Source organism: Phyllopteryx taeniolatus, chromosome 11, assembly GCF_024500385.1.
Source record: "Phyllopteryx taeniolatus isolate TA_2022b chromosome 11, UOR_Ptae_1.2, whole genome shotgun sequence".
NCBI classification, from domain to species: domain Eukaryota; kingdom Metazoa; phylum Chordata; class Actinopteri; order Syngnathiformes; family Syngnathidae; genus Phyllopteryx; species Phyllopteryx taeniolatus.
The window spans coordinates 388,214-525,178 of NC_084512.1; the positions used below are offsets into that span (position 1 = coordinate 388,214).

The 136,965-nt window shown below is 44.3% G+C and overlaps 2 protein-coding genes across 12 annotated transcripts; both read left to right on the forward strand.

Annotated features, from left to right (window-relative positions):
- The first annotated feature begins 8,722 nt into the window (after positions 1-8,722).
- Positions 8,723-38,257, forward strand: cdk1 (cyclin dependent kinase 1). Of its 2 annotated transcripts, none has more exons than XM_061790246.1 (8): positions 8,723-8,865; positions 9,238-9,348; positions 9,571-9,727; positions 17,481-17,604; positions 29,709-29,879; positions 31,620-31,783; positions 32,068-32,209; positions 38,008-38,257. In XM_061790246.1, the coding sequence occupies exons 2-8, from the start codon at positions 9,312-9,314 to the stop codon at positions 38,122-38,124; spliced, it is 912 nt and encodes a 303-aa protein (XP_061646230.1). In that variant the 5' UTR covers positions 8,723-8,865; positions 9,238-9,311; the 3' UTR covers positions 38,125-38,257. The 2 variants fall into 2 exon arrangements, with proteins under 2 accessions (XP_061646230.1, XP_061646231.1); XM_061790247.1 differs by having other exon boundaries at positions 8,758-8,865; positions 9,310-9,348.
- A 10,348-nt stretch (positions 38,258-48,605) lies between these two features.
- Positions 48,606-121,576, forward strand: ctu2 (cytosolic thiouridylase subunit 2 homolog (S. pombe)). 10 transcript variants are annotated; one of them, XM_061790628.1, is made up of 18 exons: positions 48,606-48,844; positions 50,559-50,616; positions 51,128-51,202; positions 53,125-53,203; positions 57,290-57,349; positions 64,586-64,646; positions 64,720-64,829; positions 73,010-73,066; positions 73,169-73,251; positions 73,854-73,989; positions 74,077-74,208; positions 87,232-87,323; positions 87,459-87,553; positions 104,686-104,784; positions 105,758-105,851; positions 105,973-106,039; positions 121,143-121,201; positions 121,361-121,576. In XM_061790628.1, the coding sequence occupies exons 1-18, from the start codon at positions 48,814-48,816 to the stop codon at positions 121,404-121,406; spliced, it is 1,434 nt and encodes a 477-aa protein (XP_061646612.1). In that variant the 5' UTR covers positions 48,606-48,813; the 3' UTR covers positions 121,407-121,576. The 10 variants fall into 10 exon arrangements, with proteins under 10 accessions (XP_061646612.1, XP_061646609.1, XP_061646613.1 ...); XM_061790625.1 differs by having other exon boundaries at positions 73,061-73,251; XM_061790623.1 differs by having other exon boundaries at positions 48,610-48,844; positions 73,010-73,251.
- Positions 121,577-136,965: the final 15,389 nt, after the last annotated feature.

Genomic DNA, 136,965 nt, shown 5'->3' on the forward strand with positions numbered 1-136,965 from the left:
AATTGACCGTACCATTCCAATGGTTTTGGAGGGGAATGTAGCTTGCGCTCTCACCAAAAAGATGTCTGGGAGACGTCGCCAGACAACATGACAACCAATTCACCCGGAAGTCGCTGATATAGGCCTCTATAAGGTGAATATATTATTAATCATAAGTATTGAATGTATATTTTTTGTGTTTGTGTGTAAGTGCTGTGTGTGTGCGCCGCGCTCACCTGGCGGAGCATGGACACCGGGACAGTCCTCTCATGAGGAAAACACATACGTTAACCTTTCTAAAATTGTATAAATTGGGGTGATCATTCTGATATTTTCCAAGGTTGAAGTGGTCCTAGCTAGAGATGTCCATATACAAGCCCAATTCCTATGACGTTGGGACGTTGTATTAAACATAAATAAAAACAGAATACAATGATTTGCAAATCATGTTCAACCTATTTTTAATCGAATACACTACAAAGACAAGATATTTAATGTTCAAACTGATAAACTTTATTGTTTTTAGCAAATAATCATTAACTTTGAATTTTATGGCCGCAACATGTTCTGAAAAAGCTGGGACAGGTGGCTTCTGAGAAAGCACGGCCTGCCACCGGAGCTGCTGCGGCAGTTCTACACAGCAGTAGTCGAATCAGTCCTGTGTTCTTCCATCACAGTCTGGTTTGGTGCTGCTACAAAAAAGGACAAACTCCGACTGCAACGGACAATCAAAACTGCTGAAAGGATTGTCGGTACACCCCTACCCACCCTTGAGGACTTGCACGCTGCCAGAACTAAGACAAGAGCGTGCAAAATCCTCTCAGACCCTCCGCATCCCGGTCACCAGCTCTTCCAGCTCCTTCCCTCAGGTAGGTGCTACCGATCAATGCAAACTAGAAGTAGCAGACATTCCAACAGCTTTTTCCTTCTTGCAATCAACTTCTTAAACACCTAACCTAAAATTCCATTACAACATGCTGAGAATTTTTTGACTTGAGTTTGTTGTCACATTTCTGTGGGGCCAATTATACATTACTCGTGCACTCACTGTAGTTGTCTCGCCACGCTGCACTATTTGCATATCTGTTGTTGACCAATACTGGCCACTCATGCCAGAATAGCATCTGCCCCATTTGCACACTGATTGAGGAGTATGTGCAACATTTGTACAACCGTTGTCCCAGATTATCGCACTACTCGTCACTTTAAACCGCATACACTCCTTGAAGTCTCGGCACCCTTTGCACAATGACTATTGCAATATTAGTCATTCGAAATGCGAGAGGACTTGCACAATTGTCAAAAAAAAAAAAAAAAAAAATGTACCGGCATTACCAGATAACAAGCAACCCTTTACTGCTCAGTGACTGTTTTTTTTTTTTTTTGTCAATGTTTTTATGTCTCAAAAGTATTCTCTGTCAATTGACTGTCTGTTGTCGTACTAGAGCAGCTCCAACTACCGGAGACAAATTCCTTGTGTGTTTTTTGGACATACTTGGCAAATAAAGATGATTCTGATTCTGATTCTGATTCTGATCTTGACCTGGATTATCCTGTAATGTGGTGTGTACGTGTATTAAAATGATGCTCAGTCAGGGGCTAAAATTGTACATGGTAAACATTTCCAAAATTTACGATCACAAAATATTAATCTTTCTCAATATGGCCTCATAGCTGAAAAATGATAATAGTAATATAAAGATAACATCAAGTATTACTCCTCCTTGAGCCGTCACCTTATCGTGGTGGAGGGGTTTGTGTGTCGCAATGATCCGAGGGGCTAAGTTGTCTGGGGCTTTATGCTCCTGGCAGGGTCACCCATGACAAACAGATCCTAGGTGAAGGACCAGACAAAGCACGGTTCCGCCTTTCCATGGGCCCACCACCTGTGGGAGGGGCCATAGAGGTTGGGTGCATTGTGAGCTGGGCAGTGACCGAAGGCAGTGACCGAAGGCAGTGACCGAAGGCAGTGACCGAAGGCAGGGACCTTGGCGATCCGATCCCCAGCTACAGAAACTGGCTCTAGGGACGCTGAACGTCACCTCTTTGGCAGGGAAGCAGCCTGAGCTGGTGTGCGACGTCGAGAAGTTCCAACTAGATATAGTCGGGCTCGCCTCCACACACAGCTTGGGCTCTGGTACCAGTCTTCTCCAGAGGGGTTGGACTCTCTTCCACTCTGGAGTTGCCCACAGTGAGAGGCACCGAGCAGATGTGGGTATACTTATTGCCCCCCGGCTCGGCACCTGTACATTGGGGTTCACCCCGGTGGATGAGAGAGTAGCCTCCCTTCGGGTGGGAAGACTGTTGTTTGTGCCTATGCACCAAACAGCAGTTCAGAGTACCCACCCTTGGAGGGGGTGCTGGAGAGCCCTCCTGCTGAGGACTCTGCTGGGGGGCTTCAATGCTCACGTGGGCAATGACCTGGAGAGGCGTTATTGGGAGGAACGCCCCTCCCTCTCGATCAGAACCTGAGTGGTGTTCTGTTATTGGACTTCTGTGCTCATTACGGATTGTCCATAACGAACTCCATAATCAAGCATAAGGGTGTCCACACGTGCACTTGGCACCAGGACACCCTCGGTCGCAGTTCGATGATCGACTTTGTGGTTGTGTCATCGGACTTGCAGCCGCATGTCTTGGACACTCGGGTGAGAGGGGCGGAGCTGTCAACTGATCACCACCTGGTGGTAAGTTGGGTCCGATGGTGGGGGAAGATGCCAGTCCGGCCTGCCAGGCCCAAACGTATTGTGGGGGTCTGCTGGGAAGGTCTGGCAGAATCCCCTGTCAGAAGGAGCTTCAACTCCCACCTCCGGCAGAACTTCACCCACGTCTCGGGGGAGGCGGGGGACATTGAGTCTGAGTGAACCTTGTTCCGGGCCTCCATTGCTGAGGCGGCCGACTGGAGCTGTGGACGTAAGGTAGCATGTCGTGGTGGAAATCCCTGAACCCTTTAGTGGACACCAGCGCTGAGGGATGCCTTCAAGCTGAAGAAGGAGTCCTATCGGGCCTTTTTGGCCTGTGGGACTCCTGAGGCACCTGATGGGTACCAGCTGGCCAAGCGGAATGCAGCTATGGTGGTTGCTGAGGCAAAAACTCGGACGTGGGAGGAGTTCGGTGAGGCCATGGAGAACGATTTCCGAACGGCTCTGAAGAAATTCTGGTCCACCATCCGGCGTCTCAGGAAGGGGAAACAGTGCACCATCAACAGTGTGTGTAGTGGGGATGGGGGAATGCTGACCTTGACTCGGGACGTTGTGTGTCGGTGGAGAGACTTCGAAGACCTCCTCAATTCCACCGACACGCCTTCCCATGAGGAAGCAGAGTCTGGGGTCTCTGAGGCGGGCTCTCCTATCTCCGGGGTTGAGGTGGTTAAAAAGCTCCTTCGTAGCAAGGCCCCAGGGTCTTTGCCGTGGTCTCTTTGTGTCCAGTGGTATCCAATTGTTCGCCCGGAGTTCCTAAAGGCTCTGGATGTTGTGGGGCTGTCCTGGGTAACACGCCTCTGCAACATCGCGTGGACATCGGGGACAGTGCCTCTGGATTGGCAGACTGGGGTGGTGGACCGGAGGGTGTGTTCCAACTACAGAGGGATCACACTCCTCTCTGTTAAGGTATATTCAAGGGTGCTGGAGAGGAGTGTCCGTAAGGAAGTCAAATCTCAGATCCAGGAGGAGCAGTGTGGGTCTCGTCCTGGCCGTGGAACATTGGACCAGCTCATCACCCTCGGCAGGGTCCTCGAGGCTCCATGGGAGTTTGCCCAACCAGTCTACCTGTGTTTTGTGGACTTGGAGAAGGCGTTCGACCGTGTCCCTCGGGGAGTTCTGTGGGGGGTGCTTCGGGAGTATGGGGTGCCAAACCCCCTGATACGGGCTGTTCGGTCCCTGTATGACCAGTTTCAGAGTTTGTTCCGCATTGCCGGCAGTAAGTCGGACTCGTTTCCGGTGAGGGTTGGACTCCACCAAGGCTGCCCTTTGTCACTGATTCTGTTCATAACTTTTATGGACAGAATTTCTAGGTGGAGCCAAGGCATAGAGGGGGTCCGGTTTGGTGACCTCAGTATTGCATCTCTGCTTTTTACAGATTATGTGGTTCTGTTGGCTTCATCAAGCCGTGATCTCTAAGTCTCACTGGAGCGGTTTGCAGCCGAGTGTGAAGTGGCTGGGATGAAAATCAGCACCTCCAAATCTGAGACCATGGTCCTCAGTCGGAAAACGGTGGAGTGTCCTCTTCAGGTCGGGGATGAGATCCTGCCCCAAATGGAGGAGTTCAAATATATTGGGGTGTTGTTCACAAGTGAGGGAAGAATGGAACGGGAGATCAACAGGCAGATCGGTGCAGCGTCTGCAGTGATGCAGACTTTGTATCGGTCCGTTGTGGTGAAGAAGGAGCTAAGCCGAAAGGTGAAGCTCTCGATTTACCGGCCGATCTACGTTCCTACCCACACCTATGGTCACGAGCTGTGGGTCATGACCGAAAGAACAACATCCCGGATACAAGCGGCGAAATTTGTTTCTTCCGCAGGGTGTCCGGGCTCTCCCTTAGAGATAGAGTGAGAAGCTCGGTCATACTCCTCCGCATTGAGAGGACCCAGATGAGGTGGCTTGGGCATCCGATTAGGCCTCCCGGACGCCTCCCTAGTGAGGTGTTCCAGGGACGACCCAGGACACGCTGGAGAAACTATGTCTCTCGGCTGGCCTGGGAAAACCTCGGTATCCCCTCGGAAGAGCTGGAGGAAGTGGCTGGGGAGAGGGAAGTCTGGGCTTCCCTGCTGAAGCTGCTGCCCCCGCGACCCGACCTCGGATAAGCGGAGGAAAATTGATGGATATTAAGTATTAGACCACCACTTTGGCAACTACCAAAATCAGTTATCTTTCTATTATACTACACCAGCATGTACAAGCTGTTTAACACAAATGATATTTTTAATGCTAAACTATAATTATTGATATATAGTATAATATAGTAATTGATTCCTCAACAAATACATTTTAGTGGATGGATGGTTTATTCTTATGCTGGCGGCACGGTGGCCGACTGGTTAGCACATCTGCCTCACAGTGAGGACCGGGGTTCAAATCCCGGCCCCACCTGTGTGGAGTTTGCATGTTCTCCCCGTGCCTGCGTGGGTTTTCTCCGGGCACTCCGGTTTCCTCACACATCCCAAAAACATGCATTGTAGGTTGATTGAAGACTTTAAATTGCCCTTAAGTGTGAATGTGTGTGCGAATGGTTGTTTGTTTATATGTGCCCTGCGATTGGCTGGCGACCAGTTCATGGTGTACCCCCCCTCTCGCCCGAAGATACCTGTGATAGGCTCCAGCACGCCCGCGACCCTAGTGAGGATAAAGCGGTGCAGAAAATGGATGGATAATCTTATGCTTAATTTTTGACTCAGGCCTCGTGAGCTGGCTCAAATGCAGGGTCTTGCAACATAGCCACTAGGTGGTGCTCAAGCACCTGCCCTTTTGCCCTGGATGAAAATGTGCTTTTTGTACTGCAGCCCATTTATTTTTTCTTTATTCATCAATACAGTATAAATTTTTGGTAGCTCTCTGTTATCAGTTTTATTTTCAGTGTTTTGAAATCTGACGGGCATTTATTTGAGTCCTTGGGAGAATTGTGAATTATGCTCTCGCTTTGTCCCCCGCCCCCCTACTTCTCCTTCCAAAAACCTGCCACTTTAACAGAGGTGTGTTGACTTTTTATATCCACTTTATCTTCCCTTCATCTCCTTTGTTAATAGTTGTATTACTGTGTTCATTCTGTTAACAGACATAAATAGACAAGTAAATTTTTTGGGCTGGAGCACCTGCCCCAAAAAATGTCTACATGTACCTGCTCAAATGTTTGTATAAATAGGTGAATTCTGTTCTTTAAAATGGTGAAACATATCCAGCTCACTTAAATTGATAGGATCTGCATTAAATTACTTGGAGGGTTGTGTCTTTTGTTTTTCAATTTTTAATCAATATGTGTTGTTATTCTCACCCAATTTAAGAAATTCCCTGCGTTGAATTATTCAACAAATAAGAATTTTTGGCTCCCTAAAATAAACGAACATATGAAGGAAGGAATAAATACATACATACAGTGCCACCAGAAAGTATTCACACCTCTTCACTTTTTACACATCTTGCTGTTAGAGAGCTATTCTACAGCTGATTTGAGTATAGTTTTCATCCATCCATTTTCTGAGCCGCTTCTCCTCACTTGGGCCGCAGGCGTGCTGGAGCCTATCCCAGCTATCATCGGGCAGGAGGCGGGGTACACCCTGAACTGGTTGCCAGCCAATCGCAGGGCACATATAAACAAACAACCATTCGCACTCACATTCACACCTACGGGCAATTTAGAGTTGTCAATTAACCTACCATGCGTGTTTTTGGGATGTGGGAGAAAACCGGAGGCACCCACGCAGGTGGGTGCAAACTCTCAGAACATGCAAACTCCACACAGGCGGGGCCGGGGATTGAACCCCGGTCCTCAGAACTGTGAGGCAGACGCTCTAACCAAGTCGTCCACCGTGCCGCTGAGTATAGTTTTATTTTTTTTAAATAAAATATCCCATAATGACAAAGTAAACCCATATTTTCAGACAGTTGTGCAAATTTATTGAAAATGTGAACATTTAAACATAATAGGTAGAGGTAAGGTATAGGTCACCGGAGACCTGAAAATGGCTGTCCACCAACGTTCACCATCCAACCTGACAGAACTGGAGAGGATCTGCAAGGAGGAATGGTAGAGGATCCCCAAATCCAGGTGTGAAAAACTTGTTGCATCATTCCCACAAAGACTCATGGGTGTATTAGCTCAAAAGGGTGCTTCTACTAAATACTGAGCAAAGGGTTTGAATACTCATGGCTGTGTGATATTTAAGTTTTTCTTTTTTAATAAATCTGAAAAAATTTCAACAATTCCGTTTTTTTCTGTCAACATGGGGTGCTGTGTGTACATTAATGAGGAAAAAATGAACTTAAATGATTTTAACAAATGGCTGCAATATAAATTTTAAGGGGGTCTGAATACTTTCCGTACCCAGTGTACATACATACATACTGTACATACATTCAACCCCAATTCCAATGAAGTTGGGATGTTGTGTTAAACATAAATAAAAACAGAATACAATGATTTGCAAATCATGTTCAACCTATATTTAATTGAATACACTACAAAGACATTTAATATTCAAACTGATCAACTTTATTGTTTTAGCAAATGATCATTAACTTAGAATTTTATGGCTGCAACATGTTCCAAAAAAGCTGGGACAGGATCATGTTTACCACTGTGTTACAACAACAACATTCAATAAACGTTTGGGAACTGAGGACACTAATTGTTGAAGCTTTGTAGGTGGAATTCTTTCCCATTCTTGCTTGATGTACAGGTTCAGCTGTTCAACAGTCCGGGGTCTCCATTGTTGTATTTTACGCTTCATAATGCGCCACACATTTTCAATGGGAGACAGGTCTGGACTGAAGGAAGGCCAGTCTAGTACCTGCACTCTTCTACTTTGAAGCCACGCTGTTGTAACACGTGCAGAATGTAGTTTGGCATTGTCTTGCTGAAATAAGCAGGGGTGACCATGAAAAAGACGTTGCTTGGATGGCAGCATATGTTTCTCCAAAACCTGTATGTACCTTTCAGCATTAATGGTGCCTTCACAGATGTTTCAGTTACCTATGACATTGGCACTAACACAGCTCCATACCATCACAGATGCTGGCTTTTGAACTTTGCGTCCATAACAGTCCGGATGGTTCTTTTCCTCTTTGGCCCGGAAGACACGACGTCCACAATTTCCAAAAACAATTTGAAATGTGGACTCGTCGGACCACAGAACACTTTTCCAGTTTGCATCAGTCCATCTTAAATGAGCTCTGGCCCAGAGAAGCCGGCAGCGTTTCTGGGCATTCAATGTTGGTTTTCGGCCTTGCCGCTTACATGCAGTGATTTCTCCAGATTCTCTGAACCTTTTGATGATATTATGGACCGTAGATGACGAAATCCCTAAATTCCTTGCAATTGTACGTTGAGAAACATTATCTTTAAATTGTTCGACTATTTCCTCACGCACTTGTTCACAAAGAGGTGAACCTCGCCCCATCTTTGCTTGTGAATGACTGAGCAATTCAGGGAAGTTCCTTTTCTACCCAATCATGGCACCCACCTGTACCCAATTAGCCTGTTCACCTGTGGGATGTTCCAAACAGGTGTTTGATGAGCATTCCTCAACTTTCTCAGTCTTTCTTGCCACCTGTTCCAGCTTTTTTGGAACGTGTTGCAGCCATAAAATTTTAAGTTAATGATTATTTGCTAAGAACAATAAAGTTTATCAGTTTGAACATTAAATATCTTGTCTTTGTAGTGTATTCAATTAAATATAGGTTGAACATGATTTGCTAATCATTGTATTCTGTTTTTGTTTATGTTTAACACAACGTCTCAACTTCATTGCAATTGGGGTTGTACATACGTACATGCATACATTCTGTTATTTCCTATGTTGTGAAGATGCTTTTCTATATGGTGTGGTGAAACATTTCTAGACACTAACGCTAGTACAATGACTGAATTGTGGGTTTGTTCTGCCGTACTGTATGTTGAATGTTTTAAATCAATATTCAAACTTGGTAAGTGGAAAGAAACTACTGTATATGTTTCCCCTTATCACAACGCTAATTTTTTTCGTGAGCACAGGCCACATGACAGCATTCCGTTTTCTGATAGGAGGATTCGAATAACGCCGCAGAAGCTCATTGGTCCATTTTGAATACCACGCTGTGTGGTTTCTAATTCAAATCAGTCTGCACAAGCAATAGTCAGTTGGAGAAGCGCTGCATCAGAAAGTATCTACCTCACGACACGAGGAGTCTCACTCAGGTAAAAGCTTGTCCGTTTTTGATAATTATTTCACAAAGTAATCCTATTAGTTTCGACGAATTGTGCGTTTAAACGAGTGTTGAGGTCGTAGTAACGTTGCTTTAAGGTGAAGTTTGGGTAGCTGTGGGTTTCCAGTTATCACAACGACTAAATACCCATTATTGACTGAGGAACGTGTTTTTCTAAAACTTAGGCAGAATGATTAACTTCGGGGTTGTATTTTACTTAAGACACTTGAAATAAAATGTGTCATGCCAATTCCAAACGTTTATTCTTTTCTCGGAAGATTGTATTGTTGTTGTAACAACTTATTGAATTTTGTGTTGATGCCATGTTCATGTTATTGGCAACTAAAGTGTGTATCTTGATTAGGTGAGATCAATTCAAATTATCTGCACTGTTGCTCCTGACCTGACTGCAGTGTTTTTCCACCCCTCCTGGCAGCAATGGACGATTATTTGAGAATAGAGAAAATTGGAGAAGGTTGGTAGCAGTGTTTAATTGTTTTACCCTCGAGAGAAATTCAATTTTGTCCACGTTTGTTGTTTTGCTTGTTTTACATAACTGAAATAGAATACGGTTCACACACACACACATCAGTCAAGGATTCTCCAGCATGGTTCCCCAACTGGATCAGATTCAGTTTACTCAAACACAACTTCACTCCAGTCAGTTTTTGTTTCACTAATGATGATATTCTTGCAGGTACCTATGGGGTGGTGTACAGGGGCAGACACAAGGCTACCGGTCAAATTGTGGCAATGAAGAAGATCCGTCTGGAGAGTGAGGAGGAAGGGGTTCCCAGCACTGCAGTCAGAGAGGTCTCCTTGCTTCAGGAGCTAAAGCATCCAAATGTTGTAAGGTATGCTCACTGTGTGCAGCTAGTTTTTATTTATTTATTTTTACTTCAGGTAGGGATATTGTCGGAGAGGTCCCAAATGTTTTTCTACCAGCCCCCATTTATGACAGGTACAGTAAGTGGCCATGCAAATTTTATTTTTTAATTTTACAATGATGAGTTTGTTCATCTGATTTACATAAATTTTTGCACCAAAACTCAAGTTTCTTTTAGGGATGGGCGTATCAGTCAATTGGTCAATGTATTGATTAATTCTGTTTGTGTGTAATTGATAGTTGATTAATGGTAAATTACTACCAATCAAGAAATACATGCTAATTTGGGCAGTGTCCCTTTAATTTTTGGCAGCCTGGTTATGATGTTCCATCACAACAACAGCATGCTACGTTATGGAACACAAGATTAGGCTGGCCATCTCGTTGAAAAGAAAAACATGCACAGGGCTCCTACTAATTTCAACAACTATATTCAGCATAATGGTGAGGTGTATATATATATTTTAAATTTAATCTGATTCCATAAATTTCCAGGTCTGGAGAATTTTGAAAAATATTGTATGGGGAAAAAATATCCCATCTTTCCAAGACTAAAACAAAAAATGACTGTCGAAAAAATATTTTTTTTAAGGCACACATAAGCGCAGCTACGTTTGTGTAAGAGCAGGGAGTATTATGCCATGGTCTTGGTGAATACTCTATTCTGTATGGCTCAGAAAATTCTGTTGCATGTACGCCCTTCAAACGTCTGAAGTAGTTTGTCAAAATTATTACATCGTTCCAAATTAGTACGAGCAACGATAGCAACCTGACACAGTCAGATGTTCTGATAAGTAAACAGAGTACTCAGAGGACAGAAATTAGCGTATTTAAAAACCCCTGCGATCACTATTTTCCAAAACACTTTTTGCTCATTAAATAAAAACTACATTCAACTAAAAATGTCAAATATGGCCTTTTACAGTGGGGCAAAAAAGTATTTAGCCAGCCACCAATTGTGCAAGTTTTCCCACTTAAAAAGATGAGAGGCCTGTAATTTTCAAAGAATTTTAGCAAATTATGGTGGAATATAAGTATTTGGTCACTAACAAAAGTTCATCTGTTATATACCGTTTGTTGGCAATGACAGAGGTCAAATGTTTTCTGTAAAGGCTTCTTTATACTCGCGCGGACGACGACCGCGCTGACGTCACTGCGCCTGTCCTGCGTGTATTTTGTCTTTATACTCGAGCGCAACCCGCATGCGCAGTTTTGAAAATGTACTGCAGTTAACCTCCAAGTCGGGGGTGTCGCTACGGCTGGTATTGGCTAGGACACCACAGGGTGGCGCTTCCTCTGCATTTTTTTTTTTGGGCCATTTCTGGTAGCCATTATTACTTTCCTTTCAGGAACAAAGCAACAACAATGGTGACCGTGGAACAGTGTCTGCTAGAACAAATTGCCCTAAATGACCAGATGATACATTTAATTAGGCTGCCAAATCAGTCGAGAAGGCGGTGGCGTAGGTGGTATGTAGAACCAAGGGGCACGCTGATTACGTCATCGCAGCATGTGACTTAAACGGACCGAGCACGAGAGATGGTCTCCGCAGCGTACCGCAACAATTTTTGCCGTGTGTGCGTCACGCTACGCAGAGGGCCCTCGCGGGGCAATTCGTCGGTCCCGTGATGCAATGCGGGTGTTGTCGACCGCGGGAGTATAAAGAGGCCTTAAGTCTTCAAGCTTTTCACACACCGTTACTAGTATTTTGGCCCATTCATCCATGCAGATCTCAAGGGCAGTGATGTTTTGGGGCTGTCGCTGGGCAACAGACTTTCAACTCACTCCAAAGATTTGCGATGAGGTTGAGATCTGGAGACTGACTAGGCCACTGCAGGACCTTCTTACGAAGCCACTCCTTTGTTGCCCGGGCGGTGTGTTTGGGATCATTGTCCTGCTGAAAGACCCAGCCATGTTTCATCTTTAATGCCCTTGCTGATGGAAGGAGGTTTTCACTCAAAAACCCACGATGCACGGCCCTATTCATTCTTTACTTTACCCGGATCAGTCGTCCTGGTCCCTTTGCAGGAAAAACAGCCCCAAAGCATGATGTTTCCACCCCCATGCTTCACAGTTGGTATGGTGTTCTTTGGATGCAACTCGGCATTCTTTCTCATCCAAACACGACAAGTTGAGTTTTTACCAAAAAGTTTGATTTTGGTTTCATCTGACCATATGACATTCTCCCAATCCTCTTCTGAATCATCCAAATGCTTTCTTGCGCACTTCAAAAGGGCCTGGACATGTATTGGCTGGAGCAGGGGGAGACGTCTGGCACTGCAGGATTTCAGTCCCTGGTGGCGTAGTTTATGACTGGTTGCCTTTGTTACTTGGTCGCACCTCTGTAGGTCATTCACAAAGTTCCCCTGTGTGGTTCTGGGATTTTTGCTCACTGTTTTTGTGATCATTTTGACCCCACAGAGTGAGATTTTACGTGGAGCCCCAGATTGAGGGAGACTATCAGTGGTCTTGTATGTCCTCTGTTTTCTAATAATTGCTCCCACAGTTGATTTCTTCACACCAAGCTGCTTACCTATTGCAGAGTCAGTCTTCCCAGCCTGGTACAATTTTATTTCTGGTGTCCTTTGACAGGTTTTTGGTCTTGGCCATAGTGGAGTTTGGAGTGTGACTGTTTGAGGTTGTGAACAGGTGTCTTTTTATACTGATGAGTTCAAACAGGTGCCATTAATACAGGTAACGAGTGGAGGACAGAGGAGGAGCTTAAAGAAGTTACAGCTCTGTGAGAGCCAGAAATCTTGCTTGTTTGGAGGTGACCAAATACTTATTTTCCACCATAATTTGCTTTAAAATTTAAAAATCAGGCGATTTTTATTTTATTTTATAGTCCTCCCACCCGCTCATTTTGTCTCATAGGTGAGGAATACCTCGCTCATCTTTTTAAGTGGGAGAACTTGGACAATTGGTGGCTGGCTAAATACTTTTTTGCCACACTGTAAATTGACACCTTTTAGCGCAGTAGAAGGCATAATACCTTCTCCTTTTTATATATGGACCATGAAATAAAAACTTCTAAATGCAATTTAAGGAATATGCATTGCTTAAAGTACTCCGGCGTATGGATTTATTTATTTATTTATTTATTTATTTTTTTTGGACCTGAGTTGCCGTGTGTGTAACTGCATCAGTGTGTCCTGTTCTATACCAATTTATGCGTGCATATATGGCTTGAAGGATTTTGTAACTTTACAGTCCTAAAGAATCTTTGCCAGGAACACCAGTTAGTTTACCATGTCTGGCTTTAGACAGGACCTCTCACAACTAACGTTGCCTGAAAATTCTCTCTGAAGGGCTGGTGGCCTGTACTTTCTTGCTCTGCTTATCAGCAGAGGAAAGTTGATTTTGTGTGTTCACCACCACAGAAGGGGGTTGTTTTCATTAATTGTTGCGGACTGGATGTAGGCATTTAGCTCGGCTTACATGGCAACAATGGGATCTGTTGGTACTATCCTTGAAGAAGTTTGCGAGAGACTTCTTTGCCTTGGTGGGTGGGGGTGAAACTTCTTCCACTATTGTGCACTCAGCAGAATTCTAGAAAGCAGTGAAAAATGAAAAATATTATTAGGTTTTGGTTGCACTATATAGCAGTCTCGTAGCATAATAATGATCATCGCTGTATGAAGAACAATGATCAGATCAATTTAAACTCAAACCATTACTAAATTGTAAGATAATGCATTTAAATGGAATGTACTGTTTTCATTTAATCCATTCCAACCTTTCGCGTGAGCTTGTTCCTTTGCCTTCATCTCTGACACCAGTCTGGCTTTTATGATGACGATGTTAACACTTAATGTATTGTATCTTGGATCTAAGAAGGATGCCACACCCAGGAGCTCGTGTCTCTCGATCTTCATATTTGCTATTCATTTACTCCAACAATTTCTTTTTTATGGATTTGTCATCGTCCTTTGGTGCCTAAATGTTTGTGTTAAACAGGCTCAGTACTGGCTTGATGTGTGAGACACTAACATGATTCTCCCCTGATAGAGCATCTATAAATTCAATTCAGTGGTCCAAGTGTGTTGCCAACTGACTCCAGCACATCCAGATCTTGATATCCAAGAATTAGGTGCCGAGTGCTTCTGTACTGCGATAGGACCTCTGAAAGTGCTTTCTGCTGCTCCAGAATCCTGGCAATCATGAGCAGCCTCGACACCCCCCCCCCCCCCCCCCCCCCTGTCCCCTCAAATCTAGTTTGACGCTCAGTTATGAGTCCATGGACTGGAAGGTTGAGGCGATTATAGGCTTGCTCAAGTGCCACTCTCTTCTTCCAGCTGTGTGAGAAGTGGCATACCAAGTTTTTGCAGACACCTGTTGCATGGCTGATCCACTGCATTGTCTAGAGAAATAGATGTACAATATAAAACAAATATATCACAACACAGCTAAATAATTTCATCTCTCACTCTCGCTTTTTCACACACATTCAGTACATACACTCATGCACGTACAAGAGAGATGTTACACACCCACCAATTTCTCTTTCTTCTAAATAGTTATTGAAATAAACACAGCAAAATGTACCTATCGCGAGTTGTAGCCTGTGTCCAAAGCACTGAAGTCGAGTCCAGCCACTCACTCCACAACGCCTTGGTCATGTTAGATGTGTTATCGGTGGTCACGCAAACCTGTTGGTCCCCTTTCAAATCCCAGTCCGCTAATGAATCTCTCATCTCATGAGCTGTATTCTCTCCAGTATCATTCCCAGGGGAAAAGGACGTCTACAGACATTGGGTCTTGAGTTCGACGTTCGTATTTATAAAATGGACTGATAAGACCGATCAGTTGACTGGCTCAACCACAAGTCTGTGGTTTCTGCTGAGCAGTCGTGGTTGTAAACTGCAAAGAATTTGTGATTGTGATTACCCTCGATTTACTCCCGTCTTTTTTCACTGTGGTCAGGACAGCATTGTCGAGTGTATTATCCATCCATCACCCTGAACTGGTTGCCAGCCAATCGCAGGGCACACATAAACAACCAACCATTCACATTCACACTTACGGGCAATTTAAAGTCTTCAATCACCCTACCATGCATATTTTTGGGAAGTGGGAGGAAACCGGATTGCTCGGAGAAAACCCATGCAGGCAGGGGGAGAACATGCAAACCCCACACAGGCGGGGCTGGGATTTGAACCCCGGTCCTCACAACTGTGAGGCAGACGCTCTAACCAGTCTCTCACCGTGCCGCCTCGATTGTAATATGTGAGGTTCTTATGTTGAAGTTGCGTGCGTCCGTAATGCTGAGTATGAAAAGTCATTGTGCATAAAGGTGCCATATTTGACCAAACCAACTTTTTGTAGTATTTGGGGTGTAATATTGGCTCTATGGTCCCTCAGTAAATGTGAAATATGAATTAAAATCGTCAGGGATTCTCTGCACAGAGGCCTCAAATCAGGTAATTTGCATTTCTCGAGCTCATCTACGTCACTAGCAAAGATATCCGCCTACCTCTCTGCTCCTGAGCAAGCGTTTGTCAACATGACAAACGTGCTCTCAAAAGTGGGTCTTCAACACTGAGGCAACAAATCAGAGGAAAGGGGGGGTGGTCTTCGCCAAATATGGAGTAAGTGAATAGGAAACTTCAAAAACAGTGCTTATCTGTCAGAGTGGCCTTTTCTGGACACTTGTATGATAAAACCAAGGTGTTTTTGGAAACTAAATAGACACTTTTAAACTAAGTCCATATTAGAGAGTCATTCTACGGAGCTCGAATTAGCCAAATTATGGGACCTTTAACTTAAAATTTTCGACTGCCGCCTGGCCTGACCGCAGTAGTTGTTTATAGTGTATTTAATGCCACTTAGGAGAAATAAATGTGCGAGGGCTTCGCATGTTCCTTGTCCTGTGTTTTGCAGTTTTTTCAGATGGCTGACTAGATTAGTTACTTTGTATGATATGGCCTCTTGTTTAAAGGTCCCATAATTGGGTGATTTAGACCTCAATAGAGTGACTCTCTAAAATGGACATAGTATAAAAGTGTCAATTTCATTTACAAAAACAACTTGGTTTTGTCATACGAGTGTCCACACGAGTATGTTGACAGCGCTGGCTCGGGAGCCGGTTAGTGACCTAGATAAGCTCGAGAAATCCAAATCTGTTTTCGCTCTGTGTACATCTACACAACCCAACTGGCTCCAATTACGTTCACCCCAAACCTACTCCCAAGTTTTTGCTCGACATTGTGTTCTGTGTTACGCTACTAAGTTGACACTTCCTCCACCGTCGGCGACACTGGGGCCCGTGCTGGCATTGGTTAGGAGTAGAGTGCGCTTACGGTTGAGCTAAAAGCCCTCTTATGAGAATTAGTGTGGTTTCTGTAACGCACAGCCTAGCTGTCTTCTCATACACCGGCGCCAAGGCAAACTTTTAAACTTTATGAAGCACCCTTTTTAATTTTAAGCATTTGGAAGGGATAAATGTATTTGTGGAAGAAAACGTTCTTGTGGTCTCTACCGTAAGGTTGGTTCCAGAACGTATCCACCGCGTTAAACGGGTTCCGAATAGGAACAACGCCAGAACAACAATGTTTACGTTGGGGCAAAGTGCTGTTTACCTTTTTTACTGTAAATTGTGATATTAGATTAAATGTTTGAAGGTAAGTGCTTTAAATGTGCAACAACTGAGAACAATTTAGTACTCAATTGTTGAGATATTAGTGATACGTTTTTTCATGGCTGATTATTAGTAGTCAAGGAGGCCAATAACCAATATTTGGAGCCGATATTAGTTTGCGGTGAAAGGGAAAATATTGGTATCAGCATTTTGAAACTTCTTTAAAAAAAAATAATAATAATAAAAATTAATTTTAAACATATATTTAACATTTCTTTTTGGGTCCCCTATATATCCTGGTTGATTTTCTTTAAAATTACATGGAATTAATTGCAATGCTCATTTTTCCAGCTATCATCGGGCAGTTTAAAGTATATTAATCCATCGATTTTCTGAGCTGCTTCTGCTCACTAGGGTCGCGGGCGTGCTGGAGCCTATCCCAGCGATCATCGGGCAGGATGCGGGGTACACCATGAACTGGTTGCCAGCCAATCGCAGGGCACATACAAACAAACAACCATTCGCACTCACAGTCACACCTACGGGGAATTTAGAGTCTTCAATTAACCTAGCATGTATGTTTTCTGGATGTGGGAGGAACCCGGAGTGCCCGGAGAAAACCCACGCAAGCACGGGGAGAACATGCAAACTCCACACAGGCGGGGCCGAAGATTGAACCCCGGTCCTCAGAACTGTGAGGCTGACGCCCTAACCAGTCTTCCGCCTTGTATGGAACAAAATGAATAAAAAAAAATGGCTCAAAAATCCTAATCAAAATATGTGATTGTATAATTCATTTTCAAGGAATACAGTAAAGAAGAATTAAAATACTGTTTCAAGTAACATTTTTGGTCACAGCACAAAGTAATGGGTCAAGCGGTGGTTTGTAACTCAAAACTCACAAGTTGGGTTATTCGCACGTTAAGGTACCACTGTACATACAATAAGCAGGTAGTTTTCTAATGGCTCTTTGAAAATATAGAGAAATGTTCAATTTGTTCCCCCACCCCCAAGTCATGACATCAGTGTCTTCATACTTTGGAAGACATTTACATGCCAAATAGAGTAATAAATTGTAAATGTACAATGTATGTAAATGTGCACAATCATCCAATGTTAAAGAAAAGGATGTTTGATTATCCAGACTCCTCGATGTCCTGATGCAGGAGTCCCGTCTCTATCTTATCTTTGAGTTCCTGTCCATGGACCTCAAGAAATACCTGGACTCCATTCCTTCTGGCCAGTACATGGACCTGATGTTAGTCAAGGTAACCCTCAATTTTGTTCTGTCCCTTTGTCAGAGCTGCAAACCTATAAAAATTCACTTCCAGAACATCAAGCCATCCATTTTCTGAGCCGCTTATCCTCACAAGGGTCGCAGGAGTGCTGGAGCCTATCCCAGCTATCATCGGGCTGGAGGCGGGGTACACCCTGAACTGGATGCCAGCCAATCGCAGGGCACACATAAACAAGCAACCATTCGCACTCACATTCACACCTTAGGGAAATTTGATTAACCTACCATCCAGGTTTTGTGGGATGTGGGAGGAAACTGGAGTGCCCGTAGGAAACCCACGCAGGCACGGGGAGACCATGCAAACTCCACACAGGACAATTTGTCCAAATTTCAAAATTTTGTCAAGAACATTATCATGCGACAGTAGTAATAGTTAATAAATTATGGCTTCCATATTTGTCATGTTAATGTTTTTGTTACATCAACTTTGTAATGGGTGACGCAGCTGCAGCCTGTATCAAAGTACCAGTGGATGAGATTGCAATGTGCCATCAGAAATGTCTATGGATTTGCCAATTCTGTTTTCAACCATGGTAGCAAAAAAAGTGTCTATTAAATCGGATTACTCAAATGTCAAAGTTAAAACCCTATTTTGCAAACAAACAACATTGCTGATAGTTTGAATTGGATAGTTTATGTACGGACAATAGTTTTGGTTTCTATTTCTTGCAATGTACCTCTTGTACGTCTTTACTCGCATGCTATTTATATTAAATATTTATATTTCATATACGGTGCCCGACTGGTTAGTGTCCGCCTCACAGTTCTGAGGACCGGGGTTCAATCCCCGGCCCCGCCTGTGTGGAATTTGCATGTTCTCCCCGTGCCTGCGTGGGTTTTCTCCGGGCACTCCGGGTTCCTCCCACATCCAGAAAACATGCATGCTAGGTTAATTGAAGACTCTAAATTGCCCGTAGGTGTGAATGTGAGTGCAAATGGTTGTTTGTTTCTATGTGCCCTGCGATTGGCTGGCAACCAGTTCAGGGTGTACCCCGCCTCCTGCCCGATGATCGCTGGGATAGGCTCCAGCACGCCCGTGACCCTAGTGAGGAGAAGCAGCTCAGAAAATGGATGGATTAATATACTTTAACTTGCCCACGTTCTAAAATAAGCTTTACACAATGAGGTTTTTTGAGGCCGATCAGAAAGTTTAAAAAAAAAAAAAAAAAAACACGATCACCGATCCAATCACAAGATGGAGCAATGTGTCTAACTGATTTGTTGATTTACTGTATATAGTTGTGTACTGTATACTGAGTATCTTCAAAACTATTCTCTAGTCCAGTGATTCCCAACCAGTGTGCTGTGGGACATTAGTGTGCCATGAGAAATTATCTATTTTAACGGGTGTGCCGTGGGAAATTATCTATTTTAACTTAACTCCTCAAAAAATTGTGCTTTACACAATCAGGATTTTTGGGGCTGATCAAGGTTTAAAAAAAAAAAAACACCAATCTGTTCACAAGATGGAGCAATGTGTCTGTTTACATGACTTGTTCATTTATTGTATATTCTTTTGTACTGTATACTGTATCCATCCATCCATTTTCTGTACAGCTTATCCTCACAAGGGTTGTGGGCGTGCTGGAGCCCATCCCAGCTCAAATTATTCTCTAGCATTTTAGACAAAAGTTAAAACCTCAATGACCTCTAGGGGGCATTCAAGGATTGGCCACTGACATAAGTTTAGGTCGAATCAACATTATAGCAACATAACAGAACTAATGGGTGCTTATTTACTGTAATTAAGTTACTTTATTGCAATTAAATTACTTTATTAAATACTGTTAATTACATGCTTACTCTAACTTTCTCAATGTCCTGGCTATATGGACGCGTGTCCAGAATTTGCGTCCGTTTGGCTTTGCCTTTATTTACGTTTTTGTTTTTTTTGCAGCATGCTCCTCGTGTACATTCTTCAGGTGCCTGATCAAATTTGTTGTGTTGAAGCATTTAGATGACGTTCCCGGCGACGTACTTAAGTTGTGCGCAGACTGCAAATAAGTTGCACGTTTGTCTGAGACACCGCAAAATAGTCCCACACCGATGACTATTGAAAACAACTTCATTGGGCTTGATGGTTACAGTACTACGCCACAAGGCTAAAAATAAACTAGCTTTTGGATTCATACGCGACGGCGACGCGGAGTAAATTTCTTTTACGGAGCCGATAGATGACGTCATTGATCAGATCGTCAAATTATGGCATAAAAGCTGATCATACAATGCTAATGATCGGCCGATACCGATCTGCTTTAAAGTCTACTGCTAGTTATTCATTAACAAGAACTAATGTATCTTTGATCCTTCTATTTATGCTGGTGAGGCATAGTGACAGACAGAATAAATGCTTTTCTATTAGATGGCATGAAGTACATACAGTAATTACTTTATCTACTTTTTGTGACTTTTTTTGTTGATGCGCCGTGTAGTGTATTGGTTAAAATAATGTAATTTCGGAAAAATATACGAAGGAAGGTAAATGCCTCCGTTCACTTCCAGTTTAGTCCGATAGACGTTTAACGTAAGAATCAAATGAATTTTGTCTTGTAAAGGGGCACCACGTCACTTTATATGTATAAAATTGAGGAAAAAGCGACGACAAAGCTTTTCAGTCTCATCTAATGGTTGCTACATTTTATGAAATAAGAGTTCTGACAGAGGCTTACTTAAAACTCAAAACACACACAAAACACAACACAGAGTGAAATGTTATACAATATTTAATTAAATCTATGAGGGATATATAGGGAAACACAAAGAGGCTAACAAGAGGAAGATAATTAAACTGCCGTATTTTCACGACCATTTTCACGCAGTCTCAGTTACGGGGTCTATTTCTGTATCTAACACATACATAAGGAGCACCGTATTATTGGGTGCAGGCATGGTAAAATATACAGTAGCATGCATGCTAGCGTATGTTTTTAAAAAGGCAGCAGGAGCAAAACTGAGTTCGGTTGTACTTTATTGAAGTATTTAACAATGTACTCACGTTATTTTTTTGATAAATCCTCATCCACAAATCCATCAAAGTCCTCATCTTCTGTATCCGAAATGAACAGCTGGGCAAGTTCTCCATCAAACATGCAGTGTTCCCTCTCGTACTCGTCGGAGTCAGTCTCGTTGCCCGGGGCTGTTCAGCAATGATGCCGGCTTTCGCGAAAGCTCGGACAACAGTCAAAGCAGGTACCTTAGCGCAGCCGTCCACAATCCATTCACATATGGTGGCGTAACTCACCCGGCGAGAGATGGCGCCGTTTCATAAAAAGAAAGCACCAAGATGGACCTCCTTGAAAATGCTCGATTTTCATTTCTTCTGCAAATGTTATTGTGCAAATTGTGACTGTAGAGACTCTTCTCCCGGCTGGTCTTTGATCATTAAACCATTGCTCGAATTGGTCTTCCAACTCTGGCCACCTTGCATTGTTTCCGCGGAAACTCAGCTTCGTCTTCTTGACTTGGCGAAGCTCGTTTTCCTGCTTCGTCCACTTGTGAACCATGGATTCGTTGATCTTGAATTCTCTCTAAATTTAACTTATAAAACCTGCAAGAACCCTGTGAATGAATCTAATACAAGTATTTATTAATTATAGCTGTCAAAAACATGCTAAGGGCTTTTTAAAATGAAAGTCAAAAATTGCGCTCGCAGCTGTGAACTCCCATTTTATGTACACCCTCAGCAGCACGGCGCTGCACCAATCCACCGCAGCAGAACATATACAACAAAAGAGATGGTTGATGGCAAACTGCGCTCTGAAAAAAAGGTCTTAACAGTTCTGGGGCTACCTATTGAGAGCCTAGGACAATGTTGTTGTTTTTTTCCCCCTCCCCTTTCTAGCGTGAGTATAAAGAAGCCGTAAGTCTTCACAAGGTTTTCACACACTGTTGCTGGTATTTTGGTCCATTCCTCCATGCAGATCTCCTAGAGCAGTGATGTTTTCGGGCTGTTGCTGGGCAACACAAACTTTCAACTCCCTCCAAAGATTTTCTATGGGGTTGAGATCTGGAGACTGTCTAGGCCACTCCAGGACCTTGAAATGCTTCTTACCAAGCCACTCCTTTGTTGCCCGTGGGGTGTTTGGGATCATTGTCTTGCTGAAAAACCCAGCCATGTTTCATCTTCAATGGCCTTGCTGATGGAAGGAAAATCTCACGATACATGGTCCCATTCATTCTTTCCTTTACCCAGATTAGTTGTCCAGGGGCCTCATGTACAAAAAGGTGCGTCCGTTCTTTTTCATGGTAAAGTTCAGCTGTATCAAGAGTGACCCGCCAACTGCGTGGCTGCAGCTTTTGGTGCTTTGGCGACACTTAGAGGTGATGCTGGGGAAACTGTTCTCATAAATCTGCACATCAGAGACACATTAATAATTAGCACTGATGAACAATTCATGCCTGGCAACATTTGATTTCAACAATGCAATTGAGGCAATGACTGAGAATTCATTTAACCAGTGTATTTAATGAACCACTGATATTTGTGAGGACAACTATTAATTGATCAAGGCGATCATTATTGGCATTTATCTATTGCCCCAATTGCTTCGTGACTCCAGCACATGCACTGGAAAAAAAAAAAAAAAAGTCCTTTTGAATTTACTTCATTTGAAACACGTGCATCGGTTGCACATGGTTACAATGTTTAAATTGACATTTACCCCTCTTCTCCTAAAAATAAAACGTGATTTTTTTTGTCAGTTTGCGTGTTCTCTCCTGTGTATTAAAATAATAAATTGAGTAATAAAAAAAGAGTAAAAGTTTTTGATATCCTCTTTGATATGCTGATGTGATTTCAAAAGATTTATGACAAATACCACACACACATTTATGCATGGACCTTTATCTCACAGGGCTGAGTGTAGGTTACTGTATGAACACATTTGTTATGAGTTCTAAAAAATACGTGGTATTAACCTTGTGGGGTGATCATAGTCACCCACATGCCCTCCCATTACCCCTGAGAGAGCAGCGTCACCCATGATCGCAGCGATTCTCTCCTCGAACGGGGTGAGGCTCTCTGCGCTGGTTCTTCTGCCTTTTTTTGGCCACACTTTGGCGGTGGGCAGCTAGCTGTCCTCCGCTTCACATCCACCTTAATGCCTGACCACTTCTTTTTTTAGTTCAGCGTGTGCGCGTTGTTCCGAACCCGCAGCATTGACAGCCGCACGCGCGCTGTCCCATTCACTCCTCTTTTGCGTGTTGTTAACGGCGGAGGACAGCAAGCCAAAGAGGATTTTCTTGCGTGCCTCCACTTCATTGAGCAACTTCACATTCAGAAAAAATATTTTTCTTCATTACCTTGCTCATTTTCCTTTTTTCTGATCAAGCAGAGATCAGCATCTCAGGTGCAGGGTTCATTTAAATGTAATTTGCATATTCAAATGTGGGCGTGGACAGAGTCGGCTACTCCAACATGTCCACTCATTTCCACGTTGATTGGAATGTACGAAGGAAATGTGCTTGGATTCATGAGTATGCAGAGTTTAATACATCTGAATATTTTTGTGCGTACGACGTTTTCTGGATTTGAGCATATGCCATGTTTTAGTAGGAAATCCACGCAAGTCTTTGTACATGAGGCCCCTGGTCCTTTTGCATGATGTTTCCACCCACATGCTTCACACTAGTATGGTGTTCTTTGGATGCAACTCCGCTTTCTTTCGCCTCCAAACGACAAGTTGAGTTTTTACCAAAACGTTCTATTTTGGTTTCATCTGACCATATGACATTCTCCCAATCCTCTTCTGGGTCATTCAAATGCTCTCTAGCAAACTTAGGGTGGGCCTGGACATGTATTGGTTTAAGCAGGGAGACACGTCTGGTACTGCAGGATTTGAGTCCCTGGCGGCGTAATGTGTTAGTGATGGTAGCCTTTGTTACTTTGGTCCCAGCTGTCTGCACCCCGTGTGGTTCTGGGATTTTTGCTCACCATTCTTGTGATCATTTCTACCCCACGGGGTGAGATCTTGCGTGGAGCCCGAGATTGAGGGAGATTATCAGTGGTCTTGTATGACTTCAATTTTCTAATAATTGCTCCCACAGTTGATTTCTTCACACCAAGCTCCTTACCTATTGCAGGTTCAGTCTTCCCAACCTGGTGCAGGTCTACAATTTTGTTTCTGGTGCCCTTTGACAGCTCTGGCCTTGGCCGTATTGGAGTTTGGAGTGTGATTGGTTGAGGTTGTGGAAGGGTGTCTTTTTTTTTTTATTATGACTGTCGAACAGAAATGTCTTTTTTTAATTTATTTATTTTTTTTCTGTAAAAACAGTTTGGTTTCCTTGACTATATGTTTTGGATCATTCTCCTGCTGCTCTTCTCATAGATCATAGAAGATTTTTGTCAAGAATGTCTGTAGATTTGCCCGTCCTTCCTTCAATAATGTGAAGTTTATCAGTACCGTTTGCTAAAAAGCAGCGCCACACCATCATGCTCCCACCTCCGAACTTCAGTTGGTGTTGTGTTTTTAAGGTGATGTGTAGTGACATTTCTCCTCCAAACGTGGTGTGCATTATTGCAACCAAACAGTTAAATGTTGCTCTCCTCCGACCAGACTATATTCTCCCAGTATTTTACTGGCTTGTCCAAATGTTGTTCAGCAAACTTTAAATGGCGTTTGACATGCTTTTTTTTTTTTCTCAGCAATGGGATCTTGTGTGGTGAGCATGCATACAGGCCATGGCGGTGGAGTGCATTACTCAGTTTTCCTTGTGACAACAGTACCTGGTAATTCCAGATCTTTTAGAAGTTCTCCACAGGTAGTCCTTGGCTCTTGGACAACTCTTCTGATTTTTCTTTGCACTCCTCTGTCAGAAATCTTGCGAGGAGCACTTGATCGAGGCAAATTTATGGTGGTATGATTGGCTTTCCACTTGCGTAATATGGCCCCACCGTACTCAGTGGAACTTTCATAAACTTAGATAAGCGCCTGTAACCAATGCCATCGTTATGTTTTGTAACGGTTAGTTTGGGGTGGTCTTGAGACACCTCTTTGCTCTTACCCATCGAGATGTGTCTTGGCTCACACCTTGGCAATGAAACCTTTTTGTCGGGCATCAATTAGGACAGAACCAGCTGATATTAATTTGCACTGACTGGATTGCTGTTTGATTATTGATAGATTTTAGGTGTTGTCTTAGCTTTCCATGGCTTTTTTGCACCTCTGTGTTCAATACTTTTTCCCTCTGTCATTTCACATTTTTACACACCTTAATTTCTGATCTTTTTTTGTTCTACTTTATTTGTATGTATGGATTACTTGGGTTGTTGCCAACATCTGAAAATGTCATGTCAATAGCACTAGAACCTGCAGAAAGAGATTTAGTGAGAAAAATGGTGACGTGTTAAAATACTTATTAGAGCCGCTGTAAATGGTAGGCTTTACACCAGGGGTGGACAACTTACGGTCCGCGGACAACATCCGGCCCGTTGACCATTTCAATCCGCCAAAGATTGGTACAGAATCGCCCAAAATCATATGAATATCATAACTGCATTTATTTGACGTTGTGCTGTAATGCCTGGTGGTGCCACCAGGTTGTGCTGTAATGCCCGGTGGTGCCACCAGGTTGTGCTGTAATGCCCGGTTGTGCTGTAATGCCCGGTGGTGCCACCTGGTTGTGCTGTAATGCCCGGTGGTGCCACCTGGTTGTGCTGTAATGCCCGGTGGTGCCACCAGGTTGTGCTGTAATGCCCGGTGGTGCCACCAGGTTGTGCTGTAATGCCCGGTGGTGCCACCAGGTTGTGCTGTAATGCCCGGTGGTGCCACCAGGTTGTGCTGTAATGCCGGGTGGGTCCACCAGGTTGTGCTGTAATGCCCGGTGGGTCCACCAGGTTGTGCTGTAATGCCCGGTGGGTCCACCAGGTTGTGCTGTAATGCCCGGTGGGTCCACCAGGTTGTGCTGTAATGCCCAGTCGTTACACCAGGTAGCGCAGTAGGTACAGTGATATATTGAATTGACTTTGGATGTTCTGTTTTTACTCTGCAACTGCTCTGAACCCTTCTTCAACCATGAGTGAGCCAAAGCAAAGAAAAGTCGGCAGTAAGTGCCTAGTGTTTAATATAGAATGGACTACTAAATACTTTTTGACTGAAGTCTGGTCAAAGGCTGTTTGTCTAATTTAAGAAACCATTGCGCTTTTAGAGGGATATAACATCAGCTTTTACTTTTCTAGCAAGCATTCTGATTATGCTAACAGCCAATCAACGCAGGAAATGATGGCTACGGCTCAGCGGTTGAAATCAAGCTTTCAGGCTCAACAAAACACCTTTATCTGACAAACTACTATCCCAGATTCAGTCACACAAGATCCTGAAACAGCACCACGGGAGCTGCAGATGGAACTGATTGATCTCCAATTTGATACCGTCTTAAAAGAGAAGTTCAACTCTCAAAGTGCATGAGTTTTATGCTTCATTAAGCTTAGACAAATTGCCAAAAATCCAGAAGATGGCACAGAGGATGCTGGCGGTGGCTCTACATATGTGTGTGAACAGACTATTAGCGTGACGAACACCAACAAAACATCCGACAGATCCCAGCTGAGTGATGAACACCTCAAATGTGTTCTGAGAATTTCCACAACAAAACTAACACCAGACTTTGATGCACTGGCAAAAAAAAGGTGATCAACAAAACACTCTTCCCATTAAAAGTAAATCTAAGTATTAACACTACAATGTTTTTTTTTTTATATAAATATGTAAGGCTTGGCCGGCATGTCAAATTTTAAGTCAATGTGGCCCGTGAGACAAAACGTTTGCCCACCCTTGCTTTACATGATCAGGATTTTTGGGGTTGATCAGCGAGTTAAAAAAAAAAAAAAAAACGATATCCGATCACTAGATAGAGCAATGTGTCTATTTCATTGACTTGTTCATTTATTGTCTATACTTGTGAACTTAATTGCTAAAAAAAAATTATATTTACAATAAATAATTTATTTGTTCATGTTTCATGCCAGTGAGGCATAGTGACAGACAGAACAAATGGTTTTCTATTAGATGGCAGGAAGTTTGATGACATTTTTGTTTGTTGGTGTACTGTGAGAGTTTTCAATTGTAAAATATGTGCCTTCACTCAATAAAGGTTTAAAACCAACATTACATGACAGAAATAGTGTGTGCTAACTTACTGTAATTAAATTACTTTACTGTAATTACTTTACACAAACAAAAACTTTAGAGCATGAGTAGACAGATCGCCTGCATGTTAGCTTACAACCGTTAGTGCTAGGACTAGCTTCGTAGGCTACATAACGTTTAGTTGTTTGCTTGCGAGTGGTAGAGTATTAAAAGTACATAAACATACCTCAAGCAAGCCTTAAACGAACGTCCTCTCCCGAGCACCGGTGACCACCAACACGTGTTTTTCCCCCCCATTTTGTTATAAACACATGGCGCGATCCATTATTGTTATCGCCATGGTAACGAGTAGACTTTACACCGATTTTATTGGCCTTATCGGTATCTGCCGATAATTGACATTTTATGCTGATCGGCTTTGTCATAATTAGCCGATCCGATCAATGATGTCATTGATCGGCTCCGCAAAAGACTTCTCCATTGTGCACAGTATATTTGAATCCAAAAGCTAGTTTGTTTTTAGCCTTCTCACAGTCCTGTAAATATCTGGCCAATAAAGTTATCCATCCATCCATTTTCTGGAGGCGGGGTACATCCTGAACTGGTTTCCAGCCAATCGCAGGGCACATAGAAACAAACAACCATTTGCACTCGCATATACACCTAGGGGCAATTTAGAGACTTCAATTAACCTACCATGCATGCTTTTGGAATGTGGGAGGAAACCGGAGTGCCCGAAGAAACCCCACGCAGGCAGGGGGAGATCAAACCACAAGACAAATTTGCTCTTTCAGGATTGACTGAAAGATAAAATCTGGTATTCCGATACCACCGCGTCCCATTTTTTACGATCACTGGGCTTCATCGTGTCAACTCAAACGCGACCGAATACACTCGTTAGCATGGCGACGACAACAATAATGGATCGCGCCGTGTGTTTGTAAGAACAAAATGGGGGAAAACGTGTGTTGGTGGTCACCGGTGCTCAGGACAGGAGAGGACGGTCGTTTAAGGCTTGCTTGAGGTATGTTCACATATTTCTAATACGATACGGCTTGCAAGCAGGGAACAAAACCTTATGTAGCCTACAAGCTAGTGGTAGCACAAATGGTTGTACTTAAACATGCCGCCGTTCCGTCAAATCATGCTCTAAAGTTTCGGTGTGGGTGAAGTAATTTAATTACGGTAAGTTAGCACACATTATTTCTGTCATGTAATGTTTGTTTGACCTGACTGATTAGAATACACGATCTGACTGGAGCAGTGATTTCCTTTATGGAGCCAAGGAACATATTTTACAATTGAAAAATCTCACGGCACACCAACAAGCAATGTCACAAAAAGTGGATACATTAATTACTGTATGTATTTATTGCCATCTAATAGAAGACTATGCCTCACTGGCATAAATAGAGGAACAAAGATACATTTATTGTAAATATAATTTTTTGAGTAATTAAGTATACAAGTATATACAGTAAATTAACAGGTCATTTAGACACATTCCTCCATCATGTGATCGGATCGGTGATCTGTTATCGTTTTTTTTTTTTTTTTTTAACTTGATGATCAGCCCCAAAAATCCTGATCTTGTAAAGCCTAGTAACGAGTGTATATGGTCGCGTTTGAATTGACAAGACAAAGCCCACTGATCGTAAAAAACGGGATGCTGCGGTATCGGAATACAATATTTTATTGCAGTCGTCTGACATAGTGCAATTGATGAAGACCAAATGTGTTGTATGTCCCACACTGCCAGCACCTTTTTTAAAAAAAAAATATATATATATATATATATATAATTTTTTTTTTTTTTAATAACTTTATTGATGGTTAGATATTTACAGTACTACATCAAAAGACACGACAAGACTGAAAATAAACTCGTGTTTGCATTAGTCTTTACACGATCAGGATTTTTGGGGCCAATCACCGATCAGCGAATTTAAAAAAAAAAAAAAACGTTAACCGATCACCGATCCGATCACAAGATGGAGGAATGACGTGTTGTCTGTTCCACACAGCCGACGTTTAAAAAAATTAAAAAAAATTAAATAATTTTAATAAATTTTAAATAACTTCATTGGCCGTCAGATATTTACAGGACTATGCCAAAAACATGCGACAAGGCTAAAAAATAAACTAGCTTTTGAATTCAAATATACTGTGCACGATGGCGACGTGGAGTAAATGTCTTTTGCGGAGCCGATCAATGAGGCGAATTAGGACATTAAAGCCGATCAGCATAAAATGCTAATTATCGGCCAATACCGATAAGGCCGATAAAATCGGTGTAAAGTTTTAAAATATACTGTACACTATCGCGATGCGGAGTAAAATGTCTTTTGCAGAGCCCATCATCGGTGAATTATGACATTGAATCCTATCAGCATGAAATGCTGATTATCGGCCGATCAGAGCAGTGTAAAGTCTCGTAAATAGACAGTGCCTATTGACCCTGCTGCGATACGTCAGTGCGTTCGACATGTTGGATGTGGCCATATTAGCCACAAAATCTGTAAATTATACTTGTATTTGGGGTTGATGGGTGACAGAATGTCACGATCGTAACCCAATCATTGACGGGGTGTGGGTGACCCACCTCCCACTCTTAAAAAAAACAAAACAAAAACAAAAATCATAATAATAATAATAATAATTAAAATTTGCTCCATCTGTGCTACCCTTAACGCATGGCCCTTCGTGTGATGCTATGCACTATTTCCGCACTACTACAAAATACAACCACAATAATAAACACACTGCATAATTTTTTCCCCCTCTTAAGGTTGTTTAACCCAGCAAAATTTGAATCTCATAAGATTTTTCCCCGTGTGCTTTATTTTTGTTTTTTGATTGGAGAGACATTGAGACCAGAAATTGTATACTTTATGCGTGTTCTTATCATTACTGCTTTGCTCTGTTTCTGTTCATTTATTTTCATACCATCACATACCTTTTCATATTCTTCTTCTCACCCCCTCTTTAGAGCTACATTTACCAGATCTTAGAGGGTATATATTTCTGTCATTGTCGACGAGTCCTCCATCGTGACCTGAAGCCCCAGAACCTTTTGATTGACAACAAGGGAGTTATCAAACTTGCTGACTTTGGACTTGCTCGGGCCTTTGGTGTTCCTGTCAGGGTTTATACCCATGAGGTGAGAATAAATTTAAATTTAGGCTTCCTTGAGATTAATTCCATAAAGCCACCCACACATTGAATGACACGAATGAACTTGAAGGAATTGGACAATCTCAAACAAACTACAGTTGGCAACTGACTAGTGCTGTATGATTATGGCCAAAATAATAGTCATGATTTTTTTTTATCAATATTGTAATCGTGATTATTCCTCATGTTAGGGAAAATTTATAATAATAATTTTTTTTATTGCACTACTTTTGAACAAACTATGTAACAGTTTTCATTTCTAAATTAATCTTAAGTGATGGATAATAAAAAAAATAAATACCTAAGAAATTATACATTAGAAAGGGGGAACTGAATAAATGTGCTATTACAAAGTGGAGTCATGAGTTTCAACTTAATGGAAGCAAATACAGTTTATGCATAGAAGGCATTAGGCTGCAAGCACTTACTTCATTTGAAAATCCCTGTCAATATAGTGAATTGTCAAAGACGATGTATACGTTGTTCTGCTTGGCCATTGGTTAGTCGTGCATGGTCACAAACTGCAAAGAACTCAGAAGTTGTGATTTTCCTCTCTATTTACTTAAAAGTTTTTCACTGCGGTCAGGCCAGCCAAAAAGTTGAAGTCAAGGCAGCCGCTACAACGATTGTAAATAATGACTTATGGTAAGCTGTGACATGCCACCTCTCTGCCAATGTGCTGAGAGGTCCAACTTCAGAATAAAAGCTTCATATATTACTGCATTGGACATCAATTCCATTTTTAGGCTTTTATTTTGAAGTTGGCAGCAGAGCCCTTAATGAAACCTTAACCATCCGTTCGCCCCCTGGTGGCTGGCTGACTGGGTTGTGGGCACTGCTGCAAATGAAGCACTTTTCATATGCAGAAGTGTCTGCATTTTAAAAGTTAAGTCACCGACAATCAGGCTAATTGAATTGTGGCAGCCAAAATATATAGACGTGTGTGTGTGTGTGTGTATACGTATATAGACGTGTGTAGACGTATGTAGACGCGTGTATATGTATATACGCGCGTGTACGTGTAGACGCGTAGACATTTGCGTAGACATTTTCTCATATTTACTGTTAGCTAGTTGTTGTTGTTGTTGTTGTAGGGCTGTGGGATCTTTTCATGCTTTTATGCTTCCAGGACATGAGCAGAGAGGTTTGGAGGTGACTCCACACTGTACGCTCATACTCTTGCACCAATCCGCAGACCAAGTCTGTGCCGAACCATGGAGAGTGCTCCGTCCATGGATCAATGATGATCTGTTATGCCACAGTCTCGTGCTTTTTTTTGTTCCCCGACCTGAAGACTTAAGCACTTCTGAGCAAAGTACGGCCTGTGGGCCACATCCAGCCTCTCCAAAGTCTCTGACCGGGCCTCGCTGTATTTATGAAGTCAAAATAAAATGTATGAAAAGTATGCGGCGCTTTTATTTTGATGAGCATGTGTGTCGCCAGTGCAAGCAAAAGGGAGTAATGACTTGTCTTCACTGTTGCCAGTTTGGACACGGTGTTGTATTTCGTGACTTATACGACCAATCTAAGCAACTCTTAGAATTCTTAAAAAAAAAAAAAAAAGAATACAAATAGCGTCAACTGTGGTCTTCATGTTCACAACGACAGACATTAAAATATATTTTGATAGGTCACATATAAAAGTAAATTCTACCTTAAATTCAGAATAACTAACAGACATTGTATCAAGTGACCACTGAGATAAATGCAATCCTTGTCTTTCCAGGTTGTAACCCTCTGGTATCGAGCTCCCGAGGTTCTCCTGGGTTCGCCCCGATATTCAACTCCTGTTGATGTTTGGAGCACTGGCACCATCTTTGCTGAACTCGCCACCAAGAAGCCACTGTTCCAAGGAGACTCTGAAATAGACCAGTTGTTTAGAATCTTCAGGTAGTGTTTATTTTGTGGTTGAAATTCAAAGCTCCACACAGAACAATTTGAATTTTTTGTAAACTGGTTAAATTGTAAGAATTGTAATATAAACTACTGTAAGTTTGTCCTTTTTGGTTCATGAATTTATTGCTATACATTGAAATGTTGAGGAAAAAACATTGTTCAAAATCAAATTGACTTAAAATATCTAAGCATGCATTTTATGAAAGGCATTGATTTAATTGTAAGGGTAGTTTTTGTTAGCCTCATTTTCCAATTTCCTTTTAATATCTCTTTTTTAGGACATTGGGAACGCCAGATAATGTTGTTTGGCCTGATGTAGAAAGCCTTCCTGACTACAAAAGCACTTTTCCAAAATGGAAGCCTGGCAACCTTTCATCAATGGTGAAAAACCTGGATAAGAATGGTTTGGACCTGCTGGCGGTAAGATTATTTATTCATTTATCAGGAGCTTTGATTCTTCAGAGAAATATTTACCTAGACCTACCTGCAAATTGAACATGACAACAGTAATGGATAAACCCCATAACATTGTTGATTCTAAAAAAAAAAAAAATAAAGTTATATATAGATATAAAAAATAAGTATATTTTGGTTCAAAATCCTATATGTATGTCCAGAAATTCAGGTTTATATTTTCTTTTTAAACCGAAGAATGTGCAGTAAGTTTCATGATAAATTGAGTTTACTAAACCACCTTGTTGCGGCAGGACTGGCAAGCTGCTTGCACAGATTTTTTAAATTTGCTCGATGTGTCAATTATGGAGGGTTAGGTGCGGGAAAATTACATAGATACATGAATAAATGTGACTATTTAATAATAATCGTTGGAACAGTGTTGCAAATGATCGACACTGCTTTTTTTACACTTATTTTTGTCATCGAAGTACAAATGACAGAGAATTTTTTTTAAAATTGAGAAACCCCTACTTCCTTTCTGGCATTAAAGTGCAAAACATCCATCTTGAATAAAATATTTCTGGGCGGTGGCGGATAACGTAGTACTGTTGACTTTGACTGTCTGTAATCGTGACCTTCATACACGCTTGCTTGATCATGTCAACGGAAAGAAGCACGCACAGCTGGTTAAAACAAAGCAGTCAAATTAAAGATTACCAGGTATTTTGCTATCACATTTCTATGAATTTGCTACGTACTTACGAACGTAGTTAACGTGAGTTGAACTTATATTGTTCATTTACGCAATGCATTTTTTATTTTATTTTTGTAATTTAAAAAAATATATATATATGTATATAGTATATACAGTGTGTTTGTGTGCGGGTGCATGAGAGGACCCCCCCCCCGGATAATTGTTCCCCGGATTTTCCTTTTCTATTTTCACTTTCAACCAACTTTGCGCCGTGGTGAAGGGGACTGTGACAAATCACTCATAAATGTCTGCAATGTCTTTTGTTTAACACATGTCACTCGATAGCTACCAATGATGACAATAGCTGGTGTTTAGGCTTTGTTCATGTTTACGTCTATAATATTTTATATATTTGGTAAATGGGCTTTCACTTGTCTAGCACTTTTCTACCTTCAAGGTACTCAGTGCTTTAACACTGTTTCCTCATTCACCTACTGATGATGCAGCATCAGGAGCAACTGGGGCTTCAGTATCTTGAGTATAACTCTTTGGATGTACACAAATCTCATAGTATTTATAAAAAAAAAATAAAAAAAAAAGTATTTTTTTTAAATAATCCTAATTGTTCGATTTACACTAAGTCTTGCGGAACACTGCGCAATGCGGTCGAACCTGGTTGGAAGTTTAGGGCCAGGGTTTAAATTATTTTATAAAGAAGAGTTGGGTAAGAATGAGGTGAAAAGAGTATCAGATCGAGTGATGAGGCTGAAACTTGAAATTGAAGGTGTTATGTATAATGTGATTTGCGACTATGCCCCACAGGTAGGATGTGACCTAGAGGTGAAAGATAAATTCTGGAAGGAGCTGGATAAAATAGTTCTGGAAACCTTAAAAGGACAGAGGTTAGCGAAGAAGTGGTACACTGAGAGGACCGAGGAGAGGAGAAAGCAATGCACTGATATGCGACGTAGTGCAAAGGTAGAGGTGGCAAAGGCCAAACAAGAGGCATATGATGACATGTATGCCAGTTTGGACACTAAAGAAGGAGAAAAGGATCTATACAGGTTGGTTAGACAGAGGGCTAGAGATGGGAAGGATGTGCAGCAGGTTGAGGTGGTTAAGGATAGAGATGGGAATGTGTTGACTGTTGCCAGTCGTGTGCTGAAGAGTTGGAAAGAATACTTTGAGGAGTTGATGAATGAGGAAAATGAGAGAGAAGGGAGAGTAGAGGAGCTAAGTGTGGTGGACCAGGATGTGGCAATGATTAATAAGGGGAAAGTTAGAAAGGCATTAAAGAGGATGAAAAATAGAAAGGCAGTTGGTCCTGATGACATCCCTGCGGAGAGATGGGCGTGGAGGTTTTGACCAGCTTGTTCAACATAATTGTAGCGGGTGAGAAGATGCCTGAGGAATGGAAGAAAAGTGTGCTGGTGCCCAAGGGTGATATGCAGAGTTGTGGGAACTATAGAAGAATAAGGTTGATGAGCCACACAATGAAGTTATGGGAAAGAGTAGTGGAGGCTAGACTCAGGACAGAAGTGAGTATTTGCAAGCAACAGTATGGTTTCATGCCTCGAAAGAGTACCACAGATGTGTTATTTGCCTTGAGGATGTTGATGGAAAAGTACAGAAAAGGTCAGAAGGAGCTACATAGTGTCTTTGTGGATCTAGATAAATCGTATGACAGAGTCCCCATAGAGGAACTGTGGTACTGCATGTGGAAGTCTGGAGTGACAGAGAACTATGTTAGAATAATATAGGACATTATGAGGGCAGCAGAACAGTGATGAGGTGTGGTGTAGGTCTGACAGAAGAGTTTAAGGTGGAGGTGGTACTGCATCAGGGATCAGCCCTTTCCTGTTTGCAGTGGTGATAAATAGGCTGACAGATGAGGTTAGACTGGAATCCCTGTTGGACCATGATGTTTGCAGATGACAGTGATTTGCATTGAAAGCAGGGAGCAGGTGGAGGAACAGTTAGAAAGATGGAGGCATGCACTGGAAAGGAGAGGAATGAAGATTAGCCAAAATTTAACAGAATATATGTGCAAGAATGAGAGGGGATGAGGGGAAGAATGAGGCTACAGGGAGAAGAGAGAGGGTGGACAACTTCAAATACTTGGGGTCAACAGTCCAGAGCAATGGTGAGTGTAGTAAGGAAGTGAAGAAACTGGTCCAAGGAGGTTCGCTCTAGGAGTGACCAGGTTGGATTAAAATTGAAATGAGCTCATCAGAGGGACAGCCAAGGTTAATGTTTTGGAGACAAAGTTAGAGAGAGCAGACTTCGATGGTTTGGAGACGTCCAGAGGAGTGAGAGTGAGTATATTGGTAGAAGGATGATGAGAATGGAGCTGCCAGGCAAGAGAGCTAGAGGAAGACCAAAGATGTCGTGAGGGAAGACATGAGGGCAGTTGGTGTTAGAGAGGAGGATGCGGGAGATAGGCTTGGAAAAGGACGACACGCTGCGGCGCCCCCCCGAACGGGACAAGCTGAAAGGAAAAGATGGCGCATTCCTCTTGTTTACAGTTAGATGAACAAGAACAACAGCTTTCATGTATTGTAGTATTCGTCTGGCACTGTCTGCACAAACGTGGATATTTTAGCTCACTTATAACTTGAGAAAACACTGTGCGGTAAATTGCAATGTTTTATTTATTTATTTATTTTTTGTGTGCGCTCTGCTCAGTACTTGAGTCATTCTTTCACTGTGTACTTTTTAGTCTTATTCAAGTATTTCTTTTGGGATTACTTTTTACTTTTACTTGACTTACGTTATTGTCAAGTAAATACTCTTACTTGAGTACAATATTTTGCTACTCTACCCGCCTCTGGAGCAGACATCCTCTATTGCTACTCTTATGTTTAAGCAACATTTTTGGTTATCAGATCAGCCAGTGTCGTTTGTTTCACTGGTCTTTTGTATTTTCTCGTTGAGGTGCTGCGGGTCGTGGCCCTGGTGGTGGTCCCAGCGGAACCGCGAAGCACACGTAACACCGGCGACGAGCTGATCCGCTAGTACATTTTGTATTAGGAAACCCGCCTACAGTTATCTAATTAGTTTACGGATGTGAATGTTAACTGTATTACCCGACAGAGCGATGTTGGGGATTAATGTCACAGAGCAAACTAACTGAAATTCTTTTTTTATTTTTGCCTTTTTGTACTCTTCAGAGTCTTTCAGAATTCTTTGTTAAAATCAAACAAAATCTCTGCGGGGGCCCGGGGGGATTGGTTAGTAGTAATAGTTGGGGACAGAGAGACGTGGGATGTGCTTGCAAAGACGAGGGCGTGGGCGAGAGTGGATATTTTAAAGGAGTCTCGCTGACTCCATTCATTTGAATGTACCCAGCTCGGTATGTACCATTTGCGTACAGTTTGGTCACAAGCGTCACTTTTTCATCCACAGGCACTTTATACATTAGAAATTTGGTTAAGTATTGATGTAAAACACATTTTTGCTGCTTTATATGTTGTTTATATAGCTTGGTGCAGTGTGGCAGCCGTTAGGTGTCTCACTCACTTAAATCCCGTAATTTGGCTTTTTAGACCCCCATAGAGTGTGACTCTCTTACATGGACTTAGCAAAAGTATCAATTTCATTTTGAAAAACAACCTTGGTTTTGTCATACGTGTGTCTGTTTGACCCGGTTTCGTATCCGCTTTATCCATAATTGGCTAAGGCTCCCCCCTTTCCTCTGTTTGGTTGGTGTTTGGTCCGTGTAGGAGACCCAGTTGTGAGAGCACGGTGGCTTGGGAGCAGAAAGGGAAGGTGGAGATCTTCCCTAGTGACACAGCTAAGGTTGAGAAATTCGAATGATCTGATTTCAGTCCTCTCGGCAGAAAAATGTCTGGAACTTAAGAATGCGTGGATGACTTTAATTCCTATTTCACGTCTACTGAGACACCATAGAGACAATATTACATCATATTGCATCACATATTTTCAGCATGAGTGAAAGCTTATGGGCATTTTGATGGGCTTTACGCTGGGACAGTGTGCCTTAGCGATTAAATTTTTGAATCGCGAAAAAACCAGGGGAAGAAAGACCACTCATGGAAACCTTTGCCAAACCACGCACACCGCATGACAGTTCAGCTGCGTTCGGCCGTGTCGCTCGTTGTGCGGCAACCCAAATCTTGTTTTTCTGACTTTATTCTACTGCAGATGGAAACTGTTTTGAAAACCTGTTGTGCATTGGCGCTACATAAGTTGAGATTGAATTGATTTTAATAGTTAGTTTAATAGTTTAATAGTAATAATAAGTTTGTTTTAACTTTAACTCCAGAAGAATGTAATGACACAGGCTTGACAAAGTTTTATCACTACTGGTTCATATGAGATGAAAGTGAGATCCTTAAGTGAGGGGTGTCAAACTCAAATTCACAGTGGGCCAAAATAAAAAATTGGGACGTCGCGGACCAAACTCAATATTTAATAAAAAATCACTGTGATGTGAATGTTTCCCTTCTCTCCAGAAATGTAGCGTTAAAGTTTATCATATGACAGCAAACTTAATTTTTGCTTAAACACTGAATCTGGTGTAAACAAAGTTTAATATCATAAACACGAGAAAGCAAATTTGCGATAAAAGACATCAGTGGTATTTGTTTTTGTATTTAAATAGACAACATGAATTCTTCTGTCTCTCCAGCTTCTATTTATCTCCAACTACCATTTTTGTAAAAATTTTTTTAATGTAAATCTTTTTTAAAGGCCGACAACAAAACAACCTAAAAAAAATATAATGTCCTTCAAGAAAAATCCAAACTACAAATTAACAGTCCCTGCCCAAGAGTTGATAAAGGGCATTTAAAAAAACATTAGTTAAATTCTTATATTCTTTGTTACAGCCACGTTGCTCCGCACACGACAAACAGGTCTGTCTTTTACTTTAGTGAACAGACAATCTGCCTCCCACCTGTCTTTGTCAATATTTCCCTTCCAATGCAGTGCACATGTAGCCAGTTGCTGTAGCTCTGAGGATATCAAATGCTTCAAAGCAGTGAACATTCTAAGCCAGTTGTCGCAGACTGGTTCATTGTTTCGGAAAGCAATAAAGCCAACGTGGGTTTGTAGTCGAGGGTGCGTGCGTGTGCCACAGACAGTCATGTTTTCTCCTCATTTTCAGAAAATGTTGGCCTACAATCCTGCCAAAAGGATCTCTGCACGGGAGGCCATGACTCACCCTTATTTTGATGATTTGGACAAATCAACCCTACCTGCAGCCAACATCAAGAAAATGTGACACCTGCGTGACTTTCAAATGTAACCACAATGAATACTCATCCTGTAAATACTTTTGTGTGATAGTGGTAACCCTTTTCCAAGCGTTTGTCATTATTCTTTTCAATAAAGCGATGCGTATTCTCCTCACAGAACCTTCAGCCTAATGTTCTGTCTATGGTTGGTGGATACAGTATATTATATGGTTTCACATTAGATTTGACACTAAAATTTGTATAGTGCAGTGATTCTCGACTGGTGGGTCAGGACCCAAAAGTGGGTCGCAGAGCCATTTTGGGTGGGTTGCAGCCAGGTACTGTCACTGACGTCATCGGCTGATTTGTACTCCTTGAACGCTGGCAGCGAGAGCAATTCCACACAGCCACCATCAACACACAAATGTAATTGTGAATATTACTCCGCGGCAGACTAATATGCGGCCTGAGGTTCCGCCTGTGCGCTCGAAGTCACAGGAGTTGACGAGACCAGAAAAAAACTTGACACTTCCGCTGTTAATAAGTCACGGTACTTTTACTCTGTTACAATTATCTAAATGTTGCAATGACGCAAAGAAATGAGGCAAATTTTAATCTTAAATTTGTACATTAACATAGACTTGAGCGGTGTAAATAAATGTTTTTCTGCGTGAAGAAAATTAGTTTTTTGCCTTATTGTAGTCTTCCAGAGGCGCAGGCCTCCATCCCTATTGAGCCTGCACATCAACTCCAGGACACTTCTGATGATTATTGTGCACATGTGACTGTGTTGATTCACTAGCATGTATTCATAGACATGCCCATGGGACTTGTTGATTGGTGTCGGCCCACTCCTGACTAACTTGCACTCCGTTTCTACGGGTATTTACTGGTATTAGCCACTCCCACCACACTCCAATCGCACGGTTAGGTTAACTACCCATGTCCTATACTTTCCTACTCTGTACTCATTGCATTCCTTCACAGGGTGTAGCACTACTGTCCTAGCTAGAACCAAAGTCCAATGTAAGGGTCATGGTTTTTTTTTGTTTGTTTTTAATATTGCTCGTATCCAGTCTTATTTTTATTTCTGTCCCATTTCAAATCTTGTTCTGTCCAACTGCATTTGCTGTATTTTTCAGTGGTTGCATTTCCATTGTGTTCATTTCATTGTATTTGGATTGTGTAATTTATTTATTTTTTTAAAGTGATTACCAAATGATGGTGTGCATCAAGTTTGCCTGCAGTACTAGCCAATTAAAAAAAAAAAAATGTTTTACGATAAAATAAACTACATTTACAGCAGTGGTTCTCAAGCCATTTACACAAGGGGTCATCAACATACAACCAGTAGCCTGTGGGCCTGCTCTAAAAATAGGTCACCGACAATGGGACTGAGAATGTTGTACGTTTGAAGCTTTAAACACTTATTGAGATTTAATCTATTACTGTTGTTGAGTTGACTGTAGTTGTGCCCATTGTTCTTTCATACCTTTTTATTTGGCTTGCTCCATATTATTGTCGTAGGTATCTTACTAAATCCAGAAAAAAATGGCCGCCTTTTTTTTTTTTTTTTTTTTTTTTTTTTTGTGCCGGACTTTGGGTACATGGATTTAGTGAAGGACCACAAGAATCACATTTTCTTGTTGTTTCACACAAGGTAACAGATTGTTTTTGGGAAAGCCCTTTATCACCTCGTTTTTTAAAATTTTAAATTCGGTTGAGGTTTTGTTTTTGACAAAGATGAAAACGTTATCGATTTTTGGCATCAAAAGTCACGTTCATAGGTTCGGAGATGATGATGGTGATTTGCTAGTTCTGTGGACTTAGAAGGAAATCTGATGTGTTTACTCTGAAACCGCCATTGGAAAATGGCCTGTTTAAACCACCCATTTTTGTCTCAGTAAACATCTGGGTATTATTATTATTATTTTTTTTTTTAAACAAACGTCAAGGTTTCGGTCAAACATTTCCTAATGATTTACACTGACCTGGGCAAAAAAAGTGGGCCTGTTTGTGGCAAAAACTCCTTAATCCTTATGTGATTCTTACAAACTAGGTCTCATTTTATTAGTGTATCATTCCTCTAGCCAATGATGTCATCTATTTTGATATACGGGTCTTTTGAAAATTTTAGTAACAAACCTAATTGTTTCGTACCTTGTTAAATCAATGTTCTTTGTAATCAGTCTTTACATAGATACATATAATTATGAATAACAGATTTTGAGCAAATTCATTATTTTGGAGGTGTGTATCAAACTGGTAACCCTTTGCATTGATCAATATCCAAGTAGCTGCTCTCAGCTTCAAAAAGGTTGGTGATCCCTGGTTTACACCAATGGCCACCTAAAAAATATTTAGCTCTAAGTATCAGTACCAAGGGTGTTAATATAAAGGCACAGGGTGAATTTATAATGTATTTACTAACAGCAGCCACATGCACTCAGTTTGCATTTCATCCGATATTATTAAAATGTTACTTAAACATTTGCTGACCTTTTAGTAAAGGTTTTGATTTTGGCTCACTCCATCTTTTGTCTGGCACTGCTAACCTCGACTCGAGATGTGAGTCGGTGGAGAGAATACTTCAAAGACCTCAATTCCACCGACGTGCCTTCCCTTGAGGAAGCAGAGTCTGGGGTCTCTGAGGCGGGCTCTCCTATCTCTGGGGTTGAGGTCACCGAGGTGGTTAAAAAGCTCCTCGTTGGCAAGGTGGATGAGATTCGCCCAGAGTTCCTAAAGGCTCTTGATGTGGGGCTGTCCTGGTTGACACACCTCTGCAACATCGCATGGACATCGGGGACAGTGCCTCTGGATTGGCAGACTGGGGTGGTGGTCCACCTTCTAAAGAAGGAGGGTGTCTTCCAACTACAGGGGGGTTACACTCCTCAGCCTCCCTGGTAAGGTCTATTCGGGGGTGCTGGAGAGGAGGGTCTGTCGGGAAGTCCAATCTGATTCAGGAGGAGAAGTGGAGTTTTCGTCTTGGCTGTGGAGCAGTGGACCATCTCCATACCTTCGGCAGGGTTCTCGAGGGGGCATGGGAGTTCGCCCACCATGTGTTTTGTGGACTTGGAGAAGGCTTTTGACCGTCCATGTTCCTCGGTGAGTCCTGTGGGGGGTACTTTGGGAATATGGGGTATGGGCTGTTTGGTCCTTGTGTACGACCGGTGTCAGTTTGGTCCACATTGCCGGCAGTAAGGCTGATTCGTTTCCGGTAAAGGTTGGACTCCGCCATGGCTGCTCTTTGTCACCATTTTTAGGCTCAGCCATGGTGCAGCGGGGGTCCGGTTTGGTGGCCTCAGTATTTCATCTCTGCTTTTTGCAGATGTGGTTCTGTTGGCTTCATCAAGCCGTGATCTCCAACTCTCACTGGAGCAGTTAGCAGCAGAGTGTGAAGCAGTTGGGATTATCATCAGCACCTCCATATCTGAGACCATGGTCCTCAGTCAGAAAAAGGTGGCGTGCCCTCTCTGGTTTGGGGATGAGATCCTGCCCCAAGTGGAGGAGTTCAAGTATCTCGGGGTCTTGTTCACGAGTGAAAGGCAAAATGTATCGGCATTACCAGATAACTAGCAACCCTTTATTGCTCAGTGATTGTTTTTTGTCAATGTCTTTATGTCTCTGTCAATTGACTGTCTGTTGTCGTACTAGAGCGGCTCCAACTACTGGAGACAAATTCCTTGTGTTTTTTGGACATACTTGGCAAATAAAGATGATTCTGTATTCTGTTTTTTATTATGTTTAACACAACGTCCCAACTTCATTGGAATTGGGGTTGTCAATAATAAAAAAAGGTAACAAAACAACCCCACAGTCATCCAGAACTTATGTTTAAGAAAATCCTTCATAAGCAGGTTGTAAGTCAGTCATACAACAAAGTTAGACTGAGGAATATGAGTCATGGTCATAATTTAAATCGTCATTGTCATCCAAGCAGTCAAATTGAGGGAAAGTGTCAGGAAAACGTTCTTCAGAGACTGAATTGTGAATAATGGCTATGACACCTGTATCACCAGTGTTGTCAGGAATGTATATGCAACAGGTTTGGTTCGAGAGTACAAACACCGCCCTGAGAAGTCAATAGTAGATCAAGTGTCATGCGGTTTTGGAGGGCTACTTCACTTTTTGGAGGGCTTGCATTAATTTCCACACGTGAAGCCTCAAGAATGGTTAGGGTAGTGTTAACAAAACTAGAAAAGCGATAACTTAGAGTTTCATATTATAACATCAATTTGCCCACCCCAATTTGAGTAACTAGAGCCTTGGTACCTGTTCTCCAAACTTGTGATCAGTGGGGACATCTGTGCCCCAAACTGGATTGTGTTCTTTAAACTGGGCCTGTCTGTGACGACGGGAACAGGGCATGGCAGGGATAATGTATGAGTGGTCTATCAAAGCAATAGGGGCACACTGACCTGACCAATCGAGAACGAATCTAGTGTAGACACTGTCCACACAGCCAGTACACGACCTCAAAAAAGGTAACGTGCCCAACCGGTCAGGTGCTGACATATAAGGAAGACAGGTAGTGTCAAGAAAAGTTTGGGAATTGTTCAGAGAGGAATTGGAGACAAAGGTACAGCTATAGACTGGCAATAAGATTTTGGTACCTTCCCCACATAAACACGCTGGCCAAATAGGGTCTTGTTCATAGCAAAATTTCACTCCGGGGCAAATGTGAACTGGGCCAGACAAAAGCACCATACCCAAATCATTAATGGGTTTAAAACCATCAAAATTTTGATGTAGGGGAGAGGAGAACCTGTTTCGGCAAAGATGGTTTGATGAAGGTATTGTGCACTGACAAAAGAAACTAAGGTGGGAGGAAAGAGTGATAATGTATTCGGATGTGGGAAAGGCACAACGTGGGTTTGCAGCAGCATGCGGCATGAAAGAACAAACATAGCAGAACGATTTTGAGCGTGCCACATGAAGCGCATACAGGAACCAAACATTCATGCTGTAGAAGGTGAAATTAGCAGAAGTAATGGCAATCGTATGTATCCAAAGAAGCTCGTCATAGTTGGCACGTCTCGTAAGGTACAAAATTGTGTCAATTGTCAGAGTGGGAGCATCAATACACAATTTAATCACGATAACCATGGCGAGTAATGCCAAACCACCAAGGTGACCCTAGAAGATGTCATCGTCATCGTCTTATCTTCTGCTGAGTTACACAAGTGTGCGCATGCGTGTGTTTGCGCGCGTCAGTTCAGACAGCTGATTGGTCGTTGCTTGGCTTTTATGACCTATCTTCTGCTCCTCTATGACCTATCAACGCGCAATCAGTAACTAGCACTGATTGTAGCTAAAAGTGTATGCTAACAGTGAATCCTCTTTCTTAGAGGTGGTTACTTAGCCTCATTAGGCTGACCTTTACGGTCTTCCGTCGTAGAAGGTGAGGGAAGTGGAGGAGTCGGGACCATAGGAGACGCTGGGACCTTCTTGCAGTGTGATGCGTGAACCCACGTAGCTCTTTCAGCAACTTCCACTGCAGTATGGGTCACAAGGAGGACTTGGAAAGGCCCCCAGCCAGCGCTGAGGTCAACAAAACAAAACTCTTGCTCTACAATATAACAGCGATACACTAGTTAATCACCAGTCCTAAAAAACAACTTATTTTCCCCTGCAGCAACAGCTCACAACGCATTGCTTAAGTTGTAACACACAAACATATACTTACAGTATCCATAGTGAACAACAGATCTGTGATCAGTCAAACAACGTACTTTCATCAAACACTTGGCCAAGATTCCACATACCTGTATATATAAATACATTTGCTTTGATCATTTGACAGGATGACAGAAGTGCTGCATGTGGCGGTCTGTGCTGTGGGTCGCAGGAGACAGCTGCGTTATTCTTAATCTTTGTCATTGGGTGACAAAGACAAGACTATTTCAAATACAGGGAATTAAAATTCTCTTTACCGTAATTCTTTGTTTGGAGGATAAGAGGACCGTTTGGATCCTGAGGTGATAGCTGACATCCAGAGCCCCGGCAGCCCCCCCCCCCTGTCCTTAATTCTTTGGGTGGAGGCAGGACTGACCCTTTGTTCTGGATGATCAATCACTCCCGAGGTCCCCTGGATCGGCGATCAATCATAGGATCCCACTTCTGACACCAACTGTTTTGGCAAATCCTTTTCTGACAGAATAAGTAAGGAAGCAGTCTGGTCTTTGTGCCTTTCTTTATTACAAATAAGAAAAGTCTTTGCTAAGCGAGGAAAAGGTACAAGTCTTACAAGTTGTCACCCCTTACTGAAGTCTAAGCAAAAGAATCACCCCCGTTATACAGAAGTGAGAGAGACAGAGAAACAAAGGAAAGCAAAACAATTATCTTTGTCCAGCTGCACTCAACTTATCTTTATCGAAAAACACACATCGAAATATAACTATTTGGTATATATAAAAGATAATTTTCCAACTCAACACGCTGGAGATCCCTGGGAACGCATCGGATATGAGCTCGATGAAGTGGCTGGGGAGGGGGAAGTCTGGGCTTCCGTGCTAAAGCTACTGCCCCTGTGACCCGACCTCGGATAAGCGGAATGGATGGATGGACAATGTGCTACAATGTCTAACCATTTTAAAGTTTCCAGAGTAAAGTAGCCAAATATTTTACTTAAGAGTACTGTTACTTGACAATAATGTGACTCAAGTAAAAGTAAAAAGTAGTCCTCCAAAAAAATTACTTGAGTAAAAAGTACAGTGAAAAAACTACTTGAGTACTGAGTAAATGGTAATTTCTGTTTTAGCAATCTAAACCACTCATGCAGGCTCCATTTAAAATGTGTGTGTGTGTTTTATATAGATTTTTGGTCAGCTCAGTTTGGATAAAGACTGTAGTTTGTATAGGCTAATAAGTGGTACACTCAATTTTCAGCCTGCGGTACGGTGGTCGCCTGAGTTCGAACCGCAAGCAGGGCCGCACAGCATAAGGAATTATCATTGAAGCTTGTCAATTACCTTTGTTTTTGAAAAACTGCATTTTCCACCGTTTCTTATTTTAGTCATGGGGAAAGTATTTATTGTGGTCACAGAAAGCAAGGTGAAATAAAACCTCACTGGGAGAGGAGAAATTACTGTACCCCAATTTAAAAATATTGAATCTTGAATGAATCACTTAACACAAAAATGATGATAAGCTGTTATTTCTAAATAAGCACTTTCAAAATCCTCTGCCCTCTAAAACCATGCCATTTTCCCAAAGTGACAGAAAAACATTATAGAACCTGCCATACCAGTGATGATGAACATTTTAAGCACATAATACATTCAAAAATAATATATTTTACACTTTATGTTGGGAAATTACTTGGTCAAACATTATTTTGTAATACATTGTCATTGTGTTGTTTGGTGAACTAGATTTAAACGTCACTCGCGCTTAAATCTTCCTTTTGTCGTTTGACTGGTGAACTATACTTCTAAGGTCACTAGCCCTTAAATTGGATTGGGGCAAACATGGCCCAATGCGGAAGTTGAAGTCGTTTTCTAAACAGATATGTCGCGCACGAAATAGTTGATAAATAATTGACACATAAAAGTAGCGAGCGGCATTTAGATAATTTTAACGGAGTAAAAGTACCTTTTCTTGTCAGCATAATTTGTCGAGTAAAAGTAAAAAGTATGCGGTATTAAAACGACTTTGACAAGAACAATTTTAACAAAATGCTACTTGAGTAAATGTAATGCAGTAAATGTGTTACTACCTATCTGCTGCAGTAAAGATTTTTTTTTAACTTAAAAAAATAAATAAATAAAACAAAATAAAATAATAATAATAAGAAAAACCCTAAAAATAAAAAACTCTTCCCATGGGCTCACCACCTGTGAGAGGGGCCATAGGTGTCGGGTGCAATGCGAGCTGGGCGGTGGCCGAAGGCGGGGACCTTGGCGATCCGATCCCCGGCTACAGAAGCTGGCTCTGGGGACGTGGAATGTCACCTCTCTGGCAGGGAAGGAGCCCGAGCTGGTGTGTGAGGTCGAGAAGTTGCGACTAGATATAGTCGGAATCGCCTCCACACACAGCTCGGGCTCTGGTTCCAGTCCTCTCGAGAGGGGTTGGACTCTCTTCCACTCTGGAGTTGCCCACGGTGAGAGGCGCCGAGCAGGTGTGGGTATACATATTGCCCCCGGCTCGGCGCCTGTATGTTGGGGTTCACCCCGGTGGACGTGAGGGTAGCCTCCCTCCGCCTTTGGGTGGGGGGGACGGGTCCTGACTGTTGTTTGTGGCTATGCACCAAACAGCAGTTCAGAGTACCCACCCTTTTTGGAGTCCTTGGAGGGGGTGCTGGAGAGCGCTCCTGCTGGGTGGTGGCGTGATTGGGAGGAACGGCCCCCCCTATCAGAACCCGAGCGGTGTTCTGTTATTGGACTTTTGTGCTCATCACGGATTGTCCATAACGAACACCATGTTCAAGCATAAGGGTGTCCACACGTGCACTTGGCACCAGGACACCCTTAGGTCACAGTTCGATGATCGACTTTGTGGTCGTGTCATCTGACTTGCGGCCGCATGTCTTAGACACTCGGGTGAAGAGAGGGGCGGAGTTGTCAACTGATCACCACCTGGTGCTGAGTTGGCTCCGATGGTGGGGGGGAAGATGCCGGTCCGACGTGGCAGGCCCAAACGTATTGTGAGGGTCTGCTGGGAACGTCTGGCGGAATCCCCTGTCAGAAGGAGTTTCAACTCCCACCTCCGACAGAACTTTGCTCATGTTCCGGGGGAGGCGGGGGACCGAGTCGGAGTGGACCATGTTCTGCGGCCTAAAGGTGGTTGGTGCCTGTCGTGGCGGCAATCCCGACCCCGTCCCGGTGGACACCAACGGTCAAGCTGAAGAAGGAGTCCTATCGGGCTTTTTTGGCCTGTGGGACTCCTGAGGCAGCTGATGAATGACCGAGCGGAGAATGCGGCTTTGTGGTCGCTGAAGCAAATTTCAGGGGTGTTGGAGAGGCGGGTCCGTAGGGAAGTTGAATCTTAGATTCAGGAGGAGCAGTGTGGTTTCCGTCCTGGTCGTGGAACAGTGGACCAGCTCTACACCCTTGGCAGGGTCCTCGAGGGTGCATGGGAGTTCGCCCAACCAGTCTACATGTGTTTTGTTGACTTGGAGAAGGTGTTCGACCGTGTCCCTCGGGGGGTCCTGTGAGGGGTCCTTCGGGAGTATGGGGTACCGAATCCCCTGATACGGGCTGTTCGGTCCCTGTACGACCGTAGTCAGAGTTTGGGCCGCATATCCGGCAGTAAGTCGGACTCGTTTCCGGTGAGGGTTGGACTCCGCCAAGGCTGCTCTTTGTCACCGATTCTGTTCATCACTTTTATGGACAGAATTTCTAGCCGCAGCCGAGGCGTAGAGGTGGTCCGGTTTGGTGGCCTCAGTATTGCATCTCTGCTTTTTGCAGATGATGAGGTTCTGTTGGCTTCATCAAGCCGTGACCTCCAACTATCACTGGAGCAGTTCACAGCTGAGTGTGAAGCGGCTGGGATGAGAATCAGCACCTCCAAATCTGAGACCAGGGTCCTCTGTCGGAAAAGGGTGGCGTGCCCTCTCCAGGTCGTGGATGAGAGTCTGCCCCAAGTGGAGGAGTTCAAGTATCTTGGGGTCTTGTTCACGAGTGAGGGAAGAATGGAACGAGAGATCGACAGGCGGATCGGTGCAGCGTCTGCAGTGATGCGGACTTTGTATCGATCCGTTGTGGTAAAGAAGGAGCTAAGCCGAAAGGCAAAGCTCTCAATTTCCCGGTCGATCTACGTTCCTACCCTCACCTATGGTCACGAGCTGTGGGTCGTGACCGAAAGAATGAGATCCCGGATACAAGCGGCCGAAATGAGTTTCCTCCGCAGGGTGTCCGGGCTCTCCCTTAGAGATAGGGTGAGAAGCTCGGTCATCCGGGAGGACCTCAGAGTAGAGCCGCTGCTCCTCCACATCGAGAGGAGCCAGATGAGGTGGCTGGGGCATCTGATTCGGATGCCTCCCGGACGCCTCCCCAGGTAGATGTTCCGGGCACGTCCCACCGGGAGGAGACCCCGGGGTCGACCCAGGACGCGCTGGAGAGACTACATCCTTCGGCTGGCCTGGGAATGCCTCGGGATCCCCCCGGAAGAGCTGGATGAAGTGGTTGGGGAGAGGGAAGTCTGGGCGTCCCTGCTAAAGCCCCCATGACCCGACCTCGGATAAGCGGTAGAAAATGGATGGATGGATGGAATAATAAAAAAATAGGTGGCATGGTGGCCGGCTGGTCAGTTAGTGGAGTTTGCATGTTCTCCCCGTGCCTGCGTGGGTTTTCTCCGGGCACTCCGGTTTCCTCCCACATCCCATAAACGTGCGTGGTAGGTTGATTGAAGACTCTAAATTGCCCTTAAGTGTGAATGTGAGTGCACATGGTTGTTTGTTTCTATGTGCCCTGCGATAGGTTCCAGTACGCCCGCAACCCTGGTGAGGATAAATAAAGCGGTACAGAAAATGGATGGATAATAAAAAATAAAAAAAAATCAGGAACTCCATACCAGTAGTTGGCGATAGTTTGACTCAACGCGTTTTTTGCCTACCAAGAGAAGAAGCAGACGAAGACGGAACTGAGCTGAATTCTGAGCGAACAGGCATTTGGGTTCACCCACGGCTCAGGAAAAAGTCACTCGCTCATACCACAAGAGTTTAAAATACAAATTTTGTTTTCGGCTTTTTTTTGGTTATTTTTTTATGCCAATGTGTCAGGTAGTTGAAGCCTATCATGATGATTTGGAGCAGGAGGAGGCTCAAAGGTATTTGGGAAATGTTTTTATCAACTTCGTTTCACAACGATGAAACCGGCGGTGTTTTCGACAACGGTGATGTTCCGAGTTAATTTAGCTTTTCCCATATAATATGCCTGAAATTGAAGTGATGTGACACCACGACAAAATATTTGACGTTCATGTATGCATGGGCGCTTTAGCGTCAGTGAATAGGAAGCAACGTGACTGGTGAAGTTTGAGAAAGCATTACAACGGACAGTTTTAATTCATTCTTTTTCCGTACCGCTTGTTCTCATTCTTGTACTCTGTAATTCAAGAATACTGGCAAGGGAAGACCAGCTCTAAAATTGCTTTGTGTACGTGTGGGGGCCATGTTACAGTCGTGGAATCCATAAAGTCGAAGACAATCGGTTCCATGAAGCTGGTCGACCTCCAATTTGTTTGGATTTCAAAACAAAATCTTTAATTATATTTTAAATAGTTCCCCCCCCTGCTAATCAAAACTGTCGCTATCGTAAAACGTGTATTATTATTTAGTCAAAATTTGTTGTTGTTACAAAAAAAAAGAGGGCTCTATCAAAAGTAAGAACACAGAATGAAAGACAGCCTACCATACAATGGTTGACTAAAATAAATTTAAAGACAGCAAGCAGAGGGTATGGAAAAGCAAATGTATCAAAATAAAATGTTTTTTTTATGGGCTGAAATATGTGCCACCAGAAATTGAATTTGAATCATTATTTGAATTGCTCAACTTGAATAATTGCATTAAACAAATTAATTTGTGCAACATAATTTGAATTTCTGTTTGTTAATTTCAATTATTGCATTGAAAAACAGAATCTGAATAGTAAAATTTGAATTGAATTTATTAATTTGGAACTGAACTCGCCGGAACGTTGTACGAATGGTTAGAGCGTCTGCCTCGCAGTTTTGAGGACCGGGGTTCAATCCCCGGCCCCGACTGTGTGTCGTTTGCATGTTCTACCCGTGCCTGCGTGGGGTTTCTCCAGGCACTCCGGTTTCCTCCCACATCCCTAAAAACATGTACGGTAGGTTAATTTACAACTCTAAATTGCCCGTAGGTGTGAATGTGAGTGTGAATGGTTGTTTGTTTGTATGTGCCCTGCGATTGGCTGGCCACCAGTTCAGGGTGTACCCCTCCTCCTGCCCGATGATAGCTGGGACAGGATCCAGCACGCCCGCGACCCTAGTGAGGAGAAGCGGCTCAGAAAATGGATGGATGTTGATACCTGATTATTGACGATACTGTTGTGTGTTAATATTTGATGCCTTTTAATGTATTTTGCCGTTAATAATTGCTCGTAACATTTCACCACGTCCGTGGAATGACCCATATATGCACTCTATACACACACACACACACACACACACACATATATACATATATATATATATATATATATATATATATAGATACTTGGGAAAATAGCAGTCAATCAAAAAGTGGATTAGAAAATTATCTAACATAATGGAAAACCTAAAGCTAATAAGTCATAAAACACCAGCATCATAGTTAGTTTCATAGCCTATAATTTACACCACAAGAAGAATGTCAACATCACATTTAATTTAACCCCTCGGTCAGTAATGCCTAGGGCATGGAGTTCAATGCCTGGGTGATATGTTTTAAGGGCGACACGGAAATCAAGACGTACTAATTGGTGACTTAGGTGTGATATGTTCTGAACAATACACTGTTCTTTCTTTTGTCTGAAAGGAAGCCCCTTTTCATTTCTCCCGGACCCGATGAAGTATTCCACACAGTTTAAGGAAAGGTGTGTCTAAAAGTTAAGAGCTGGTGAGGAGATTTGACTCTCCGGTGAGGCCCTATGTCATGTTCTCAAAAACAAAGGTGCTGATTAGCTGAAGAGGTGATCTGTGTATCGGCGATCGATTGCTATTCCTAAAGTACATGGATGTGTTTCACAGCTAATTTGAAATTGAATTAGTCGAACTGAATGTGAGTTGAGAAAAGTGAATGTAAAAAATATCTCAAATCAAATGATCTTCCATTCAGGTTTAAGTTAATTGGACTTCAGTTAAAAACTAATAAATTGAATTTAAATTATACTATTCAGATTCAGTTTTTTCAATGCAGTTTGAAATTAAATAATTAAAATTCTGTTTTGTCATTATTCAAGTTTAGCTATTCAAATTCAAATATAAATGATTCAAATTCAGTTTCTGGTGGCACATATTTCAGTCCATTCGATGAGAGTTCCACAGTGGGCTGCTGAATTTTGCTTTCCCGATAAAGTTTCTCATGATGACTGCTCGACTTCGCAGTGTGTCGAAGAACTGTGTGAAATGCAAGGAGGCGATTGCCGTTGTTGTCATCAGAGCAGGGGACAAACACTGCAGGTAAGATTCACACCAGTATGTCTTACTGGTCCATAACCATTGATCTTGCAACCAACTTTCATAGATTATATATTCAGGGCCCACAATTTAAAACATTTCAAGTATTTATTTGTTTATTTTTACAAACTTTGGGCTTACAGCTCACAAAACCCACAAAATCGGGAATTTAATAAATTAGAATACTGTGAAGAAATCAGCCAAACTTTTGCAGGCCATAAGTGTTTTAAACTGTCACACACTAATCATCTACTAAACTCAAAGCACCTGCGCAGGTTTCCCCAGGTGTCAATAAATTGCTTCAGTTTGGTTCAATTGCCTCAGTTGGGTTCAATTTGGGGAAGACTGCAGACTTGACAACTGGCCAGAAGACCATCATTGATACCCTCCATAGGATGGGTAAGCCACAAAGGTTCATAGTTAAGGAGGGTGGCGGTTCAGAGTGCTGTGTCCAAGCATATCAATAGAAGGACAAAATGTGACAGGAGAAGATGCACCAGCAGAAGAGATTACCGTGGGCTTCAGCGGATTATCAAACAGAGAAGATTCATGAATCAAGCAGAGATCCAGAAAGAGTGGAATGAGCCGGGAGTCACAGCTTCAAAAACCACCACATTCAGACGCATCCAGGAGATGGGCTACAACTGTCGGTTTCCTCGGGCCAAGCCACTTCTGAGCCAACGTAGGAAGCGTCTCAACTGGCCAAGGAGAAGAAGGGCTGGACTGTTGGCCAGTGGTCCAAGGTCCTCTGTTCTGATGAACGTAAAGTGTGCCTTTCATTCGGGAATCACGGGCCAAGGGTTTGGAGGAAGACGGGTGAAGAACAGAACCCAAGCTGCTTGAGGTCCCGTGTGAAATATCCACAGTCAGTCATGATTTGGGCCGCAATGTCCAGTGCAGGTGTTGGTAAACTCTGCTTTCTTAAATCCAAGGTCACTGCAACAGTCTACCAGAATATTTTAGAGGACTTCATGATTCCTTCTGCTGGGGATCTGTATGGAGATGCAGATTTCGCCTTCCAGCAGGACCTGGCCCCTGTCTATACTGCTAGAAGCACCAAAACCTGCTTTGATACCCGTGCCATCACTGTGCTTGACTGGCCAGCCAACTCGCTGGATGTCAACCCCATTGAGAATCTATGGAGTATTGTCAAGAGGAAAATGAGGGGTACCAGACACAAAAACAAAGAACTGACAGCAAGCATCATAACTTCCATAACTCCCAGGCAAGGCCATAGGCTGATTGCCTCAATGCCACGGCGCATCGAGGCAGTGATTAAAGCAAAGGGATTCCCAACCTAGTATTGATTAACATTGTTTTGAAAGTACCATATTTTGATTCATTTAATGTGACCCTAATGTCTTTCTTTTTTTCCTTCAAAATTAAAATCTATAATCTATGAAAGTTGAAGTTTTAGAATGGAATTATGGAAATACACTTTTCCATTATATAATTTTTTTTTTTTTGGAAAGGGTCTGTATATGGCTGCTCAAGCATCCATTAAGTTAAAGTTGACAATCTCTTTTTCTCCCAACATTAGACAATGCAATTGGTCATTTAATAATCACAATGTGCACTATGATAAAACATTTTGCATTACAAAAAATGTTGATTCTCCCACACCACCCACCAACCCCAATTAGCAGTGACCAAATATCAGTAATACAAAATGCAATAAAATAACCGAATGCTGACGAGACGATGATAAACACAAATAGGCTGGTTGAGATTTGGTACGAATTTCCACAAACTAGCATTGGCAATGGCATATAATCAATTGGCACTCGAGAGGCCCATCTCTTGGGTGGCCACATTGAGTTCATTATACTTAAGTGAACTGATCGACCCTTCCATATTACACACGCCAGTCTGTTGTTGCAATTGAATTATTTTTTGTCTGATATTTTTTTTTTTTTTTGTATTAGGGACTGTTTTGAGCAATACTTCCGTCACAAATTCAGGGCTATACTGGGAAAAAACAGAGTTGTTTTCCCTGGAGAAAAGGTATGGTGTTTTCTTTGTACTAAAATCATAATAATGTGTATCAGTTTGGTTTTATATTGCTTAAGACTAACAATCATTTCACAGATACCATGCAAAGCCAAGAGTTGCTACTGCTAACATAAGTAACACTGCAGAAATCAATTGTTGTACAGTTAAACAATGGAATGAAACTTGACGAAGGGATTTGCTAGCAGAAATTTGTCCTAAGGTCCTTACTTACTAAATAAAAGTTTGCAAAACAGGCACAAACTTTATTGTGCAAGATGATCTGCGAACCAGGTCCACCCAGGATTGCGTCTTCCGAAAGGACAAAATGGCTGCACAATTCATTTTGCATGTTTGATATACACACAAGGAGTTTTCAAATCTTAAAATATTTTTTAGCTGCTACAGACCATGCACATAAAGATAAAAAAATCAGGCATTTAACAGTTTTGGTTGTTCTGTGTGTGGTGTGCTCCGATAATCACAACACACTTCCACCGCGGATCTAGGAACAAGTCCTCTGAGGCTCAAATCTCACGTGATCACACATGATCTAACAAAACCGAAGAAGAAACAACACTTCCAATAGGGCTGTCCCAATCCAATCACGTGATTTTCAGCCGAACAAAATCGGGTGAAAAAGATTGGTTTTATTCATTTTCTGACAAAAGAAAAGTCACAAAGTGACAAAATAGTCCAAAGGTAAAATTATCTTGCCAAATGGAAGAGTAATAGCTTCGTTTTATATTTAACCCTGTAACTTTTTGGGCTATTTTTAGTACCGGTATAATATAAGTGACTGAAAGAGACACGCAGACACTGTGTTTGTGTGCATGTATGAAAAAAACGGACTCATTTATTATTAACCAATGGGTTACATAAAGGAACTGCTGTGCATATCTTTGACCCCTGAGGGCCATTGTGTGGTGCGCAATGTGATATACAGCGTTCCCTCGCCACTTCGCGCTTCACGTTTTGCGGCTTCAGTTCTTTGCGGGTTTTTCCAAAATATTCATTAAAAAAAAAAATACAGCCATATCGGCAGCCATATTGCGGAAAGACGCATTGTTTCATGTTGATGCACGCAAGAGAAGGTTTTCCTGCATGCCCAACAAAGGGATGAGTTGACTCAGAGGCTTTGTACATGCCTGTACCTGCCTGTACTGTACGGGCACTCATACAAGGCGCGTGATTGGTTCCCGGCGCGACATCGACCAATGAGAGCACGAATGGATTTATCCTGTGAGCTGATTGGCTGCGCATCATCACAGCCTCACCCAGCATCTTCCCTTGTTGTGTCTCGCCAGTCTCGTCCACGCTGTTGACTGTCTCGCATACTGTATCATAGTGTTGTGTTCGTGATAACTTTTTTTGTTTAAGCGAAAACTTTTTTTGATAAGTTAAGCCCTTACAATGCCGCCTAAGCGCTATGTCCCTGCGAAAGCTTCCTCCGGGGCGCCCAAGAGGAAGAAGATGATGATGACCATCAGCGAAAAAGTGAAACTTTTAGATATGATTAAAGAGGGCAGAAGTTATGCATCTGTGCCACGCCAGTATGGCATGAATGAATCTACAGTGCAGTACATCAAGAAAGAGGAAGCAAACATCTGCAAAACTGCTTCAATAAGGAAGCGAAACGTGTGGCAACTCCGCGTAATAAGAGACGGGGTTATGTCCTAATTGTTGAAGCTTTGTAGGTGGAATTCTTTCTCATTCTAGCTTGATGTACAGCTTCAGCTCTTCAACAGTCCGGGGTCTCCGTTGTCGTATTTCACGCTTCATAATGCGTCAGAAATTTTCAATGGGAGACAGGTCTGGACTGCAGGTAGGCCAGTCTAGTACCCGCACTCTTTTACTACGAAGCCACGCTGTTGTAACATGTGTAGAATGTGGTTTGGCATTGTCTTGCTGAAATAAGCAGGGGCGTCCATGAAAAAGACGTTGCTTGGATGGCAGGATATGTTTCTCCAAAACCTGCATGTACCGTTCAGCATTAATGGTGCCTTCACAGATGTGTAAGTTACCCATGTCATTGGCACTAACACAGCCCCATACCATCAGAGATGCTGGCTTTTGAACTTTGCGTCCATAACAGTCTGGATGGTTATTTTTCTCGTTGGCCCGGAGGACACGACGTCCACAATTTCCAAACAACAATTTGAAATGTGGACTCGTCGGACCACAGAACACTTTTCCACTTTGCATCAGTCCTTCTTAGATGAGGTCGGGCTCAGAGAAGCCGGCGGCGTTTCTGGGTGTTGTTGATAAATGGCTTTTGCTTTGCATAGTAGAATTTCAAGTTGCACTTACGGATGTACGCCGAACTGTATTTAGTGACATTGGTTTTCTAAAGTGTTCCTGAGCCCATGGGTGATATCCTTTACATATTCATGGAAGTTTTCGATCCAGTGCCGCCTGGGGGATCTAAGGTCATGGGCATTCAATGTTGGGTTTCGGCCTTGCCGCTTGCATGCAGCGATTTCTCCAGATTTTCTGAACCTTTTGATGATGATATGGACCGTAGATGATGAAATCCCTAAATTCCTTGCAATTGTACGTTGAGGAACATTGTCCTCAAACTGTTCAACTATTTTCTCACACACCTGTTAAAGAGTTGAACCTCACCCCATCTTTGCTTGTGAATGACTGAGCAATTTAGGGAAGCTCCTTTTCATACCCAATCATGGCACCCACCTGTTCCCAATTAGCCTGTTCACCTGTGGGATGTTCCAAACAGGTGTTTGATTAGCATTCCTCAACCTTTTTTGCCACCTTTCCCAGCCTTTTTGGAACGTGTTGCAGCCATAAAATTCTAAGTTAATTATTTGCTAAAAACAATCAGGTTTATCAGTTTGAACATTAAATATCTTGTCTTTGTAGTGTATTCAATTAAATATAGGTTGAACATGATTTGCAAATCATTGTATTCAGTTTTTATTTATGTTTAACACAATGTCCCAACTTCATTGGAATTGGGGTTGTATAAGAGCGGTCAAATCGGAGCTTTTACATCCAGTCCGATCTGATTTGATACTTTGTTTTTTTTCTGACATCTGAGCGATTTCTGATTTCAAAGATCGGATCGGGACACACCTAACTGGGAGGAGTAAACGCAAATTGATCAATTTAGCACGTGCAATGTGATTTCTTCAAACCTGAGATGCTTTGCGGTGACTGATTTTGCATCTTAAAATAACAATAGTAGATGTAAACCAGCATAGCTGGCAGTCGTGCGTAATGATGGTTGCGGCTATTGTGGTAAGGCGGAGGCAAAATGAGAGGTAACAGAATGGGGAGAACCGGTCTTTTCTGGTCATGTAAACATTTTGGAAATGCCATAAACAAAACTTATCAAGACTTTTCATCAATTCAGCAGTGTGATTTTTGGAGCTACTGAATGATCCTAAGCCTTAAGGGCTAACTTGGAGCAAGTCACAAGAAGGAGTCAAGCCATATCATCTATGACAAAACTCCTTGGTGATGGCCTCTTGTAGATGAGATTTTGGGGTGTGAAGTATTAACTCCACTCAAAACGTGACATTACGGAGGATAGGCAGATACATTGTTACCACACAGGCAGAACGAGTTACATAAAACTAAACGTTGCTGGCTTCCCAAACTATTGGAGAGAGAGATCATGTGTAGATCTATCGTGTGCAATTTGTTCACCTCTCAGACAGGCATTTTACATACTGCGAACATAAGCATACCCATTCTTTGAATATGAAAGTTGTGAGTTTCAAAAAGGGACAAAGAACGTGTCAAAATAGGCAGGGTTAGTTTGCCTTTTCCCCTAACACTTCCAATTCTATCACTTCTAACTTCATTTTGCGCTTGTGAAGCTCTGAATCTTTTCAAAGCATCAGCGCAACCAAAACCGCAAAACCCTAATTGAAATTGGGCGCTCTCCACCACTTTTACACCTGTTGCCAATTGTGCAACAATTTTAGTAGATCACACTCAACACATCCGCCAACAGTGTGTACAGTCTATTTAACACTCAGCTCACTTCAGCGCCCACTAATTGGCATCCTTGAAAGGCAGGCTACAAGTGTAGTGAGTTCACTACAACTCTTATGATCTCTGTTTTTCTATGTTTAGGTGCTGCTGGCTGTATCTGGAGGTTCTTCTTCTTCTTCAATGCTCAGACAAGTCCAAGAGGTCTATCTGCCATTTTTTTCACCATGAATTATTGGATTCCAACGGGAAATTACAGCCCTATAGACACAAAGATAATCGGAACTATTTTTTAACCTGATTCCCCCTTCTGAAATTAAGTCAGCAAAGGGCCAGTTATTGGATGTCTCTAAAGACTATCTTGATCAATCATCCTGTGCTGTGGGGTATGTTAAGAGTGATTTATTTTATTTGTTTATTTTTCTTTCTCCTTCCCCAATCTGCCTGGAAAACTGTTGTGGTTGACAATCGTAAATGTTAAACATGTTTAGTGACTATGACCAAAAATCTTTGTTTGTGGACTGTGGTCAATACAGAGGCCTTCTAAACCAGAGATTCGGTGAGTGTGACAGGAAGACGATGGCCAAAAAGGAATTGACCTTAAGCTTGCGCTGTTACCAGAATGCCAGACTTCGTAAACTGAGCAGCAACTGGTTGGATTCAGTGCTAATATAACATATCCCTCAAGTCTTTCACCAATTGAAACGACAAGGAGAATTATTAGATAAGCCAACAATTTGCCTGTCTTCTATTCCTTCTACAACTCTTTGTATTTTCTGCCCATCTGGATGCCCTCTGACACAATGGTCCCTCTTAGAGTGCAATCCTGGTACAGCAGCAGATTTTTGGTTTGGGTGAAGACTCATTGTTTGTCAGTGGACATATAGTCATGGCGTGCAGTTTTGGTGATGTCAGATACACTCCCCACAGTGGCTACGGCCCTGTCTTAATCTATCTACACCAGCGATGCTTTGTGACAGGCAATGCAATTACTGTATTTTCGCGACCATACAGCGCACCATATTAAATGGCGCAGTTTCAGTTACGGGTGCTATTTCTGTATTTAGCATATACATACGGTGCACCGTATTATTGGGCGCAGGCATGGTAAAACATACGTCAGCTTAAAACATACGGTAGCATGCATGCACGCTAAAACAATGTTTTTAAAAAGGCAGCGGGAGCAAAACTGAGTTCGGTTGTACTTTATTGAAGTATTTAACAATGTACTCACGTTATTTTTTTGATCAATCCTCATCCACAAATCCATCAAAGTCCTCATCTTCTGTATCCGAAATGAACAGCTGGGCAAGTTCTCCATCAAACACGCCAGGTTCCCTCTCGTCATTTCCAGAGTCAGTCTCGTTGCCGTGTGGCTCCTCAGAAATGATGCCGGCTTTTACGAAAGCTCGAACAACCGGTCCCCTTTATTAAAAAGGGGGATCACCACCCCAGTCTGCCAATCCAGAGACACCGATGTCCACGCGATGTTGCAGAGGCGTGTCAACCAGGACAGGTTGACAGGGTTCGGGGATTGGCACCACGACAAGCACCGACCACCTCACAGCTCCGGTCGGCCGCCTCAGCAATGGAGGAGCGGAACATGGTCCACTCGGACTCGATGTCCCCCGCCTCCCCCGGAACATGAGCAAAGTTCTGTCTGAGGTGGGAGTTGAAACTCCTTCTGACAGGGGATTCCGCCAGACGTTCCCAGCAGACCCTCACAATACGTTTGGGCCTGCCACGTCAGACCGGCATCTTCCCCCACCATCGGAGCCAACTCACCACCACGAGTGTCCAAGACATGCGGCCGCAAGTCCGATGACACGACCACAAAGTCAATCATCGAACTGCGACCTAGGGTGTCCTGGTGCCAAGTGCACGTGTGGACACCCTTATGCTTGAACATGGTGTTCGTTATGGACAATCCGTGATGAGCACAGAATAACAATAACAGAACACCGCTCGGGTTCTGATCAGGGTGGCCGTTCTCCCAATCACGCCTTTCCAGGTCTCACTGTCATTGCCCATGTGAGCATTGAAGTCCCCCAGCAGAACGATGGAGTCCCCACCCAGCGGGAGCGCTCTCCAGCACCCCCTCCAAGGACTCCAAAAAGGGTGGGTACTCTGAACTGCTGTTTGGTGCATAGGAACAAACAACAGTCAGAACCCATCCCCCCCACCCGAAGGCGGAGGGAGGCTAGCCTCTAGTCCACCGGGGTAAACCCCAACGTACAGGCACCGAGCCGGGGAGCAATAAGTATACCCACACCTGCTCGGCGCCTCTCACCGTGGGCAACTCCAGAGTGGAAGAGAGTCCAACCCCTCTCGAGAGGACTGGTACCAGAACCCAAGCTGTGCGTGGAGACGAATCCGACTATATCTAGTCGGAACTTCTCGACTCACACAGCAGCTCGGGCTCCTTCCCTGCCAGAGAGGTGACATTCCACGTCCCGAGAGCCAGCTTCTGTAGCCTGGGATCGGATCGCCAAGGTCCCCGCCTTCGGCCACCGCCCAGCTCGCACTGAACCCGACCCCGATGGCCCCTCCCACAGGTGGTAAGCCCATGGTTTTCGTCCTGGCCGTGGAACAGTGGACCAGCTCTACACCCTTGGCAGGGTCCTCGAGGGTGCATGGGAGTTCGCCCAACCAGTCTACATGTGTTTTGTGGACTTGGAGAAGGCGTTTGACCGTGTCCGTCGGGGGATCATGTGGGGGGTGCTTCGGGAGTATGGGGTACTGAACCCCCTGATACGGGCTGTTCGGTCCCTGTACGACCGGAGTCAGAGTTTGGTCCGCATATCCGGCAGTAACTCGGACTCTATTCCCTTTAGGGTTGGACTCCGCCAAGGCTGCCCTTTGTCACCGATTCTGTTCATAACTTTTATGGACAGAATTTCTAGGTGCAGCCGAGGCGTAGAGGGGGTCCAGTTTGGTGGCCTCAGTATTGCATCTCTGCTTTTTGCAGATGATGTGGTTCTGTTGGCTTCATCAAGTCGTGACCTCCAACTCTCACTGGAGCAGTTCGCAGCTGAGTGTGAAGCGGCTGGGATGAGAATCAGCACATCCAAATCTGTGACCATGATCCTCAGTCGGAAAAGGGTGGCGTGCCCTCTCCAGGTTGGGAATGAGATCCTGCCCCAAATGGAGGAGTTCAAGTATCTTGGGGTCTTGTTCACGAGTGAGGGAAGAATGGAACGGGAGATCGACAGGTGGACCACTGCGGCGTCTGCAGTGATGCGGACTTTGTATCGATCCGTTGTGGTAAAGAAGCAGCTAAGCCGAAAGGAGAAACTCTTGATTTACCGGTCGATCTACGTTCCTACCCTCACCTATGGTCACGAGCTGTGATCCCGGATACAAGTGGCCGAAATGATTTTCCTCTGCAGGGTGTCCGGGCTCTCCCTTAGAGAGAGGGTGAGAAGCTCGGTCATCCAGGAGGATCTCAGACTAGAGCCGGTGCTCCTCCACATCGAGAGGAGCCAGATGAGGTGGGTGGGGCATTTGATTCAGATGCCTCCCTGGTGAGGTGTTACGGGCATGTCCCACCGGGAGGAGACCCCAGGGACGACCCAGGACACGCTGGAGAGACTACATCCTTCGGCTGGCCTGGGAACGCCTCGGGATCCCCCCCGGAAGAGATGGATGAAGTGGCTGGGGAGAGGGAAGTCTGGGTGTCCCTGCTAAAGCTACTGCCCCCGCGACCCGACCTTGGATAAGCGGGAGAAAAGGGATGGTCTTCCGACTTGGGCCACCTCGCCTTGTTTCTGCGGAAACTCTGCTTCTTCTTGACTTGGCGAAGCTCTTTTTCCTGCTTCCTCCACTTGTGAACCATGGATTCGTTGATCTTGAATTCTCTCATGGCTGCTCGATTCCCATGTTCCTCCGCGTAACTGTTAGCTTGCAGTTTAAACTGTGCTTCGTAAGCGTGTCTCTTCGTAGGTGCCATTTTCGGGAGTCCTTAGCCAAACAGATGTTGTTTTGCACAATGCACACTCCGGCACTATATACCTACTGGGGGCGTGCCTTTAGCGTCCTCTTTCACGCGCACCCTTCCCCCTTTAATGTCTGCATGTTGTCCTCAGTCACGTCCGCCTTTCCTCTACATAAACAGTGTGTCGGCAGGAAATGGTCCCAATCAGTCAAGCGGCGCGCTCATCAAAGTCACACAACATTTACAGATTTTGGAACTCGGTACACACATAAGGCGTGCCGCATTATAAGGCGCCCCGTCCATTTTGGAGAAAATTTAAGACTTTTAAGTGCGCCTTATGGTCGTGAAAATACAGTAATGTTTCATTGTGGTAGATAATGTAATGACTTACTTTTCTCATCCCGTTTACAATTAGTGCTTTGTCTTTTGTCTTCGTTTCTCATCATCCTTCTACCAATATACTCACTATTTCTCCTCTGGACGTGTCCAAACCATCGAAGTCTGCTCTCTCTAACTTTGTCTCCAAAACATCGAACCTTGGCTGTCGCTCTGATGAGCACATTTCTAATTTTATCCAACCTGGTCACTGCGAGAGCGAACCGCAACATCTTCATTTCCGCCACATCCAGCTCTGCTTCCTGTTGTCTCTTCAGTGCCACTGTCTCTAATCCGTACATCATGGCTGGCCTCACCACTGTTTTGTAAACTTTGCCCTTCATTCTAGCAGAAACTCTTCTGTCACATAACACACCTGACACCTTCCTCCACTCGTTCCAACCTGCTTGGACCCGTTTCTTCACTTCCTGACCCCACTCACCATTCGTCTGGACTGTTGACCCCAAATATTTAAAGTCCTCCACCCTTGCTATCTCTTCTCCCTGTAGCCTCACTCTTCCCCCACCACCCCTCTCATTCATGCACATATATTCTATCTTACTTCGGCTAATCTTCATTCCTCTTCTTTCCAGTGCATGCCTCCATCTTTCTAACTGTTCCTCCAGCTGCTCCCTGCTTTCACTGCAGATCACAATGTCATCTGCAAACATCATGGTCCACGGGGATTCCAGTCTAACCTCATCTGTCAGCCTGTCCATCACCACTGCAAAAAGGAAGGCGTTCAGGGCTGATCCCTGATGCAGTCCTACCTTAAATTCTTCTGTCACACCTACAGCACACCTCACCGCTCTTCTGCTTCCCTCGTACATGTCCTGTATTATTCTAACATACTTCTCTGCCACGCCAGACTTCCGCATGCAGTACCACAGTTCCTCTCTGGGTACTCTGTCATAGGCTTTCTCTACATCTTCAAAGACACAATGTAGCTCCTTCTGACCTTCTCTGTACTTTTCCATCAACATCCTCAAGGCAAATAATGCATCTGCGGTACTCTTTCTAGGCATGAAACCATACTGTTGCTCGCAAATACTCACTTCTGTCCTGAGTCCAGCCTCCACTACTCTTTCCCATAACTTCATTGTGTGGCTCATCAACTTTATTCCTCTATAGTTCCCACAGCTCTGCACATCACCTTTGTTCTTAAAAATGGGCACCAGTACACTTTTCCGCCATTCCTCAGGCATCTTCTCACGCACTAGAATTCCATTAAACAAGCTGGTCAAAAACCCCACAGCCACCTCTCCTAGATTCTTCCATACCTCCACAGGAATGTCATCAGTGTCCCACTTCTTCTTAGCTAACCTTTTTCCTTGTATGATTTCCTGTGCTGTATGGTTCCACCACCAAGTCTCCTTCTCCCCTTTCCTTCCAGAAGATACACCACCAGAGTCATCTTACACACCACCATCCTATGCTGTCTAGCCACACTCTCCCCTACCACTACCTTACAGTTAGTAACCTCCTTCAGATTACATCGTCTGCACAAGATGTAATCCACCTGCGTGCTTCTACCTCCGCTCTTGTAGGTCACCCTATGTTCATGCCTCTTCTGGGAAAAAAAGTGTTCACTACAGCCATTTGCATCCTTGTTGCAAAGTCTACCACCATCTGTCCCTCCAAGTTCCTTTCCTGGATGCCGTACTTACCCATCTATTCTTCATCACCCCTATTACCTTCACCAACATGTCCATTACAATCTGCACCAATTACGACTCTCTCTCTGTCTGGGATGCTCAGAACTACTTCGTCTCGCTCCTTCCAGAATTTCTCTTTCACCTCAAGGTCACATCCTACCTGTGGGGCATAGCCACTAATCACATTACACACAACACCCTCAATTTCAAGTTTCAGTCTCATCATTCGATCATCTGATACTCTTTTCAACTCCAAGACATTCTTAGCCAACTCTTCTTTTAAAAGAACTCAATTTCTCTTCCCATCTACACCGTGGTAAAATAATTTAAACCCTGCCCCTAATCTTCTAGGCTTACTGCCTTTCCACCTGGTCTCCTGGACACACAATATATCAACCTTTCTCCCAATCATCATGTCAACCAACTCCCGAGATTTTCCTGTCATAGTCCCAACATTCAAAGTCCCCACATTCAGTTCTAGGCTCTGTGGTTTCCTCTTTTTTCTGCAAAATAACCCGCTTTCCACCGCTGCTTCTTCTGACTTCGACCCACAGTAGCTGAATTTCCAATGGCGCCCTGCAGGTTGGTGGACGTTGTTAACCCGGTCCATGACCGATCCGGTATGGAATTCTTTGGATGAACGCTCATATTTGTTTGGCAAAGTTTTAAGCCGGATGCCCTTCCTGACGCAACCCTCTGCATTTATCTGGGCCTCGGACCGGCCTACAGTCTTGTGCCCCCCATAGGGCTGCATTGGGTAGAAGCAAAATCATGCATTGTAAAAATGCATTATACATAGGTTGAAGGGTTTTCCAGAATTTTGAGGTCAACTTTGGGGGTGAGTAGTATACATGGGTGCGCATTATACACGAGAAATTAGGGTACATTTTGGTTTAGTGGTGTCCCGTGAGATTTTTTTTTTAATGGAAAATATGTGCCTTAGCTCAATAAAGGTTTGAAAGCGCTGTTCTAATTGGAAGGGGGCTGCTGGCATACAAATGTGATTATCTTCGACCTTGCATTTTAATTTCTCAACTCTTGATAAATGATATTACCATTATTGGACCTTTTTAACTTGAAGGGATTACAGTTCTACATCAGCTCAGAAATCTTCCCAATTTCAAGACACTCTGTATGACCTAATATGCATAACCAAGGTATCAAGTTCAGATTGACAAATCAACTGACTGTCTTCAAACCATTTAAATGTTTTTTTTTTTTTTTTTTTTTTTTTGGTCAGAGCGGAGTTTTGATTTATCTCCATTACAAGATGGTTGAGGTTCATTGTCAAGGCTGTGCATTTCTTTTTCATTTGCAATGCAACATCAAAACATCTTTCTTTAAACTTTCTAAACCTATATTTTATTACCGGTAATGGCCCAGCAGAAAATGTAACTACTAAGAGTTAAAATCTGTAAATGAATAATAATAATACTTCTAACTTTGTAGCTTGTATCTTTCCATCCCCACTTCCAGGGTTTGAGTCAGAATGCGCACAAGAAATTGAGATTCATGCCAGGAATTGTCTACATTGATGGTAAAACAATCAAACTTGAAACAGCAGAGTCATGTTTGGTTGCTGAAATGTGACTGAATGAGTTTGTTCACAGAGGGTGGCGCTTTGGATCAGTCTGTGGAGGAGAGACGGCAAACGGTGGCAATGATGGAAGATATGTTTAAAGCCACAGGATTCCCTTTCTACATCGTGCCTCTGGAAAAGGTTAGCTGTGATATGAGTTGTCTGTCTCATCACATTACACTGCATCAATCTGAAAGCTCCTTTTCATATCAGATTGATCTAAGTACAGCATGTTTACAGAACAATAAAATTATTTCTGCCTCTTGGTATCATCCGAACACCACATACTGTAATACACAAAATACATACACAAGGTGTACCATCCATCCTTTTTCTTCCGCTTATCTGACGTTCGGTTGCGGGGGTAGTAGCTTTAGCAGGGAAGCCCAGACACTTCCTCTAGCCTTTCCGAGGGGTTCCCGAGGCATTCCCGGGCCACCCGAGAGACGTAGTCTCTCCAGCGTGTCCTGGGTCGTGCCCGGGGTCTCCTCCTGGTGGGGTGTGACTGGAACACCTCACCAGGGAGGCGTCAAGGAGGCATCCTAATCAGATGCCCGAGCCACCTCATCTGGCTCCTCTTAATGCGGAGGAGCAGCAGCCCTACACTGAGGCCCTCCCGGCTGACCGAACTTTTCACCCTATCACTAAGGGAGAGCCCGGACACCCTGCGGAGGAAACTCATTTCGGCCACTTGTATCCGGGATCTCGTTCTTTCGGTCACGACCAACAGCTTGTGACCATAGGTGAGGGTAGGAACGTAGATCGACCGGTAAATTGAGAGCTTCGCCTTTCAGCTTAGCTTCTTCTTCACCACAACGGACCAATACAAAGTCCGCATCACTGCAGACGCTGCACCAATCCGCCTGTCGATCTCCCGTTCCATTCTTCCCTCATTCGTGAACAAGACCCCAAGATACTTGAACTCCTCCACTTGGGGCAGGATCTCATCCCCGACCCGGAGAGGGCACTCCACCCTTTTCCGACTGAGGACCATGGTCTCAGATTTGGAGGTGCTGATTCTTACCCAAGCCGCTTCACACTCTGCTGCGAACTGCTCCAGTGAGAGTTGGAGATGACGGCTTGATGAAGCCAACAGAGCCACATCATCCGCAAAAACCAAAGATTCAATACCGAGGCTACCAAACCAGACCCCCTCTACGCCTCTGGTGTGCCTAGAAATTATGTCCATAAAAGTTATGAACAGAATCTGTGACAAAGGACAGCCTTGGCAGAGTCCAACACTCACCCGAAATGAGTCCGACTTACTGCCAGCAATACGGACCAAACTCTGACACCGGTCATACAGGGGTTTGGTACCCCATACTGCCGAAGCACACCCCACAGGACTCCCCGAGGGACATGGTTGAACGCCTTCTCCAAGTCCACAAAACACATGGAGACTGGTTGGCGAACTCCCATGCACCCTCGAGGACCCTGCCGAGGGTGAAGAGCTTGTCCACTGTTCCACGGCCAGGACAAAAACCACACTGCTCCTCCTGAATCTGAGATTCGACTTCCCAACGGACCCTCCTCTCCAGCACCCCTGAATAGACCTTACCAGGGAGGCTGAGGATTGTGAACCCCTGTAGTTGGAACAGACCCGCCGGTAAGGGAGACCACCACCCCACTCTGCCAATCCAGAGGCACTGTCTCCAATGTCCATGCGATGTTGCAGAGGCGTGTCAACCAGGACAGCCCCACAACATCCATATCCTTTAGGAACTCCGGGCGAATCTCATCTACCCCCCAGGCCCCAAGCTTTTTAACCACCTCGGTGACCTCAACCCCAGATATAGAAGAGCCCTCCTCAGAGACCCCGGAGTCTGCTTCCTCATGGGAAGGCGTCTCGGTGGAATTGAAGTCTTCAAAGTATTCTCCCCACCGCCTCACAACTTCCAGAGTCAAGGTCAGCAGTGCCCCATCCTCACTATACACAATGTTGATGGTGTACTGCTTCCCCCTCCTGAGACGCCGGATGGTGGACCAGAATTTCCTCGAAGGACCTTTTCCATGTCCGTGTTTTTGCCTCAGCGACCACCAAAGCCGCATTCCGCTTGGCCAGCCGGTACCCATCAGCTGCCGCAGGAGTCCCACAGGCCAAAAAGGCCCGATAGGACTCCTCCAGCTTGACGTCGTCCCTCACCCCTGGTGTCCAGGTCGGATTGCCACCACAGCAGGCACCGACTACCTTACGGCCACAGCTCCGGTTGGCTGCCTCGGCATTGGAGGTGCGGAACATGGTCCACTCTGACTCAATGTCCCCGGCCTCCCCCGAGACATGGGGGAAGTTCTGCTGGAGGTGGGAGTTAAACCTTCTTTTGACAAGGGATTCTGCCAGACATTCCCAGCAGACCCTCACAATACATTTGGGCCTGCCAGGTCGGACCGGCATCTTCCCCCACCATCGGAGCCTGCTCGCCACCAGGTGGTGATCAGTTGACAGCTCCGCCCCTCTCGTCACCTTAGTGTACAAGACATGCGGCCGTAAGTCCGATGACACACAAAGCCAATCATCAAACTGTGACCTAGGGTGTCCTGGTGCCAAGTGCACATGTGGGCACCCTTATGCTTGAACATGCTTCGTTATGGAAAATCCGTGATGAGCACAGAAGTCCAATAAAAGAACACCACTTGGTTTCTGATCAGGGGGCCGTTCCTCCCAATCACGCCCCTCCAGGTCTCACTGTCATTGCCCACGTGAGGATTGAAGTCCCCCAGCAGAAAGATGGAGTCTCCAGCGGGAGCGCTCTCCATCACCCCTTCCAAAGACTCCAAATAGCGTGGGTACTCTGAACTGCTGTTTGGTACATAGGTACAACAACCGGGGGGCAATAAATATACACACACCTGCTTGGCGCCTCTCACCGTGGACAACTCCAGAGTGGAAGAGAGTCCAACCCCTCTCGAGGACTGGTACCAGAGCCCAAGCCGTGTGTGGAGGGGAGCCCGACTATATCGAGCCGGAACTTATCAACCTCACACACCAACTCGTGCCAAGATGTACCCATTACTGTATTTAAAGACAATACATTTACAAAAAATAAAAAAGGAAATACAGTATTGTAACAGTGAGGTTAATTCCTTTATTTTTGCTGAATGAAAACATTTGGGTTTGATGTCAAAAGATTAGTTTAAGATGAGATCAAATTTCATTTTGACGGCATCCCTCACACCTTAGCATTCTGTAGCTGTGGAAAAGCACTTCAAACGCCTCTAAAATCCTCTATAATGACACACAAATTTACCATAATTTCTCGTGTATAATGCGCATGCATGTATAGTACGCACCCCCAAAGTTGACCTCAAAATTCTGGAAAACCCTTCTACCCATGTATAATGCATTTTTACAAAACATTATTTTGCTTCTACCCATATGATCAAAACATGAAGTATTACCTGTATTTAATTTTTTTTTTTCAAATAATTCTGAAGTTAAACACTTTATTTGAACACACATCACTTTATTTACTTGCTCATATTTTGAAATCCACAGTCCTACATTTATTTAGTAAATTAGAAAAGACACAGTTGTGCTCATGTTTGATTACCCGCGCAGAATTTGTAAGATGGGTACAATTCTTTAAAGAAATCATGAAGGACCAAGCGAAACACATTTAATTCTATTGTAATGAGATTCAAATTAAACGGTCAAGAATTCAGAAAATCATTATTATTAATCAAAACATAACCGTAAAGAAATTAATGATGGTTGTTGTTCAGTCATCAGTCATTTAAAATAAATAAATAAATAAATATATATATTTCACAAATTCTGCCAGGTTATGAACACAACTGTAAATATATGCAGTCATACGTACTCGTCATACTGGAATGAAAGTATAGGCTACACGCCTTCTCATAACCTCAAGGTGGCAGTGGCATTTTGAAATGAAAGCATACAGCTTTTTCATAACCTCTAGATGGCGGCATGCATTTATAAAATGTGAAGGTTTCTTCCATTTTCCCCTATACCTATGTATAATGTGCACTATTGACTTTTGGCAATTTTTTTGGGGGGGGAAAAATGCGCATTATTCACAAGAAATTACATTAAGTACATGACATTGTACTGCCCACACTGCTTTTCTCTTGAATAAGGTCCCATTTGCACTATTTAAGTCGTGTTTTTTGGGCAAGTGACGCAATTTGAAACGTCACTGTAATTTTGACTCATCGAGTTGAGAACCCCCCCAGGAATTTCGCTCTCAAATTTTTTCGTAACTTTCGTAACTCAAATCGCTCATCTCAATTCAACTTTCCCCATTGAAATTAATGTGAAGGCCATTAATCCATTGCAGCCATCCCCCAAAAATTATGATGTGCACCCTTGGTTATTGCTCAGATTAATTAAAACATTTTTCAATTATTTTTCTTTGTCTTTTTTTGTAAATCACAAAAACCTGGCATTTGAACGGGTGTGTGTAAACCTTTTATATTCATTGTATGTAAAGTGGCTTGCAAAAGTATTCAGAATCCTTGAACGTTTCCACAATTTATGTCACAACCTCAAGTGTATATTTCATTGGATTTCATTTCAATACAAAACATGCAAATCTGAACAGTGTTCAAGTATTCACCCTCCTTTATTCTGATACCTTTAAATAAAATCCAGTGAAACCAATCCTCAGAAGTCACCCTAATAAATTAAGAGTTGATGGGAAGCTGAATGGAGCTAAATACAGGGTAATCTTGGATGAAAACCTGTTTGAGTCTGCAGAAGGCTTGAGACTGGGGCAGCGGTTGACCTTCCAAAAGATTGTTGACCTGCTCGAAGGTGAACCTCTAAACATACAGCCACACACCTTCCATCAAATCTGACTCAGCTATATCTAAAATACTTAAATGCTCATTTGCAGCAAAAGGTGGTTCTGGAAAGTATAGACTCATGGGGCCGGAATACTTAAGCATGGTACACTTTTCAGATTTTTATTTGTCAAAAATATTTGAGAACAATGTATCAATTTCCTTCTACTTCACAATTATGTGACATTTTATGTTGGTCTATCATATGAAATCCCAATAGCAAAAAAAATGTGGAAAAGGTCAAGTTTAGGAACATTTTTGCAACCCACGCTAAATCGATAGTGGTATGAATCTTTGACAAAGACAGTGATTGGCCATAATCAAGGCCGGGACACACAAAGCCGATGAGGCCTACACCAGGCCCAGTCGGGCCCTCAAAGTGACACCGGGCATATCTGCAACGACTACACACGATGCTCAACTAGCACATAAATTCTGCGTATGCGTGAGAAGTAATACTCCTCCATGCCGTAAGGTGGCAGAAGTCAATGTTCCTCATTCCCCCCCCAAAAAGTGTGACTGGAAGCTCTGGGACCGAGGCCTTCAAAACCGTAAACAAAGCATATAGCGTTTGTTTTGACTGTCGCCACCACAAACTCAGGATGTCTGGTAAGAAGCTGTATTCTGCATTGGCGTTGTTGCCCCTTGGTCATTCAATTGTGGAAGAAGAAATGAAGCGGCGGGGTCACAAGATTAAAAAACACTGTTTACTTTCGTCACTTCTGTTTCTCTTCATGTGTACTGATTTGCTAGCGAACAGCCAATTTACACTGGACTCACCAGGGTCGCTAACGTTATGATTGAATAGAGTCCTTTTGCAAGCCACTGTAAATGCAGTGTGTGAATATTTGGCAAAAACAATGTTTGGTCCATATTTTTATCTGGATCATTATGCACAACTTTCAATGTGATCCAAATGAAACTGTGATTTCTTCTACAAACAGTTAGTTATATACTGATACAAAATTCCACTAAGATAAAGTAAAAGTGTGCATAAGGTCCGCCGCACACTGAGCATTGTGGCTGAAATCACCTAACTGTTGCATAGTGTGTGTAGGGTTCAGCAACTACTTATTAGGAGCTGACCGGCGACCACTGGTTTTGCTGCGATTCTAATTTTGAATTGCAAGTGAATGGTGTCACAACGTCGCAGATGTAAGGGCCAATCAAAAATGCCATGTCATATCCCTTGAGCTTTCACAACCTAAATATACGTTTCCGGTTATAAGTGAGCGGCAGCTGTCCACCACTATTGCCAAGCCGTACCAATAAACTGTTGTAGCGTATATGGGGTTAAATAAAAATTTTATTAATTTGGAAAAGATACAAAGGAAGGTAAATGCCTGCGTTCACTTCCGCGTTAGTCCGATTTACGCTTTAACGTTAAAGCCAAACTAATTTGTCTTTTAAAAGGAGCACCACATCACTTTTTATAAGTATAAAATTTAGGGAAAGTGACGAGAAACCTTTTTATCAGTCTCATATCTAAAGGTTGCTACATTTTATAAAATACGAGTTCTAGATGACAGAGGTTCATTGTTAAACTCAACCCACACAAAACACCACAAAGGAGTGGAATTTTATCAAATATTTAATGACATCTACAGAGGGAAACACACAAAGGGAGAGAGAGAGAGCGAGAGAATAACAAGTTGGAATTTTGTGTGAAGCTTGTAATTTCCCCGAAATTCTTAGGCACTAATATTGTATGTGTGTTTCTCCCGAACGTAGATCAGCTGGTAGATGGGGTGGTCTGTCTCAGTCGTCTCGGGAAGCATGGAGACCGGTTTGGTCGAATGAGAAAAAGGATGCAGAAAAATGAAACAAAAACAAGAGGCGGAAGAAAAATTGCTGTTCGTCACACCTCGTTGGGAGAATATGACCGTCTCTCTCCCCGCCTGCTTTCCGGGATCTGTGACCAAGTTCAGAGAACTCACGTTTGGCTGGGAGTGTATCTGGTAGCTCAGCAGCAATTGTTCTGGAGGCTTAGCAACGGCGATCCCCGGAGGCTAGGGAGACGGATCTCCATCCCCAAGGCCCGCGGTTACTGAGCTGTGTGCCCGAACAAGAGAAAGGGGAGGTGGTAGGGGTGGCAGAGGCCAGCCCGTGGCTGGTGAGATTAGCCAGCCAAGACACGAAGAGAGTGCGGCAAGAAGGCGGGAGTCAAGCGTTAAATACCCAGGGGGTGCGTGTCTAAGAAGGCCGAGGACCAGACAAGACCACACCCATCAGCTTGAATCTAGTCTACAATTTTGACCCATAAAATGGGTTTAAAAACATATATTAATATAAAATACCCCCAACGTTGTACTCTTCACTCACAGGTCAAGCAGATAGTGAGTATTTAAACTTTAGTCTTGGCAAATCAACTGCTTATCTTTCAAATCACATTTCATGCTGCTTGGAGTCAAATCAAGATCAATCAGTTTTCAAAATCTCCCAGCTGTGCTTGTAAAGTTGACACACTAACACAGACATCAGGGCATATATTTGGAATAAATAGGCAGAGTTCGTAAAATATCAAAACAGAAATTTTTCTTTGGTTAAACATCAAATGCGAGTTCACGGTTCGGCTTTGCAATTCCTCTCAACGCCAGCGGGTGTCGCCTTGTCCCAGCTTGGTCTCCCGGGGAGAGGCTCCCACCTTTCGGCTGCTGTCAGTTCAAACGAAGAAAGGACTCTTTGGTGACTGTAAACCAAGATTTTGAGTCGACTTGCTAATTAATTTAGGGTCCAGTAGGCGTCTTCTACTGGCTGTCTCACAGCAGGACCGCTTGGAAGAATGCAGTTTATCAAGCTGTGGGGGAGTCTCTGTGACACTCTGGTTGCAGGGAGCATGTCTGCTACACTGTCATACGATATATTGTGTTTTACAATAATAATTAGCTATATATATGGTTTTATATGTACTTGTGGATGAAATAGCTAAGCATGGAGAGACTGTCACCAAATGCAAGAGGTTTTACAACAAAATTGTTCCAGTGTACAAATGAGCTTGGCGGCTACGCCCAGCAATAACAATACACGATATAAAGCACTTATATATATTGTTTTACAATAATGCTCAAAAATTATAATTTCCTTTGCACCCGTGGAAGAGAGAGTGAAGCGTGGAGAGTCTGTGTCACGGAAAAACACAGCTACAGTCAATGAATGGAACCAACAGCCTCTGAAATATCCACACTCAGTTTATTTCTTGCCCATTTCTTCTCTTTGTATTATTATCGCTAACACGACCATGGCAAACCGCTTCATCCTTGGCGATCAATCTGAACACCGGGAGTCGCAGTTTTTCCGTTGCAGCAAATTCATTCATATGCGTGAGAGTCAATTGCCTGATGTCCTGCAGGGAGTTGCCCACTGTATTTTATTCTTTTTTAAAATGTGTTTGTTTTGTTCTAGTTCGGTCGCTTTCGGTTTGCGCCAGTCGGTGTGCGGCCAGTCTTAAGTGCTGTAATGCAGTAACACTGGGCTGTTGTCTCAAACTGATTAATAATTGTCATATTTTCACCTCGTAGGTTCTTGACCTCCCCAGTTCAGTTATAGTGATGGCTCCTTCTTCCTCACAGCAACAAGCAAGTTCCTACAAATCATCTTTGGATCACTTCATTCGCAGTAATAGCGGAAGCTGTTTGACACCAGAGCAGAAGCATGAAACTTCATTGCCTTATGCCCAGGAGTCCCAAACTCAGTTACTGCAACAGCTCATCGACTGTTCTAAGACACTGACAGCCAAAGAAGATATACTGAGCATGTTAAGGTATTTTTATATGAATCGTGTATTTACAGTTGAGTCTTAAGTATTTCGTTTGTTGATTTCCCTTTTATATACAATTACAGTGGAATTTAAATACATCAAAACATAATTTGAACTGTAAAATTACAGCTTTGATTTTAGAGGTTTCACAAAAATGTGGCATTGAGCACTTTATGCAGAGCCCCTTTTCTCAGGGAGTTTTAGAATCCTCCTCTTTAGTATCCATTTTGGTAGTGTATTTAGACCAAAACACAAACTCCTCGGTTCATCTCAAACACATTTGTTAATTGCATAATTCTTTTGTTGCACAACCAACATTTTCAGGAAAAAAAATGCAATTATTAGTAAGTTAAAATGGGCTCGTTACCTTTTGACTGCCTCGTATATTAATGCTCATAACTCTTTAATGTGAAAAGATGCAACCACAATGCATTAGGTATTTTAATTTGTCCTCTTGCAGTCATATATTCGATTCATAGTCAGTTGTCTGTCACATAGGGTTTTTTTTTGTCAAATGCCTAATTATTGTCACTGATACAACATGCAGTAAAATGCGCAATTTACATGAGAGAAAAAAAAACAATCCCACTGTGTTTTTCTTAAAGACAGCATCTGCTAGTGCACACTGCTCGTTGTGAAGGCTACAATAAATTGATGTTCGGAGACAACTGCACCAGACTGGCTGTCAAACTTCTGAGTAGTATCTCACTTGGCAGAGGAGCACAGCTTGCTCAAGACACGGTAAGTGTATTTTAACATTTTTTTTTACTAGTTAATTTTTTAAAGATTAAAAGTAACAAATTGCTGTGTATGCGTTTGTTTTAACAGAGTTTCTCAGACTCTCGCTATGGTGATATTATATCATTGAGGCCAATGAGGGACTACTCTTCAAAGGAAATAGCCTACTATCGCCATATCTTCAATGTCCCTTCCGTTGTCACACCAAACCTGCACACCAAGGTAAAATCAATCAATCTATACTGAGGTCTGATTTTCCGGGAAATAACAAAACATTATAGAACTTAGAATTTTACAGTATTAACAAATATTGTAGTGGAGAGAAGTGGGTAGAGTAGCCAAATATTGTACTCAAGTAAGAGTACTGTAAGTTTAGATTCCTCTTTAGAGTCCTCCAAATAATTACTTAAGTACTCAGTGGAAAAAACCTAGTCAAGTACTGCGCAACCGAGTGAATAACCTTTTTTTTATTTTTTATTTTTTTTTAAATCAGTATGAATGTAAAATAAATAACTAAAATATGAATATGCAAATTCAAATATTGCTGAACAATATCACTTAATCTAAAATGTAATAAAATCTTTGTAAAGTAATGAATGAAGGCAAATTCAGCTCCAAGAAATTGTTTTTACTTTTTAAACAGCAAAATACTGTAGGCTCACCAGGCAGATTACAAAAACAGGATCAAGGCTGCAGTGGATATAAAAAGTATTCACACCCCTGTTCAAATGCCAGGTTTCTGTGTCGTAAAATAATTTTGACCTAGATAAATCATTTAAAAACGTTTTAAACCATTAATGTGACCAAGAATTTGTACAACTCAACTGATTTATTTTTGTATCTTTTTGAGAGGAGAGGTGAAAATTAGCAACTGAAATGATATTGACTTGGATTTGACGTTTAACTTGTGGCCTTCTTGGCCAGATCACCATTGCAAAAGAGATGTTCTGCTTTAAATGATCTTTTATCTGGTAAAATAATTTTTTAATAAAAATAAATCTGACCCTACAGACCCTTTTCCAAAAAAATATCATGGAAAGGTGTATTTCCATAATTCCATTTAAAAAGTTAAACTTTCATCGATTATAGATTCAGGGCCCACAATTTATATAATTTCAAGTATTTATTTGTAGATTTTATTTTTTACTTATTTATTTTATTTTTTTTTACATAATTTGGGCTTCCAGCTAATAAAACAAAACATGAAATCAGGAATTCAAAACATTTGAATATTGTGAAGAAATCAGCCCAAATGTTGCAGGCCATAAATGTTTTAAACTGAGTGTCACACACTAATCAACTACTAAACTCAAAGCACCTGCACAGGTTTCCCCAGGTGTCATTAAATTGCTTCAGTTTGGTTCAATATGGGGAAGACTGCAGACTTGACAACTGGCCAGAGACCATCATTGATATGGGTAAGCTACAAAAGTTCATAGCTAAAGAGGCTGGCTGTTCAGAGTGCTGTGTCCAAGCATATCAATGGAAAGTCTAGTGGAAGGACAAAATGTGGCAGGAGAAGATGCACCAGCAAAAGAGATGACCGTGGGCTTCAGCCGATTATCAAACAGAGAAGATTGAAGAATCTCGCAGAGATCCAGTAAGAATGGAATAAGGCGGGAGTCACAGCTTCAAAAACCACCGCATTGAGACGCATCTGGTAGATGGGCTACAACTGTCAGGTTCCTTGGGTCAAGCCACTACTTAGCCAACATAGGAAGCGTCTCAACTGGGGCAAGGAGAAGAACGACTAGACTGTTGGTCAGCACTTCCTCGCTCTTCTCTGTGGTCTGCTAACCCGCAGGAGTCTAGCCTCTTACTTCACACACACTGCAATTTTTTAAAATACCCACACTGTACATACTCCGCACATTGGGCACACTCATTTGGGGTCCCCTGGGGGACTGGTATCAGGTATGGTGGTGCGGGCGCCGGGCCGGGTGCTGACACATCGGTACTGGTTTCCGGTCTGATCGCGGCACCCCCTTTCACTGCTCTGCCGGTCCTCCAGTTTTTAAAGCATCATACACCCTACTGTGAGGGAGGGGCAGGGTCGGGCTGGGGAGGACACTTGGGTGTCCTGGCACTTCGACCTGCTCTTTGGCCCGCCGCCATACTTCTCTCCCGCTGAGTTTTATACGCATTAATTTCTACAAACATTCACATATCCTTTGGGGAGCTGGTCGGCCTGGGTGGGGGTGACAGTGTCGGGTCATTATTTCCCTGTGACCGTCTTGCCTCACCCCCAACAGTTTCTCCAATTTTAATGCACTGGACCCCACCACACAATCACAGTACAGGGATGATGGTTACTAGTCGGGGACCTGGTAACCATAATAATAGGGTGGGTGGTGGGTTTTCACTTTTCTCTTGGTTGGACTCCTTTTTTCTTTTTTGGAGTCATTTTCTCACCGTTCCTCGATGTGCCGGCTCTGCAACTCCGTACACCAGTTGACTAATATGCGTGTGATATGGTGTTCATTCACTTATACGTTCGATAGAAACACTAAAGACTTTAATTGCTTGTGCTGGGATCATGTATAACAACACAGGTTATACTAACATATCAACTCACAGGTTCTTACAGGTGTTTAGACTAAAAAGAATCCCACCTCACCACTCGACAGTCGCACTGCCTTGCTCATTTTCCCACATCCTGTCCTACCCTTTTCTGTCCTCTCATCTGGTTCTCTTGGTTAGTCCTTACCGGGTGTCACCCCTCCACCCACTCCCCACTCTACAAATATCTGTGGTAATGTTACTTAAATATCTAGACTATCTCACTATTGTTCTGCTGTGGTTCTCACCGCTAGTCCCCTAAAACCCTTTTCTCTCTGGCTGCATTGTCAATAATAATTAGAAGAAATTAGCAAAATTAAGCAGAGGGAGTATTTCTAACTCCCCTGTTGGACAGCAAAACTGTTCCAGCACAAAGGCATACGATCCACCATTCTGCAAGGCAATGTAGCTGAAGAGGGCAGGTTTAAAAAAAATAATAATTTTTTCGGATGTTAGGTCAAGCAGAATGGCGGATCTGTCACAGTGGAGTTTTTAAGCTGCTGCTGTGGTTTCTTAGTATTATAATTATTTATTGAGAATCAGAGTCAATCCGTTGAACAGAACAAAGTTTCTAGATAGAAGTGAGAGATGAAGACAAAAGACAAAGAACTAATTGTAAACAAGATGAGAAAAGTAAATCATTACATATCTAGAACAATGAAACATGAGATGAGAGTTGTATGGGGCAGTAGTGCTACACCCTGTGGGGGAAGGACAGGAGAAGAAGCATGCAGGGCAAGGGTCGTGAACCTGGCTGTACAACTGAAGTGTGGTGGGAGTCCATCCATCCATCCATTCTCTACCGCTTATCCGGGTCGGGTCGCGGGGGCAGTAGCTTCAGCAGGGACGCCCAGACTACCCTCTCCCCAGCCACTTCATCCAGCTCTTCCGGGGGGATCCCGAGGCGTTCCCAGGCCAGCCGAAGGATGTAGTCTCTCCAGCGCGTCCTGGGTCGTCCCCGGGGTCTCCTCCCGGTAGGACATGCCCGGAACACCTCACCAGGGAGGCGTCCGGGAGGCATCCGAATCAGATGCCCCAGCCACCTCATCTGGCTCCTCTCAATGCGGAGGAGTAGCGACTCTACTCTGAGATCCTCCCGGATGACCGAGCTTCTCACCCTATCTCTAAGGGAGAGCCCGGACACCCTGCGGAGGAAACTCATTTCGGCCGCTTGTATCCGGGATCTTGTTCTTTCGGTCACGACCCACAGCTCATGACCATAGGTGAGGGTAGGAACGAAGATCGACCGGTAAATTGAGAGCTTCGCCTTTCGGCTTAGCTCTTTCTTTACCACAACGGACCGATACAAAGTCCGCATCACTGCAGACGCTGCACCGATCCGCCTGTCGATCTCCCGTTCCATTCTTCCCTCACTCGTGAACAAGACCCCAAGATACTTGAATTCCTCCACTTGGGGCAGGATCTCATCCCCGACCTGGAGATGGCATGCCACCCTTTCCCGACTGAGGACCATGGTCTCAGATTTGGAGGTGCTGATTCTCATCCCAGCGGCTTCACACTCGGCTGCGAACTGCTCCAATGAGAGTTGGAGGTCACGGCTTGATGAAGCCAACAGAACCACATCATCTGCAAAAAGCAGAGATGCAATACTGAGGCCACCAAACCGGACCCCCTCTACGCCTCGGCTGCGCCTAGAAATTCTGTCCATAAAGGTTATGAACAGAATCGGCGACAAAGGGCAGCCTTGGCGGAGTCCAACCCTCACCGGGAACGAGTTCGACTTACTGCCGGATATGCGGACCAAACTCTGACTCCGGTCGTACAGGGACCGAACAGCCCGTATCAGGGGGTTCGGTACCCCATACTCCCGAAGCACTCTCCACAGGACTCCCCGAGGGACACGGTCGAACGCCTTCTCCAAGTCCACAAAACACATGTAGACTGGTTGGGCGAACTCCCATGCACCCTCGAGGACCCTGCCGAGGGTGTAGAGCTGGTCCACTGTTCCACGGCCAGGACGAAAACCACACTGCTCCTCCTGAATCTGAGATTCGACTTCCCGACGGACCCTCCTCTCCAGCACCCCTGAATAGACCTTACCAGGGAGGCTGAGCAGTGTGATCCCCCTGTAGTTGGAACACACCCTCCGGTCCCCCTTCTTAAAAAGGGGAACCACCACCCCAGTCTGCCAATCCAGAGGCACTGTCCCCGATGTCCACGCGATGTTGCAGAGGCGTGTCAACCAGGACAGCCCCACAACATCCAGAGCCTTTAGGAACTCCGGGCGAATCTCATCCACCCCCGGGGCCCTGCCACCGAGGAGCTTTTTAACTACCTCGGTGACCTCAAACCCAGAGATAGGAGAGCCCGCCTCAGAGAACCCACACTCTGCTTCCCCATGGGAAGGCGTGTCGGTGGAATTGAGGAGGTCTTCGAAGTATTCTCCCCACCGACTCACAACGTCCCGAGTCGAGGTCAGCAGCGCCCCATCCCCACTATACACAGTGTTGGTGGTGCACTGCTTTCCTCTCCTGAGACGTCGGATGGTGGACCAGAATTTCCTCGAAGCCGTCCGGAAGTCTTTCTCCATGGCCTCACCGAACTCCTCCCATGCCCGGGTTTTTGCTTCAGCGACCACCAGAGCTGCATTCCGCTTGGCCAGCCGGTACCCATTAGCTGCCTCAGGAGTCCCACAGGCCAAAAAGGCCCGGTAGGACTCCTTCTTCAGCTTGACGGCATCCCTCACCGTTGGTGTCCACCAACGGGTTCGCGGATTGCCGCCACGACAGGCACCGACCACCTTACGGCCACAGCTCCGGTCGGCCGCCTCAGCAATGGAGGCGCGGAACATGGTCCACTCGGACTCGATGTCCCCCGCCTCCCCCGTAACATGAGCAAAGTTCTGTCGGAGGTGGGAGTTGAAACTCCTTCTGACAGGGGATTCTGCCAGACGTTCCCAGCAGACCCTCACAATACGTTTGGGCCTGCCACGTCGGACCGGCATCTTCCCCCACCATCGGAGCCAACTCACCACCAGGTGGTGATCAGTTGACAGCTCCGCCCCTCTCTTCACCCGAGTGTCCAAGACATGCGGCCGCAAGTCCGATGACACGACCACAAAGTCGATCATCGAACTGCGACCTAGGGTGTCCTGGTGCCAAGTGCACGTGTGGACACCCTTATGCTTGAACATGGTGTTCGTTATGGACAATCCGTGACGAGCACAGAAGTCCAATAACAGAACACCGCTCGGGTTCTGATCGGGGGGGCCGTTCCTCCCAATCGCGCCCTTCCAGGTCTCACTGTCATTGCCCACGTGAGCATTGAAGTCCCCCAACAGAACAATGGAGTCCCCAGCGGGAGCGCTCTCCAGCACCCCCTCCAAGGACTCCAAAAAGGGTGGGTACTCTGAACTGCTGTTTGGTGCATAGGCACAAACAACAGTCAGGACCCGTCCCCCCACCCGAAGGCGGAGGGAGGCTACCCTCTCGTCCACCGGGGTGAACCCCAACGTACAGGCGCCGAGCCGGGGGGCAATAAGTATACCCACACCTGCTCGGCGCCTCTCACCATGGGCAACTCCAGAGTGGAAGAGAGTCCAACCCCTCTCGAGAGGACTGGTACCAGAGCCCCAGGTGTGCGTGGAGGCGAGTCCGACTATATCGAGTCGGAACTTCTCGACCTCACACACCAACTCGGGCTCCTTCCCTGCCAGAGAGGTGACATTCCACGTCCCTAGAGCCAGCTTCTGTAGCCGAGGATCGGATCGCCAAGGTCCCCGCCTTCGGCCACCGCCCGGCTCACACTGCACCCGACCCCTATGGCCCCTCCCACAGGTGGTGAGCCCATGGGAAGGGGGACCCACGTTACCCTTTCGGGCTGTGCCCGGCCGGACCCCATGGGTGCAGGCCCGGCCACCAGGCGCTCGCCTTCGAGCCCCACCACCAGGCCTGGCTCCAGCGGGGGGCCCCGGTGGCCCGCGTCCGGGCAAGGGAAAACGAAGTCCATTGTTTGTCGTCATCATTAGGGGTCTTTGAGCCGTGCTTTGTCTGGTCCCTCACCTAGGACCTGTTTGTCATGGGTGACCCTGCCAGGGGCATAAAGCCCCAGACAACTTAGCTCCTAGGATCACTGGGACACACAAACCCCTCCACCACGACAAGGTGACGGCTCAAGGAGGGAGTGACTATGTAAATTATAAGTCTACAGGAGGTGAGTGTAAGTGAGGGGATACCCAAGCAACTCGCATATTCATGAGTTATTTGTTGCAATAAGTGAGTGGCCCCACACCCAGCGAAAAAGTCCCAGGGGTGTGCGCCACACATGCAAGTGAATTGACACCGTTTCGCATGCACAATGACAGAAGAGGGGCGTAATTGCTGTGCCTGCACCGCGGAGGCTGAGGACCCCACCCAATCAATCGAGAGGCGGGATTTGGCCCAGGAGTCCACCCGAGAGCAGCCCGGCGGACGGGACACGTCCCACACTGAGGGACCCAGGGCAGTCCGCCGGCCCCATCGAGGTGCTTTGACAACCAGCCACCCGGAGGCAGCCACAGGGACGTGCTGAAACCCGGTCCGACACCTGTACCCTCTCGAACCCGTACCAGTCCCCCAGGAACCTCTGGATATGTATGTGAGCCCATATGTGCCTAGTGAAAAAAATATATACAGTGAGTGTGTGCTAGGTGAGTGATTAAGAGGCAATGTGACCCTAATTTCTTCTTTTTTTCTACAAAACCTGAGAAGTAAATGGTGAGTTCTTCACAGTATTCAAATTTTTTGAATTCCTGATTTTGTGCGTTTTATGAGCTGGAAGCCCAAAATATGTCAAATTAAACCAATAAATACATGAAATGTTTTAAATTATGGGCCATGAATCTGTAATCTATGAAAGTTTAACTTTTTGAATTGAATATTGGAAATAAACTTTTCCATGATATATTTTTTTGGAAAGGGTCTGTATTTCCTTTTATAACTGGGATGTCTTCAGAAGTAGCAGATCACATTCAAACTCATGTTCAATGGGAGTCCATACACACCTGCCGCCATTTCAATCAGTGGGAGGAATAACAATACATGCATAGGGCCTTCTAGAAAGAGTATTAGCTTCAACCACTAAAATGACTGAATGAAGAAGCTGTTTGCTGACCAGACTTATCGATCGTCTGTGAATGAGAGCGAGAGAGAGAGAGCGCAGAAGAGAAGGTACCCCAGAAGATGCATATTTAACAGTTAACTTGTGACCAAAAAATAGACTGTTGCCATATGCACAGCCAAACCAACGGTAAAAACATCTGCAACTTATCCTGTTATTTACTCAAGTTAGAAGTGGGCTGAAATAACCAGTGGCATTGACAAAAGTGCACTGCATGTTACAGCTGTAGTTTTTCGTAGTTTATAATGTAAGCACGAGTCGCGCGCAACTGTCACTACTCACTTTGATTGGCCCGCGGAGCCCTAGACTTTTTGTGGAGACGTGACTTTCTTGTCGTTTGATAGGTGAATTTGAGCCAAACATCACGGTGGTAACCACTGTGGATTGGAGAAACGGTGCCCGATGTGGAAGTCGACAACGAAAGTCTATAAATAGATCAAGCTTGCAATTATTGATAAATAAAAGTAGCGAGCGGCATGTAGATTACTGTAACAGAGTGAAAGTACAATTTCTTAACATACAGTAAATAAGTAAAAGTAAAAAGTATATTTCATTAAAAGTACTCTGACAAGTATAATTGATCCCAAATATTACTTGAGTAAATGTAACGGAGTAAATGTCGCACGTTCCTACCCACCTCTGCACAAAATCTGAATAATTTTATTTATATCAAAAACACCCAAGTAATTTTTCTCCGTAATTGTAGCCGCTCTAGTATGACAACAGACAGTCAATTGACAGAGAGTACTTTTGAGAAATAAAGACATAAAAAACAGTCACTGAGCAATAAAAGGTTACCAGTAACGTGGTAATGCTGGTACAATTTCTTTTTGTTTTATTTTTAAATTTTTTATTTATTTTTATTTTTAAATGTTTTTTATTTACAATTGTGTAAAATGATACAGAGTTCTCTTGCAATTAGAGCAGTTTGAAATGACTAATAAAACAATAGTCCGGGGCAATGACCATTGTGCAAAGGGCGCAGACTTCAAGAAATTGATGGAGTTTAAAGCAGTGATTCTCAACCAGTGTGCCGGGGCACATTAGTGTGCCGTGAGTGCTCTTCAGATGTGCCGTGGGAAATTATAAAATTTTGCATAATTGCTCAAAAATTACCGTATTTTCCGGACTATAGAGTGCATCGGAATATAAGCCGCGCCCACTAAATTTGGAGAAAATATTTTTTTTGTACATGTATTACCCGCACCAGACTATACGGCGCGGATATATACATTGTGAAATTAGATATTTACATAGATTTTGTCAGTTTATTGACATACCTTGTTTCCAAACAGTGCCTGTAACACGGCAGTAAAATGGCTCTAACATTACAGAAAAGTAATTGTTTTTATTCATCCTCCTCCTGTTCACTGAAACAACTGAAGTTGTCTTCTTCAATGTCGGAGTTGAAGGGCCTCAGAACAACTCCGTCACACACCATTTGAGTCTCTGTCCGTGTCTCTTTCAATGTCATTTTCATCGCGAGACAGTTATCGCTGAAGTTTCTTTAGTCAGCTGGTTTCTAGCGCAATTTTACAGGGCTCTATCACCACTTTGATATGCATCCTCTTTAGCCTGGTGAAGTTGCTTAAGTTTGGCTTGTTGTTATTGAACGTGCAAAATGACTTCGTTGGTACACACACCTCTTCACAGAAACTGATATAGGATGTCAGAGTGTCCGTATATTCATCCAGGCTGCCAGTTGAATTTTCAAAGACACTCCAGTCTGTGCAGTTGTTGAAGTTCTAGCGTTGCTTCATTGGTCCACTTCTTCACTGTTTTCACCATAGGCTTTGCACATTGCAGTTTATGCCTGTTTGTTGGCATCAAATGAATTAAGCAGTGATCAGAGAGTGGTAACATTAATACTGCAAAAATCATTTGTTGCGTGAATTGGGTTTGGATAAGAGGAAAGGAAAGTCGGGAATTAGACTCCTGCATCGACTTCCGGCGTCATCCAGTGAACTTTAGGTTATAATCCAGTTATATTTGTCTCGTGTAGGGCACCACGTCTCTTTTTATATTTGTAAATTTTAGGAAAAGTGACAAAAAACCTCTATCAATCTCTTTACTCTAGAAGGTTTGCTGCATGGATGAAATAATAGTTCTCAATTACAGCAGTTTACTGTGTACTCAAACCCACAAAGTACACAACAGGAAGAGGAATCAGGCCTGTAGATTTAATTAAATTTCCGGCACAGCCTGAAAGGGTGAGCCCCTTCCCATGGGCTCACCACCTGTGGGAGGGGCCATAGGTGTCGGGTTCAGTGCGACCTGGGCGGTGGCCGAAGGCGGGGACCTTGGCGATCCGATCCCCGGCAACAGAAGCTGGCTCTCGGGACGTGGAATGTCACCTCTCTGGCAGGAAAGGAGCCCGAGCTGATGTGTGAGGTCGAGAAGTTCCGACTACATATAGTCGGACTCGCCTCCACGCACAGCTTGGGCTCTGGTACCAGTCCTCTCAAGAGGGGTTGGACTCTCTTCCACTCTGGAGTTGCCCATGGTGAGAGGCGCCGAGCAGGTGTGGGTATACTTATTGCTCCCCGGCTCGGCGCCTGTACGTTGGGGTTCACCCCGGTGGACGAAAGGGTAGCCTCCCTCTGCCTTCGGGTGGGGGGACGGGTGCTGACAGCTGTTTGTGCCTATGCTCCAAACAGCAGTTCAGCGTACCAACCCTTTTTGGAGTCCTTGGAGGGGGTGCTGGGGAGCACTCCCGCTGGGGACTCCATCGTTCTACTGGGGGACTTCAATGCTCACATGGGCAATGACAGTAAGACCTGGAAGGGCGTGATTGGGAGGAACGGCCCCCCCGGACTGTCCATAACGAACACCATGTTCAAGCCTAAGGGTGTCCACACGTGCACTTGGCACCAGGACACCCTAGGTCGCAGTTCGATGATCGACTTTGTGGTCGTGTCATCGGACTTGCGGCCGCATGTCTTGGACACTCGGGTGAAGAGAGGGGCGGAGCTGTCAACTGATCACCACCTGGTGGTGAGTTGGCTCCGATGGTGGAGAAAGACTTCCAGACGGCTTCGAGGAAATTCTGGTCCACCATCCAGCGTCTCAGGAGGGGAAAGCAGTGCACCATCAACACTGTGTATAGTGGGGATGGGGCGCTGCTGACCTCGACTCGGGACGTTGTGAGCCGGTGGGGAGAATACTTCGAAGACCTCCTCAATTCCACCGACATGCCTTCCCATGAGGGAGCAGAGTCTGGGTTCTCTGAGGCGGGCTCTCTATCTCTGGGGTTGAGGTCACCGAGGTGGTTAAAAAGCTCCTCGGTGGCAAGGAGGATGAGATTCGCCCGGAGTTCCTCAAGACTCTGGATGTTGTAGGGCTGTCCTGGTTGACACGCCTCTGCAACATCACATGGACATTGGGGACAGTGCCACTGGGTTGGTGGTCCCCCTTTTTAAGAACGGGGACCGGAGGGTGTGTTCCAACTACAGGGGGATCACACTCCTCAGCCTCCCTGGTAAGGTCTATACAGGGGTGCTGGAGAGGGTCCGTCGGGAAGTTGAATCTCAGATTCAGGAGGAGCAGTGTGGTTTTTGTCCTGGCTGTGGAACAGTGGACCAGGTCTACACCCTTGGCAAGGTCCTCGAGGGTGCGTGGGAGTTCGCCCAACCAGTCTACATGTGTTTTGTGGACTTGGAGAAGGCGTTGGACCGTGTCCCTCGCGGGGGTCCTGTGGGGGGTGCTTCGGGAGTATGGGGTACCAAACCCCCTGATACGGGCTGTTCGGTCCCTGTACGACCGGAGTCAGAGTTTGGTCCACATATCCGGCAGTAAGTTGGACTCGTTTCCGGTGAGGGTTGGACTCCGCAAAGGCTGCCCTTTGTCACCGATTCTGTTCATCACTTTTATGGACAGAATTTCAAGGCGCAGCCGAGGTGTAGAGGGGGTCCGGTTTGGTGGCCTCAGTATTACATCTCTGCTTTTTGCAGATGATGTGGTTCTGTTGGCTTCATCAAGCCGTGACCTCCAACTCTCACTGGAGCAGTTCACAGCTGAGTGTGAAGCGGCTGGGATGAGAATCAGTACCTCGAAATCTGAAACCATGGTCCTCAGTCGGAAAAGGGTGGCGTGCCCGCTCCAGGTCGGGGATGAGATCCAACCCCAAGTGGAGGAGTTCAAGTATCTCGGGGTCTTGTTTACGAGTGAGGGAAGAATGGAACGGGAGATTGGAACGGTGCAGCGTCTGCAGTGATGCGGACTTTGTATCGATCCGTTGTGGTAAAGAAGGAGCTAAGCCGAAAGCCGACGCTCTCGATTTACCGGTTGATCTACGTTCCTACCCTCACCTATGGTCACGAGCTGTGGGTCGTGACCGAAAGAACAAGATCCCGGACACAAGCAGCCGAAATGAGTTTCCTCCGCAGGGTGTTCGGGCTCTCCATTAGAGAGAGGGTGAGAAGCTCGGTCGTCCGGGAGGATCTCAGAGTAGAGCTGCTGTTCCTCCACATCGAGAGGAGCCAGATGAGGTGGCTGGAGGCATCTGATTCGGATGCCTCCCGGACGCCTCCCTGGTGAGGTTTTCCGGTCATGTCCCACTGGGAGGAGACCCCGGGGATGACCCAGGACACGCTGGAGAGACTACATCCTCCGGCTGGCCTGGGAACGCCTCGGGATCCCCCCGGAAGAGATGGATGAAGTGGCTGGGGAGAGGGAAGTCTGGGCGTCCCTGATAAAGCTACTGCCCCCGCGACCCGACCTATGATGAGCGGTAGAAAATGGATGGATGTTAATTTTAAATGTATTAAGCGACATAGGGATGTTAGGGATTATGTCATAACACAGAATTAACTAACTTCAAATTGTGTGACCTCATAAATGCGCTCTGGAAGAATGGTCAAAAATTCCAATAAACACAGTCCGAATCCTTGTGGACAGCCTTCCCAGAAGAGTTCAAGCTGTTTTAGCTGCAGAGGGTGGACCGACTTCATCCATCCATTTTCTACACCGCTTATCCTCACTAGGGTCGCGGGTATGCTGGAGCCTATCCCAGCTAACTGCAGACGAGGGCCGGGGTACACCCTGAAATGGTTGCCAGACAATCGCAAAGCAAATATAAACAATCATTCACACTCATATTCACACCTATGGGCAATTTAGACTCTGCAATTAACCTACCATGCATGTTTTTGGGATGTGGGTGGAAACCGGAGTACCCGGAGAAAACCCACGCACAGACTGGGGAGAACATGCAAACTCAACACAGATAAAGCCGGATTTGAACCCGGAGCAGATGTGCTAACCAGTCGCCCACCTTGCCACGGACCGACGTCATTTTGGTGGTGATAAATTAGTGGTGATAAAAACGTTATGAAACAACAATGACTCTGACTGACAAAAAGCATATTTAGGATTGTTATTCGGATCAATGAATACAGTATTTGACTCTTACAAGATGGCAAACAGTGTGGCTTTTATCTTATTTTGAAATGCCAGTTTTACAAAACATCAGTTTAGCTCCAAATATTCTAAGTAATGCAGTGTATTGATTTAACTACAATGGTATTCTCTGTCTGCCCTGAATGTTGTCATATTGCTTATTTCTAACAGAATAAAGAAAAGGCCAGTATACAGCGTCTGACAGAGAGCTTTGTCAATAAGCTGCAAGTCGATTTTCCATCTACGGTGAGCACCATCTACAGGTTAGTATGGTATTTATGTTGGTAGTTGGTCTCATACTTGACGTTGCTTTTAAATGGTCTCTCTAGATTATTGTAATTATCACAAAATATTGTGTTCACTCTCAAAACTGATGAAACTCTTGCTGTCTCTTGAAGAACAAGTGAAAAGCTGCAAACAACTTGTAAGAGTACATCTGCGAACCCTTGCGACAGATGTTTGCTCTGTATGTGTTCTCTGGATACTACAGTTGGTAAGTGTTAAAGCTCCCCATATTTTGGCTATTTAGACCTCCACAGAGTGACTTTATACCATGGACTTTCTATAAAAGTGTCAATTTCATTTTAAAAAAACACCCTGGTTTTTGTCATACGAGTGTCCAGAAAAGTCCCCTCTGACAACGACTACTGTTTGAACCAGTTTTGTATCCGTCTGTCCATATTCGACTAAAACAATCCCCTTTCCTCTGATTGATTGCCTCTGTGGAGAAGACCCAACCCTCACTACGAGAGCATACGTGTTTATGTTGACAGCGCTGGCATGGGAGCAGAGATCTTTTGTATTGACATAGATCAGACGTGCCCAAAGTCCGGCCCCCGGGCCAAATCCGGCCCGTGTTCATATTTCCACTGGCCCGAAGCCTCTGTCATAAAACCAATAATATGTGGCCCGGCAGTCCAAAATACATGCACAATTTTATATTTCACCACAGGATGGCAGTAAACTTGTGGCTGAACTCTTGCGGGGCCGTTTTGCGCCCATTTCTAAAATGGCAACTGGAAGTAAGAAAAGGAAAGTTGATAGCGAGGGCCGACGTTTCCAGGACAAATGGAAGTCTGAATATTTTTTCACTGAGTTTAGAAACAACTGCGTCTGCCTAATTTGCCAAGAGACTGTGGCTGTGTTCAAGGAGTTCAATATAAAGAGGCACTACCAGTGCTGTCAACATAAACACGTATGCTCTCGTAGTGAGGGTTGGGTCTTCTCCACGGAGGCAATCAATCAGAGGAAAGGGGATTGTTTTAGTCGAATATGGACAGACGGATACAAAAATTACGACAAGCTAACTGGGAACGAATGCAGTGAAAAATTGAACCAACTGGAAGCTGGTTTAACGGCACGGCAACACTTTTTCACAAGAGCCAGTGAGTCGAATGAAAATACAACAAAGGCAAGCTATGAGGTGGCAACGCTGATTGCCAAGCACTGCAAACCTTTTACTGAGGGTGAATTTATTAAAGACTGTGTGATGAAAATGGTGGAGAACATTTGTCCTGAGAAAAAGCATCAGTTCGCCAATGTTTTCCTAGCTCGTAGCACTGTGTCACGAAGGATCGAAGAAGTTTCTTCTGATATTAAGAGACAGTTGGACGCAAAAGGAGTGGAGTTTGAATTTTTTTCGTTAGCCTGTGACGAAAGCACGGATGCATCCGACAGCGCTCAGTTACTGATTTTTTTTAGAGGGGTGGACAGTGAAATGAACGTGCATGAAGAGCTACTTGACCTCCAGAGCCTTAAGGACAAAAACAAGAGGGAAAGATTTATTTGCTTCTGTTTGTTCCGCCGTACATGACATAAAATTAAAGTGGAATAAAATCACGGGGATTATTACGGATGGCGCACCTGCCATGGTTGGCAAGCACAGTGGATTATCAACCCTAGTGTGTAACAAAGTAAGTGAAGAAGGAGGTAAAGCTATAAAACTCCATTGTATTATTCACCAACAAGTTCTATGTGCCAAACCTTTTCCGTGGATCTCAGTGACGTTCCAGCCCACCTGCAGTTGGAGCTCATTGAGCTGCAGTGTGACACAGAGTGTCGCAGCCGGTACCAACAACTCCCTCTTGTCAACTTTTACCAGCAGATGGATAAAGACAGGTTCCAAGAGATTCGTACATTTGCTAAGAAAATGTTGAGCTTGTTTGGCATACTTGTGTGAGAAGACATTCTCAGTCATGAACATGAATAAGAACCGCGTGAGGACAAGACTAAGTGACTCCCACCTGCGTGACATCTTGCGCATTAAAACCACCGCTTTTGAGCCAGACCTGCCCCATTTACTGCAGTCGAGATCTCAGTATCACCCTTCACATTAATGCAAACATGTTGTTTGTTGATTCTGATGAATAAAGTTTGAGTCAAATTTCATAAAAATACTTTATTTTGCATTTCATGAATTTTTATTTTAACCTTCATTTTTCCAGGTCAGGCAATTATAAGATCTACTTAGCAGCAGACAGCATAGTAAAACAAAGTAAAATAAAAATACAAAAAAGCATTCCCCTCGTCGGTAGCATGTAAAATTAATGCTGGCCCGCATGACAATTTTTGTACGGCAATGTGGCCCCTGAGCCAAAAAGTTTGGGCACCCCTGACATAGATAAACTCGAGAAATTCGAATGACCTGATTGCAGGCCTCTTGGCAGAAAAAACATCTGGAACTCAGAAATGCTTGGACTGTTTTAATTCATATTTTACATGTTTACTGAGGCACCCTAGAGCCAATATTACATCTCAAATACTAGAAAAAGTTGGTTTGGTAATATATGGCACCTTTAAAGATTTTAAATCACGTCACAATGGCCTTCGCCGTTGGTGTTGTCATAGACTGTTTCGTACTCCTTGAACGCTGTAATATCTGAATATTACTCCACGGCGAACTAATATGCCAGCGCATTGACCTGAGGTTCCGCCTGTGTGCTCGGGACCTGCTTTGGATAAGTCACAGGCGTTGACGAGACCAGAAAAGAACACTTCCCCCGTTTCTGCTGTTAAGAAGTAACGGTACTTTTACTCCGTTACGATGATCTAAATGTCGCTCGTGACTTTTATTTAGCAATTACTGCTTATTCGTCAAGTATTTTGTGCGCAACACTACGACTTTGACTTTCGCATTGGGCACTGTTTGCTCCTATCCAAATGAAGCACTAATTATGTTTAAGTCTAGTTCACCAATCAAACCACACAAGTAAGTCACATGACCTCACACCATGTCTTCTATTGGGCTTCCTGGGCATAGGTATTAACACTTGATAAGCCAGCCCGACTGATCGTCGTGCCTACGTGGCCACTATGTTGGGAAGGTCGTTGTTACTATGACGACAATGGAGCACAACTCGTCTTTACATTTAGATGAACAAAAACAACAGCTTTCATGTTTGTAGTAATTGTCTGGCACTCACTGTCTGCCCAAACCTGGATATTTCAGCCCACTTATAATTTTTTAATATGACTGATGAATGAGCAACAACCATCATTAATTCTTTATGGTTATGTTTTGTTTAATGATGATGCTTTTCTGAAATGCTTGACCGTTTAATTTGAATCCCATTAAAATTAAATGTGTTTCGCCTGGTCTTTCATGTTTTCTTTAAAGAATTGTACCCATCTTACAAATTCTGCCTGGGTAATCAAACATGAGTACAACTGTGTGTTTTCTAATTTACTAAATATTAAGTAGGGCTGTGAATTTCAAAATAAGAGCCAGTAAATTAAAAAAAAAAAAAAATTAAAAAAAGGATTACGTGTTCAAATAAAGTGCTTCACTTCAGAATAATTCTTTGTAAAAACAAACAAAATACAGATATTTCATGTTTTGATCATATGGGTAGAAGCAAAATCATGCTTTGTAAAAATGCACTTTACATGGGTAGAACGGTTTTCTGGAATTTTGAGGTCAACTTTGGGGGTGCGTATTATACATGGGTGCGCATTATACACGAGAAATTGCGGTACTTGAGCTGTGTAAATGTTTTTCTGTGTGAAGAAAATTTACCTCATTGTACTCTTCAGAGTCTTCCAGATTGCGTAATTTATTTTAAAATTTAAAAAAATTATTTGCGGGGCCCAGGTGATTTCCCCCCCAGATCACCCTACAATGTTTTTGTTTTGTTTTTTTGTCAACTTTTTCATGCCTTTGGTTTTTGCATGTCTGTGGTAAGGAAAGTGAGAAGTGGAAGGTTAGGAGTGTTGGACTGAGAGTGGACTGTCATGATGTTTCTTGGACAAAACCATCACCACGGCGATGCCAAACCGGGCTGCGGGCCTCCTCGCAATTCCTAATTAAATGCCCTTCCCTTACGGATACAAACAGCTTGATAAATCCAGGAGAACTCACTGCTTGTCTGAACTAACTAACTAACTACTTGAAGTCATCACGAGAGGAGGAAAAATACATTGTGCTGATGTAGTTTGCTTTGCTTAAAGATGTTAGTAAAATTTTAATGATTGTTTAGTGTTGCCATTTTGACCCAAGCATGAGTGGGGTCTACTGAACAAACACTACGCTGCTACTACGACGCATTAGATCATCAGTCCACATTGAACTCAAGTATTAACGTGGATGAATTTGCTTTAATGATATGACTCTCGCCATTCAGGGAGATTTTCATGATTTCTTGAGTGATCTTGTGAAGAATGCACTCATTTAACTTGGAGATAGATGGACGAAAGCAGGGGTGTCAAACTCATTTTCACCAAGGGCCATATTGGCATTATCAATGCCATCGAAGGGCCAGTTAGATGACAATAAATGTAACTAAATGTAATGTAAAACAAATGTAACTATGCTCTTCAACATATTGTTATATAACTATTTATTATTACTTATTGCCTTGGTATTATAACATGAATCCTAAGAAACCCGCGTTGCTCATCAATCATCAAACTATTTAAGTAAATAAAGAAAAATATCTCCAAATGACGTAAACTGTTTTCAAGTTTTTTGTTACGCTTGACAATTTTGCACTACTCAGAACATTGGTGACAGAGTTAGCATTTTAGAAATACAAATCGGGCTGGTATAAAGTGCAAAGGGAATACGACCTGCTAATGAGAAATGTGTGCATAGTGAATACTGTAAAACATTTGTTGAATAGTGAATATTGTAAAAATTTGTCTGCATGAATACAGAAACCCGTGGACAGAGCAGCAGAAATATATATTTGTTTTTTAATCTATTTTGAAAAAGCCTTCTATTTGAATCAATTTTTCGCATCCTCGACATTTCTGGATCATTTGTAGACGTTTCTTAAGTCACTTTAAAAAGTGCTTTACACTGATGCGGGTACACTACCACCTAGTGGTAAAATCCTGTCACTTGGCGGTAATTTGTAAGACAACGATGTATTATGGGAAATGTAGTTGATGGTGAATACACATGTAAACTGCTAAATTTACTAAAGACCTTTCAAGACCCCGCGGGCCACATGAAATGACACGGTGGGCCACATTTGGCCCGCGGGCCATGAGTTTGACAAGATGGACTAGAGAAACTCAAGCCAGATTAGTACTTAAAACCACAAGTCCGTGGCATAAACCTTGTTCCGATGGCCGCATGTCTTAGTGATGATGATGAAAAGTGGTAAACTTTGGCTCTTGTTCAAGAGGCAGTTCTTTCGACTGCTCCCTAAAAGTCCCAAGTGGCTCCTCGCGCTTTTTTTCTTGCTTCAATTAATTTATTACCAAACGAGTTACTTATTTAATGCATTGTTTATATTGCTTTATTAATTCAGACACTCTTGAGTGCTACAAAAATGAAATGCTAAAATAGAAACTACTTTTTCTTTTCCTTTCGGCTTGTCCCGTTAGGGGTCACCACAACGTGTCGTCCTTTTCCATGTAAGCCTATCTCCTGTATCCTCATGTCTTCCCTTACGACATATATCAACCTTCTCTTTGGTCTCTTAGCTCTCTTGCCTGGCAGCTTCATCCTCATCACCCTTCTACCAATATACTCTCTCTCTCTCTCTCTCCTGGATGTGTCCAAACCATCGATGTCTGCTCTCTCTAACTTTGTCTCCAAAACATCTAACCTTGGCTGTCCTTCTGATGAGCTCATTTCTAATTTTATCCAACCTGGCCACTCCTAGAGAGAAACACATCTTCATTTCCGCCACCTCCAGCTCTACTTCCTGTTGTCTCTTCAGTGCCACTGTCTCTAATCCGTACATCATGGCTGGCCTCACCACTGTCTTATTAACTTTCCCCTTCATCCAAGCAGAGACTATTCTGTCACATAACACACCTGACACCTTCCTCCAGGCGTTCCAACCTGCTTGGACCCGTTTCTTCACTTCCTGACCACACTCACAATTCCTCTGGACTGTTGACCCCAAATATTTAAAGTCCTCCACCCTTGCTATCTCTTCTCCCTGTAGCCTCACTCTTCCACCTCCACCCCTCTCATTCATGCACATATATTCTGTTTTACTTCAGCTAATCTTCATTCCTCCCCTTTCCAGTGCATGCTCCATCTTTCTAACTGTTCCTCCACCTGCTCCTTGCTTTCACTGCAGATCACAATGTCATCTGCAAACATCATGGTCCACGGGGATTCCATTCTAACCTCATCTGTCATCCTATCCACCACCACTGCAAACAGGAAGGGGCTCAGGGCTGATCCCTGATGCAGTCCCACCTCCACCTTAAATTCTTCTGTCACACCTACAACACACCTCACCACTGTTCTGCTGCTCTCGTACATGTCCTGTATTATTCTGTAATACTTCTGCCACTCCAGACTTCCGCATGTAGTACCACAGTTCCTCTCTGGGTACGAGGCATTCTCTAGATCCACAGACACAATGTGGCTCCTTGTGACCTTCTGTACTTTTACATCTACATCCTCAAGGCAAATAATCCATCTGTGGTATTCTTTCTTGGCATGAAAACCTACTGCTGCTCGCAAATACTCACTTCTGTCCTGAGTCTAGCCTCCAGTCCTCTTTCCCATAACTTCATTGTGTGGCTCATCAACTTTATTCCTCTCTAGTTCCCATGGCTCTGCACATCACCCTTGTTCTTAAAAATGGGCACCAGCAAACCTTTCCTCCATTCTCACCCACTAGAATTCTGTTGAACGAGCTGGTTAAAAACTCCACAGCCACCTCTCTTAGATGCTTCCATACCTCCACAGGAATGTCATCAGGACCAACTGCCTTTCCATTTTCATCCTCTTTAATGCCTTTCTAACTCCCCCCTTACTAATCATTGGTAAGATGGTAAGATGGCGCCTACCAGTGTGGTCGCCTCGGTAACGCGCTCTCTAGTATTGTCTTTGTTTTTGTGTTTTTCGTCCGTCTTTGGAGACCTTACACGACTCACTTACACAAGGGGAGACCTGCTAACCATCAAGGAGTCTACTCCAGACTTTCTGTCACCAACCTTCGAATATCCGCTCAGTTTTTTCCCAGAGTTACTCACCGGAGCGGCGTCCGCGGTTTTCGGCGCATGGAGACGGAAGCGGCGCCACAGAGGGAAGCGAGCCGGCATTCAGGTGAAACTCCGCAAGAGAGGACACAGATTGGCGTTCCCGTCGATCCACCTCGCGAATGTACGCTCCCTACCCAACAAAATGGACGAGCTTCATCTTCTGTTAAAGACCCGTAAAGACTTCGGACGTTCCGCGGCCATGTGCTTCACGGAGACCTGGCTTTGCGACGCTGTACCCGATGCCGGCATTATGCTTCCCGGTTTCCACATTCATCGAGCGGACCGCGACATGGAATCATCGGGGAAAACAAAGGGCGGTGGGATATGCCTCTATATCAAAGAAAAATGGTGTACGGACGTCACGGTGATCAGCACACACTGCAGCCCGCATTTGGAGTCGCTATTCTTAAATTGTAAACCATTCTACTCGCCACGTGAGTTCGCATCATTCATTTTCGCTGGCGTCTATATTCCGCCTCAAGCTAACACGAACGCCGCATTGCTAACGCTCGCCGATCAAGTCAACGAAATTGAAAAAAAACACCCCGACTCACCCCTCATTATTCTCGGGGACTTTAACAAAGCTAAACTCAACCACGAACTCCCTAAATACAAGCAGCACATCGACTGTCCTACCAGGGAAAATAATACTTTAGACCACTGCGACACCACGGTAAAAAACGCATACCGTGCTATACCTCGTGCAGCCTTGGGCTCGTCTGATCACTGCTTAATTCACTTAATACCGACGTACAGGCAAGAACTTAAATGTGCGAAGCCTACAGTGAAAACAGTCAAAAAGTGGACAAATGAAGCCAAGATGGAACTTCAAAGCTGCCTAGACTGCACAGACTGGAGTGTCTTTGAAAATTCAGCTGGCAGCCTGGATGAATATACGGACACTGTTACATCCTATATCAGTTTCTGTGAAGAGGTCTGTGTTCCAACAAAATCATTTCGCACATTCAACAACAATAAGCCGTGGTTCACTGCTAAACTTAAGCAGCTTCGCCAAGCTAAGGAGGACGCATATCAGAGCCGGGACAGGGCCCTGTATAATCGAGCTAGAAACCAGCTGACCAAAGAAATTAACATTGCAAAGAGGATCTATACAGCAAAGTTGGAAAAACAGTTTAGCGCAAACGACTCTAAATCAGTCTGGCATGCATTCCAGTCGCTGACTAATTACAAGCGACGATCCCCCCAAGCTGAGAACAATAGCACACTAGCCAACGACTTGAATACCTTCTACTGCAGATTTGAAAAGGACAGTTTCACACCACACACCAATCCGGCCGCACCCGCGACCACAATCACACCTCTGACCTCTGCGTTAACCATCCATGAACAGGATGTGAGACGCATCTTCAAACAACAAAAGATTAACAAAGCGGCAGGCCCGGACCACGTGTCTCCATCCTGCCTCAAAGTCTGCGCGGACCAGCTCGCGCCAGTCTTCACTCAGATCTTCAACAGATCACTGGAAATGTGCGAAGTTCCATCCTGCTTCAAACGCTCCACCATCATCCCAGTCCCCAAGAAACCTGCAATCTCGGGTCTGAATGACTACAGGCCTGTCGCTTTGACATCTGTGGTCATGAAGTCCTTTGAACGTCTTGTGCTGAACCACCTCAAGAGTGTCACAGGTCCCCTGCTGGACCCCCTGCAGTTTGCCTACCAAGCGAACAGATCTGCGGATGATGCAGTCAACATGGGACTGCACTTCATCCTAGAACACCTCGACAGTGCAGGGACCTACGCGAGGATCCTGTTCGTGGACTTCAGCTCAGCGTTCAACACCATCATCCCTGAACTCCTTTCATCCAAGCTTCTCCAGCTCAGCGTCTCACCTGCCATCTGCCAGTGGATTTACAGCTTTCTGACGGGCAGGACACAGCAGGTCAGGCTGGGGGAGGCCACCTCATCCACACGCAGCATCAGCACTGGGGCGCCCCAAGGTTGTGTCCTCTCTCCGCTGCTCTTCTCTCTCTACACGAACGACTGCACCTCAGCGAACCCGACTGTCAAACTCCTGAAGTTTGCAGATGACACCACTGTCATCGGCCTCATTAAGGACGGTGACGAGTCTGCATATCGACAGGAAGCGGAGCGGCTGGAGCTGTGGTGCGGCCGACACAACCTGGAGCTGAACACGCTCAAGACTGTAGAGATGATCGTGGACTTCAGGAGGCATCCTTCGCCACAGCTGCCCCTCACGCTGTCCAGCTGCCTTGTGTCAACCGTCGAGACCTTCAAGTTCCTGGGAATTACAATCTCCCAGGACCTGAAGTGGGCGACCAACATCAACTCCGTCCTCAAAAAGGCCCAGCAGAGGATGTACTTCCTGCGGCTTCTGAGAAAGCATGGCCTGCCACCGGAGCTGCTGAGACAGTTCTACACAGCGGTCATCGAATCAGTCCTGTGTTCTTCCATCACAGTCTGGTTTGGTGCTGCTACAAAAAAGGACAAACTCCGACTGCAACGGACAATCAAAACTGCTGAAAGGATTGTCGGTACCCCCCTACCCACCCTTGAGGACTTGCACGCTGCCAGAACTAAGACAAGGGCGTGCAAAATCCTCTCGGACCCTCCCCACCCTGGTCACCAGCTCTTCCAGCTCCTTCCCTCAGGTAGGCGCTACCGATCAATGCAAACTAGAACTAGTAGACATTCCAACAGCTTCTTCCCTCTTGCAATCAACTTCTTGAACAGCTAACTTACAATTCCATTACAACAAGCTGGCAATTTTTTGACTTGAGTTCGTTGTCACATTTCTGTATTATGTATTACTCGTGCACTCACTGTAGTTGTCTCGCCGTGCTGCACTATTTGCATATAGTGGCCACTCATACCAGAGTAGTATCTGCTCCATTTGCACACTGATTGAGGAGTATCTGTAACATTTGCACAACCATTGTCCCAGATTATCGCACTACTCGTCACTTTAAACCGCATACACTCCTTGAAGTCTCAGTGCCCTTTGCACAATGGTCATTGCACCGGACTATTGCGATATTAGCCATTCGAACTGAGGACTCTGCATCTTTTTGCACAATTGTTGTTTGTTGTTGTTTTTTGTTAATGTCTTTATGTCTCCAAAGTGTTCTGTAAATTGACTGTCTGTTGTACTAGAGCGGCTCCAACTACCGGAGACAAATTCCTTGTGTGTTTTGGACATACTTGGCAAATAAAGATGATTCTGATTCTGATTCTGATTGCCACTTCCTGGTCCACCACACTTGCCTCTTCTACTCTTCCTTCTCTCTCATTTTCCTCATTCATCAACTCCACAAAGTATTCTTTCCATCTGTCCAGCACACGACTGGCACCAGTCAACACATTCCCATCTCTATCCTTAATCACCTGAACCTGCTGCACATCCTTCCCATCTCTTATCACTCTGTCTGGTCAACCTATATAGATCCTTTTCACCTCCCTTAGTGTCCAAACTGGCATACATGTCATCATATGCCTCTTGTTTGGCCTTTGCCACCTCTACCTTTGCCCTACATCGCATCTCAATGTATTCCCTTCTCCTCTCCTCGGTCTTCTCAGTGTCCCACTTAGCTAACCTCTTTCCTTGTATGATTTCCTGTACTGTGAGGTTCCGCCACCAAGTCTAATTCTCTCCTTTCCTGCCAGAAGATACACCAAGTACTCTCTTGCCTGTCTCTCTGATCACCTTGGCTGTAGTGGTCCTGTCTTCTGGAAGCTCCTCATGTCCATCGAGAGCCTGTCTCAGCTCTTCTCGAAAAGCCACACAGCACTCTTCCTTTCTCAACTTCCACCACATGGTTATCTGCTCTGCCTTTCTCTTCTTAATCTTCCTCCCCACCACCAGAGTCATCTTACACATCATCATCCTATGCTGTCTAGCCACACTCTCCCCTACCACTACCTTACAGTCGGTAACCTCCTTCAGATTACATTGTCTGCACAAGATGTAATCTACCTGCATGCTTCTACCTCCGCTCTTGTGGGTCACCCTATTTTCCTGCCTCTTCTGGAAAAAAGTGTTCACTACAGCCATTTGCATCCTTTTTGCAAAGTTTACCACCATCTGTCCCTCCAAGTTCCTTTCCTGGATGCCATACTTACCCATCACTTCTTCATCACCCCTGTTTCCTTCACCAACATGACCATTAAAATCTGCACCAATCACGACTCTCTCTCTCTGTCTGGGATGCTCAGAACTACTTCGTCTAGCTCCTTCCAGAATTTCTCTTTCACCTCTAGGTCACATCCTACCTGTGGGGCATAGCCGCTAATCACATTATACATAAACCCCTCAATTTCAAGTTTCAGCCTAATCACTCGATTTGATACTCTTTTCACCTCCAAGACATTCTTAGCTATCTCTTCCTTTAAAATAAACCCAACTCCATTTCTCTTCCCATCTACACCATGGTAAAATAATTTAAACCATGCCCCTAAACTACCTGCTTTCCACCTGGTCTCCTGGACACACAAGATATCAACCTTTCTCCTAATTGTCATGTCAACCAACTCTCGAGATTTTCCTGTCATAGTCCCAACATTCAAAGTCCCCACATTCAATTCTAGACTATGTGCTTTCCTCTTCTCTTTCTGCCGAAGAACCCGCTTTCCACCTCTCCTTCGTCTTCGACCCACAGTAGCTGAATTTCCACCGGTGCCCTACAGGTTAACGGTGCCGGGGGAGGACGTTGTTATCCCGGGCCATTTTTAGATGAACGCTCATATTTGTTTGGCAAAGTTTTAAGCCCGATGCTCTTCCTGACACAACCCTCTGCATTTATCCGGGCTTGGGACCGGCATACAGTTTGCACTGGCTTGTGCCCCCCATAGGGCTGCAATAAATACTAAAATAGAAACAAGGACCATACAATTCTGTAATATTTTCTGTATTTTTGAACTATTTTAGAAGCAGCAAAGCTTACATAAAGATTTGCACGTTCGTTAACAGCAGGCACCCTTGTTTGTCTATTATTATTTCTTCTGAAATAATGGGTGAACACTACGCATTTACATAATGCAGGTTGGTTGGGGAGCCTGCCCGTTATGAAATTTTAATCTAGCAAAGTCTGCACTCTGCCCTTGATTAACTACTTTAAAATGTCCAAATTTATTTTGTTTTTTGACGCTCATTTCTTCTCCTTAGCTGTGTATAGTTTACTATATAGTAATGCGCTCTTGTCTCTCCCTCCCGACAGTTTGTGAGCTCACTGTGATGTGTCTCTGTAACCCCCCTTCTGCTTTGTGTAGACAGATCGACGCCACCACACATCTTGACCAATCAAATGCGGCTTTAACAGGAAAAAGACATGAGAAACAAAAATCATGAGCCGGCTCCTGTTCACGTCAACCGTGTCATTTGCAACCGACACATCACCACTTAAGATTGTTACAAGGGTACCTCAGAACTGATGATGAGGAACGAGCACAGAGGAGTGGCGTGAAACTCCCATCTTCGTCGCTAAAATGTTATGTCTAATAATACGCAGACAACAAGCGTGTGCTAAGAAGAACTGAGTTCATTTTAGTTGTTTTTTGCAGCACCAACATTGCGACACTTGTCGCTTTAAGACACTGACATCATAGAGAGTTGTAAGACAGGACATCGTAGGCAGGCTCCAAAGAATTAAGTATGTCTCTGTTTCACTGTTTCTATTTCTCTTGTGGTTTACTGCATTTGACAAAGTTGTGACCGGTCTTTTTTTGGGAAAATATTTCCTCTTGCGCGGTATGGTGGATGACTGGTTAGCACATCTACCTCACAATTCTGAGTATCCATCCATCCATCCATCTTCTACCGCTTATCCGAGGTCGGGTCGCAGGGGCAGTAGCTTTAGCAGGGACGCCCAGACTTCCCTTTCCCCAGCCACTTCATCCATCTCTTCCGGGGGCATCCCGAGTTGTTCACAGGCCAGCCGAAGGATGTAGTCTCTCCAGCGTGTCCTGGGTCGTCCCCGGGGTCTCCTCCTGGTGGGAGGTGTCCGGGAGGCATCCGAATCAGATGCCCCAGCCACCTCATCTGGCTCCTCTCGATGTGGAGGAGCAGCGGCTCTACTCTGAGATCATCCTGGATGACCGAGCTTCTCACCCTATCTCTAAGGGAGAGCCCGGACACCCTGCGGAGGAAACTCATTTTGGCCGCTTGTATCCAGGATCTTGTTCTTTCGGTCACGACCCACAGCTCGTGACCATAGGTGAGGGTAGGAACGTAGATCGACCGGTAAATCGAGAGCTTCGCCTTTCGGCTTAGCTCCTTCTTTACCACAACGGATCGATACAAAGTCCGCATCACTGCAGACGCTGCACCGATCCGCCTGTCGATCTCCTGTTCCATTCTTCCCTCACTCGTGAACAAGACCCAAAGATACTTGAACTCCTCCACTTGGGGCAGGATCTCATCCCCGACCTGGAGAGGGCACGCCACCCTTTTCTGACTGAGGACCATGGTCTCAGATTTGGAGGTGCTGATTCTCATCCCAGCCGCTTCACACTCGGCTGCGAACTGCTCCAATGAAAGTTGGAGGTCACGGCTTGATGAAGCCCACAGAACCACATCATCTGCAAAAAGCAAAGATGCAATACTGAGGCCACCAAACCGGACCCTCCCTACGCCTCGGCTGCGCCTAGAAATTCTGTCCATAAAAGTTATGAACAGAATCGGTGACAAAGGGCAGCCTTGGCGGAGTCCAACCCTCACCGGAAACGAGTCCGACTTACTGCCGGATATGAGGACCAAACTCTGACTCCGGTTGTACAGGGACCGAGCAGCCAGTATCAGGGGGTTCGGTACCCCATACTCCCGAAGCACCCCCCACAGGACCACCTGAGGGACACAGTCGAACGCCTTCTCCAAGTCCACAAAACACAGACTGGTTGGGCGAACTCCCATGCACCCTCGAGGACCCTGCCAAGGGTGTAGAGCTGTTCCACCACTGTTCCACGGCCAGGACGAAAACCACACTGCTCCTACTGAATCTGGGATTCCACTTCCCGACGGACCCTCCTCTCCTGCACCCCTGAATAGACCTTACCAGGGAGGCTGAGGAGTGTGATTCCCCCTGTAGTAGGAAAACACCCTCGGGTCCCCCTTCTTAAAAAGGTGGCCCACCACCCCAGTCTGCCAATCCAGATGCACTGTCCCCGATGTCCACGCGGTGTTGCAGAGGCATGTCAACCAGGGCAGCCCTACAACATCCCTAGTCTTGAGGAACTCCGGGCGAATCTCATCCACCCCGGGGCCCTGCCACCGAGGAGCTTTTTAACCACCTCGGTGAACTCAACCCCAGAGATAGGAGAGCCCGCCTCAGAGAACCCAGACTCTGCTCCCTCATGGGAAGGCGTGTCGGTGGAATTGAGGAGGTCTTCGAAGTATTCTCCCCACCGGCTCACAACGTCCCGAGTCGAGGTCAGCAGCGCTCCATCCCCACTATACACAGTGTTGATGGTGCACTGCTTTCCCCTCCTGAGACGTCAGATGGTGAACCAGAATTTCCTCGAAGCCGTCCGGAAGTCTTTCTCCATGGCCTCACCGAACTCCTCCCATGCCCGAGTTTTTGCTTCAGCGACCACCAAAGCTGCATTCCACTTGGCCAGCCGGTACCCATCAGCTGCCTCAGGAGTCCCACAGGCCAAAAAGGCCCAATAGGACTCCTTCTTCAGCTTGACGGCATCCCTCACCATTGGTGTCCACCAACAGGTTCGGCGATTGCCGCCACGACAGGCACCGACCACCTTACGGCCACAGCTCCGGTCGGCCGCCTCAGCAATGGAGGCGCGGAACATGGTCCACTCGGACTCTATGTACCCCGCCTCCCCCGGAACATGAGCAAAGTTCTGTCGGAGGTGGGAGTTGAAACTCCTTCTGACAGGGGATTCCGCCAGACGTTCCCAGCATACCCTCACAATACGTTTGGGCCTGCCACGTCGGACCGGCATCTTCCCCCACCATTGGCGCCAACTCACCACCAGGTGGTGATCAGTTGACAGCTCCGCCCCTCTCTTTACCCGAGTGTCCAAGAAATGCGGCCGCAAGTCCGATGACACGACCACATAGTCGATCATTGAACTGCGAAATCGGGTGTCCTGGTGCCAAGTGCACATGTGAACACCCTTATGCTTGAACATGGTGTTCGTTATGGACAATCCGTGATGAGCACAGAAGTCCAATAACAGAACACCGCTCGGGTTCTGATTGGGTTCCTCCCAATCACGCCCTTCCAGGTCTCACTGTCATTGCCCACGTGAGCATTGAAATCAACCAGCAGAACAATGGAGTCCCCAGCGGGAGCGCTCTCCAGCACCCCCTCCAAGGACTCCAAAAAGGGTGGGTACTCTGAACTGGTGTTTGGTGCATAGGCACAAACAACAGTCAGGACCCGTCCCCCCACCCGAAGGCGGAGGGAGGCTACCCTCTCGTCCGCCAGGTTGAACCCCAACGTACAGGCGCCAAGCCGGGGAGCAATAAGTATACCCAAACCTGCTCGGCGCCTCTCACCGTGGGCAACTCCAGAGGGGAAGAGAGTCCAACCCCTCTCGAGAGGACTGGTACCAGAGCCCAAGCTGTGCGTGGAGGCAAGTCCGACTATATCTAGTCGGAACTTCTCGACCTCACACCCCAGCTCGGGCTCCTTCCCTGCCAGAGAGGTGACATTCCACGTCCCTCGAGTCAGCTTCTGTAGCCGGGGATCGGATAGCCAAGGTCCCCGCCTTCGGCCACCGCCCAGCTCGCATTGCACCCGACCCCTATGGCCCCTCCCACAGGTGGTGAGCCCATGGGAAGGGCGACCCACGTTACCCTTTCGGGCTGTGCCCGGCCGGGCCCTATGGGTGCAGGCCCGGCCACCAGGCGCTCGCCTTCGAGCCCCACCTCCAGGCCTGGCTCCAGAGGTGGGGCCCCGGTGACCCGCGTCCGGGCAAGGGAAACCTGTGTCCATAATTTGTCTTCTTCATAAGGGGTCTTTGAGCCGTGCTTTGTCTGGTCCCTCACCTAGGACCTGTTTGCCATGGGTGACCCAGAAAACCTAGCTCCTAGGATCATTGGGACACACAAACCCCTCCACCACGATAAGGTACTCAGTTCTGAGTACCGGGGTTCAAATCCCAGCCCCACCTGTGTGGAGTTTGCATGTTCTCCCCGTGCCTGCGTGGGTTTTCTCTGGGTACTCCGGTTTCCTCCCACATCCCCAAAACATGCAGGGTAGGTTGATTGAAGACTCTAAATTGCCCGTAGGTGTGAATGGTTGTTTATATGTCCCCTGCGATTGGCTGGCAACCAGTTCAGGGTGTACCCCGCCTCTCACCCGAAGATTGTTGGGATAGGGTCCAGTATGCCTGCGACACTAGTGAGGATAAGCAGTAAAGAAAATGGATGGCTGGATTTCCTCTTGCTTGTCACATCCACAACATACGGCTGTATGCACTGATGTCAGTGTCATAAAGTGGTACAATTACTTTGTTTTTGTGTTGTAGCAAACAACTTCCCTGTTAGTAAAATTTTGGCGATGAAGATTGAGTTTCATTTTGCACCACTGCCAGTTCTGCTGGACCGATGGTATGAATCTTTTAAGATTAGCGGTGATCAGACCAGCTGAAGCTAGCTCGGCTAACCGCTCTTTTTATCCACCACCTGCTTATTTTCGTAGACAGACCCATGCAAATGTATGAATGAAGAGCATTCAGAGCAGAGCGCTGTACAGCGCGTTATAGAGTGGCAAAAGCAGACGGGTGAATTGAAAGTCTTCTGTGAATTGGCCAATTGAAAGACGATATGTCATGATTAGTGATTAGTCAACTTCAAACGTTAAACGTTGATGGGGAGTAGTAAAGTCGACTAATTGACGAGTTGACCAATCAGCTCAACCCCCTGATCTCTTGTAAAATGCAGACAAAAAGTCCCAAGCCTTTTGATTACCAAGGCAATTTTTTTGTTACCAATAACCAGAAAATACTACTTCAAATAAATTGCTGCTTGATGCTGGACTCCGTGCCTATCATAGACACTGAAATCACGCATAACTAAACTATTAGATTTTTTTTTTTTTTAATGAGTTCCTCTACCTTTGCAACAAGAAAATTATTCATCTATCCAAAGGGTTTTCGCTGCAACAATTTGACATTTAAAATTCTTTGAGCCTAATATAGCTAACGTCATGACTGTAACCTCAACCATTTTCTCTTTAGAGAATGCTTCGGCCTTCCAGGCCACTCGGATCTCTGAACGCCTCTCCCAGTGCAAATCTGTAGGTGCTAACAGTGATTTGTTTCCCGGACAAAACACAGGTACTGTACACTTTCAATGACTTTTCAGTAATTCATTCATTCATTCATTTTCCGTACCGCTTATAGTAAGTTGGGCACAGGACAAAAAATGATTCCTCGATTATTTAAAAAAAAAAAAAAAATGTTGATTAATTTGATGATCAATTAGTTGTCGATTAATCAATTCATGATGACGTCTCTAATTCAAACTCACATTCACACCTAAGGGCAATCTTCAACTATGTTTTGGATTGTGGGAAACCAGTCCCCAGAGATAACTCAGGGAAGCATGGGGAGAACATGCAAACCCAACACAGATGGTCCAACTCTTTAAATGTTTTTAGATTAGAAAGAAAAAATAGATTAAACATTAATAGAGATGAGATTCATGTTGCACATGTTGTAAATCTCCAAAAAAGCACAACAATTGTAATGATATAAATGAAAGTAATCAATAGTATATTCAATTTTTTTTGGGTGGAGGCCACATTCATCCACAAGAGTATGTGCATAAGCACAGTTGGTGTATGAGGCTCAGGGTTGTTCAGTGACATTTTTTGTCATGTCAGTTGCTTGTCTTACTGCATCAACCACTTTGTAACATTACCCCCACCTATAGGAATGGAATAGAATATTGTTGACTCCTCAGCTTCAAGATTAAGTCACTAGGCAAGGCACAGGGTGATGCTTGCCCTGAAACTGGTAGTTTACACTTCATGTGACTCTTGAGCTCTACAGAATTACTTGAATCCATTATACCTTTATAGATAAATGTCTTTCCAACAGCAGGACATACAGATTTTAATTTCTGCTATACTGTGTTTGAGGTTCAGAATTACATGTTCTACTATCATTTGAATGAATGTCCCAGCAATTTGTGATTTGATGGTTGCTTGTTTTGGAGTACCTCAGTTTTTGAATTATACATTTGAGTTTGATGGAATGAGCAAAAATAAATTTTAATGTATTTACATTGAAATTCAATTGCTGCCAGAATTGAGAAGTCCTGGTACCAATTGCTGTTCCAAGGGCCGAGGAGAGCATTTTGAAAGAACTGTGGAAGACAGAGGCTGTTGTTCTAGTATCAGGTACGCTTTCCCAAATGTTTTTATCTCAATTAAAGGTGAGGTTTATTTTGCTCACATTCATGTAAAAATTGTACTTCATGAAAAAGAATGTTTCCACTATCTGATAAATCGTATGTAATAGGGTTCCAGACACAACTGATATGAGTGGCCTGCTGTGTTACAGTTGTCAGTTGACCATGAAAGACATGGTGAGTGGTTACATTGAAAATGTTATATTATTGCAAAAAATACAAATGCAGTGGGTACGGAAAGTATTCAGACCCCCTTAAATTTTACACTCTTTGTTATATTGCAGCAATTTTCTAAAGTCATTTAAGTTCATTTTTTCTTCCATGAATGTACACACAGCACCCCATATTGACAGAGAAAAACAGACTTGTTAAAATTTTTACAGATTTATTAAAAAAGAAAAACTGAAATATCACACAGTGATAAGTATTCAAACCCTTTGCTGTGACACTCAAATTTAACTCGGGTGCTGTCCATTTCTTCTGATCATCCTTGAGATGGTTCTACACCTTCATTGGAGTCCAGCTGTTTGATTATACTGATTGGACTTGATTAGGAAAGCCACACATCTGTCTATGTAAGACCTTACAGCTCATAGCGCATGTCAGCAAATGAGAATCATGAGGTCAAAGGAACTGCCTGAAAAGCGCAGAGACAGAATTGTGGCAAGGCACAGATCTGGCCAAGGTTACAAAAGAAATTCTGCTGCACTTAAGGTTCCTAAGAGCACAGCGGCCTCCATAATACTTAAATGGAAGACATTTGGGATGAAAGAAGAACCCAAAGATCACTGTGGCTGATCTCTATAGATGCAGTCGGGAGATGGGAGAAAGTTCTAGAAAGTCAACCATCACTGCATCCGTCCACCAGTCGGGGCTTTATGGCAGTGTGGCCCGACGGAAGCCTCTCCTCAGTGCAAGACACATGGAAGCCGGCATGGAGTTTGCTCCAAAAAAAAAAACACCTGAAGGACTGACTCTTAAGATGGTGAGAAATACGATTCTCTGGTCTGATGAGACCAAGATAGAACTTTTTGGCCTTAATTCTAGGCGGTATGTGTGGAGAAAACCAGGCACTGCTCATCACCTGTCCAAAACAGTCCCAACAGTGAAGCATGGTGGTGGCAGCATCATGCTGTGGGGGTGTTTTTCAGCTGCAAGGACAGGACAAGTGGTTGCGATCGAAGGAAAGATGAATGTGGCCATGTACAGGGATATTCTGGACGAAAACCTTCTCCAAGAGTGCTCAGGACCTCAGACTGGGCCGAAGGTTCACCTTCCAACAAGACAATGACCCTAAGCACACAGGTAAAATAACGGACTGGCTTCAGAACAACTCTGTGACTGTTCTTGAATGGCCCAGCCAGGGGAGACTTACACCCAATTGAGCATCTCTGGAGGGACTTGAAAATGGCTGTCCACCAACATTCACCATCCAACCTGACAGAACTGGAGAGGATCTGCAAGGAGGAATGGCAGAGGATCCCGAAATCTATCTGTGAAAAACTTGTTGCATCATTCCCAAAACGACTCATGGCTGTATGAGCTCAAAAGGGTGCTTATACTAAATACTGAGCAAATGCTCTGAATACTACACCCCCATACCATCAAAGATGCTGGGTTTTGAAGTTTGCGATTATTACAATCCGGATTGTCGTATTCCTCTTTGGCCCGGTGAAAACGATATCCATGATTTCCAAAAACAATTTGAAATGTGGACTCGTTAGACCACAGCACACTTTTCCATTTTGCGTCAGTCCATCTCAAATGAGCTCTGGCCTAGAGAAGCCGGTGACGTTTCTGGGTGTTGTTGATATATGGCTTTCGCTTTGCATGGTAAAGTTTTAACTTGCATTTGTACAACGTATATGTAGCAATGAACTGTGTTGGCAATATCCTTTGCACACCGGTGCCGATGCCGGTTTTTAAGGCAGTGTCAACTGAGGGATCGAAGGTCACAGGCATTCAAAGTGTGCAGCCTTGCCGCTTACATGCAGAGATCCAGATTCTCTGCATCTTTTGATGGTGGTCCAGGAAGTAGCAATGATTAGTAAGGGGGAAGTTAGAAAGGCACAAAAGAGGATGAAAATGGAAAGGCAGTTGGTCCTGATGACATACCTGTGGAGGTGTGGAAGCATCGAGGAGAGGTAGCTGTGGAGTTTTTGACCAACTTGTTCAGCATAATTGTAGTGGGTGAGAAGATGCCTGAGGAATGGAGGAAAAGTGTGCTGGTGGCCATTTCTAGGAGTGACGAGGTTGGATAGGATAACAAATGAGCTCATCAGAGGGACGGCCAAGGTTAGATGTTTTGGAGACAAAGAGAGAGCAGACTTTGATGGGAAGGTTGATAGATTTAGTGAGGGAAGACATGAGTGCAGTTGGTCTTAGAGAGGAGGAGGCAGGAGATAGGCTTACATGGAAAAAGATGATGATGGCGACCCCCAACGGGACAAGCCGAAAGGAAAAGAAGGACTATTTGCTTGCGCAGTTGTTCACAAAGTAGGGAATCTCCGCCCAGCCTTGTTTGTGAGCAACTGGGCCTTTCGGGGATGCTCCTTTTATCCCCAATCATGACACTCACCTGTTTCCAATTAACCTGTTCACTTATGGAATGTTCCAAAAAGGTGTTTTTTGAGCATTCCTCAAATTTCTTTTGTTGCTCCTGTCCAAGGTTTTTTGGAACGTGATGCACGCATCAATTGAAACATGAGAGAATATTGGCAACAACAACAACAAAAAAAGTTAATCAGTTTGAACATTAAATATCTCGTCTTTGTAGTGTATTATCGGTTGAAAATGATTTTCAAATCTTTTGTTTTTATTTTTTTTTTATTTGATTTACACAATCTCCCAACTTCAATGGAATAGGTGTGTGTGTGCGTGCGTACGTGCACATGTGTGTGTATGTATGTATATATATGTATATGTATATGTATGTATATATATGTATGTATATGTATGTATGTATATGTATATATATGTATGTATATGTATATGTATGTATGCATATGTATATGTATGTATGCATATGTATATATATATATATATATATGTATATGTATATATATGTATCTGTATGTATGTATATGTATGTATATATATGTGTATGTATATATATGTATATGTATATGTATGTATGTATATATATATATGTATGTGTATATATATATATGTGTATATATATGTATATGTATATATATATATATATATGTATATGTATGTTTATATATATGTATGTACAAAGGCTGAAATAAATATTTAACATGTTATCGTTTTTCTCACTACATATATTTCCAAAGGTGCTATTGACATGATAATTTCGGCAGATGTTGGGAACAACCCAAGTAATGCATACATCCAAAGAAAGGAGAGCAAATTCGCTCAGAAATTAAGTTAACACTAAACCAGTGTTGAATTCTGGGTAACGTAGTCACAATGACCATTTGTACCTCTGTCAGTGTGTCATGATCTTACATTGAAAATTACTTTTCCCAACACCTTCATATATTATGTCCCAAAAATATTTGTTTTTAGCATTTCTTAGACTCTGGGGCAGCATTGTAGGGTAAAAAAAATAACTTTGGGCATATTTCCTAAAAGGACGGCACGGTGAACGACTGGTGAATACATCTGCCTCACTGTTCTGAGGACCCAGGTTCAAATCCGGTCTCGCCTGTGTGGAGTTTGCATGTTCTCCCCGTGCCTGCGTGGGTTTTCTTTTGGTACTCCGGTTTCCTCCCACAACCCAAAAACATGCATGGTAGGTTGATTGAAGACTCTAAATTGCCCGTTGGTGTGAATGTGAGTGTGAATGGTGGTTTGTTAATATCTCTATGTGCCCTGCGATTGGCTGGCGACCTGTTCAGGGTGTACCCCGTCTCTCGCCCAAAGATAGCTGGGATAGGCTCCACCACCCCCGTGACCCTTGCAGTACGAAAAATGCATGGATGGATGGCTATTTCCTAGATACTTAATAGTGCTGAAACAAACCTCCAACAGTGTATATGTTTGAGCCCTAATTTGGTCTTGAGATATGTGTCAGACCTACTTCAGCAACCAGAGGCTATGCGATGCTAGCGTGCAGCTAGCCAGCCCCCATAAAAAGTGTGATGCATGTACATCAACTGGTATAGTTCCTACACCCTTTACCTGATTTGGATGTAAATACCCTCAAATTAAAGCTGAAAGTCTAAGGCGCACATTGTTCATTTCAAATAAAATCCATTGTGATTTTTAGAGCCAAAAAGATGAGAAGCGTGTCCATGTTCCATGAATGAAGAGTTGAAGAAATTTATGGAAAGAACTTTACGTATGAGCTGAACTCATTCACATATGATTATCATCAGGTAGATAATAATAATAATAATGCACAATAATCACTCCTCTACCCCTATTGGATATGAATTATGAAACATGTCAGTCCATGTGGATCACATAAGACTTATTCAGTGTTTTCAAACCTTTGTTGCGCCAAGACACTTATTTTACATTTGAAAAACATCAAGGTAAACCACAAAACAAAAATACCATAAGTATGAAGACTGAAATAATGATCTTGTCTTAATTTAGGCACATTTGTACTTAGATACTCCGTGTGAAATCTCGGCTTTTTTAGTTGAATACAAAACTGATACCTGTAGATTTGCAGGGAGCCATGACTCATTCTTTTGAATTAATTGCAACAGGTGGATACACAGGTTTATTGTACCTTTTGCCATCCAATGGAAGAGTATTTAATTGTTCTGTTCCATTCCACCCATATATTAGGGCTTTCAGTTGATTAAATGTTTTAAATCGTGATTGATTGCCTGATTTCAATAGTTGACTCGCGATTAATCACAAATTGAATGCGCATTTTTTAGCTGTTTTGAATTTACATGAAATGTGAGGACCTGTATTCAAATCCGGCCTCCCCTGTGTGGAGTTTACATGTTCTCCCCCTGCCTGCGTGTGTTTTCCTCCCACATTCTAAAAACATGCATGGCAGGTTAATTGAAGACTAAATTGTCCGTAGGTGTGAATGGTTGTTTGTTTCCATGTGCCCTGTGATTGGCTGGCGACTGGTTCAGGGTGTACCCCACCTGCCGCCCGAAGATAGCTGGGATAGGCTCCAGCAGCCCGCAACCCTTGTGAGGATAAGCGGTAAAGAACATGGATGGATGGATGGATGGTTGTTTGTCTATATGTGCCCTGCAATTGGGTGGATACCATTTCAGGGTGTACCCTGCCTCTCGCCCGAAGTCAGCTGAGATAGGCGCCATCACACCCGCGACCATAGTAAGGATTAGCGGTTCAGAAAATGGATATATATACAAACCCAATTCCAATGAAGTTGGGACGTTTGCACCATTAGAGTTGGCTCCAAGTTATTGCCTTGGAAACGAAAGGGTGGGCGGGGTGGGAAAAAAAGATGACACTGAGGTGCTCTTTGCAAGGTGTAGAGAACAAGTGCACAGGAAGTCTGGTCTCTGATAAGAGCCAATGCCCACGTCCTGTGCTGTTGAAGCCATGCGTGTGTGAAAATCACGAAAGAAGTACAATGACTTTGCGCCTACTGAGAGTGATGGCCAGCTATTCAAGAAAGACACAATCAACAAGGTTAGCTTGACAGCTGAATAGGTGGACCAATGATGAGGGCCGGGGCCCGTAATATGCGACTCAGGGCGCAGTCTTCCATCTCACCGAGGGGTCTTGTGGTCTCGAAAGCTTGGAAGAATGGTCGGTGTCGCGAGAGCGACAACTGGTGGACATCTTCAGTGTTACCGGTGTGCACATCCCTTTCGTCAAGCTGTCAGAGCACTGGGAGGATTCTCTATTGTGTTCTAGACGCTTCAGGGGCCGGCGCACCTGTGCATAAATCTCGCGTCTAGTATAGTCAATTAATGGCATGAAACGACTTAGATCTTGTGCAATGAGCAACGGTACTGACTTGACAGGTGACACGAACACAGGATGAATGATGGAATGTGGCCCTATTGTCCAATGTAACCACACGTGCAAGTTTAAGTGGGTGTTCACCAAAGCAAGGGGGCGAATTGTCATTTCACAGTGTTGACGGTTGAGTGTACGGCTGTCCTGCTGTACTTTGTCACGCAGTAGGTCAAACACGTCCTCGGACATGACAGTGATGTCTTCTGCAGTATCCACGAGTCTGTCATTGGAAGGTACGTTCAAGTGTGGTTGTCAAGTAAAATTTCCCTGACGTGTCATTAACAGTGAGTTTAACAAGAAGGCGCCGAAATGGAGGCTTGTCTTTTTTGTTTGACAGGTTGCTGGAGCCTTTCTGTGAGTCACGAAGCATGGTCCGAAGACTGTCGAGGTCTGATTGTCGAACTGGGTTTTGGTCCGCGAATTTTTATTTTAGTAACGGGTGTTACCTGATAATTGCAGCGGCCTGTTATGTGCTTGCCCACGGTCTGCTGGACGGGACGCTTCTCATTGCTAACTGGAGAATCAGCCGAATGCACAGAGACGTGGGAGTCAGAACAGACCATCACAGCGGGATGGCTCGGCTCGGGGATGTGGCCTCCAAGCAGGGGCTCAGGCTGTCGTAGGTCTCTAGCTTCATATTATTCGCCAAGATGCGGATGATCTCAAGAATAGCATGTGCAGCAGTTCGATTAAGCTACTTACTTCGTGGTTAGATGTAACTCTAATAAGGTACAATCTAGCATCTGTAGTATCGGAAGGAAATCGTTTAAGGTAAAAGTCAATGTCTCTAAGGTACGCGGCTGTGTAGTGTGAACTGTCAGATTTAGGTTTGAATATCTGAATGTTGCGCGCAATTCTGTCCAAGTCTTTTAAGCTCATACCTGCAGAGAAACCAGGAAAAGAGACAAACGCAGGGGCGGCATTGAGGCGGGCTCCCGATGTGGCAGTGCCAGCGTCGGAGAGGGGCGTTGCAAAGTGGCAGGGGCCATTGACCGTATCCCAGGGAGGTCGGAACCAATCTCTGCTTTGTCGATCCTAGGAGGCAAACTGACAGGTGTGCGTGCGTTCATTGATGTCATTAGACAGTGTTTGCTCTAGGAAGAGTTGTTACCGGTTGGCAATTAATTTGCGGGCTGTCTGTAATTCCTGTCGAACAAGTGTTACTGCAGCTTCTTTCCTGTTCTAGCCTTAGCTTTTGAAGACAGCACATGTCAGATTCTAGTACTGTCAATTGTGACATGAGTTTCACATGAGTACTCGACGCTTTTAGCGCGTTCATCTTCACCGAGGTGGGCTTGTGCAAGGTTGAAACAAGTGTTGGACTTTGCTAGTTGTGCCCTTTAGTTGTTTTGTTGTTGCTGTTCAGCTTCTAGTTTGAGTCTAATTCTGTTTTCTTCCGCATCGCACCATTTTAGCTGTGACACTAAGTTTACAACTATGCAACTGAGCGTTCGCGCGAGATTTTTATCTCTTAATGTTTTATGCTCAGCGTCAGTCATAAGTGTGCCGTGTTGCTATTGAGGGCTTCAAGGCTAGCATCTTTGACAGATTCTGCATAGCCTGGTACAAGGTCTTTAGTAAGGTTACTTACAAGCTGTGTAAACGAGTCGAGACTGTCATAATGGCTGGGACTTTTTACAAGTTCTGCCATAATTGCGTTGCGTGTGCAGTAGCTGTACTCGGCACGCAACTGGATGGTTTGTAATGTAAGATCATTCGAGCGGTGCGTCTAATTTGGAATAGATGCACAAAAGCGATGTAATTCATTGTTTGAACAGTTAAATAGCATTCGCACACTATGGTGTCGATGTTCATCACGTAACTTTTAAAAGTATTTGAGAATGTGCGTAGAAGCAGTAATCGAATAGAACAAAATTGTCAAATTTTGTGTCCAAATTCGATCGAATTAAAATTGCTGCGCGAGGTTGAGCAATTTAATTTTTGATTTAAAACAGTTGGGAAGGCATCTAGGTGGAGTGAGAAGAGTCAGCTTGTCAACTAAATTTGAAACTAATTTGACTAGTTAATTGATTTAGCTTTGATAAATAAATTAAATCTAGTTATGATTTAGTTCAACAAATTGATTTGACTGTGCGATGCTGTCACTGTCAGTGTCAGTTCAATTTGTGAACGAAAGTTAGGACTAGCTAATTCACAAGTTTTATTTAACTTTGGGTAGAAGTTAAATGTACTTGTAATTATGCTTGTGAATTAATTAATTGCTTGCCATACAAGCAATTAATTAATGAGCAATTCCAATGATGTTGGCTTTGGCAGAGGAGAGAGGCAAAGCAGAAAGTTCAAAACAAAACAACAAATTTAAAAAAAATAGTTTTTGTATATAAAACCCAACGTGATTAAAAATAGACGCAATTAATTAATAAACTCCACTTTGTAAAAGAGGTCCGTTAAATAACTGTGGTTACTGTAATGTGTGTCACATTTGCTGACAGCGCCGTTCAGTAGTAGAGCTTCTAAGCCCTCTGCAGTAAATCTGAAAATTGGTTAAAAATAAAACAAAAAGCTTCAATTGTACAATGGTAGCGGTGGTGTTTAAGCATACTAAAACATTTGAATTAATAACCATCGTGATCGGACGTGGGTTGATTTCATGGATTTAGTAGAGTTTCGCAAAAAAAAACAAAAAAAAACAGAAGCTCTCCATAAACCGAGCAAAAACAAAAGCTTTTAAATTAAAAAACTTGATCGCGGTAGACGCGATAGTTTAGTTTAGCAGTTATCTAGCTGGCTAATGGTTGCTAGGTTACGCAACGGCGGCGGGACAGTGCAGTGGCTCGCGGCGCGCAGCGTGAGGTTAAAACTAGTCGAAAAGCACTCGCAAACCAGCAGAAAAGCACTCTGTGGTGCTACAGACACGAACACATTTATTGTCCCAAAGTAACAATCATCGATTGGTCTTTGTAGGCGCTCGTCAGTAGCTTGCTAGCCGTTAGGTGGCTAACGGCTAACTTCGAGAGGGAGGAGGGGTTCGGAGGTTACGTCATGACACAATCGTCAATGAGGTGGCAGTCGAGAGCACAGACCAACCGAACAGCCAGGCTGCAACCTCACAATGACGTCACGTGGAAGGCAAAGATGGCGGACTACGGAAGCTTCTAAGTGTTACGTGAACGACCACATGGCAAGCCTTGTGGTTCCAATACACAAAGCAGACAGACAAAATGGCGGCCTCCGCAGGTGCAATGTGTTTTCCCCCACACGAAAGAATTAAAAATCTAACTAATGTCTCGAAAAGGGCACCACGTCACTTTTAAGTATAAACTTTAGGAGAAATGACGAGAAACCTTTTTTTATCAGTCTCATAATCTGAAGGTTGCTACACTATGAAATTTTAAATTACAGAGGTTTACTTAAACTCAGACCACACAAAAGACAACCAAGAGTGTAATTTTATGGTATATTTGTCATCTAAGGAAACACAGCTACAACTACAAACTACAAAAAAGGAAAATAACACTAATGGTAAAAGAGAGAGAAAATTAGCCATACAAAAATGGAAAAGAGGACATCATGTGTGTGGTCGCTGGGCTAAAAAAAATTAGCGTGTGAGCATTTAAGAAGCGCTAATTTAAGAAGGCAAAGTTGGGATTTCGTGTGAAGCTAGTAATTTCCCCAAAATGATTAAGCACTGATGTTCTCCATAATAGTAAAGATTGCATTGTCGACTCACAAACACAGATCGGCTGGTCTTTGGGGGTGGTCTTCCTCCGGACCTCAGGCGGAAACGAAGCAGGGTTGGTTGAGGAAAAACAAGATGCACAAAAGTACAAATAAAACAAAAAAGAAATAGGAAAGGAAAGTTGTTGTTTCGTTTGGGATGCGCTCATAACTTTCCTGCCAGTTGAACTGGTGGCGGGCCGAGCTCTGGCCCTCAGAGGCGTGCGGGACTGGTATGGGATGCCGGTAGTTGCTCGCTGAGGCGCCACCGACCGATCGTGGCTAGGAAAAGCAATCGAAGCCGCATGGCACGGCTTCTTCAATCGAAAACTAATAAGTGACACAGACACCAAGGCATACATTTGGAATATTTATACAGTTTGTAAAATATAAAAACGGAAATTTTATCTTATCAAAGGCGCGTCCACGGATGGTGCTTGCAGTTCCTCTCAATGCCAGTGGGTGGCGCCTCACGTGCATGTTTGACTATTAACCACATAGTCTTCGTGAAGGGCGTGTCCCCCAACCTTTTGGCCGGGGAAGGAGTTTTTTGAAGTCAGGAATAAAAATTTGACAGGAAGCCGCTAATTAGGTTAAGGTCCACACCAGGCCTTCTCCTAGTCGCCGTCTTACAGCAGGGTAGCGTGGAGGAGTGGGTTTATCAAGTGCTTGGGAGTCCCTGTGGCACCTCAGTTTGCGGAGCGCTTTTCCGCTACATAATACAGCCAGGAGTATTTTTTGGGAATGATGCAACAAGTTTTCACACCTGGATTTGGGGATCCTCTGCCATTCCTCCTTGCATATCCTCTCATCTTCAGAGATGCTCAATTAGGTGTAAGTCAGGGCTCTGGCTGGGCCATTCAAGAATAGTCATGGAGTTGTTCTGAAGCCACTCTGTTATTTTAGCTGTGTGCTTAGGGTCATTGTCTTGTTGGAAGGTGAACCTTGGGCCCAGTCTGAGGTCCTGAGGACTCTGGAGAAGGTTTTCGCCCAGGATATCCCTGTACTTGGCCGCTTTCATCTTTCCTTCGATTGCAACCAGTCGTCCTGTCCCTGCAGCTGAAAAACACCCCCACAGCATGATGCTGCCACCACCATGCTTCACTGTTGGAATGGTGTTGGACAGGTGATGAGCAGTGCCTGGTTTTCTCCACACATACCGCTTAGAATCAAGGCCAAAAAGTTTTATCTTGGTCTCATCATACCAGAGATCATCATACTTATTTCTCACCATCTAGGAGTTCTTCAGGTGTGTTTTAACAAACTCCATGCGAGCTTCCATGTGTCTTGCACTGAGGAGAGACTTCCGTCAAGCCACTCTGCCATAAAGACCCTACTGGTCACTTTCAAGAACTTTTTCACATCTCCCGACTGCATCTCTGGAGCTCAGCCACAGTAATCTTTGGGTTCTTCTTCATCTCTCTCACCAAGGCTCTTCTCCCCCGATTGCTCAGTTTGGCCGGACGTCCTGCTCTACGAAGGATTCTGGTAGTCCCAAACATCTTCCATTTAAGGATTATGGAGGCCACTGTGCTCTTAGGAACCTTAAGTGCAGCAGAACGTTTTTGTAACCTTGGCCAGATCTTTGGGTTGCCACAATTCTGTCTCTGAGCTCTTCAGGCAGTTCCTTTGACCGCATGATTCTCATTTGCTCTGGGATGTACTGTGAGCTGTAAGGTCTTACATAGACAGACGTGTGGCTTTCCTTATCAAGTCCAATTAGTATAATAAAACACAGCTGGACTCCAATGACGGTGTAGAACCATCTTAAGGATGATCAGAAGAAATGGACAGCACCCGAGTTAAATATGAGTGTCACGGCAAAGGGTCTAAATACTTATGGCTGTGATATTTCAGATTTTCTTTAATAAATCTGCAAAAATTTCAACAATACCGGTTTTTTTTTCAATATGGGGTGCTGTCTACATGATGATTTTAGCAAATGGCTGTGATGTAACAAAGAGTGAACATTTTAAGGGGGGTCTGAATACTTTCCATACCCACTGTAGCAAAATGTGGAAAAAGTGAAGAGGTGTGAATACTTTCTGGTGGCACTGTATGTGTGTGTGTCTCTGTCCCTTTGTCTGTCTTTCTCTCTCTCTCGCACTCACTCACTCACTTGACCCCCGCCTTCTCCTGCTCCGGAGGCAGTGTGTGTCTCGTCTGCTGCACTGTTGTTTTTATGGTTAGATTTCAAGTCAACTCCAACTGATAGTGACAATGTACAGCTTGAAGCCCCTTTTTTGTTGAATATTTGCTATTTATAGAAGCCAAAGTGCTGCTTCTTGTCAATTGAGTGGAGCCTCTTGCTGCCATACAGCACTCGTTTCTAAAATTTGGGCGCTCGAGTCAAAGTAAATTCTCAGCCAAATAATGGCTTGAAAAAGTCGGGTCTCTCGTATCTCTAGTCACCTTAGTGTTTTTCTGTATTTGGGATGTAACAATTCATTTTAGCAGTGATTGGATTCATATCACGATTTGTGATTGCCGATTTGATTCAGCGATATTGGTTCATTTAGAACGATACGATCCAAAATGGTTCAGTAGCCATAAATCGATTCAATAACTTTTTAGCCAAAAATTACTCCAGTGTGACTGGATTGAAATAAATACCTGCATCCTGTACAGTCCAGGTAAAAAAATTTCCCGATGAACTTTCCTTTTGTCTTATTGTGTACAGTACTGTATGTTTTTTGTAATGAACTATGGATGAGTTTGCTTTATAAAAGTTGATTGTGTTACTTTTGGGAAAAAAAGGAAGGGGGGAAACGGCAATTTATTATTTCATCTATGATTTTACTTGTTGGGCTGTTTTTTCTTTTTTATTTAAGTGGTGTTAGAATTATGAGGGCGTCCTTGGGAAAATTTCTTAATTGTAAGGAGTGCCTAGCTAGACCCAAATGGCTAGAAATTAAGCACTCACGAGGAAAATCTTTCCGGGATAGTGTTAATACATAGAGCTAAATAAATGAACAAACCTGCTCTTTGGAGCAGAAACGTGAACCTGAAGCAGTGTCCAGTAAGTTGTCTTTGTCGCTGATTCTCATTTTGTTCGACCGAGTTTTCCCTCGAGGGTACTCTGCTATCGTTGTTAGCAGCTAGCAAGCTAAGCTAACCATCTTAAAAGGCTCCAAAGTGCATGCCGATTGCCGTAAATCACACACATATCCTTAATGATAATTTCTCACTAGCCGCCTCCTCTGCAATCCACCAGACAGACGGATGTTGAGAATAAGCGATAGAGAAGATGGATAAGTGTTTTAAAAACAACACACACACACATACATACATACATACTGTTGTTTCGACCAACTACTGGAGGAACTACGGAATGGAGTGACTCGATCTGGGGCCTCATGTGCAAAGACTTGTGTGGATTTCCAACTGAAACATGGCGTAAGCTCAAATCCAGAAAATGTCGGACGCACAAAAATATCCAGATGTATGAATCTGTGCGTACGCATGAATTTCCTTCGTACAGCCCAATCAACATAGAATTGAGCCCACGTTGGAGTAGCCGACCCCTCCCTCTCCACACCAACATTTAAATATGCTAATCATATTTAAATGAACCCTGCACCTGAGATCCTGATCTCTGCATGATCAGAAACAAAGGAAAATGAGCAAGGTAATGCAGAAAAATATTTTTTCTGAATGTGAAGTTGCTCAATGAAGTGGAGGTGCGCAAGAAAATCCTGTTTTGGCACGCTGTACTCTGGCGTTAACAACAAGCGAAAGAGGAGTGAATGGGACAGTGTGTGTACGGCTGTCAATGCTGTGAGGTCAGAACAGCGCACACACGCTGTCCCATTCACTCCTCTTTCCTTCCCATGGGCTCACCACCTGTGAGAGGGGCCATAGGGGTCGGGTGCAGAGCGAGCTGGGCTATGGCCGAAGGCAGGGACCTTGGTGATCTGATCCCCGGCTACAGAAGCTGGCTCTTGGGACTGAGAAGGTCACCTCTCTGGCAGGGAAGGAGCCCGAGCTGGTGTGTGAGGTCGAGAAGTTCTGACTTGATATAGTCGGACTCGCCTCCAAGCACAGTTTGGGCTCTGGTACCAGTCCTTTGGAGAGGGGTTGGACACTCTTCAACTCTGGAGTTGCCCACGGTGAGAGGCGCCGAGCAGGTGTGGGCATACTTATTGCTCCCCAGCTCGGCGCCTGTATGTTAGGGTTTACCCCGGTGGACGAGAGGGTAGCCTCCCTCCGCCTTTGGGTGCGGGGACGGGTCCTGACTGTTGTTTGTACCTATGTACCAAACAGCAGAGTACCCACCCGTTTTGGAGTCCTTGGAGGGGGTGCTGGAGAGCGCTCCCGCTGGGGACTCCATCGTTCTGCTGGGGGACTTCAATGCTCACTTGGGCAATGACAGTGAGACCTGGAAGGACGTGATTGGGAGGAACGGCCCCCCCGATCAGAACCCGAGCGGTGTTCTGTTATTTGACTTCTATGCTCATCACGGATTTTCCGTAACGAACACCATGTTCAAGCATAAGGGTGTCCAGACGTGCACTTGGCACCAGGACACCCTAGGTCGCAGTTCGATGATCGACTTTGTGGTCGTGTCATCGGACTTGCGGCCGCATGTCTTGGAGATTCGGGTGAAGAGAGGAGCGGCGCTGTCAACTGATCACCACCTGGTGGTGAGTTGCCTCCAATGGTGGGGGAAGATGCCGGTCCGACCTGGCAGGCCCAAACGTATTGTGAGGGTCTGCTGGGAACGTCTGGCAGAATCCCCTGTCAGAAGGAGTTTCAACTCCCACCTCCGACAGGAAGGCTCATGTTCCGGGGGAGGCGGGGGACATTGAGTGGACCCTGTTCCACGCCTCCATTGCTGAGGCTGTGGCCGTAAGGTGGTCGGTGCCTGTCGTGGCGGAAATCCCCGAACCCGTTGGTGGACACCGACGGTGAGGGATGCCGTCAAGCTGAAGAAGGAGTCCTATCGGGCCTTTTTGGAATGTGGGACTCCTGAGGAAGCTGATGGGTACCGGCTGGCCAAGCGGAATGCAGCTTTGATGGTCGCTGAAGCAAAAACTCGGGCAGGGGAGGAGTTCCATGAGGCCATGGAGAAAAGACTTCGAGGAAATTCTGGTCCACCATCCGGCGTCTCAGGAGGGGGAAGCAGTGCACCATCAACACTGTGTATAGTGGGGATGGGGCGCTGCTGACCTCGACTCGGGATGTTGTGAGCCGGTGGGGAGAATACTTGGAAGACCTCCTCAATTCCACCGACACGGCGTCCCATGAGGAAGCAGAGTCTGGGGTCTCTGAGGCGGGCTCTCCTATCTCTGGGGTTGAGGTCACCGAAGTGGTTAAAAAGCTCCTCGGTGGCAAGGCGCCGAGGGTGGATGAGATTCACCCAGAGTTTCTAAAGGCTCTGGATGTTGTGGGGCTGTCCTGGTTAATTTTTGGCAAAAACGTTACTGAATTAATTAATAGCCACTCAATCATTTTGAATTGTATCATTCTCGATGAACCAATATCGTCCTGGAATCGAATCGGCAACCACAAATCGTGATACGAATCGAATCATTGTTAAAACAAATTGTTACGCTCCTAATAATAAATAGTGGCAATTTGTATATGGACCTAGTCAATGGACATATTCAAACAGATCTGGCTACAGCAGGAATAACGTTTCCCTTCCCTTCTTTTGCTTCACATTTCTTTCCAGTCCTCAGTCGAATGTCTCCCTCAATACATCTTGTCAGAGGCTCAGATAAGGCAAAGGAGGTAAGCCCTTGGTTTGTATTTCATTGTTTTATCAGTCTATTTTGTTCTACATAAAGAAATGTATGAACAGTATAGTGACATAGATCATGGATAAATGGTTGAATGACCAGGCATTGCTAGTTGCAATCTAATTTACCGCTGTTGTCTTTTGTTCTTCAGGTCTCGCATGAAAGAGGAGATCAGTGATTTTCTGCTGGATGATTAGGATGGAAAGGTTTTGACAATACGGAAGTGGAGCTAAATAATTATCTGCAGCAGGAACATTTTCTGTCTGCAAGAGCAATGTCTGTTTATTTTGTACTCTACTGCATGGAATTTGTAATGTTCAGTCTACCAGGCTGATTAACACTTAAATAAACATACTCTCGTCCTATAGACTTTTATAATTTACAGTCAATCCCACCACACTTCAGTTGTTCTGCATGCTTCTTCTCCTGTCCTTGTCCTGTTCTAGCTTGTCCTGTCCTTCCCTCACAGGGTGTAGCACTACAGCCCCATGCAACACTCATTTACCGTATTTTCGCAACTATAAGGCGCACCATGTTAAAAGGTGCAGTCTCAGTTACAGGGTCTATTTCTGCATTTAACACATACATAAGGCGCACCGAATTATTGGGCGCAGGCATGGTAAAACATACGCTAGCTTAAAACATACGGTAGCATGCATGCTTGCGTATATTTTTTAAAAAGGCAGCGGGAGCAAAACTGAGTTCAGTTGTACTTTTTTGAAGTATTTAACAATGTACTCACGTTATTTTTTGATCAATCCTCATCCACAAATCCATCAAAGTCCTCATCTTCTGGATCCCAAATGAACAGTTGGGCAATTTCGCCATCAAACATGCCGGGTTCCTTCTTGTCATTGTCGGAGTCAGTGCCGCTGCTCAGCAATGATGCCGGCTTTCGCGAAAGCTCGGACAACAATCAAAGCAGATACCTTAGCCCAGGCATCCACTTGCGAACCATGGATTCGTTGATCATGAATTCTCTCACGGCTGCTCGATTCCCATGTTCCTCTGCGTAACCGATAGCTTTCAGTTTAAACTGTGCTTCGTAAGCATGTCTCTTCGTAGGTGCTATTTTTGGGGGTCCTTTGCCAAACCGATGTTGTTTTGCACAATGCACATACTATATACCTACTGGGGGCGTGCCTTTAGCGTCCTCCTTCACGCGCACCCTTCCCCCTTTAACTTCCGCATGCTGTCCTCAGTCACGTTCACCTTTCCTCTATGTAAGCAGTCTGTCGGCAGGAAATGCTCCCAGTCAGTCAAGCGGAGCACTCATCAAAGTCACACAACAACATTTACAGATTTTGGAACTTTGTGCACACCAAAGGCGTGGCGCATTATAAGGCGTGCCATCCATTTTGGAGAAAATTTAAGACTTTTAAGTGCGCCTTATGGTCGTGAAAATACAGTAATGTTTCATTGTGGTAGATAATGTAATGACTTACTTTTCTCATCCCGTTTACAATTAGTGCTTTGTCTTTTGTCTTCGTTTCTCTCTCCCCTCTAGAAACTTTATTCTGTTCGACTGATCGACTCTGATTCTCAGTAGACTTCAATTATAATACTAAGAAACCACAGCGGAAGGTTAAAAACTCCACTGTGACACAGTAAAACTGTTCCGGCATTAAAGGGAAACAGATCCTCCAATCTGCTTGACCTAACAGCCGAACAGGACAAAAAATTAATAAACATTACACACATACATTTGCACAGCTCCTTGTACAGCTAGCATCTGGCCTTAATTGCTGTACAGTACACATTTGCTGTGGCATCTTTCCACAAGCGTTTGCAATATACAAATATTTTAAGTGTGCATGTTCACTGTGATGCAGACAACAAATTTAGTGTGCATGAATGCATGTTCATGACAATAAAGGTGATTCTTCTTCTACACTGCATGGTTGGAAGGGGTGCAATGGAATGAGAGGCACTACAAGTACTGATAAAATGAAAAATTCACCAACATACAGTATATATAAAAAGCCATCACGCCCCTGTTCAAATGCCAGGTTTTTGACGTAAAGAATGAGACCAACATAAATCAAAACTTTTTTCAGCATTTAGACCTATAACCCGTACACCTCAATCGGGGGAGTATGGCACGGTGGACGACTGGTTAGAGCGTCTGCCTCAAAGTTCTGAGGACCGGGGTTCAATCCCGGGCCCCGCCTGTGTGGAGTTTGCATGTTCTCCCCGTGCCTGCGTGGGTTTTCTCCGGGCACTCCGGTTTCCTCCCACATCCCAAAAACATGCATGGTAGGTTAATTGACAACTCTAAATTGCCCGTAGGTGTGAATGTGAGTGGGAATGGTTGTTTGTTTGTATGTGCTCTGCGATTGGCTGGAAACCAGTTCAGGGTGTACCCTGCCTCCTGCCCGATGATAGCTGGGATAGGCTCAAGCGGCTCAGAAAATGGATGGATGGATGATTCGTGCTGTTGGCAACAATCTGATTAAAATAAATACGACAAGCATGAATGGAGCGAATGGGCACTTTTTAATAGTCCATCTACAGAAAATATTACTTGCATGCAAGAGACTTGGTCAGCAATACTCTCTTTCGCACGAAGACAGCTGAAAATTGAAGTTCAATTATTTTAAACGATGCTCTTTTCATATGTTCGAAAGGAGACAACATTTCATCTCTCCTTGTCCCAATTATTTCCAAGGTTAGCTTCCGGGTTAGTTCGATTTACGTTTTAACGTCACAATCAAACTATTTTTGTCTCGTAAAGAGGGCCACGTCTCTTTTATTTGTGGAGAATTGTGGAAAAGTGATGAAAACCCTCTTATCTGTCTCATAATCTGAAGGTTGCTACATTTAGGAAATACAAATTCTAGATTACAGAGGTTTAATTATTAAACTCAAAACACAGCAAGGAGTGGAATTTTATAGAATATTTAATTAAATCTACGAGGGATCTATAGGGAAACACAGAGGCGTCTAACTACAAAAAGAAAACACTAAGGATAAATGAAAAGGGAAGATAGGACATTGTGTGTTGCTGGACTAAAAATGAGCGCAAATAGGTTGCACCATTTTGAATTCGTACAAAGTTGGAATTTGTGTGAAGCTAGTATTTTCCCCAAAATTGTAAGGCACTAATTTTGCTCATTCTGTTAACGATTGCAGTGTCCTGGGGTGGTCTATCTCGGGAGGTACGGAGGCAGGTTTGGTTGAAGAAAAAGGATGCACAAAAATAAACAGGCGGAAAAAGGAAAAAAAGTTGTCCCGTCGGGGTGCGCTCGTATCTGTCCTGCCGATTGAACTTGTGGCGGGCCCAGCTCTTGCTCTCAGCATCGTGCGTGACCGGTACGGCATGCCGGTAGTTGCTTACTGAGGCTCCACCAACAGATCATGGCTAGGAAAACGGATCGAAGCCGCATGGCTCCTCGATCGAAAGCCCCGCCGTCTTGGTCAGGCGGTCGCACGAAAGGACAAAGGAAAGGGAATGGGGGAGGGGTTTGACCGAAGGCCACCCCATAGCTGGAGAGCTGTTAGCAAGACACAAGAGAGCAAGACCCAAGCGAGCGAGAGGTGTGTCGAAAAGACGGGGGGGAGACTGAAGAAGACCATGCCCATCGACTCGAAACCTGGTCTACGATCTAGCCATAAATATGGTGTAAAAATCATATAAAATACTTTGTACTCCTACTCATAGATCAAGCATATATAACGATCGTTTAAATTCTAGTCTTGGCAAATCAACTGCTTGTGTTTCAATACAACATTTCATACTGTTTTGGCTTCATATCAAGACGAGCAGCTCTCAAAGTCTTGCAGCTGGATATGGAAAGCTAACACAATGACAGAGACATCAAGGCATACATTTAGAATATTTCTGCAGAGTTCGTGATATATCAAAACAGACATTTATCCATCCATCCATTTTCTGCAGAGTTCGTGATATATCAAAACAGACATTTATCCATCCATCCATTTTCTGAACCGCTTCTCCTCACTAGGGTCGCGGGCGTGCTGGAGCCTATCCCAGCTGTCATCAGGCAGGAGGCGGGGTACACCCTGAACTGGTTGCCAGCCAATCGCAGGGCACATACAAACAAACGACCATTCGCACTCACAGTCACACCTGCGGGCAATTTAGAGTCCCCAATTAATGCATGTTTTTGGAATGTGGGAGGAAACCGGAGTGCCCGGAGAAAACCCACGCAGGCACGGGGAGAACATGCAAACTCCACACAGGCGGGGCCGGGGATTGAACCCGGGTCCTCAGAACTGTGAGGCTGACGCTCTAACCAGTCGTCCACCGTGCCGCCAGACATTTCTCTTCACTTAAATAAACTTTGATTGAAAGTCCCCACATTGCAGTCCACTCTCAAACGCCACGTGTCGTCTGCGTTCCGGCAATGTTCCCAGTGGTTGAGCGAGTCCAACCTTTTGGTCGCTCTGTCACTTCAAAAGAAGGAAAGGACTCTTTGATGTCTGGAATCCAAATTCGACGGGAAGCTGCTAATTAGTTTACGATACGGGTGAGATACACCAGGTGTCCTTTGGTTGATGTCTTGCACAGCAGGGCCGCAGGGAGGAATGCAGAGTATATCAGTTGTGGGGGGTTTGCTATGACAACCGCATCAGAGTCACTACACTACTGCCACATACAAGTCCTCGAGTGAGAAGAAGGGCACAATGAGCTTTTTCTGCAGTTCTAAGATCCTGTTTGTTGGAGTCTTATTTTGTCCTTTGTAGCACCAAACCAAACTGATGAATGAAAATGGAACTGATGAAATGACTGTTCTGAAAAACAATGGACCAATAAAACTGGTATATACAGACCGTTTCCCCAAAAATTTAATATGGAAATGTTTTTTTCCATAATTCCATTCAAAAAATTCAACTTTCATAGATTATAGATTCAGGGCCCACAATTCAAACACAAAACCCACGAAATCAGGAATTCCAAAAATTTGAATACTGTGAAGAAATCAGCCCAAATTTTGCAGGCCATAAATGTTTTGAACTGAGTGTCAAACACTATTCATCTATTAAACTCAAAGCACCTGCACAGGTTTCCCCAGGTGTCATTAAATTGCTTCAGTTTGGTTCAATTGTCTCAGTTGGGTTCAATATGGGGAAGACTGCAGGCTTGACAACTGGCCAGAAGACCATCATTGATACCCTCCATAGGTGTCACCTTACCTCTGTGGTTTAGCTAAGGAGGCTGGCTGTTCACAGAGTGCTGTGTCCAAGCATATCAATGGAAGGACATAATGTGGCAGGAGAAGTTGCACCAGCAAAAGAGATGACCATGGGCTTCAGGGGATTATCAAACAGAGAAGATTCAAGAATCTAGCGGAGATCAAGAAAGAGTCGAACGAGTCACAGCTTCAAAAACCACCACATTTAGACGCATCCAGAAGATGGGCTGCAACTGTTGGGGTTCCTCGGGTCAAGCCACTTCTGAGCCTGAGCCAACGTAGGAAGTGTCTCAACTATGCCAAGGAGAAGGACTGGACTGTTGGCCAGTGGTCCAAGGTCCTCTTTTCCGATGCCAAACCACATTCTGCACGTGTTACAACAGCCTGGCTTCGTAGTAAAAGAGGGGGGGTACTAGACTGGCCCGCCTGCAGTCCAAACCTGTCTCCCATTGAAAATGTTTGGCTCATTATGAACCGTAAAATACGACAACGGAGACCCCGGACTGTTGAACAGCTGAAGCTGTACATCAAGCAAGAATGGGAAAGATTTCCACCTACAAAGCTTCAACCATTTGTGTCCTCAGTTCCCAAACGTTTATTGAATGCTGTTAAAAGAAAAGGTGATGTAACACAGTGGTAAACATGACCCTGTCCCAGCTTTTTTGGAATGTGTTGCAGCCATAAAATTTTAAGTTAATGATTACTTGCTAAAAACAATAAAGTTTATCAGTTTGAACATTAACTATCTTGTCTTTGTAGTGTATTTAATTAAATATAGGTTGAACATGATTTGCAAAACATTGTATTCTGTTTTAATTTATGTTTAACACAACGTCTCAACTTCATTGGAATTGGGGTTGTATTTGAATTCAAAATATTTATTACAAACTAAATACCATACAACATTTACGCATGAACCTTTATCTCATAGGGCTGAGTGTAGGTTACTCTATGAACACATTTGTTGTGCGTTATAAAAATACATGGTATTTACCTTGGGGCTAATCAGAGTCAGCTTCATGGGCTCCCACCACCCCTGAGAGAGCACTGTCACCCATGATTGCAACTACTCTCTCCTCCAACAGTGTGAGGCCCTCCGTGCCGGTTCCCCCGCCAGTTTTGGCCACACTTTGGTGGTGGGCAGCTGTCGTCCGCTTCATCTCCACCTTTATATCAGACCGCATCTTTCTGATTTCACAGTGTCTGAGCTGTTCCGACCCACACCATTGACAGCTGCACACACACTGTCCCATTCACTCCTTTTTCTCGTCGTTCACGACAGACGACAGCGTGCCAAACAGGATTTTATTCCGTGCCTCCACTTCATTTAGCAGCGTCGCCACTTCACAGTCAGAAAAAAAAAATTTGTTCCATGCCTTGATCATTTTCTATTTCTTCCGATCGTGAGGAGATTGGGATCCCAAGTGCAGGGATTGTTTAAATATGATTTTCATATTTAAATATGGGCGTGGACAGGGTGGCGTCTGCTACTCCAACATGTGCGCTCAATTCCACGTTGATTGGTGATGTACGAAGGAAATGTGCTTCGATTCATGTGTACACACAGATTCATACATCTGGATTTTTTTGTGCGTTTTCTGAATTTGAGCGTACGCCATGTTTCAGTAGGAAATCCACGCAAGTCTTTGTACATGAGGCCCCAGGAGAGCAGGTGGAAAGGCAGTCAGGCTAAAAGTTTAGGGGCAGGGTTTAAATTATGTTACCTTGGTGAAGATGGAAAGAGAAATGGAGTAGAGGTTATTTTAAAAGAAGAGTTAGCTAAGAATGTCTTGGAGGTGAAAAGAGTATCAGATTGAGTGATCAGGCTGAAACTTGAAATTGAGGGTGTTATGTATAATGTGATTAGTGGCTATGCCGCACAGTGGCTATGACCTAGAGGTGAAAGAGAAATTCTGGAAGGAGCTAGACGAAGTAGTTCTGAGCATCCCAGACAGAGACAAATTTGTGATTGGTGCAGATTGTAATGGACATGTTGGTGAAGGAAATAGGGGTGATGAAGAAGTGATGGGTAAGTACGGCATCCAGGAAAGGCACTTGGAGGGACAGATGGCGATAGACTTTGCAAAAAGGAGGGAAATGGCTGTAGTGAACACTTTTTTTCCCAGAAGAGCCAGGAACATAAGGTGACCTACAACAGCGGAGGTAGAAGCACACAGTTGGATTACATCTTGTGCAGATGATGTAATCTGAAGGAGGTCACTGACTGTAAGGTAGTGGTAGGGGAGATTGTGGCTAGACAGCATAGAATGATGGTGTGTAAAATGACTCTGGTGGTGCGGAGGAAGATTAAGACGACAAAGGCAGAGCAGAGAACCATGTGGTGGAAGCTGAGAAAGGAAGAGTGTTGCGTGGGTTTTCGGGATGAAGTGAGACAGGCTCTCGTGGACAGGAGGAGCTTCCAGAAGACTGGACCACTACAGCCAAGGTGATCAGAGAGGCAGGCAGGAGAGTACTTGGTGTATCTTCTGGCAGGAAAGGAGAGGTGGTGCAATGTCAAAGTACAGGAAATCATAGAAGGAAAGAGGTTAGCTAAGAAGAGGTGGGACACTGGGAAGACCGGGGAGAGGAGAAAGGAATACATTGAGATGTGACGAAGGGCAAAGGTAGAGGTGGCAAATTCCAAACAAGAGGCATATGATGACACGTATGCCAGGTTTGACACCAAAGAAGGAGAAAAAGATCTCTACAGATTGGCCAGACACAGGGATAGAGATGGGAAGGATGTGCAGCAGGTTAGGGTAATTAAGGATAGAGATGGAAATGTGTTGACTGGTGCCAGTAGTGTGCTGGATAGATGGAAAGAATACTTTGAGGAGTTGAATGAAGAAAATGAGAGCGAAGGAAGAGTAGAAGTGTGGTGGACCAGGAAGTGGCAATGATTAGTAAGGGGAAAGTAAGGAAGGCAATAAAGAGGATGAAAAATGGAAAGCCAGTTGGTCCTGATGACTTTCCTGTGGAGGTATGGAAGCATCTAGGACAGGTGGCTGTGGAGTTTTTGACCAGCTTGTTCAATAAAATTCTAGCGGGTGACAAGATGCCTGAGGAATGGAGAAAAAGTGTGGTGGTGCCCATTTTTAAGAACAAGGGTGATGTGCAGAGCTGTGGGAACTATAGAGGAATAAAGTTGATGAGCCACAAAATGAAGTTATGGGAAAGAGTAGTGGAGGCTAGACTCAGGACCGAAGTGAGTATTTGCGAGCAACAGTATGGTTTCATGCCTAGAAAGAGTACCACAGATGCATTATTTGCCTTGAGGATGTTGATGGAAAAGTAGAGAGAAGATCAGAAGGAGCTACATTGTGTCTTTGTAGATCTAGAGAAAGCCTATGACAGAGTACCCAGAGAGGAACTGTGGTACTGCATGCGGACATCTGGAGTGGCAGAGAAGTATGTTAGAATAATACAGGACATGTACGAGGGCAGCAGAACAGTGGTGAGGTGTGCTGTCGGTGTGACAGACGAATTTAAGGTGGAGGTAGGACTGCATCAGGGATCAGCCCTGAGTCCCTTCCTGTTTGCAGTGGTGATGGATAGGCTGACAGATGAGGTGAGACTGGAATCCCCGTGGACCATGATGTTTGCAGATGACATTGTGATCTGCAATGAAAGCAGGGAGCAGGTGGAGGAACAGTTAGAAAGATGGAGGCATGCACTGGAAAGCAGAGGAATGAAGATTAGCTGAAGTAAAACAGAATATATGTACATGAATGAGAGGGGTGAAGGGGGAAGAGTGAGGCTAAAGGGAGAAGAGATAGCAAGGGTGGAGGACTTTATATACTTGGGAACACCCGTGCAGAGCAATGGTGAGTGTGGTCAAGAAGTGAAGAAACGGGTCCAAGCAGGTTGGAACGGGTGGAGGAAGGTGTCAGGTGTGTTATGTGACAGAAGAGTTTCTGCTAGGATGAATAGCAAATTGTATAAGACAGTGGTGAGCCCAGCCATGATGTACGGCTTTAGAGACAGTGGCACTGAAAAGACAACAGGAAGCAGAACTGGAGGTGGCGGAAATTAAGATGTTGAGTTTGTCTCTAGGAGTCACCAGGTTGGATAAAATTAGAAATAAGCTCATCAGTGGGACAGCCAAGGTTAGATGTTTTGAAAACTGTTAGAGAGAGCAGACTTAGATGGTTTGGACACATCCAGAGGAGAGAGAGTGAGTATATTGGTAGAAGGATGGTGAGGATGGAGCTGCCAGGCAAGAGAACTAGAGAAAGACCAAAGAGAAGGTTGATGGATGTCGTGAGGGAAGACATGAGGGCAGTTGGTGTTAGAGAGGAGGCTGCAGGAGATAGGCTTACATGGAAAAGGATGACACAATGTGGTGACCACCTAACAGGACAAGCCGAAAGGAAAAGAAGAATAGGGGTGGGGTGGGGAGTTATCAGATATAGCCGATTGTCTGTTACATTGAAGCACTTTATTTATTTATTTAAATTTTTTAGGCAAGTCTTTTGGAATTGGATCCATTTTATTAAACTTTTTTATATATATCTGTGACCCGTAAATACGTCAGTTCCACTCTCTGTTTGCATTGCGCCACAGCAGCAGTAAAAAAAAAAAAAAACAGCAGCCAATTCTGAAACTAACAGACTTTGTCAACGGCAGTCTAAGTGACAAATGGAAACTACTTTGGACGCATTGTTCAGTCCCGACAGTCCGTTTTATCCAATATCTGTTATATTGGGGTTTGTTTTATTGAGGTTCCATTGTATGTGTTTGTTTTCTGTGTCTATGTATATATTTAGTTTGCAAAGCTATTCTTTTTTTGACTGTTGTCACATCAGAGCACCTGCAAATTCTGCATGCCGGAAAAACTCACAAGACAATCACTCCTAGGTAGACAGTGACTTGTGCAAGGCATGTTTCACATTGGGCAATTCTTCTTTGGGTGGCCGCCTCTACCAAATTCCTTCCAGACCACCTGCAAATTTTGCATGCAGGAAAAACACCATTACAGGACGGCCACTATTGGGTAGAAAGTGACTTGTGCAAGGCATGTTTCAGATTGGCCAATGCTTCTTGAGAATAGAAAACTCAAAACTTTTTTTATAGGGCAGGGTAGCTTTAATCAATGTGGCCAATCTCATCACATTGATGGATGTTTAAGTTGGCTAACTCTGACTCTGATTAGATCTTAGCCTTGGGGTTTACATAGTTTTTCCACCCTGCACTATGGTGTAAATTGCCCATAGCTGTGAATGTGAGTGCTAATGGTTGACTGTTTCTATGTTCCCTGCGATTGACTAGCGACTAGTTCAGTACCTCGCATCTCGCCCAGAGTCAGCTGAGATAGGCTCCAATGCGCTGGTGACCCTTGTGAGGATAAGTGGTACGTAAAATGGCTGGATAGTTTAAGATGACTGTTTGTCTGTCGTTCTAACTTCGATGAGATCACATTTTATGACCAATTTATGCAGATTTACAGGTAATTTCAAAGGATTTACATATTTGTTTTTGCAACTGGACAATTATACATTTGTTTATTGTATTCTAATAATTTCACACAGCTTTAGGGGTCTGTCATACGCATACAAATTTTGATGTAAAGAAATTCCATGTTGGATAGAGAATACAGTGCATGAGTGATCATGTTACGTCCAACTCATGTGTGTTACAAAATATACTTTAGCCCAGTGGTGCGCAAACCACAGCCCGCGGGCTACAAATCATATCAAAAACACGACTGCATTCATTTGACCTGGTCCTGTAATGCCAAGTGATTCCACCAGGTTGTGCTGTAATGCCCAGTGCTTCCACCAGGTTGTGCTGTAATGCCCAGTGGTTCCACCAGGTAGCGCAGTAGGTACAGTGATACATTGACTTGACTTTGGCTGTTCTGTTTTTACTCTGCTACTGCTCTGAACCCTTCTTCAACCATGAGTGGGCCAAAGAAAAGAAAAGTCCACAGTGAGTGCCGAGTGGTTAATATAGAATGGACTACTCAATACTTTTTCACTGACGTTCGATCAAAGGCTGTATGTCTAATTTGTTATGAAATCATTGCGGTTTTAGAGGAATATAACATGAGCCGTCACTTTTCTACCAAGCATGCAGATTATGTTCACAGTCAATCAACCCAGGAACTGATGGCTACGGCTTAGCAGTTAAAATCAAGCTTACAGGCTCAGAAAAACACCTTTATCTGGAAAAACTGCCATACAAGATTCAATCACACAAGACCTTGAAACAGCGCCACGGGTGCTGAACATGGAACTGTGTTAAATATATTCTAGAAGTTATCATTTATTTGCTTAGGTTGCATTAGTATTATGGACGATTTTAGATGTCTCGCCTTCAAAAAGATGACTCAGCATCATCCGATGGAAGGGCGCCTGGACCAAGGACGTGATCGGATGTGGTCGGGGACGTGACAGGTGTTGGTCCAATGTTTTGTGTTATTTGTGTTGTGTGTCTTATTGTTTAGAACATTATGTCTGGGAAAAACCCTCCTATTTTCAAATAAATGCAGGAGCGACGGGAGAGATTGGTTAGAGCATGTTGAGAGACTGTGATCTGAACAATCTCCCATACGCCCTCCTCATGAGAAAAAGAAACCAGTGTCTTCATTCCTTTTGTGTCTATTTTTTATAATGTTGGGTAAGATAAATCCAACAAACTGATTGATCTCCAATGTGATACTGTCTTAAAAGAGAAGTTCAACTTTCAAACTGGATGAGTTTTATGTTTCATTAAGCACGGACAAATTTCCCAAAATCCAGAAGATGACACAAAGTATGCTGGTGGTGTTTGGCTCTACATATCTGTGTGAACACACAACACCCCATATTGACAGAAAAAAAACGGAATTGTTGAAATTTACACAGCCATAAGTATTCAGACCATTTGCTCAGTATTTAGTAGAAGCACCCTTTTGAGCTAATACAGCCATGAGTCGTTTTGGGAATGATGCAACAAGTTTTTCACACCTGGATTTGGGGATCCTCTGCCATTCCTCCTTGCAGATCCTCTCCAGTTCTGTCAGCTTGGATGGTGAACGTTAGTGGACAGCCATTTTCAGGTCCCTCCAGAGATGCTCAATTGGGTTTATGTCAAGGCTCTGGCTGGGCCATTCAAGAACAGTCACAGAGTTGTTCTGAAGCCACTCCTTAGTTATTTTACCTGTGTGCTTAGGGTCATTGTCTTGTTGGAAGGGGAACCTTTGGCCCAGTCTGAGGTCCTGAGTACTCTGGAAAAGGTTTTCGTCCAGGATATCCCTGTACTTGGCCGCATTCATCTTTCCTTCGATTGCAACCAGTCTCCCTGTCCCTGCAGCTGAAAAACACCCCAACAGCATGATGCTGCCACCACCATGCTTCACTGTTGGGGACTGTATTGGACAGGTGAGGAGCAGTGCCTGGTTTTCTCCACACATACCGCTTAGAATTAAGGCCAAAAAGTTCTATCTTGGTCTCATCAGACCAGAGAATCTTATTTCTCACCATCTTGGAGTCCTTCAGGTGTTTTTTTTAGCAAACTCCATGCGGGCTTTCATGTGTCTTGCACTGAGGAGAGGCTTCCGTCGGGCCACTCTGCCATAAAGCCCCGACTGGTAGAGGGCTGCAGTGATGGCTTTCTCCCATCTCCCGACTGCGTCTCTGGAGCTCAGCCACAGTGATCTTTGGGTTCTTCTTTACCTCTCTCACCAAGGCTCCTCTCCCTCTATGCTCAGTTTGGCCAGACGGCGAGCTCCCAGAAGGGTTCTGGTCATCCCAAACGTCTTCCATTTAAGGATTATGGAGACGACTGTGCTCTTAGGAACCTTTGGTGCAGCAGAATTATTTTTGTAACCTTGGCCAGATCTGTGCCTTGCCACAATTCTGTCTCTGAGCTCTTCAGGCAGTTCCTTTGACCTCATGATTCTCATTTGCTCGGACATGCACTGTGAGCTGGAAGGTCTTATATAGACAGGTGTGTGGCTTTCCTAATCAAGTCCAATCAGTGTACTCAAACACAGCTGTACTCCAATGAAGGTGTAGAACCATTTCAAGGATGATCAGAAGAAATGGACAGCACCCGAGTTAAATATATCAGTCACAACAAAGGGTCTGAATACTTACAGCTGTGTGATTTTTCAGTTTTTCTTTTTTAATAAATCTGCAAAGATTTCAACAATTCAATTTCTTTCTGTCAATATGGGGTGCTTTGTGTACTTTAATGAGGAAAAAAAGAACTTAAATTGTTTTAGCAAATGGCTGCAATATAACCAAGTGTGAAAATTTTAAGGGGGTCTGAATACTTTCCGTACCCACTGTAAATCTAAGTATTAACACTACAATGGCTTTTATTTTGTTTATTTTTTTACATGTAAGCATCTTGTCCTGCTTGGCCTGAATTGTAATTGTAATTCAGTTCATTTTATTCAATTTTTCAGACTTCGATGCCGCCCAATATTTATATCCAAATGAAAGCAGCCAAATTCTCTTCTGTCCTGTTGCTTTGCAGGGACTCGAGTGATTGTGGCATTTGCTAATTTTCTTGTGTGTCTGTATTTATGTCCTCACATATGCAGCACTATTCCAAATCGGTCAACAATTGTGTGTTCATTGAGTGGAGCAAGAAACCTGGACCAGTGGGAATTGGTTAAGCACTGTATGGATGACCATCGTAATGACCCCAATAAAGTGGTGAGAATAAAATGACATGACGTGACAGAGGAGAGGGATAGAGTATTGAGGTAAAAAGAAAGGATAGAGGGATTGGGGAGGGATAAGAAAATGATGCGTAATAGTGCTATGGTGATAGGTCGTCTTCTTCTTTCTTCTTTTCCTTTCGGCTTGTCCCGTTAGGGGTCGCCACAGCGCGTCATCCTTTTCCATGAGAGCCTATCTCCTGCATCCTCCTCTCGAACACCAACTGCCATCATGTCTTCCCTCACGACATCCATCAACCTTCTCTTTGGTCTTCCTCTAGCTCTCTTGCCTGGCAGCTCCATCGTCATCATCCTTCTACCAATATACTCACTCTCTCTCCTCTGGACGTGTCCAAACCATTGAAGTCTGCTCTCTCTAACTTTGTCTCCAAAACATCGAACCTTGGCTGTCCCTCTGATGAGCTCATTTCTAATTTTATCCAACCTGGTCACTCCGAGAGCGAACCTCAACATCTTCATTTCCGCCACCTCCAGCTCTGCTTCCTGTTTTCTCTTCAGTGCCACTGTCTCTAATCCATACATCATGGCTGGCCTCACCACTGTTTTATAAACTTTGCCCTTCATCCTAGCAGAGACTCTTCTGTCACATAACACACCTGACACCTTCCTCCACCCGTTCCAACCTGCTTGGACCCGTTTCTTCACTTCCTGACCACACTCGCCATTGCTCTGGACGGTTGACCCCAAGTATTTAAAGTCCTCTACCTTTGCCATCTCTTCTCCCTGTAGCCTCATTCTTCCCCCACCACCCCTCTCATTCATGCACATATATTCTGTTTTACTTCGGCTAATCTTCATTCCTCTTCTTTCCAGTGCATGCCTCCATCTTTCTAACTGTTCCTCCAGCTGCTCCCTGCTTTCACTGCAGATCACAATGTCATCTGCAAACATCATGGTCCACGGGGATTCCAGTCTAACCTCATCTGTCAGCCTATCCATCACCACTGCAAAAAGGAAGGGGCTCAGGGCTGATCCCTGATGCAGTCCCACGTCCACCTTAAATTCTTCTGTCACACCGACAGCACACCTCACCGCTGTTCTGCTGCCCTCGTACATGTCCTGTGTTATTCTAACATACTTTTCTGCCACTCCAGACTTCCGCATGCAGTACCACAGTTCCTCTCTGGGTACTCTGTCATAGGCTTTCTCTAGATCTACAAAGACACAATGTAGCTCCTTCTGACCTTCTCTGTACTTTTCCATCAACATCCTCAAGGCAAATAATGCATCTGTGGTACTCTTTCTAGGCATGAAACCATACTGTTGCTCGCAAATACTCACTTCTGTCCTGAGTCTAGCCTCCACTACTCTTTCCCATAACTTCATTGTGTGGCTCATCAACTTTATTCCTCTATAGTTGCCACAGCTCTGCACATCACCTTTGTTCTTAAAAATGGGCACCAGTACACTTTTCCTCCATTCCTCAGGCATCTTCTCACGCACTAGAATTCTATTGAACAAGCTGGTCAAAAACTCCACAGCCACCTCTCCTAGATGCTTCCATACCTCCACAGGAATGTCATCAGGACCAACTGCCTTTCCATTTTTCATTCTCTTTAATGCCTTTCTAACTTCCCCCTTACTAATCATTGCCACTTCCTGGTCCACCACACTTGCCTCTTCTACTCTCCCTTCTCTATCATTTTCCTCATTCATCAACTCCTCGAAGTATTCTTTCCATCTACCTAGCACACTGCTGGCACCAGTCAACATATTTCCATCTCTATCCTTAATCACCCTAACCTGCTGCACATCCTTCCCATCTCTATCCCTCTGTCTGGCCAGCCTGTATAGATCCTTTTCTCCTTCTTTAGTGTCCAACCTGCCATACATGTCATCATATGCCTCTTGTTTTGCCTTTGCCACCTCTACCTTTGCCCTGTGTCGCATCTCAATGTATTCCTTTCGCCTCTCCTCGGTCCTCTCAGT

Bases quoted from the DNA above. Each gene is read 5' to 3' on its own strand.
- ctu2 (XM_061790623.1), top strand. From the start codon at position 48,814: ATGATGATTTGGAGCAGGAGGAGGCTCAAAG. The intron at 64,647-64,719 runs GTAAAACAATCA...GTTTGTTCACAG, and splicing joins AGGAATTGTCTACATTGATG to AGGGTGGCGCTTTGGATCAG. The intron at 121,202-121,360 runs GTAAGCCCTTGG...TTTGTTCTTCAG, and splicing joins GCTCAGATAAGGCAAAGGAG to GTCTCGCATGAAAGAGGAGA.
- cdk1 (XM_061790246.1), top strand. From the start codon at position 9,312: ATGGACGATTATTTGAGAATAGAGAAAATTGGAGAAG. The intron at 29,880-31,619 runs GTGAGAATAAAT...TTGTCTTTCCAG, and splicing joins TCAGGGTTTATACCCATGAG to GTTGTAACCCTCTGGTATCG. The intron at 31,784-32,067 runs GTAGTGTTTATT...TCTCTTTTTTAG, and splicing joins CAGTTGTTTAGAATCTTCAG to GACATTGGGAACGCCAGATA.